The 144,179-nt window shown below is 43.6% G+C and overlaps 1 protein-coding gene and 1 pseudogene across 1 annotated transcript; both read right to left on the reverse strand.

Moving 5' to 3' along the window:
- Positions 1 to 1,837: 1,837 nt before the first annotated feature.
- On the reverse strand, positions 1,838 to 4,260 carry LOC147435334 (uncharacterized; annotated as a pseudogene).
- Positions 4,261 to 15,228: 10,968 nt separating this feature from the next.
- LOC147435335 (DNA (cytosine-5)-methyltransferase DRM2-like) lies at positions 15,229 to 107,451 on the reverse strand. The gene is made up of 7 exons (XM_086488401.1): positions 106,936 to 107,451; positions 58,171 to 58,282; positions 57,948 to 58,084; positions 57,764 to 57,860; positions 56,769 to 56,885; positions 56,556 to 56,662; positions 15,229 to 16,849 (listed from the first exon to the last, which is right to left on the reverse strand). The coding sequence occupies exons 1-7, from the start codon at positions 106,981 to 106,983 to the stop codon at positions 15,629 to 15,631; spliced, it is 1,839 nt and encodes a 612-aa protein (XP_086344527.1). The 5' UTR covers positions 106,984 to 107,451; the 3' UTR covers positions 15,229 to 15,628.
- Between the last annotated feature and the right edge of the window lie 36,728 nt (positions 107,452 to 144,179).

Here is a 144,179-nt window from a genome sequence, read left to right on the forward strand (position 1 = left end):
TATTATATGAGATTTTTAGTGTGATTATCCCTCTCAAATTTAGAGTTAGCCTGTTCATATGCATGTGAAAGGTTTCCAAAGCCAGGTCCAAAAAAAATGTTTCGAGAGCCCTGCCTTGATCCGAGGGCATAACAAAGTAGAAGAGGCTGAGATTATGGAGATGGTGAAGCTTAACTTGAGTAGTCTAATAAAGATATGGTCCAAGCCAGCCAAGTACTTTCCATAAAGTTACAAGTTAGGTTCACTTTGCAGCTTCAGTCTTGAACGTTCAAATTTTGCGAAAAGCCAACAGTTGCATTGCCATCGATATCAACTTTTCTTTCCCTAGGAGCGCCCACGTGCAAAGGGACCGGTGCTGACGTGGAGCACACGCCCGGGCGCACTGTCCTGGACGCGAGGCCCGAGATAGAGAGAGAGAGAGAGAGAGCCTCTCAGCCTAGAGGGGAGAGAACGGGGACAGAGCTGCCAGCAGCTGTGCGTACCAGCGTAACCTTGGCAGCTCACGAAATAAACTAAGGAAAAGACCATCCAAAGTCGTTACTACTTTGAAATGTCCTAACATTTTTTTAAGGCCCTAGGTACAATATCCTATCAGGATTTGCCATGTGTCTGCCTTTCATTCGTTACCAGATCGCCAAAACGAAACTTCCTGTAACCTTTGTACAATAAGGTTAAGAAGTTGTAGAGAGAGAGAGAGAGGGGGAGAGAGAGAGAAAAAAAAAAAACTAACGGAGACTTCAGGGAAATCTGAATAGAGAGGACTGACCTACCTTTAAGGTGCATTGCATATGTATTTTCCATGGAAGGCCAAAGCATTATAAAGATTCAACTCATCACATATATGTGGTAGAGAATAGGTTTGGAAGGAAACGTATAGCCTTGGTCAAAATCTTGAAAAGATATGGAGCAATTCACCAAGGATACTTTTAATTGACTCCCTAGGTAAAATCCCCATTGGTAAAACCATCTCACAAAGGAGGACATCAAGACCCCAACATAAGAGTCGTTATCTCACCAACTCATACATGGTGAAAGTGCTAGGTGAGCCCCCACACTAAACCACATGAGGTTTTAATGACACCCGAGCGGTCGGGTCAACGGGCATGGATTGAGCATAGGAATCTTGAAGCAAGTGAACAGACGGAAAAAAAAACGGAAAAAAAAGCCGCAGTGAATGAATGTCCTCGAGGAGAATCAAACCCACGACCTACTCGATGTGACAGACGGATGCCTTAACCACGTGGGTGCAAAGCTTTTGACGACATGCAAGGTAAAACATACCATTATATCGTAAGCAAAAACAAGGAAAAGTAAACTCGGCCTACATCTGACAGTGCATGCTGATTTTGAATTACATGCCCTACTTGCACGTCGTCAACCCACAGCTCAGGCTTCATTCAAGACCCCGTGGTCTGGCGAAGTGGTCGTCTAGCTCGCGGTGGGCTCTGCACACGATGCCGGTGGGCATTGGTGGAGATTTTTGGCACAACGGCGACGGCCGACTCTGGACGGTGGTCAAGTGACGACTCCACATGGGATGCTATGGCGGGCCCGATTCTGTGCAGGTTCACATGGCCCCATGGGTCCCAAAATTTAATTGAAGGCAAACTGCTTGGCAGCACTAACGCTAGTGTCCCCCCCCCCCCCCCCCCCCCCCCCCCCCCCCCCCCCCCCCCCCCCCCCCCCCCCCCCCCCGGCCCCCCACCCCCCCCCCCACACGAGCTCAAGTGTGATGGTGATGAATGTTAGAGAAAGTGTAAAGCCTCAAGCCTTGTATGAAATACTTAAATTGAAGTCTAAGGGGTCATCGTGAAGGTTCTTCTTCTGCTCTGCTACTACTGGGTGGCAGGGGGTAGCTGCAGAGTTGGCATGCGGGTTGGGGGGACCCATAGATGCGGCTTTTGGAGGCTCCGACGCTAGCAGTGGTGGTGATCTGTGCGATCCGCAGGCGCAGGGGTGCTGTGGTGGGGGTGGTGAGGCCCGGGTGCAAGGGGGTTCCGGGGATGGAGCCCTCAGCTGCCCCGCCCACTTTGGTACCAAGAAGAAGTTCGGGCTTGACAAATTTTTGCCACTCAGGCTTGGCGGCTGCCTGCGCTCGTGTCGAGGCCGAATCGCACGCCAGGTCATTGGTGATGGTTGGGCGGATTTGGCCATTGGCGGACAGGGTTGTGGTTCGCGGACCCCTGCTCCTGGTGGTGATGATGGCTGGCAAGTGGCACTTTGCGTCTTGGCCGGATGGGTGTGGTGGCAGATTCTAGTTGTGGTTGACTTGCTGCTACGGCGGATTGGCATCTGTGATGCTCGTAAGGCGGCTTGGGATGATGCAATCGATCCTTGGACTGTGAGACTGATCAAATATGGTGTTTGGGTTGTGGGTCCTGATTCAGCGGGCTTGGGAGTACTGCATCTTTTTTGGATATGTTGGTCTGGCGATCGGGGTCATGATGTCTTCCGGTGACAGCGGGAGTTTCATGGTGGCAACCCCTACCGACCTTTGGTGATGGAGGCTTGGACTCCGCCCTTCTGCGGCCGTAAGCTCTGTTTTTTCGTCCTTTGGTTGATAGTCAGTCTGTTTGTGGTGTGATGGGGTGGCTCCCCTTGTTAGCTGATGTACATCGGTAGTCGATCCTGGTGTATTGCGATGGGGTGGCTCCCCTTGCTAGCCGATGTACCTGGAGTGTTAGATCTTGCCTCTGTCGGTTGGTGGCCTAGCTCGGGTTGAGCAGGTCTGATGATGTTTTTTTTTTTCCTTTAATCTAATCTTTCCGCCCACCTCTTGTGGGTTTTGCTATTAAAAAAAAAAAAATGAAGTCTAAGGGGTCCAATAGAATCCGAGTTACTAAAAGTGAGTGGAGCCCTCCTATAAAACAAAATTTTTACTCATTTATAAGGGCTTTTTTCCCTTGTTTTTGAACACTGAGGTGCTAAAAGAGCCAAGAGTGATCCCCTGGGTCTGTTTTTTTTAAGCTCGTCGATTGTGGCGTATGGAAGCTTGTGTATGCTCTTGCTAAGCAATTGAAGATTGTTCCACCCATTCTATGGCATCGTTTCCCCCTTCCCCTCTCTTTTCTCTTGCTCTGCATGTGTGTCGGTGCCAGCGAAAGTGTGTGCTCGCGTCCCGTTTTGTAGTGCAAAGGGAGTGAAAATTGAGTTGTGGTGTGTGTCGGGTGTGTTGAAACGAGCATTGACGGTGTGTGTGAGTCGAATGGCGATCTTGCTAGAGTGTGTGAGTTGAGAGGTGTGCAGGTTGTGGCCTGTCAGAGTGTGTTGAGTCTTTTGAAGGTGTTTCCGAGAGGATAGGGTGATGTGAATGCCTTGAGCTATAGAGAAGCATTTGTTTGTGTTTTGGGTGTGTTTCCCATTCCCCTCTCCAACATTGAAGCTTGATTTTTGATGTGTGAGAGTTTGGCTCTGAATAGATTTCTAGGTTCACTCGGGTAATGTCATTCAGCTCTAGAGAGATGGACTATATAGATTCTTTCCTCTGAAATGAATCATCCTTCTTGACCTATCACTAGGCATAATTCTATCAATTGGTACTTTGATTGTTAGTTGTGGTCTTTGATACATAAGATTTGCACATTGACAGATATTAAGTGCATCATTTAAAGCAATATTTGATTGAGGTTCTGCTCTTTGAACAATGTAAAAGATTATTTATTTTCACTGTTTTCATGCTATGCTTGTCTTTGTTAGAGGGCTTGCTAACAAAGATCTCTTTCAATTTTGTAGACACTTTGATATGTGAATTGCACTTACCTTTTTTATTTTCTTTTTTCAGGATATTATGATGAGCATTTGAAGGTTCAATCTGAGTACTTTATTGATTTAACATATATCTTGTGAAGATCTACCTTGTCTTCACACAAGTTTTGAAGATTCGTAGTTTTTCTCTATTTTTCGCATTGTGGGCAATTACTTCCCTATCGGCAAGGACTATTATCAGTCACTATTACTACTTTTCAATATTTTATCAATTTTGCTTTTTTTTTTCCAAAAACTATTTAAAAGACGCGATGTAAACAGAACTTTCCTTTACCTACTATTCTTAGAATTTAAGTGGAAAGCAACCACTTCTATTTTGGGTGCATGCATAAAAGAGAAAGAGAATCTCGAAATTGCATCTTCAAACCGCACTTTTCACCAACAATCATCTTGTTGACTCTTCACAAGGAAGATAAGTGATTTGAAAGCATCCTGAACAGGTGACCTGGTGATTTTTCCCTCTTTTAAAGCCAACGAAACCATCAAAATCTCCATCAACAATTGCAAAAGATACACTCTTGTCCCCTTTTATGCTAATCTCATCTCTTAATCATGGTATACACTCTCTTGATTGCGTAGCTCATGCTCTCATATCTTTCATATATTTATCTTATCGTAATTCATGCTCCATGAGATGAATAAAGAGATAGAAGTCCAATAATCATATTTATTGAGGGGGATGGTTGGTACCCAGTATGGTGTCTTGTGTTTTGATTCTTACGTTGTTCTCTTTGTGTGTTGTGGTTATTCAATCAATTATTTAGTTGAATATATTTTGATTTAATTAATCAAAGTTGTGTTAAAAGTGTTGGAAAAATATTAACAACAGAATTCATGGGATAGACTGGTAACCAGCCGTCATGCACATATTCATCATGCACAAGGAAGCATATCATTGGCATTGACAACCAAGGCCAAGAAGTATCAAGTCAAGGAAAGAACAAGCGCCTAAAGGCTCATTTTGGTCAAATCAAATCATCTTTCGAAAGGCCTTCACAAAGAACAAAAAAAATTTGTAGTCAAACTCCATAAGGTAGAAGAGCAATCTTTTGACCCTAAACCGATGTGGCTACAAGACTATTTTAATGTCTTTCTTGAATAGCTAATTGAACTTCCACCAACTAGAGAAATGGATCCTAAGATCAAAATCATTCTTGGGTGCAAACCAGTATCAAAAAGGCCCTACAAAATGTCACTCCCATAAGCAATAAATCTTAAACAACAATTTCAACGATTTATTGAGAAAGGGTTCATTAGACCAATGACATCTCCTTGGGGTTCACATGTTCTCTTTCAAAATAACGTTCACACATGGATTGTTTCAACTATACATTGATTACCAAAGTCTTAACTAGGTAACAATGAAGAATGAGTATCCTATTCCCCATATATATGAGATGTTTGATTTAGATGGAGTAGAGATGTTCACAATTATTGATATTTTCTTAGGCTATCATCAAATCTGAATTTAGGAAATTGGCATCCTCAAAATTGCCTTTAATACTCGCTCTACGAGCACTTCTATGAATTCACAGTCATGGCTTTTGGTCTTACAAATGGTCTGTAACTTTTATTGGTTGATACAATATATTTTTCAAAAATTATTGGACGACTTTGTCTTGGTATTCTTTGATGATATCTTATTCTACTCCAAATCAGAAGAAGAGCATTGAAAAGTATTGAAGATCCTACATCAGCACAAGCTCTTTGGCAGAAAGAAGTAGATGTACATTTCTCACTCCTAAAGTCACTTATTTAGGCTTTTTTATTTCACTTAAGGGGTATCAGTTGACCCTGATAAAATTTAAGTTATTATGGAATGGCCACAACCTAATTCACAAAGAAAATTTAGAGGATTCTTAGGAATCAAAGGATGGTTTATGACTTTTGTAAAGGACTATGCTCTCAAACGGCACCACTAACTGATCTATAGTGAAGAACAAATCCATTGGCAATGTGAGTATGAACCCTGTTTTAAGCAACTCAAGGAGTATCTGATCTCAAATCTAATTCTCAAAATTCAAGAATTCGCCCAAGAGTATGATGTAGTCATGAGAAATGGCAATAATCTTGCCTTAGGAGGTGTTTTGACGCAAGAGGAAAGACATGTAGCCTATACTGCTTGAAGGAGTAGGATACATGAGGTTAATTATGCCACTCATTAGTTGAAATTAATTGGAGTCATATCTGCTCTCAAGCTTTGGAGACATTACCTCGTTGGTCAATAACCAATTGCGAGAGCTTGAAGCAGATCTTTACCCAGCCTAACTGCAATATGCAACAATGAAGATGGATAGAAATTCTACAATAGTATGACTTTAGCATCGCATTTAGACCAAGTAATAGGATAATGTTGTAGTAGATGCCTTAAATTTCTAGAGGCTATTTTAGTGGCCAACAATCCTATTCTGGACAAGGTCGCGAACACTATTGTTAAGGATGCGAAATATTAAAATTTTATTATAATCATACGCATCGAGAATCTGTCCAAGCCATTACAATATACTTTTGACGGACAACTTTATTATAGCAATCATTTATACATACCTAAGGATGCTATCCTACGTAATGCTATCTTATATGAAACACATGATAACCCAAATTTAGGACACTCGTGCTATCTCAAAACCCTCAACACTCTTCTCAAAATTTATTTTTGACAACAGTAAAAGGATGACATTCCTCGCTATGTCAAGCAATGACTTTCATGTCAAACAGTTAAGATTGAAAGATTAGCCTATTGCAATCGAGAACTTCATAAACAGATTCAATATCTACTCTTTGTAGAATATGCCTACAACTCCTCTATTGACACAAGTATCGGGATGACACCTTTCAACGCTCTCTATGGTTATGGTTAGTAGTGTTTATGACCTTTAAAATTTTCAGACCCTCCTATAAAATTAGAAGCATAAAAAAAATGCTAGAAGAGATGGAGGGTCATACCAAAGCTATTCAAAGAGTTATTCCAGCGGCTCAATTTTGTCAAAAGAAGTATGCAATACTAAACAGATATGACAAAATTTTATTGAGGAAAGAAGCAAAATTTTCTTAAGAGTGAAGCCCAAGAAAAGTAATTTATCCTTGGGGAAATACAAGAAGCTTATCTATGACTAGTGCGGACCTTATGAAATGATAAAGATTATAAGTGATCAAGCCTACAAGCTAAATCTTCCACTTCACCTCAAAATTCATCTCTATTTTCATGTCAGCTTGCTTAAACAATATGAGCCTAACCTAGATCATATCCTTGATGATGAATAATTCATATTACCCACCCAAGATGTACTTTAGATTCAACTTGATTCTATCTTGGAAACTTGAGAAAGGAAGCTCAGGAACATATCTATTCAAGAACATCTTCTTGTACGAAAGGGCTACCTTATTGAAGCTGCTACTTGTGAAGAGAAAGCAACACACTTTAAGGACTATCCCAACCTATTGTTGAGATGAGGACACCTTTATTTCTAAGTTAGGGAGGCTATAAGTTATCTACCTCTTATTCACTAAGAGTTAGAATTCCATTATTACAAATGATACAAGGAAATTTCAAATTAGATAAAGTATGATATTTTATGAATCTTAAGTTAAAGATCACTTCACATATCAATTGTTTGCTCTTAATCAAGCAAATTTAGACCACTGAATCACAAAATTGAAGCATTAACGCTAGATTGGTAACATGATGCTTTTACGTCTCGTTAACTTGCTTACCCTCAATAGAGCACTTTGGGGGGGGGGGGGGCGGGGGGGGGGGGGGGGGGAGAGAGAGAGAGAGAGAGAGAGAGAGAGAGAGAGAGAGAGAATGCTAGACAAAAACCCAACGATTCCTCTCAAAAAAAAAAATCTTAGAAGCTTGTCAAAACTCAAAGAAAAATGCTAACAGGATAGAGAGAGAGAGAGAGAGAGAGAGAGAGAGAGAGAGAGAGAGAGAGAGAGAGAGAGAGAGCAGTGTGTAGCGTGCAAGTCGTCACTATGGAAAGGAAGCACTCCATAGCTCTTAACCGACAGGTTCTCAATGAAGCATCCCCCCAGCATAAATCGAGCGCCCCCTCTTCTGCCCTTGACCTGTAATGCATCTATGAACAAATACATGCAAAAAGGGGAAGATTTTCATGGCTGCCAAAACCTGCATATCGTTGAAAACGCAGCAAAACAGCCCTATAAACACGCATCTGATGCCTTCCAATGCTGAAAATGAGCTCCTTAGACCTAGGTAAATTCACGGGAAGCTCAAAAATGAAGAGAAATGGCTGAAAATCAGAGTTAACAACCTCCAAAAAGTCAGTTACGAGTTCTATTCTCCCAAACTTGGTAAATTGACCAAAAAGTGCCACTTGACACTCATACATGCAATTTCCCCCCATTAGACTTTCTGCTTAAAAATCTCTCAACTAGTGCATCAGTTGACTTTGCAGCAGAGTACTAAAATATTTCCCTGGTCATACCGAAGGTAATGACGCGAACACATTTCACGGCCCAAAATAGCAGATCCCTAAATTTTAGGAGATGCTTCCGTTGGGCTCACATTGGTCTTCTGACCATCTATCCTCATTGGAACCGCATCCAAAAGTGCAATGTGGCCCAATTGTCGGATACTTTCTGTTTGGTGATCCCACCTTGACTTTATGCCTTTATTGATTTCACTTCCAAGTATCCACCAACTTGTTAAGTGCGACGGGGGGACCTACATGATCTTGAACTGAGCCTAGACATCCTTTTACTTTACGAGTTCCAGTGCTGACCAACTTCCCGTCTGCGGGTGAAACTACCGTTCACATTGGCCATACAATGTCCGACCATTTGCAACTTCAAAAAGAGGGTCTCAAATATTAGACAAAAATCATTGGAAAGAAACCAACAACTAAGGTTAGCAGTTGCCACGTCCTCGTGACATACCCCCCTCTTGAAATTGCAAACGTCCTCGATTGCATACCATAAATATATGCTATAGATGATCTTGTGTGGTAAGCACCCTTTTATCATCGCATGTATCCGCAAGAAAGACTATCAAAACATATGTACAAATGACTTAATGAGACCTTCATACTTTTGTCAAACTGTACACTGCTATTGCACTAAATCCATGAGTACATTTGATGTGCTAGCTCTATCATTACCCCTCCTTTGCAGACATTGGGTTGGGACATACGTAGGCTGTAACCCAAAGGCCTCAAGGTAAAGCTGCAATACATTTGGTGACTCTGACAGTTCATGCTCTTCCATCCACTTTGAATCCATAGGTGGATAGTTCTTGAACTTCACCACATAGCATCTTGCAACCTGTCTCTTAACTTTTACGTGTGCAAAAGGCTCTTGCCTCTGCAAACGAACATAATTCCACAACCTGATATACCACCCATGACCAAGTAAGCTCAAATTTCAAGATGATTTACCGATGCGTCAAAGAATCCAACCAATCGTCTTAGAGATTGGCAAGCAGCGTGTCACCTGGCAGACCCACGTCACTCCCTCAAGAGATCTAGTGGCCAATCTACCACCATGAGACCTCTCCCTATCTCATCTTGGTTCATACTTGCAAACCCTAAAAACGCAACAAAAAATCAACCCTAATTTGACCACTTTTTGACGGGGCAAACATGCGGAATTTCCTGTCTGTTCTCTGAAGAGAAACCCTCTTCCATAATGCCTTTCCCTTTGTCGGCCATAGTGTAATCCCGCGTTCCTGTACACTGTGTCTTTACCCAAAACAATCGAGGCTCACTTCTTGAGGAAAAAGTGATTGATATCCCGACAAGGGAACCTTGAAACTGGCCTGTAGGGTGGTGGGCTTTGGCTTTCACCCGAAATTCTTTACTTTAGACACACACACAAAGCACTTCGCAAAGGGAACCTGCGACGGGAATAACACTTCAATACACACACTGCTCGAAAGCTAGAATGCCCCGAGCAAACGCCGACAACCTGTAGGCCCCCAAAAGTGGTGCCCCTTTCGATATTTCTTTATTCTTTAGGAAGGTAAATTTACAAAGTAGAGTCCTAGGAATCCTTTGTCTATATCCAACTAGATACCACTTGATTTGGCCAAATTTCGGCAACATAACAAGCCCCAAAACTTGCGCAAAATCAATTCCCCTGCTGAAACTCACTTCCACTGGCATAAACCCTCTAATTCCTGCCCAAAAACAATAAATTCAGCACGTTGTATTTACTCGTTTTCGCCCCAAACAGTCCCCTAATTGTCCTCTGCCATTGAGACACTATTCCCAATGGTTCTGGCGTCTGTATGGCTGAAAAATAGTTAATTTTCTGCGCATACACAGCGCTGAACTTGCACCTGTACGATGAGGTTATGACCCTCATCGATGCCTGCTTTGGAGTAACAGCTAGCTACCCCTGTTCCTGCTCAAGGAGGCTCTTGCCTCAGCACAAAAGCATGAACCCACACAGCTGTACATCAGTCAAATGAAGAGCCCTCTTGTGGGGCATCACATAACTGCACGTAGGGGAGAGAAAGAACAGTGTAGCGTGCAGGTCACCACTCTTAGCACCACATTGTACATAGAATGGAAAGGAAGCACTCCATTGATTGGTTCTCAATGAAGCATCCCCCCAGCATAAATCGAGCGCCCCCTCTTCTGCCCTTGACCTATAATGCATATGTGAACAAATAGATGCAAAAAGGGAAAGATTTCCATGGCTGCCAAAACCTACATATCGCTGAAAACGCACCAAAACAACCCTGTAAACACGCATCTGGTGCCTTCCAATGCTGAAAATGAGCTTCTTGGACCTAGGTAAATTCATGGGAAGCTCAAAAATGGAGGGAAATGGCTGAAAATCAAAGTTAACAGCCTTTAAAACTGCTCCAAAAAGTCAGTTACGAGTTCTGTTCTCCCAAACTTGGTAAATTGACCAAAAAGTCCACTTGGCACTCATACATGCAATTTCCCCACATTGGGCTTCCTGCTTCAAAATCTCTCAACTAGTGCATCAGTTGACTTTGCAGCAGAGTAATAAAATGTTCCCCTCGTCATACCGAAGGTAATGATGGGAACACATTCCATGGCCCAAAATAGCAATTCCCTAAATTTTAGGACATGCTTCTATTGGGCTCACATTGGTCTTCTGACCATCTATCCTCATTGGAACCGCATCCAAAAGTGCAATGTGGCCCAACTGTCGGATACTTTCTGTTTGGTGATCCCACCTTGACTTAATGCCTTTATTGAGTTCACTTCCTAGTATCCACCAACTTGTTAAGTGCGATGGGGGGACCTACATGATCTTGAATTGAGCCTAGACATCCTTTTACTTTACGAGTTCCAGAGCCGACCAACTTCCCATCTGCGGGTGAAACTACCATTCACATTGGCCATACAATGTCCGACCATTTGCAACTTCAAAAAGAGGGTCTCAAATATTAAACAAAAATCATTGGAAAGAAACCAACAACTAAGGTTAGCAGTTGCCACGTCCTCGTGACACTCTACCTCTTTAGATGAAAGTTTATTTTTACTCTTGTAACCTTTGTCCGTTGCCTTTATTTTATTGTTGTTATTTACCTTAAGAGAATTCTATATCTCATTGTTCTTCCCCTTTGGCTCAACTGGTTCCTTAGCTTCCATAGTTTTTAAGCCCTTCTTACTCCCTTGTCGAAAATGAATCCTCGAGACGGCCATTACGTTTTTGTTCTACAAAGTCTATCTTCTTATAAACAATGGCTTTGAAATATAGCTCCCAAAACTTATCCACGTACTTTTAAATAGAATCATAAGGTGTCATCTTAAAGCTTCGCCATTCCGTGAAGACTTTATCTTGGACATCGCTTGCGAGGAATTGCTTCATAATAGCAACCCTCGAGGCTTTCCAAGTCTTTGGAGCTTCACCTTGGGTACATAAGCTTGCCCACCATTGAAGAGCTAACTTTTAGAAATGCATGGAGACATTTTGGAGCTTTGAAAATTCAAAAAGATCTTTATCTCCAAAAGCCGCGTCAAATTGTTAGATGAAAGCCAAAAATTTATCGATTGCTTCAAAGGATCATACCTCTTCTATCTACTCTCTTGGGTCCCGAGTCACTACTCTTGTAGAAAGATAGTGACAACTATGAGGAAGAGGAAGAAGAAGGCAAGGAAAATGACCGCTTCCTTTGCTTCCTCCTTTTTGGGCTGCTTTTTCCTTTCTTAGGATTTGCATGGGAGCAAGTGTCTGACGACTTTCTCTTCTTCTTGGGAGGGCTAGATAATCGTCGTGCCCACTGCATCTTGGGGCCGCATCACTTTCAGAGGTAACGAGGGTGTCACTTAAATACCTCTCGCTCTTGAAAGTTCTTGACACACTTCTTCTCGAACAGTTTGCCTTGGAGATCCTTCCAACATCTCCTCTTTATTACCCAAAGAGATTCCTCTTTTGGAGATCTCACGAAGAGGCCTCGCAGGAAAACTCTCTTTTTAGATACTTGGGAAAACTTGAAGGGATTGTATTTGACTTTGAACCTCCACTTGCAAAGTAGGATTTCCCATAGCTTCATGTAGCTTGCCAATAAAGGTAGTTGATAACTCTACAACCATCATTAAATACTACACCATGTACTAGAGTTAAGTCCTCAATATTGATTATATTCTCTTGATTATGTTGTGCTGTAATTAGAGTTCTTTGTATGTGTCTGCTAGATCTTTCCTTGGCACCTCTAAAACCTTGGCTACAACTCTTTAACACTAAAAAATAAGCACTCAAGTAACGACAGCCGTGGTTTAGAATATTGTTAATTGCAAAGAGTACTGAAGTGGGCTTACAATAGAACATCAAATCATACATACAACTTGCAAAGAATTACAGAATTAAGATTGACAACTCATTAAAGACCGGATTTGCTTGAAGCCAGTCTCCCCTCCAAAAGGACTTTGTAATATAATTCTTTTAAAGAGAACTTTGATTACAATACAAGATTATGCTCTTGTGGAGGTTTCTTCGAACCGAGAAGAAGATGAGCTTCATGATTCCATGGTGTAACCCTCCTTTCCAAGCCCTAAACACCCTAACGCGGAGAAAGAACTGTGGAATAAGAGATAGATGAGGGTGGAAAAAAGTATTTTCAAACAAAAGTAGTAGTAACTTGTATATGCTTACTCCATGGACAAGTTTTTAACATAGGTTAGTATAATAGAGTAAGAAGATGAGCTCACTTGCTTGGATTTGCATCCATGCCCAAGTGCTCGAGCATAGAAACGACCTCTTAAACTCTCATGGATGGCAAAAAATGAGTACTTGCTTAGCCTCAATGGAGCACTTGAGAGAGAGAGAGAGAGAGAGAGAGAGAGAGAGAGAGTTAGACAAAAATCCCATGAGCTCTCTCATTCTGCTATCTTGCAAACTTGTCAAAACTCAAAAAGAATGCTTACTACTTGCATCGATCAAAAGTAAACGTTTAAAATGCAACAAAGTGCATATTTACCCACTCTCTCCTTGCTATTCTTGCCCAACTCGTCCCCTCTTTATTTTGACTTGTCATTGCCGAGGATGCATACACACACACACACCCCAACTCCCACAAAGCAGTGTGATCTACTTTGGACGTATGGAACTTAGAAGAGAAGTGGTCAACTTTCTAATTACAGTGGGCTTGTCTAATCTTAGATTTTTAATTTCTCTAAGTAATAATTAAAAACTATAAATTTATCTTCAATTTTATCGGCCCAAGTGCAAGCCCTTTACACAATCCTTTGAAGGCTTTATGAAGTTGTCCAGGGTTAGAACCGACCTGCTAACTTAGAATCTACTTCATTAGAAGGGACTATAAACACACCCTTGGGATTTTAAAACTACACCTCTGTGCAAAACCTCAACAAACTGCTTTGGAAGTAGCACAAAGCAGATCCCAATACCTGCTAAACTTAGACTTGCTAAATTTTAACTAGCTCTAGTGAATTTTTTATTTATCCCAAGAATTCTTAAACTTCATACTAAAGTCTTATGAGTAATTTTAATTATTTAAAATTAACACAACTAGTTTCTAAGTTTATACTCATACTATTGCTCTAAGTTATCTCCTTTGATTCATACCTTTGATCAAGGCTTCTCGAGATAGATTCATCCTTCTTTGACTTGTATCTATGATTGAGATAATTAAACAACAATTATCCTTATTCATTTATAGTCTACTCTCCTTTAGTCCAAGCCTTTGACTGAGTTAATCTATAAGCACTTTTATCAACCCTACTGGTCCTCTTTCATTTTCTGTTAATTTTCATGACATTACCATGAAATGGACTTTTTCTAAATAAGAACCAAAGGAATTCTCATTTATCCAAATCTCCTTGCCATAAAAAATAAAGGACTTTTTAATCTAGTTTCAAATAGCCTAGCCAATGTATTTTATGACCATGCCAACACTATGTCAAGCATATCCAACCATACAACCGAAACTCCCTAGAGTTGAACAAGAGTTTTGCTTAGTAGCTCATGTGAAACTTGTCCTAGCTCTTTACAATCCTACCTATTTTTGAATGTTGTTTATGGATTCTTGCATTACTATCATTTCCCCGACCTTTACACGTCAACTAATATCATCTCTCTTCCTACCGCAGAGAGAGAGAGAGAGAGAGAGAGAGAGAGAGAGAGAGAGAGAGAGAGAGAGAGAGATGAGATTTTATGCATTTTAACTGCACAAAAAAACTTCTCATGCATTAAATTATTTTTGAAAAAAAAAAACCATTTTAGCTCCTTAAAGTGAAAACTTTCATGGCAATAGTTGTTTTCACATCAATATTTGCTAGACATACAGGAAATTGCAGTTTACTTGCTTGCAAGTGGCCGGCCCAAAAAGAGACTCCGCCTTTTCTTAAAGCAGCCAAAAAACTTGCATTTTCCCAAATAGTTAGGCAAGACTCCAACACAGCAACTTACTTCTAGATGGGTGTTCAAAAAGCATGGGAAAGCTACCCATTCCTCTGAAAGGGTGTCCATAGCTTCTTCGCCGTACCGAAGCTCGAGAGGAATCTTTTCCACGAAAGAACAAAGCCATGGCACTGCTTTCAGCTTATCAACTTAATGAATCAGATTGCTTAATGACTGAAGTTCAGAGTCCATTAAAGAGGTGCACACAAACAAGTTAACCTTAGTACAACACACGGATGACCTACTATGCAAATTTCCTCAATACAAAAGCCAGCACATTTTGGCCGAAATAAAAGGCACTTTTTCGCCTGAAATAATCAGTATCAAGTGCTTGCATCATGCTAGAGATTACAATGCTTGGTCCCCTTCAAACAATCACCAATATTTCACTCCAACTTGTTGGAAAGCTACCTCCTCTTCCCTCCATGCAAAAGGGCACAACAAGCTCATTGACAAAAACTATGAGCTTGGAAGAGCCTCATCTATCAACTTTCTTGCCAATTCATTAGACGAGTTAAGTGCTCTTGGTTACATTGCCTATAGAGTATGCTCAAACAAACTTAAACCCTCCAATAAATGAAAGGGAATGACAACAATTGACTATTTTAGGCATACCTCTTCAATCTAAAAATTTTGAACTGAACATTATACACTCTCTCTCTCTCTCTCTCTCTCTCTCTCTCTCTCTCTCTCTCTCTGTGCACCTTGAGTTCAAGTCTTGTCAGATGTAGCTTGTGACAGTAAAAATTTCTCTGTTCGTCTTCCCCACTAGCACCTGCACAGGCACGCGCACATGCACACACACACACACACACACACACACACACAAGCCTATAATAAAACACTCTCCCCTCACATTAATGAATGACCACATCTGCACCTGCCTCTAATCAGAACATGGTTACTCCGCATATCTTTAATTTGCTGTTTTGTTAGACAGGTTTGAGCTTCTGGCTATACCAATTCAAAGATTGCACTATGTCATTTAGAAACACCTGTAGTATCATTTAGAAACACCTTCAATATCTCGACCTTGAAATTGTTTCATCAAGTTGTATATGCGGGGAAACTCGAAAAATAATCGTGAATGTTCTCCTTCCAGCCCTACCCTCGTCACTCGATTGCTTCCAGTTAAGTTATTACAAGGGCTGCCTCCTATCACTAGATCGAACCCGCCAAAATCCTTGTAAAATTCATGCAGCACATGATAATCTAGAGCCTGCACATTGTCCCTGTGTATAAGCCTCCCCCTCTGCCCCGTCCTCTGCCACCAGCTCTCAACGACATCTCTTCGTTTTGGGTTACCCTCCACACTCACCACAAGCTTCAAAGGGATTCCGGCTTTATGAAGAGCGACTTCCGCACCACCTATTCCAGAAAACAAAGAGAGGACCTTAATCCCATCATGGTACAGGGTTTTCAGCGCTGACAAGTGGTACGCGACCGTGTCCACTTGAAAAGAATTACCTAGAGCTTTGTATCTCTCAGTCATTGATGAGCTACCCCGGGTATGCTCTTCATCAAAACCCAGAAGGATCTCCATCTCTACGGGCTCTAGAGGCGCTACACGGCCAGGATTGACCCATAGCAAGTTAAATTTCTTCAACTTGGAGAGCAAAATCTTTTGCTCATGCAAGGGGGGGTCATTTTTGTAGTTCAATAATGTTTCTGCAATCCTTCTACAGACTGTATCACTGCTCCTAACAGTGTTTATGCAATTCATCTTCGTACGAGTATCCCACAGAGGTCTAAATTTCATCTTTTCTGGAAAGGCTTCTTCTATGGTCATTGGAGGTACTGGAAGAGCCACTTCTCGGCCTTCAAGGGGAAGATTGTGAACATAGCCCCTCTGTCGATGACAAGCAGAAAAATGGATGGAGTCCACAAACTCGGGCTCAATCCCATTGAAAAACCTTGTTATGGTGTTCCACTCAGATTTCGGCATAAGGGCAACATTCTCGAAATAAAAGAATGGTGGACCTTTCATGATAGTGCTGATAGTTCTAGCTTGGACAATAGAACTTCCTGGCGAGCTGAACCCACACATGCCTCTGTTGCCTCTCATTGGGATTGGACATTGCAGGCTTGTGTAAAAAGCATTATTACACTCATAGTTTTCCTCATCTAGTTCCTGTACCTCCTCAATAGTATGTTTTCTCTTCATGTTCTTTTCATTTACTAAACCTGAGAATGATGCACCATCTGCCCATCGGAAGTCCATTTCCTGACATGCCACAAAAGAAGAATCAGGAAAGTCTTACAATCTCTCTCTCTCTCTCTCTCTCTCTCTCTCTCTCTCTCTCTCTCTCTCTTGGAGAGCTGACCATGGAGGACAGGCCTTACTGCAAAGACCCATGAGAGAGTTCATGGGATGATCACCATTGTCTACATTCCCCACTGTGCACCTCATTAGCCCTCATGTGATTGTACACCTTCCCATATGTTTTAGGCTGATGTATTGTGTGATGAGGATGTTGATGATGATGAGGATGTAGGTTAGGCTAACATACCTACCCACTCTAGGTGCCCTCAGTTATTTTTATTTTTATTTATATCTTTATGTTCCCCCTGACACTGTATTAGAGTCACACATGGATGTAACCTTTTGGCCTTATAAGTCATTTTGACCCTTTGAAGACGTTAATATAACATGTCATTTCATCATCTCTCTCTCTCTCTCTCTCTCTCTCTCTCTCTCTCTCTCTCTCTCTCTCTCTCTCTCTCTCTCTCACACACACACACACACACACACACACAACGAGATCAGTGGCATCCATACACAGCTTACGGGAGCTCCCACGAGATCATTATGCTCGGCTGGCCCTGGAGTCCTCCCGGAACTTAATAGCACAGGGAGATACATCATGTTGGTATGCACAGATGGCAGCATGGTTTGAGCGACACGGTTTCTCTATGGACAGGCTCCCCCCTTTCAGTATAGTCTAGATGCACCCTCTCTCTCTCTCTCTCTCTCTCTCTCTCTCTCTCTCTCAGAGGGAGGCCACTAGACTTATACGACAGGATCTGTTTCAGTTGGATACCCAGAGGACATGGATCCAGCCTATATAGCAGCGGGACACGAAGATGACTACATATAGAGAGCATTTTCTCCAGCTCACAGAGGATGGGTTCTTATCTAGGCCTGCCCACATGGACACTCACTTGTCCCACAGATTATGATGTGCTATTGGACAGATTGGGACATCATCACATCAGTTGGAGATTGATGCGGATATCGAGGCATTTCAGTTGTGGCCAGGTTGTGCCAATTTGTGAGAGTGCCAGAGACAAAGCTTCACTATATATGCCAATGTACAACATACTATGAGATACGTGGCCGCTTTCACTGCCTCTTTAGAGAGGGTTTTGGGCACCTATCTAAAGTTATGAGATACCAGGATCAGAGATGTCTTGGCCTCTTATCTATTGGGGAATCAGCGATATCTTTTGTTTTTTTTTAAGAGTCGGGGATGGGTACCCTTGGTCATCTCCCGAAAACAAAACAGAAAAACATATATACAAATTAAACACGAAAGAAAAAGAGACGACAAAGGCTTCATTGCACCCATACTCCTAGGGCAAATGCTTTTGTCACTAGTTTCCCTTGGACTATGTGAGGACTCGTCTGCCCAAGAGGCCATACTTATCTGCCCTCTTAGAGCAGAGCACTTGAGAAACCCACATCCCTAAAAAGTTATCGGTGTGACAGCGACCAAGTACCTCAGATCAAAGGCCCAAGTACTACTATACTTGCTTCGGCCTTCCCTTTGGAGTTTCCTCTGCCATGTAGCTTATCGCTCACCATGCTAAACTGCCCTTGAAACCCGACGGTTTTCCCAAAGGAAATGCCGTACCCGCTTGGAAGGACGTCGGCTCACAAGTGGCGTCCCTTGGGATTGGTAGTGCCTCCCTTCCACCTCCCCATCCCGTTTTGGCGAAGCTGACCCCCTCTTAGGGGCAAGGTACTTGAATGACTCTATGCGTGCTCATCTGTCGTCGCTTCGGGAGAATAATGTCATTTCTCTCGAGAGGGATCAGAATAAAAGTTTAAGGATAGGAAGGAAGACATTATCCCTCCATCCGCCACCTATGTAGAGTACTCGAATACCAGGGCACAACCTCACCAAGGAAGTTTGTCACAACCTGCTGATGTGGCAAGACCCGAGAAGCGGACCAACCTGTTGATCTCAGCCAAGGGGCCTAAACCCTGGTAGAAGCAAAAGGAGGAGGACTGACCAACTTACATATTCTTGCCAAGTGGTCCAAAGGGGGGGTTAGAATTTAAAAATCCTAACCCAACCCAACTTACACGACTTTGGCAGAGGGGATAAAGCAGACAGACACACACGAGCACACGCTCCGCATTTTGCACTGGCTATGATGACGACGCAGCAACGTACGGACAGCCCTATCGGCGCTTGCTTTTGGACAAGATGCTTTTGGATTAAGTACTTTTCATGTGAGATGATTTTGGTAGGCCACGGGCCTTTAAATATGTGTTGTGGGCTCCTTCTCTGGCATTCTACCCATAGGAGAAGCAGAGAAGAGCCACAGGTTTTGTACCTCGTTGAAGCAATATAGAGCAATACCAAAAGGGGCACCACAATTTGGGGCCAGTGCACTCTAGGGGTGGAACTACGCCGCTCCATGTCTCGTGTGAAGTCATTGTCTCTTTCAGTTCAATTGTTTTGAAGTGCTTAAAGTTTTTGTTCAGTATGTTCTTTTCCGTTGGCACGTAGTGCCGTCCCCATTACAATGGTATCAGAGCTCCAGCCGTGTGCTTTTCTGAAAGCATTCCGGTCCTCCCAAGAACGGACAAAGCAAAATGGCGTTATTAGATTCTACAAAGTACTTGCAGTTTCTCCTCGATGAACTTCACAGTGTACTTTCACGACATCCTCAACAGAATCTCATGGTTTTGCAAAGCTTTCAGCAATTCTTGAATTACATGTTGCCCCCTTTGTTGCCTCAAGCAGTACCACCTTCACCAATGCCAGAAAGCACAAGGGCCTCAAACCGCCAACCTCCTGGATCTTCTATTCCAATTGGGGGCGTTTTTAGGAACATGGTACAACCCTCTGACCTTGATCTGCTGCAACAGCCTCTGCCACCGCCTTTGCGACCACCACCACCTCCTGGGTACAATGGTTGGAGCTGTCCCAAAGTGATGACGTGGCTACGGACAGCAGAAACCCTAAAATTCCTGCAAACCCTAATTTCTGCCAGAAACTCTAATTTCTGGAAGTCGCGGAGGCGGTTTGTTTTTTTTTTTTTGGGGTTTTTTTTTAGCGACGCAAATGCCTGCTTTTTGGCTTTGCAAGGAAATTGGAAGAGAGATAAAGAGAGAATATGCTTTATTTTTACTCTCATTGAGAGAGAGAGAGAGAATCTGCTTTTGCTTTCAAGCTTTTGGGGCTCTGCTTTTGGGCATCCTTTGTAACATTTAAATATGCGGTGAGGGCCTCACTTCTCAAAGCATCTGGACGCAAAGTCTGAGAGTGAAACCCTAACCGCTCTTTGTACTCTGACATTGATTTTAATACATAAAGAAATACAGAAAGGGGCGCCAGTCTTTGGGGCCAATATCTCTAGGCACGGAACTCCGCCGGGCCAATGTAAATCTATTGTGACCTGTGAATTGTTTTGAAGTGGTTATTTGGTGCTGTCGCGATTGATTCTTGACTTGGAGTGTCCAAGTCTGTTACAGTGGTATCAGAGCACGGCCGATTTCTCTTCTACGGGAAATCTGATCTCCAATTTCTTTTTTCCGTGGCACCTATGGCTTCACGCAAGGATTAGTCGACTCCCTCTGCATCTAGAGATGCGGACAGAGATCACAACGAAGATTGACAAAGAGTATGGCCCGCCTCGGCCTACTCAGGCGGAGCAAAGAGAGATAAAGCGTCGTCAATTGATCGGCGATGCAACAAAGATGATGCTCAGTTTTGCGAAGGATCCAAAATTGGCAAAATATATGAGCGAGACTTCTTTTCAGGAAGTGCATGAACAGTGGCAGAAAACCACTACACCACTGAAACCCGCTCTCAAGAAACTTTCTGATCACAAACAGTATTCAGAGAAGGAATTACAAGAGGTGGTTGATGCACGGATTGCTCAGCTTTTTGAAGCGCAAAAGAAAGCCAAAAAGCACGGCAAAAAGCAGAAGAAAAGCACTGACTTCTCGGGATATTTGGGTCGTCAGTCGACTTTTGACAAGGCAAAGAAACGGAAGAAGCATGTTCGATTTGAAGGAGTACCCAGTTCTTCTTCTTCTTCTTCTTCTTCTTCTTCTTCTTCTTCTGACACTTCTTCTAGCTCTTCAGATTCGAGGGAAGAAGAAAGAAAAGGTAAAAAGCGAAGCAAGAAACAAAGCTTCGGAAAGGGCAAGAAAAAGGCAAAGAAGGCTAAATCTCGCCCAGAGACTGACAGTTCTAATGAGGACTCGTCTTTAGACGGCTCAGATTCGGATGACGAAAACTTTTATGCGAACAAGAAGAATTTTTACAAAGCCAACCAATATGACTTTCTCATAGATAAAAGCAAGAAAGTCCAAGAGTTTAAGGAAGGTGGCCACTCGATCAAGTTTGATACTTTTTCAGGATACTCAAATGCTTCGAAGGCTTTGTCTTTTATACAGCAGTTTGACATCGCTTTCGCGGGAGGACGCTATTCAGAGCACTCCAAGATTCGGAGAGCTGCCTCTTACTTTAAGGGGAATGCCCGTACTTGGTGGTCCACGCTTCTTTTAAACAAGACTGCGCCAGTTAAATGGCTGAAATTTAAAAATCTTTTTATTTCTTCTTGGTTGACGCAAGAATATGAACGAGATGTACGACCTGCTTGGAACCATCTTCGGATGACCAAGAAAGATACAATCAATGCTTACTGTGAAAGATTCTGGAGCTCTTTTCTACCCGCCTCTTCATTCAAGAAGATCTCATTCAGAGAACAGATTGAGCGGTTTACCTTGGGTCTACCTACAGAGATCCGAGATCACTGCTTGAAACAGAAGCTAGCTTCTATTCAGGACTTGATGAGTCATGCAAAGCGGGGCTTTGCCATTCACTCTGGCAATCTGACCTACCCCACAAATGAGGCCATGACACAACGAGCCGAACAGACTTCTGGGAATGAAAGTAGAAAGAAAAAGGGCAACCCAGAGAAAAAGGATGCCCGAACTGAGGAGAGAGCTCGCTTCATCAGAGAGGGGAAGTGCTTTGGATGCGGGGAACAAGGACATATCTCCGCGAAATGCCCTAAAAAGGCACAGAAAGAACAGAATGATAAAGACGACGACAGGCCTGAGAGCTCGAGAGCAGCTGAGGAACGTGGCAGAAAAGGCAGATAGAAAGCAGAACTGGTACCACATGGCGTGGGACCTGCACCGAATCTAATGAATGAAAGTACAAACTTCGCCATTCAACAAAATCACCATCAAGAACAGATTTCCGATTCCTAGGATCGATGATATACTTGACAGGTTATAGGGATCCTCGTGCTTTAGTAGGATTGACTTGAAGAGTGGATATCATCAGATCCGAATCGCGCCGGGAGACGTCTACAAGATAGCCTTTCGGACGACTTTTGGGTTATTTGAGTTTTTGGTGATGCCTTTTGGCTTAACCAATGCTCTTGCGACATTTAACCGGATGATAGACAGGATTTTTCAAGAGTACAGGTTATTTGTTGGCACTTTCTTTGATGATATCATTGTTTTTTTCAAGAATGAAGCATAACACAGAGATCATATGCTTCAGAGATACATTTTTTTTGGGACACTTTGTCTCAGCAAACAACAGGAGTGCAAATGGATCCGGCCAAGATAGACACTATCCGTGATTGGCCCGATTTGAAGAATGTCCATGAAGTTGAAAGCTTCTTGGGACTGTGTTCGTACTACAGACGGTTCATTCGAAAGTTTGCAGAGGTTGCTTCCCCTTTGCATATCTTGTGGGGATCCACAAAGGTGACTGCCTTTCAAACATTGAAAGAGAAATTGACTACAGGACCAGATTTGACTTTGTCGGACTTGCAGAAGTCATTTGAAGTATTTTGTGATGCTTATGGTCGTAGTCTGGGTGCGGTCTTGATGCAAGAAGGCCATGTCATTGCTTACGAGAGCCGATTATTCTCTAGGCCGGAGATGACAGTACAGATTTATGAGAAAGAGCTTTTGGTGGTTATCCATGCTCTTACTCAGTGGCGGCATTACCTACTCGAAGCGGATTTTACTGTCTTTACAGACCATCAGAGTTTGCGCTACTTCTTGTCACAGAAGCAGCTTTCGAAAAAGCAGATGCGGTGGGCGAACATCTTGTCACAGTTTCACTTCCAGATTGTCCATGTTCAGGGACAGAAGAATGTGGTGGCAGATGCTTTGTCTCGGAAGCCGTTGGTTCTGCCTATTTCCGCGATACATCATAGGAGCTTTGAGGATATGGTCGATCAGTATGCCACAGATACAGATTTTGCAGATATTTTCACACGGATACGGGATGGGGAGACAGTAGCTGGATACTCCCTTTGGGAAGGCTACTTGATGAGAAAGACTATGTTGTGCGTTACACAGCCGTTGAGGGAAAAGGTTATGACTGAATGCCACTGTCCACCTTTTACGGGTCACCGCGGCATTGCTACCACCATGAAGGGGATAGAGAGATACTTCTTTGGTCAAGACTCAAAAAGAATGTGGAAGAGTTTGTGCGCAGTATGCCAGAAGGTCAAGTTTGACAGGCATAAGGCACAGGGATTGTTACAACCTTTACCCATACCCACCACCCCTGGGAAAGTATTGCAATGGATTTCATATTTATCTCCCCAGAACACAGAATGATCACGATGATTTTCCGATTACATGGCACGTCTAAGGCAATTGTCTCCGACAGAGACCCCAGATTTATGAGTTTGTTTTGGAAGGCAATTTGGAAGAACATTGGCACGCAGTTGCAGTTCTCGTCATCGTTCCACTTGCAGACTGACGAGCAATCTGAGATTGCCAATTCAGTGGTTTTAGGTTTATTGAAGTCTTGTATCTCGAATCAGAAGACTCAATGGGAAAAGAACTTACCCTTGGTGGAATCTACCTACAATAACAAGATACACTCTTCGACGGGGAAGACGCCATTTGAGATTGTTGAAAGTGCTGCGAAGGTTCCATCCTTCCTGAGCACGAAAGATTAGATATTTGAAGCGGATGAATATTCGTGACATTTGGATACGGCTTTTGCCAAGGTTCGCGAGACTTTCCACAAGTCTCAAGAACGACAAAAAAAGGCAGCGGATCGCCATCGTCGCGACTTGAAATTGAAGGAGGATGATTGGGTGCTCTTACGTTTTGAGAAGGAACGCCTAAGAAAGAAAAACGAAAAGGAGAGGCTTTTTCCAAAGCTTAGTATGCGATACTTGTTAGGGAATAAAGGCCTAAGTGCCTTGTACTTATAACTTATAAGTTAAAAGACTTATAAGTGAGGGGGCCCAAGTGTGAATGGCCCCCTAGTCACTTACTCATATACTCAAATATGAAGCCCAAAAGAACAATAGCGTGGTTTTTTCCCAGATTTTGACGAGCGTTCTCTCTCTCTCTCACGTTCTTCTCTGCGTGTGCTTCTTCAGCGCCTCTCTCCTCTTCTCCTTCACTCTCATTGCATAGGACAACAAGTGGGCTCTCTCTCCTGCTCCCCCACACATGGTATCAGAGCTTTAGGGTTTCCAAGAGAGCCATCTTCGCAACACAGATCAGAATTCTGTTTTTTGCTCGCTGCGGGAAGGATATTCAACCGTTTTCGATCAACTCTGTCGCAAAGGGATCCTCTCACCGTGTAGAATCGACCTCCGGTGACAGTTTCCCCAAAATTAGGGTTTCAAAAACTGGCGAACAGCAGCCTATTTCTGCTGAAATTGACCAATTTCGGGGTCAATTTGATGCAATTTCATTAGGGCAAGTCTCACAGGTCAATCTTACAGGTGTTTCCACCAACGAGGTTCTGAAAATTCAGCAAAACAGGTGTTTACAGGTCTGATTTTTTCCCTAAAACAGGGAATTTCAGCAAGCAAATGATGTATACACCTTGTGGAAACCTTTGGTAAGGGTTTGGCAGTGAATGTACGCCGTTTTGGGGTGATTTCGCGTGAAATTTGCTCACTGTTTTTCTGTAACAGCAAGCTGTTTTTTGCCCGATTGCGCACATTTGGGCGTGTTTAGGTCGGCAAAACAGGGTTTCAGTGTTTGCAATCACTCAGAATGGCTTCTAGCAGTGAAAGTGGCAATTTGTTGCACATTCGCAAGCTTGAAGGTGCCCATAACTTTGCTATATGGAAGAAGCAATGTTATAATGTGATGTTGCAGAAGAAACAGGCGAAACCTATTAAGTTACAGGGTGTGAAACCGGTTGATATGGAGGTTGAAGAATGGGAAGAAGTGGACGAGTTGGCTCGCTCCACGATCATGCTTTCGGTGTCTGACAATTTACTCTTCAATGTAGAGAATGAGCAGACAGCATGGGGCATGTGGAAGCGTTTAGACGAGTTGTATGCACAGCAGAGTGCTGCCAGTAAAGTGTATTGGCTTAAGAAGCTTATGGATCTCCGCATGAAGGAGGGCACGCACATGTCAGTGCACCTCAATGAATTCAATTCTATTTTCAGCCAACTGACAGAGCTGAAATTCACGATTGATGAGGAGTTCAAAGCTACTTTTCTGCTATGCACATTGCCTGAGAGTTGGGATGTATTCCGGACAGCTCTTAGTAACTCAAGTGCGTCACTTAAGTATGCAGATGTAGAGAGTTCTCTCTTGATGGAAGAGATGAACAGGAAGAACACCACAAGTGGGTCTTCTAATGCATTGCACTTGAGAGGCAGCTCTCAACAGAGGGAGAAATCTGACAGTAAGGACAGGGCACGCAACAAATCTCGTAGGAAAGATGTGGTGTGTCATCATTGTGGAAAGAAAGGGCATTATAAACAGGAATGCTATGAGTGGAAGAAAGAGAAGAACAAGAGTGTTGAAACTGATGCAAAGGACAAGGGAAATGCCAAGAAGAGCACTGTGTTGATTGAGGAAATCAATGTTGCTAGTAGTTGTGACAGTGACAGCAGCACTGATGTACTCAATGCCTCTTCTGTGGATGCACATACCCTTGCTATGGGTTCTGATGTGGACATGCATACTTGGATTCTTGATTCAGGTGCCTCCTTTCATGTAACACCTCATAGGGATTGGTTTACACAGTACTCAGGTGAGGTGCAGGGCACTGTTTATTTGGGAGACAACTATGCATGTGACATTGCAGGTATTGGCAGTGTCCAGTTTTCCTTTGCTGATGGTATGACTTTTGTTTTGCACAAAGTGCGCCATGTGCCACAACTCAAGAAGAGTTTGATTAGTACAGGGCAGCTAGATGATGCAGGCTATCACACCACTTTTGGTGATAGCAAGTGGAAAATTTGTAAAGGGGCCCGGATTGTAGCCAAGGGTTGTAAATCGGACACTTTGTATCCTTTGCATGTATCTAGTGTGCGTGACCATGTTGTCGCCGTAACCGAGCAGCCAAGTGTTTCTTTGTGGCATGGCCGGTTGGGACACATGAGTAAAAGAGGAATGGAAACTCTGTCTCGTTGTGGTTATTTGCCGTGTTTGAGGTATGCTGATTTTTCTCATTGTGAGCACTGTATTTATGGTAAGCACAATCAAACACCGCACAAAAGGTCACTTTCTTTGAAGTCTGACAGGTTAGACTTAGTGCATTCCGATGTATGTGAAATGCCACAGTTGTCCTTAGGGGGAAAGAAATATTTTGTCTCGTTTATCGATGATGCTACACGTAAGGTGTGGGTGTATCCAATACGTGCTAAAAGCGATGTTTTGGATACTTTCAAGAAGTTTCTTGCGTTTGTTGAGAATCAAACTGACAAGAAGCTTAGGTCTTTGCGCTCAGACAATGGGGGGGAGTATGTATCAAAAGCATTTATTGACTTTTGTGCCACTAAAGGTATTAAAAGAGAGCTCACGGCTCCTTTTAATCCCTCTCAGAATGGAGTTGCAGAGAGGTTGAACCGGACTATCCAAGAGAAAGTTCGGAGTATGCTGTCACATGCTGCATTACCTCATGGTTTTTGGGCAGAAGCTGTGCAAACAGCTATTCACTTGATTAATCGCTCACCTAGCAAGGCTTTGGGTGGAAAGGTGCCTGAGGAGGTGTGGTCTGGCAAGCCACCCTCATATGCACATTTAAGAGTGTTTGGTTGTGAGGCCTATGTTCACATCCGGAGTGAACTGCGCACCAAACTAGAACCAAAGTCTCATAAATGCATTTTCTTAGGATATGGTGAGGATGGTGAAATGGGGTATAGATTATGGGATCCCGCATTACGGAAAATCATACGCAGCAATGATGTCATCTTCAATGAGAATTGCATGCACAAACAGCCCACAAAGGTCGAGGAAGTGCGCCGGGTTGTTTTTCGTGAAGATGTTACATATGGACAGCCAAGAAGGCCCAATGTTCAGCAGCCTTTACATGCTGAAAATGGTGCTGAAAATCAGCCCCAACAAGTTGCCATTGATGCACCACAGGTAGGTGAACAGGTTGATGCTCCTAGACCGCCCGTTGTTGCGATGCAACCGGCTGAACAGCCTGCTGTTTTTTATGGTTTACAGGCTGAAAATCCACCTGTTATGGATCATTGGGTGCGTAGGTCTACTCGGGTGACAAGGCCCCCCGATAGATATGAACCGTCTTTGGACTATGTCATGCTTACTGATTGTGGAGAGCCGTCTTGCTATAAAGAGGCTATGCAACGGGAAGACAGTAAGAAATGGTTCAAAGCAATGGTTTCGAAAATGCAGTCTTTGGAGAAAAACCATACATGGGACTTGGTTGATTTGCCTAAAGGGCATAAGGCTCTGCCATGTAAATGGGTTTACAAGACCAAGGTCACATCTGATGCTTCTTCTAAGTACAAGGCACGTTTGGTTGCTAAAGGGTACAAGCAAAAGCATGGTGTTGATTTTGATGAGATTTTTTCTCCTGTTCATAAGCTTGCCACATTACGTCTTGTTTTAGGCCTGGTTGCTTCTGAAGATATGGAATTAAAGCAAATGGATGTCAAAACAGCGTTTTTGCATGGCGATTTGCTTGAGATAATCTATATGATGCAGCCAGAAGGTTTTGTTTCAAAGGGGCAAGAGAAGAAAGTATGTAGACTCTTGAAGAGCTTGTATGGTTTGAAACAGTCTCCCCGTGCATGGTATCACAAGTTTGATACATTCATGAGGTCTCAAGGGTACAAAAGAAGTAATTCTGATCACTGTTTGTATATCAAAACGGCAAGTGATGGATCTCTTCTATTGCTGATTTTGTATGTTGATGACATGCTTATTGCGGGTAACAATGTCACGGAGTTGGATACATTACAGCAAAGCTTAAAGAATCGCTTTGACATGAAGGATCTTGGTGATGCTAATCATATTTTGGGCATGCGTATCTCTCGAGATAGACCTAACAGGAGTCTGTATCTATCTCAACGAGATTATGTTAATAAGGTGCTACATCGTTTTCATATGGATGGGGGAAAGACACTTGGTACTCCGCTGCCTCCATATGTAAAACTGACTGCACATGGCTGCCCAAACACAGATGATATGCGGGCTGAAATGGCCAAGATTCCTTATGCATCAGCCGTTGGCAGTTTGATGTATGCTATGGTTGCTACACGTCCGGACATTGCATTTGCGGTGGGAGTGGTAAGCAGGTACATGAGCAATCCTGGCAAAAAGCATTGGGAAGCAGTGAAGTGTATCTTGAGATACTTGAAAGGCACTAAAGACTTGTGCATTTGTTTTGGGAAGAGTGAGACATCTGTGCATGGCTTTACAGATGCAGATTTTGCTGGACATCCAGATTGCAGGAAGTCTACCTCTGGATATGTGTTTACATTCACAGGAGGTGCAGTTTCTTGGATTTCTAAACTGCAAAAATGTGTTGCTTTGTCTACCACTGAGGCTGAGTATGTGGCTGCCACTGAGGCATGCAAAGAAGCTTTGTGGCTCATGCGTTTGGTAGAAGAGCTTGGCATTAAGTCACCGGTTCCTGTGCTACACTGTGATAGTCAGAGTGCTATTATGCTTGCAAGGAATCCTGTTTTTCATGCCAAGACAAAGCACATAGAGGTGAAGTATCATTTTATCAGGAGTGTGCTTGATGACAAGAGCATTACACTTGTCAAGGTGCACACAGATGACAATCCTGCAGATCTTTTGACCAAGAGTCTTCCAGCAGAGCGGTTTGCATATTGCCGTCAGATGATGGGTGTTGGAGGAGTAAGTGCATGATCAACTGATGTATTATAGTTAGTTGATTCTTTGATCTCCCAAGGTACATTGCCTTTAGGTGGGAGGTTGTTAGGGAATAAAGGCCTAAGTGCCTTGTACTTATAACTTATAAGTTAAAAGACTTATAAGTGAGGGGACCCAAGTGTGAATGGCCCCCTAGTCACTTACTCATATACTCAAATATGAAGCCCAAAAGAACAATAGCGTGGTTTTTTCCCAGATTTTGACAAGCGTTCTCTCTCTCTCTCACGTTCTTCTCTGCGTGTGCTTCTTCAGCGCCTCTCTCCTCTTCTCCTTCACTCTCATTGCATAGGACAGCAAGTGGGCTCTCTCTCCTGCTCCCCCACAATACTACGGACCTTTCCAGATAACTGAAAAGATAAATGACGTCTCCTTCCGATTGAAAGTGCCAGATACTTGGAGGATTCACAATGCATTCCATGTGAGTCTCTTGAAACCTTTTAAGGGTGATGTGTCTGATGATGGGGAGCCTGATGAGCAACCCGAAGGCGGTTCTTGGTTAAGTTCAAGAACTTTCCTACATTTGATGCGAAGTGGATGGAGGAGGAGGACCTAGCAGATACTCCTCAGATTGTGAAACTTTATCTCGATGCTTTTGGTTTAGCATAGTCTACTCCAAACGGAACCCAGAATTTCAGCTTGGGCGAAGATCTAGTGCAGTGGGATGCACAAGAGGGGAGTTACTCCGCTCCTTTGTCAACAGATGCCTTGATTTTCATACTAAAGTCACTGATGTCTCTTTGAGCTTCAGGGATACTGAGAGCTGACAGTATTCTGCTGGATGACTTTAGGAAATGGAATTCCTGATAATAATACTGATTTGTTCTTGACTTCTTTTGAGTGCAGGAACTGATAGACGAAATGACTGCATCATTTTGGTCTAATTGATCTCGAATAGACATGGTTGCAATAGGGGTTAGTCAATCGGACATCGATGAGGTCCCGATTGGACCTAGATGTGATTGCTAGCTACATTGCCGATAAATCATGGTCTAAGATCCAAATGAATGTTGAATTTCATGTGATGTCCTGTGATGTCTGGTGATGTCCTGTGATGTCGTGTGATGTGACTGTCAATTTTGTACTTGTGCTAGATGTGTGTTCCTAGTACGTAGGTACTAACAATCAGTGTCTGCTAAGACGGTTTATGGCTTTTGTCGGTTTTGCAGGCGTAATCATGGTTGATTACAATGCTTTCAAGAGGGGGGTATGTCACAAAGTGATGACGTGGCTACGGACAGCAAAAACCCTAATTTTTGCCAGAAACTCTAAAATTCTTGCAAACCCTAATTTCTGCCAGAAACCCTAATTTCCGAAAATCGCGGAGACGAAAAAAAAATTATTTATTATTTTTTTTGAGGGGGTTTTTTGAGCGACGCAAATCCTTGCTTTTTGGCTTTGCAAGGAAATTGGAAGAGAGAGAAAGAGAGAATATGCTTTATTTTTACTCTCATTGAGAGAGAGAGAATCTGTTGTTGCTTTCAAGCTTTTGGGGCTCTGCTCTTGGGCATCCCTTGTAACATTTAAATATGTGGTGAGGGCCTCACTTCTCAGAGCATCTGGACGCAGAGTCTGAGAGTGAAACCCTAACCGCTCTTTGTACTCTGACATTGATTTTAATACATAAAGAAATACCGAAAGAGGTGCCAGTCTTTGGGGCCAATATCTCTAGGCACAGAACTCCGCCGGGCCAGTGTAAATCTATTGTGATTTGTGAATTGTTTTGAAGTAATTATTTGGTGCTATCGCGATTGATTCTTGACTTGGAGTGTCCAAGTCTGTTACAGGAGCCCATATGGATATCCCTATCACTATCCACATCCTAGATTTGCACCAAACCAACCAAAGGATTTCAAGGATGGTGGATCTAGAGTAGAAGTTTTGACCTTTTGAGGCGTGAAACATAGGAAGAAAGTTTTAAGATTCTATAATAGTTTGACAACATCTATGCTCTGAGGAGTTAGAAGAATCAAAAATTTCTTGAGCCGTTGGTTTTCTCAAAGATAATGCTATGCAATGGTGGAGTTCTATGGCTACCAAGCCGCATGCTCCAAGGACTTGGCAAGCTTTCAAGAATATTTTTGCTCGGAGCCACATGACATCCCTACTTGAAGTACAGCTTCTGTCATAATCGGATAACTTGAAAATGCTTGCCATGGAAACCATGGAAGATTTCAATCAAAGTTTTCTTTGATGTTTATCTTCCGGTTTCAAAATGACCACCTTGGAGGACCAGCGCAACGTTACACTATTGGACTTCCATCACCTTTACAAGAGTATTGTTTATCCAAACAAGTTGCCACAATGTCACGTGCACATCTAACTCTATGTGTACGTCGACAAGCTACTTCATGACATGGGTTCAGTTCACTTAGCTTAGGAAGCGATATGGCACTTTTGTGAGTCTGTTCGCAGACCGTGCATGTCCAGACACTTAGATTAGATGCATATCCTCTGGTTGCACACAGCATGATCATCAGATTTCCATCAGAACCCATCAGGAGCATTTTTACAGTGTATAGACCTATTTTTGACATTTTTCACTTATTATTTTTAAGTGACTTTTGTTGGAAACTGGGTAGGGCAATTTTCACAAGCAAGTATATCAAGAAACCTAGCACTAGCACTTATGGGTAGAAGAGGCAGCAGGAACTCGGTTCAACAGGCACCTTCTCAGCAAGACCCCCAGCAAGCCTAGTGTTTTCTGCATCAGCAAGAGACGCTAGCGTTTTTGCATCCACAGAGGTTTTTGCAGAGTAGATCAGCCCGGCGACAACAAGACACAGCAGATCAGCCCTAGCATTAGCAGAGTCCACAGCAGACAGCAGATTTTCCTAGCGTTAGCAAATTTCCATCGCAAGATCAGTTTTCAGCCTTAGCGTTTTTGCATCAACCTGGCACCTCAGCATTTTTGCAGATCTTCGCGACAGAACCAACAAGAAGACCAGCGTTTTCAGTTTTCAGCATAGACACTCCGCAGAACAAGTCCCGAACCTCGCATATCTCACCTTCACGCAGCAGATCCTCGCGCCGCACGGTCAGACCCAACGTAGTTTGCAGATTCAGCCCGGAAAACGAAGATTTCAGCATCTGCGTTTTCAGCGCATCGTCGTCGCATCGTCGTCATCGACATCGTTACTGACATAGTCAAAATTCAGCAGATAAAGATTTGAGATTTCAGCCATTAGCGTTTTCAGATTTCAGCCCGTCTCGTCGTCATCCTCATCGTCGTCGATATCGTCGGCAAGTCCAAGCATTGTAGAGATTTGTGCAATCAATAGTAGACCGCTCTCGCCATAGAGAGTGGGGCCTGGAGGAGGGTTTGACAACATTCTGGTGTCATATTCTTCTCTCTCTATCTCTCAGTCTCATCACCTTCATTCACAGTGTTCACCACTTTGTGTCCATTGCACTCTCTCACTAAAGGAACGGAAGGCTCTCCCTTCCGTAAGTAAAAGGAATCCTTGAGCACAATTTGGAGCACTCATCTTAAGCAAAGTTCAACATTCACTTCCGCTACATCTTACATCGGTATCAGAGCTTTGGCAGTGTTCTGTATCACTCGAGGAAAGAACCACAAGAACCACAGCTTTTTTTTACTTGTTGAGGTCACACGTAATCCAAGTCCGCTTGGGCGTGTCGATTCCTAGTCGTGTTTTGAAGAGTGACAGGAAACCCAAGAAAGAAATGCTTGTCCAACCTCCCCTTGTACCTCTTTTCACTCATTGAGAGCGGACCGTGCACTTAGCGGTTGGCCAATCAACGTGAGGTGGGAAAAAGGAACCTTGGTGTGAGCGCAACGCCGCCAAAGGGTGCGCCCGCGGAAAAGAGCAGAACTCGGGTGAAGAGAAGATCCTTCTCTAACACAGATTGCAAGCTAAAGAAGAACCTCAAGAACCTCAAGACCCTCAAGAACCCAGGACCCACAAGAACCCAAGTTTCTCGTGAACTTAAGAACCCACGACTTTAGTGGATGGTCATCACCCGAAGCGGAATGGATACTTCGCATGGAGGTGGTGAGCATGAGGGTGGCGAAGAAGAGTTTTTCCCACCAAGAGGTTTTCCGACCCTCCCCCTTCCCCATCTACGCAAAGGATTGCACTAACTCCTATGGAGGCTTTCGACAAGATGATGATGGACAGGCAGTTAGAATGCGAAGCAAGGAAGTTAGAACGCAAAGAAAGAACAGCAGAAAGAAAGGCAGCAAATGATCGTAAGTACCAAGAAAAAATCGCAGCCATAGCACGTGAACGCGAAGAAAAACTAGCAGCCATAGAGCGTGGGCGCGAGCACGCACGCTTGGAAGCCAAAGTAAGAGAGGCAGAATTTGATCGCGAGAACAAAGCAAGAAAAGCAATGAACGACCGACACATGAAAGAGATGTTGCGACTCTTTTCTCAAGTGCAGGCACAGATGCAAGAGATTCGGGAAAAGGAGACTCTCTCCGTCTCTTTTTCTTCCAAGTATGACACACATGATTTGCATGATTATGATAAGCATGATGATTTGAAAGACAATGATAAGCATGATGATTTGCATGATAATGACAAGCATCATGAATTGAATGATAATGATAAGCATGATGATTTGCATGATCAAGATGTGGTTACTCACAAGCATGATGATTTGCAGCAAAAAGATGTGATTGTTCACAAGGATGATGGTTTAGTTGATACTTTTTCTAGTGAAGCTAACCTCATTGCAGATTCGATCAATCACGAAGACCCGATCTTGGCTCTCGAGTCGAGGTCCAAAGAACCCCCTCATGAAGAACCGATCTTGGCTCTGGAGCCTAGGTCCAGAGAACCCCCACAGGAAGTATTATGTGCACGAGTGATTAGTCAGCACGCATTGTACGAGTGTTTTATTCATGATCGTTTCCTGTATTTTAGTCAGCGTCTTTATGTGATCCGTTTTCTTAGGCATGCCATATTGTACGTTGAGCACAATTCACTCATGAATGAGCACGGATGTATGCGGATGATTCATGAAAAGATGAAATGTTTGCACCCAAGGAATTCACATTCCATGTCTCTTCCTTGGCATGGCACAGTATCGAAAGAGCACAAGGATTGAGCATCAAGCATCGGCATTTCCATTGTGTTTTGCCACAGTTGATAGATTTAGATCAGAAGGACAAGTTTCGAATCCATTGTTTGCGTGCGTTTGATGAATGGTTCGTTCATCTACATTGCATGCACAGTCTTCAAAGAAGACTAGAATTTTTCCAGTCACTTTACATGGAATGGGTATGTTCATATTTTTGTGTTGCAAGTGGTTTTAGGAATTTTCATCCTCGGAGATTCTTGAAGAAGGTAGCTGCATGACTATTGACGAAGTTGAAGCATTAAAGGAGCCACAGATGACTTTGTGTCGCTTTCGGCGTGGCCCAAAGAAGCAAGAGTTGCATACCTTTATGAAGTTCAAGTATCGCACGACCCACGCATTAGAGTGGGACGGCGAAGAGTTCTTTCCAGGATTCCAGACGCTGTTGGCGATCTCCCTCGACGCCATACAGTTCGGTACCAGTACCTCACTTTGAAAAGGAGAGGATGTCACATGCACATCTAACCCTATGTAAGGTGCAGTGGAAGTGAATGTTGAACTTTGCTCAAGATGAGTACTCCGAACTGTGCCCAAGGTTCCTTTTACTTAGGGAAGGGAGAGCCTTCCGTTCTTTGATGAGAGAATGCAAGTGGTCACAAACAAAGTGGTGAACACTGTGAATGAAGGTGCTGAGACTGAGAGATAGAGAGAGAAGAATACGACACCAAAATGTTGTCAAACCCTCCTCCGAAGGCCCCACTCTCTATGGCGAGAGTGGTCTACTATTGATTGCACAAATTTCGACAATGCTTTGGACTTGCCGACGATGAGACACGCTGAAATCTGAAAACGTTAATGGCTGAAATCTGCAAATCTTGTAGCTGCTGAATTCTGACTCTGTCGGTGACGACAACGAAACAACGATGCAACGACGACGCGCTGAAAACGCAGATGCTGAAATTTGCGAATAGCGGGCTGAATCTGCAAACACTTACTGATCTAACCGTGCGGCGAGGATCTGCTGCGGGAAGGTGAGATCTGCAAGGTTCGGGACTTGTTCTGCGGTGTCTATATGCTGAAAACTGAAAACGCTGATGCAGATGGGGGATCTGTCGCACTGAATCTACAAAACACTAGGCTGATCTGCACTTGAGAAAAACACTGGTTCTATTGGGTGAAAACACTAGGTTGACTGCCGAGGGGGGTCTTGCTAAGAAGGTGCATGTTGAACGTCGTGTTCCTGCTGCTTCTTCTGCTGGAAAGTGCTAGCGCTAGGTTTCTTATATAGGTGCTTAGTGAATTTGCCCTACCCGGTTCCCAACAGATGTCACTTAAATATAATAAGTGAAAAATTGTCAAAAATAGGAAAAATAGATCTATGCACTTTAAAAATGCTCCTGATGGTTTCTGATGGAAATCTGATGATTATGTTGTGTGCAACCAGAGGATATGCATCTATTCTAAGTGCCTGGACATGCACAGTCTGCGAACAGACTCACAAAAGTGCCAGAACACTTCCTAATCTAGCTGAACTGAACTGAACTCAACCCATATCATGAAGTAGCTTGTCCACGTACACATAGGGTTAGATGTGCACGTGACACCCTATGTGTACGTGGACAAGCTACTTCATGACATGGGTTCAGTTCACTTAGCTTAGGAAGTGATCTGGCACTTTTGTGAGTCTGTTCGCAGACCGTGCATGTCCAGTCACTTAGATTAGATCATATCCTCTGGTTGCACACAGCATGATCGTCAGATTTCCATCAAAACCCATCAGGAGCATTTTTACAGTGCATAGACCTATTTTTCCTATTTTTGACATTTTTCACTTATTATTTTTAAGTGACTTTTGTTGGAAACTGGGTAGGGCAATTTTCACAAGCAAGTATATCAAGAAACCTAGCGCTAGCACTTATGGGCAGAAGAGGCAGCAAGAACTCGATTCAACAGGCACCTTCTCAGCAAGACCCCCAGCAAGCCTAGCATTTTCTGCATCAACAAGAGACACTAGCGTTTTTGCATCCACAGACCAGCCCGGCGACAACAAGATACAGCAGATCAGCCCTAGCGTTAGTAGACGGCAGATTTCCCTAGCGTTAGCAAATTCCCACCGCAAGATTAGTTTTCAGCCCTAACGTTTTTGCATCAGCCAGGCACCTCAGCGTTTTTGCAAATCTTCGCGACAGAACCAACAAGAAGACCAGTGTTTTCACTTTTCAGCATAGACACTCCGTAGAACAAGTCCCGAACCTTGCAAATCTCACCTTCCCGCAGCAGATCCTCGCCGCATTGTCAGATCCAGCGTAGTTTACAGATTCAGCCCGGAAAACGCAGATTTCAGCATCTGCGTTTTCAGCGCATCGTCGTCGCGTCGTCGTCATCGACATCGTTACCGACATAGAGTCAGAATTCAGCAGAGAAAGCTTTGCAGATTTCAGCCATTAGCGTTTTCAGATTTCAGCCCATCTCGTCGTCGTCCTCATTGTCGTCGACATCGTCGGCAAGTCCAAGCATTGTAGAGATTTGTGCAATCAATAGTAGACCGCTCTCGCCATAGAGAGTGGGGCCTTCAGAGGAGGGTTTGACAACATTCTGGTGTCGTATTCTTCTCTCTCTATCTCTCAGTCTCAGCACGTTCATTCACAGTGTTCACCACTTTGTTTGTGTCCATTGCACTCTCTCACTAAAGGAACGGAAGGCTCTCCCTTCCGTAAGTAAAAGGAATCCTTGAGCACAGTTCGAAGCACTCATCTTGAGCAAAGTTCAACATTCACTTCCGCTGCACCTTACACACAATGCAAGAACTTATGGACCATGTTGCGATCGGCGAGTACAAGCTTATCAAAGGAAAGCTAGAGTTTACTACAGAAGATCAACGGGCAGATAATCAGAATCCTCGACCACAACGAACAACTTCTCAAGATTCTCGTGAAAATCCAATAGAAGGCCTCCTTTGACACTACAACATCGAGAAACTCTACTACAAGAAGGCCGATGTTTTGGATGTTTTCAAATGGGACATAATTTATACATGTCCTCGACGAGGAGATACACCCTCAGAGCAACCTCCTGCTTAGAGAACAGATCGAACCTCAGGACCACCTTCGGCTAAAAGAGCTAGAACTACACTTGGGACTTATTCGCGACATTTACACAATAAATCTCGAAAGTTCCAATGAATTGTGCACAGCCTATGGAAAAATCAACGGCATAAAAGCACTTATCTTCTTCGATCCAAGAGCCACCGAAAATTTTATCCATCCAGACTTCCTCAAGCAGATGGACTTCGAATATGACCAATCTGCTAGAGAGCTTAAAGCCGAGTTAGACATAGGGAAAACTCAAAAGGTTGTACCTCTCATTGATTCTCGTTTGGTCAGTATCCAAAAAGACAGACTTCCACTTATGAAGTTAGGCACTCTTTTGGACATCCTTTGGCATGACAAGAATGATGCGACCATCCAGATTTGGAATCGTACCATCACTTTGATGCAAAAAGACAAACCAAACGTCCTTAAAGTTTGACTGTCAAAGACAAACCCTGAATAATTTTAGAATTGCTTTGTAATTAGATACTTTTGAACTTGTTTTAAGAGTATTGTTTAGAAATATTGTGATTGAAAAGTTGTGTTTTACTCATGGCTCAGGCTTTCCCGGGAGGAGTATTGAAGAGAAGATTGGTACTTGATAATGTCTAAGTATCTTCGGCTTATCTTAGTGGTTGATCCTCTAAACGTTACAAGTTGCGGTATGGGGAATGTTGAGTTCTACTCTTAGAATCTCCAAGCGACGTAGGCTACGGTATGGGAAGTGTTTGGTTGCAAAAGGCCTCTATATCTCATGGCTCATACTTTTTTAAGGTTATTTATGGGAAGAGTGATGAGGGAGTCCTTGAATATCTTATGGCCCGAACCTTTTTAGGAGTAATGAGGGAGTCATTGAATATCTTATGGCCTTAACCTTTTCAGTTATTTACGGGAGAAGTGTTCATTGGTGACTGTATGTTTTTATGTTCTGTAACATGCATCTGTAATCATATGTGCTGCATTGTGATGTGTCAAACATTGAATATACTCCCCCACGGGAGAAGCAGAGTAGAGCCACAAGTGTTGTACCTCGTTGAAGAACTATAAAGAAATACTAAAAGGGGCACCACAGTTTGGGGCCAGTGCACTCTAGGGGTGGAACTACGCCACTCCATGTCTCGTGCAAAGTCTCTCTCTCTTTCAATTCAATTGTTTTGAAGTGCTTAAAGTTTGTTCAATCTGTCTTTTCCGTTGGCACGTGGTGCCGTCCCATTACAGTTTTCGTTATAGGAACATGCCTTGCAGTTCCATTTCTCGAGTACGGATCACGGTATACCCAAGAGGGTATTTATTCCTGCGAACCTCCCCACCAAGGAGGATAACACTAATCCCATTTGGGTCCAACGTCGGGTTGATATCGTTGAAGGTGGAGTTGAATTAATTTAGCCATCTCCCCTTAGGACCATCGAGCGCCGAGCAATTCATCATCAAATGTGAAAGCGATCGACCCTCTAACTAGGAGCACAGTGGACATGGACACTGTGTCCCGGCCTCTCCAACTATCTACCAATTTGAGCCCACCTATCTTTGCGAGGACCAACGCTCTCTCATCACGCCTATCTACGACAGTGCTCCTATTCAGCTGCAGCAAGTATCCATGAGTCTGTTCATAGCTGCCCGTCTTATAGTTTTCCAACGCAAGGCACGAGTGCCTCTCGTCCATGCATGGTAGCGTATTCAGCTAAAGTCAGTCGCAAGGATACATTTATTCATCCACTTCTCGGCTCAGGCCGTCCAAGTCCATTTCTTAAGCGGTTGGTTCTTAGGCTTCTTGTTTACCAAGGAGTCTATCCAAGTGGATAAAGCCCTAGCTCCTTGTCCGCCATAAAATGCAGGTACAGGAGAGCTACTAAATTTGTGATCGAGGGTCGCTATCCCCATGATAGGTTAAGGTGGATAGGTTAGGAGTGTGTCATTCATGGCATAGGCATGATTAGAATAGAGTTAGCTTAGGGCTTGATATTGGGCACACAGTACGAATGAGTATAGTTGCAAAATGATAGAATTGATTTTTATTGAGCATAATGTCACAAAGTGATGACGTGGCTACCGATAGCAGAAACCCTAATTTCTGTCAGAAACCCTAATTCCTGCAAACCCTAATTTCTGCCAGAAACCCTAATCTACAGAGACCCTAATTTTTGGAAACCCGAACCCTAATTTCTGGCTGAAACCCTAAAGTGGCTAAAACCTTAAAATTGGCGGCTGCAAATGCCACGTGGCCAGCGTACGGATTTCCGGAAAACGCGGAGCTGAAAAGCAGCCCTATGGGCTACGCAATGTGGCCAAGAGAGAGAGAGAGAGAAGAATTGATTGCTTTATTTTTACTCTCTTGAGAGAGAGAGAGAGGGAAATTTTGCTTTTATTTTTGAAAGCTTTTGGGGCTCTGCTTTTGGGCATCCCTTGTAAACAAATAAATAAGTGGTTTAGGGCTCACTTTGCAGAGCATCTGGACGCAGAGTCTGAGAGTGAAACCCTAACCGCTCTCTTGTACTTTGATCATTGATTAATACATAAAGAAATACCGAAAGGGGCGCCAGTCTTTGGGGCCAATATCTCTAGGCATGGAACTCCGTCGGGCCAGTGCAAATCTATTGTGATCTGTGAATTGTTTTGAAGTGGTTATTTGGTGCTGTCGTGATTGATTCTTGACTTGGGAGTGTCCAAGTCTACTACAATGGTATCAGAGCACGGCCGATTTCTCTTCTACGGGAAATCCGATCCCCAATTTTTTGTCCACGGCACCTATGGCTTCACGCAAGGATCAGTCGACTCCCTCTGCATCTGGAGATGCGGGCAAGGATCACAACGAAGATTCCGGCAGAGAGTATGGCCCGCCTCGGCCTACTCAGGCGGACCGACGAGAGATGGAGCGTCGATGCAACAAAGATGATGCTCAATTTTGCGAAGGACCCAAAATTTGCAAAATATATGAGCAAGACTTCTTTTCACGAAGTGCACGAGCAGTGGCAGAAAACCACTACACCATCCCCGAAACCCGCTCTCAAGAAACCTTCTGCTCATAAGAAATATTCAGAGAAGGAATTAGAAGAGGCGGTTGATGCACGGATTGCTCAGCTTTTTGATGCGCAAAAGAAAGCCAAAAAGCACAGCAAAAAGCAGAAGAAAGGCACTGACTTCCCAGGTTATTTGGGTCGTCAGTCGACATTTGACAAAGCAAAGAAACAAGTGAAGCGTGTTCACTTTGAAGGAGTACCCAGTTCTTCTTCTTCTGACAGTTCTTCTAGCTCTTCAGATTCGAGCGAAGAAGACAGAAAAGGCAAAAAGCAAAGCAAGAAACAAAGCTTCGGAAAGGGCGAGAAAAAGGCAAGAAGGCTAAATCTCGCCCAGAGATTGACAGTTCTTATAAGGACTCGTCTACAGACAGCTCAGATTCTGATGACGGAAACTTTTATGCGAACAAGAAGAATTTTTATAAAGCCAACCAATATGACTTTCTGGAAGATAAAAGCAAGAAAGTCCCAGAGTTTAAGGAAGGTGGACACTCGATTAAATTTGATACTTTTTCAGGATACTCAGATGCTTCGAAGGCTTTGTCTTTTATACAGCAGTTTGACATCGCTTTCGCGGGAGGACACTACTCAGACCACTCCAAGATTCGGAGAGCTGCCTCTTACTTTAAGGGGAATGCTCGCACTTGGTGGTCCACGCTTCTTTTAAACAAGACTGCGCCAGTTAAATGGCTGAAATTTAAGAATCTTTTTATTTCTTCTTGGTTCATGCAAGAGTATGAACGAGATATACGAGCTGCTTGGAACCATCTTCGGATGACCAAGAAAGATACAATAAATGCTTACTAAGAGAAATTCTGGCGCTCTTTTCTACCCGCCTCTTCATTCAAGAAGATCTCGTTCAGAGAACAAATTGAGCGGTTCACCTTGGGTCTACCTACAAAGATCCGAGATCACTGCTTGGAGCAAAAGTCAACTTCTATTTAGGAGTTGATGAGTCATGCGAAGTGGGGCTTTGCCATTCACTCTGGCAATCTGACCTACCCCACAGATGAGGCCATGACACAACAAACCAAACAGCCTTCTGGGAATGAAAGTAGAAAGAAATAGAGCAACCCAGAGAAAAAGGATGCACGACCCAAGCTTACTCCTCAGGAGCAAGCTTGATTCATCAAGGAGGGGAAGTGCTTTGGATGCGGGAAACATGGACATATCTCCGTGAAGTGCCCTAAAAAGGCATAGAAAGAACAGAATGATAAGGACGACGACAAGCCTGAGAGTTCGAGAGCAGCTGAGGAACGTGGACGAAAAGGCAAGATGAAAACAAGACTGGTTCCAGATTGTGTGGGTACCGATCCCGACACCATGGACGAGAGTACATAACTTTGCCGAGCTTGGGGCAAAGTGAAAGATCAAGATGCCCTGATCTTCTTTGATGGAGGAGCCAAGGCCAACTTCATTTCACCGGAATTGGCGGCGCGGCTCGAGATCGCTCCCGATCGGATAGGACCACTTGTAGAGGCAGTTCTAGCGGCACCCGGTAGGGACGTAGCCATTACACCTATCATTGGCAAAATTCGGTTGCATTGTCAGGGGTATTTGGGGCATGAGGACTTCTTCATAATGTCTTTGGAGGGTTGTGATGTTCTCTTAGGGATTCCCTGGTACCACAAGAACAACGCCGTGGTCAATTATCGGGCGAGGAAAGCGACTATGACTACTAAGAAGGGCAGAACCATTGTACTCGATATTAAACTGAAGGGCGAGTCTGTCCCTATTGTATCGGCTTCAGCCAATTCAAAATTGATGAAATCCAGTCTGTTTGTTTACTCGATCTTTATGAAAGAATTAAGCGATAAGGATAGAACAAATATGTTTAAACTTAATAAAGAACGCCAAGATTTTCTCCACTCTCACGCCGATTGCTTCTCAGAAGGCCTACCAGGCGAGTTACCACCTGCTCGTCCTGAAGATCATACCATTGATCTGATACCTGGAAGCACGCCACCGAACCGGCCACCGAACCGTGTGAGCCGAGCACAAAATGAAGAGATTATGAACCAAGTGAAAGACCTCTTGGAAAAGGGTCTTGTCCAGCCTAGTACTTCACCGTATTGCTCTCCAGTGTTGTTGGTTTTGAAGAAAGACGGATCTTGGAGAATGTGCATCGATTATAGAGCTCTCAACAAAATCACCATCAAGAACAGATTTCCAATTCTTGGGATCGATGATATACTTGACAGGTAACAGGGATCCTCGTGCTTTAGCAGGATTGACCTGAAGAGTGGATATCATCAGATCCGAATCGCGCCGGGAGACGTCTACAAGACAGCCTTTTGGACTACTTTTGGGTTATTTGAGTTTTTGGTGATGCCTTTTGGCTTAATCAATGCTCCTGCGACATTTAACCGGATGATGGACACGATTTTTCGAGAGTACAGGCCATTTGTTGGCACTTTCTTTGACGACATCATTGTTTCAACAAGAATGAGGCAAAACACAGAGATTGTCTGCTTCAGGTCTTTCAGGCATTATGAGATCACAAGTTAGTGATTAATGCAAAGAAAAGTGAATTTTTCCTACCAGAGATACACTTTTTGGGACACATTGTCTCAGCAACAGGAGTGCAAATGGATCCGGCCAAGATAGAGACTATACGTGATTGGCCCGATTTGAAGAATGTCCATGAAGTTAGAAGCTTCTTGGGACTATGTTCGTACTACAGGCAGTTCATACGAAAGTTTGCAGAGGTTGCTTCCCCTTTGCATATCTTGACACAGAAAGGAGTCCCTTTCTTGTGGGGACCCACAGAGGTGACTGCCTTTCAGACATTGAAAGAGAAATTGACTACGGGACCAGTTTTGACTTTGCCGGACTTGCAGAAGTCGTTTGAAGTATATTGTGATGCTTGTGGTCATAGTCTGGGTGCGGTCTTAATGCAAGAAGGCCATGTCATTGCTTACGAGAGCCGATGTTCTCAAGGCCGAAGATGACAGCACAGATTTATGAGAAAGAGCCTTTGGCGGTTATCCATGCTCTTACTCAGTGGCGGCATTACCTACTCGGAGCGGATTTTACTATCTTCACAGACCATCAGAGTTTGCGCTACTTCTTGTCACAGTAGCAGCTTTGGGAAAAGCAGATATGGTGGGCGAACATCTTGTCACAGTTTCACTTCCAGATTGTCCATGTGCAGGGACAGAAGAATGTGGTGGCAAATGCTTTGTCTCGGAAGCCGTTGGTTCTGGCTATTTCCGCGATACATCATAGGAGCTTCGAGGATATGGTCGACCAGTATGCCACAGATATAGACTTTGCAAATATTTTCACACGGATACGGTATGGGGAGAAAGTAGCAAGATACTCCATTCAGGAAGGATACTTGATGAGAAAAACCACGTTGTGTGTTACACAGCCGTTGAGGGAAAAGGTTATGACTGAATGCCACTGTCCACCTTTTATGGGTCATCGCGGCATTGCTACCACCATGAAGGGGGTAGAGAGATACTTCTTTTGGCCGAGACTCAAAAAGGATGTGGAAGAGTTTGTGCGCAGTTGCTTAGTATGCCAGAAGGTCAAATTTGGCAGGCGTAAGGCACAGGGATTGTTACAGCCTTTACCCATACCCACCTACCCTTGGGAAAGTATTGCAATGGATTCCATTCTCGATCTCCCGAGAACACAGAGTGGTCACGATGATATCTGGACTATTATCAAGAGATTTAGCAAACAGGCTCATTTCATTCCACTAAAGAAAACAGTCAAGCCAGATCACTTAGCGAGACTGTTTGTGACCCAGATCTTCAGATTACATGGCATGCCTGAGACGATTGTCTCCGACAGAGACCCCAGATTTACGAGTTTGTTTTGGAAGGCAATTTGGGAGAACATTGGCACGCGGTTGCAGTTCTCGTCACCGTTCCACCCGCAGACTGATGAGCAATCTGAGATTGCAAATTCAATGGTTCTAGATTTATTGAAGTCTTATATCTCTGATCAGAAGACTCAATGGGAAAAGTACCTACCTTTGGTGGAATTTGCCTACAATAGCACGATACACTCTTCGACGGGGAAGGCGCCATTTGAGATTGTTGAAGGTGTTGCGAAGGTTCCACCCTTCCTAAGCACGAAAGATAAGATTTTTGAAGCGGATGAATACACGCGAGATTTGGATACGGCTTTTGCCAAGGTTCACAAGACTTTGCAGAAGTCTCAAGAACAACAGAAGAAGGCAGCGGATCACCATCGTCGCGACTTGAAATTGAAGAAGGATGATTGGGTGCTCTTACGTTTTGAGAAGGCACGCCTAAGAAAGAAAAAGGGAAAGGAGAGGCTTTTTCCAAAGCTTAGTATGCGATACTACGGACCTTTCCGGATCACTGAAAAGCTAAATGATGTCTCCTTCCGATTGAAACTGCTAGATACTTGGTTGATTCACAATGCATTTCATGTGAGTCTCTTGAAACCTTTTAAGGGTGGATGTGCCTGATGATGGGGAGCCTGATGAGAAACCCAAAGTGGAAGAAAACGAGGAGATCCTTGTTCCTGAACAAATTTTGGCACATAAGGATACGAAGAATAAAGGTAAAGTCCGAAGGCGGTTCTTGGTTAAGTTCAAGAACTATCCTGCATTGGATGCAAAGTGGATGGAGGAGGAGGACCTAGCAGATACTCCTCAGATTGTGAAACTTTACCTCGATGCTTTTGGTTTAGCATAGTCTACTCCAAACGGAACCCAGAATTCAGCTTGGCCACAGATCTGGTGCAGTGGGATGCACAAGAGGGGAGTTACTCTGCTCCTTTGTCAACAGATGCCTTGATTTAGATACTAGAGTCACTGATGTCTCTTTGAGCTTCAAGGATACTGAAAGCTGACAGTATTCTGCTGTATGACTTTAATGAAATGGAATTCTTGATTATGATACTGATTTGTCCTTGACTTCTATTAAGTGCAGGAACTGATAGACGAAATGACTGCAGTATTTTGGTTTGATTGATCTCGAACAAACATGGTTGCAATAGGGGTTAGTCAATCGAACATCGATGAGGTCCCGATTGGACCTAGATGCGATTGCTAGCTACATTGCCGATAAATCATGGTCTAAGATCCGAATGAATGTTGAATGTCATGTGATGTCCTGTGATGTCTAGTGATGTCCTGTGATGTGACTGTCGATTTGGTAAATGTGCTAGATGTATGTTCCTAGTACGTAGGTACTAACAGTCAATGTCTGCTAAGACGGTTTATGGCTTCTGTCGGTTTTGCAGGCGTAATCGCGATCGATTACAATGCTTTCAAGAAGGGGGTATGTCACAAAGTGATGACGTGGCTACAGACAGCAAAAACCCTAATTTCTGCCAAAAGCCCTAATCTACAGAAACCCTAATTTCTTGAAACCCTGACCCTAATTTCTGGCTGAAACCCTAAAGTGGCTGAAACCTTAAAATTGGCGGCTGCAAATGCCACGTGGCCAACGTACGGATTTCCGTAAAACGCGGAGCTGAAAAGCAGCCCTATGAGCGACGCAATTTGGCCAAGAGAGAGAGAGAAGAATTGACTGCTTTATTTTTACTCTCTTGAGAGAGAAAGAAAGAAAGAAAGAAAGAAAGATTTTTAACGTCTATGTCAGGCCGAAATCGGCCTATGAGACAAATCAAATGTACATGGTGTGTATGTCATCCGTCTATCGGAAAGACAAATGAAACAAAACTGATACAAAACTGAACTGAATGTAGGTAGTGGAGTATCTGAGGAGGGATGGAGCTCTATCTCTAGGGGTATATGCATGTCTATATGCTCAAGGTAGTACAATCATGAGAATGCATCAAGCTATCTAGCTCCATCCTGTACTAATGGGGGGATGTAAGATGTGGTACATGGGCGGGTCTGGTGCCAAGGCTACCCGGATGAAAGCTGTCGGGTCGGCCCTCATCTGAGCCACTCGCTCCTCAGTGGCACGGCGCTCCCGGGCTCGGATCTCCTCGATCTGTCGGTGGTGGGAGCTCGCGCCCCTGTAGCCTGTGACTCGTGGTCGTCGTCTAGCTCGGCTCACCTCCGCCTGTGGGAGTGTCACTCCCCTCTGAGTGTCTAGTGAGGGAGGGGCGGCAATCCTCTGAAAGAAGTCTGTGAGCTGCGACTGTCTCCCCTCTGTCTGTGTAGCTGTGTGTGGCTGTAGTAGTGTGTCCCGATGGCTCTGTATCTCTAGTAAGAAACGTCCGAGCTGTCTCTGATCTCGAGAGTCCATGATCTCTCGGAGAGTGGGTTGTCCTCTGAATAAGGCCGCATACCTGCCTCTGATCTCAGTGTATGCTCTGCATCTACATACAAAGTGCTCCTCACTCTCCACCTCCTCTGTGCAGGCTATGCAGACTCGCTCCTCCCTGGGAACACCAGTATGTCTCCCGATCTCAATCTCTAACCTGTGTGAAGCCACTCTCAGCTGACCAATCGCCACCCGTGAGCTATGTGGCATATATGTGTCCATGTAGCGTGGTCTCTGTATGAACCCCCCAGGCAATATGGTGAGAAACTGGTCTCTGTAATCTGACATCCTCGTCCCCAAGCCAGGTGACTCCCAGACTCTCCTAGTGTATAGCTGCCACAGATCCTGTCTCAATACCAAGTTCCTCTCACTGCGAGAGAGGTGAACATATGGTGAGTGGGGGTCGTACTGGAATGGTGGTAGGTTCTCCATGTCAAGACCGTGTCCCTCAAACCATGCTCTGACCTGTGAGTACCATGCTCTCTCATGCCCACTCTCTGATAGCTGTATAGCTGCCTCAAATGCTCTAAGAGTAAGTCTGTCAGGAGGTAGCTCTCTCATCCTCTGGATGAAGCAGACTGTCTGGAATAGTGCCTCTACAACCATAGGTGGTGTGGCGAGCTCGGCTCTAATAATGTCATGTGGCACTGTCTTCTTGCTGCGGAGCAAGCGTGAGATCATACATACCTGTGGCCTCTCAAGCTGTGTCCACTGGTCAGCTGTCAATCCTGGTGCCCATACTACCGCCGAGTACATCAAGGCCGGGGTGACTAAGGTGTCGAAAAGCCACCCCTTCGTGCGGGGCTCCTGAAAGTGTGCCTGGAGGCATCTCCGCTCTAGCATGGCCAGAGCTGCATATCCTCAAGTGAGCCTGTCAGCAGCAGCCTGCCTCATAGTGAAGGGTCCTGGAAGGCTGGTGAATGTGATGCCAAGGTAGACATAGGAGGTGACTACATCAACCTGTCCTCCTGCTGCTGTGAAGGTGGCAGCGCTCCTCACTGCACTGGATGTGTGAAAGATCATAACCTTGGTTTTGCCAAGGTTCACAGTCAACCCCCTGTGTGTGCTAAATTCGTCCAAGGCCTCAAGATGGCGTTGCAAGCCCTCGGGTGACTCTGAAATCAACACAATATCATCAGCATATAACATGATGTGGACCGGAGTACCTGCCAAGTCGCTCCCCTCTCCTTCTGCTCGCAGTATGTAGTCGGAGATCTCGTCGATGTAGAGCCCAAAGAGTGTCGGGGAGAGTGGGCATCCTTGCTTAACACCAATGGTGCTAGCAATGGTCTCTGAAAAACCCCCTGGGCAACGAACTCGACCCGTCACCCTCTCGTAGAGAGCATATATGGCCCAAATCATCTCTGTTGGTACCCCAATGCTGTGAAGGCGCTGGAAGAGTCTCTCGCGTGGGACTGTGTCAAAGGCCTTGCGGAAATCCACAAAGCAGCAGTAAAGCCTCTTCTTCCGCGCCTTTGCCCCATCAATGAGGCAGCGCAGAACGAAGATGTGATCAGTGGTGGAGAAAGCTCGTCTGAAACCTGCCTGGCCTGGAGCTCGTAAACCCTCGATCTCTGCGTAGCAGCTGAGCTGTGCCTCAAGTACTGCTCCATATAGCTTGGCCATCGTGTGGCCAATCATGATAGTCCTATAGTTCCCTGGGTCCAGGGTGTCGCCAGATTTGTGGATAGGCACTATGGTGTGCTATGTCCACTCCTCTGGGAAGCCCTCCCCTATAGCCCGGTTGAAGACATGTGCAATCAACGGGGCTATAGTGGAGGCCGCATAAATGATGTGCTCACTCTGTAATCCAGTATGGTCAGCTGATCGTCTGTGCTGCATGCGGCGTATGGCCCTCTCTACCATCTCTGCTGTAAAGAAGGAGGAGCACGTGGGGCGTGGCTCGTGTGGCTGTGGGATAGGAGGCTGCCTTGGCACCTCATAAAGTCGCTCTGCATAATCATGCCATATCTGTGGATCCTCAATAGCTGTAGTCGGACGTGGCTCGCGCAGGGTGCGCCATGCCGTCGCGCTATCCATGCTCATGAATAGGCGGTATAGCTCAAGCTCCTGTGCCTCTTCGAATGCTCGCCGCTTTTGGCGTGTCAGAGTCTTCATATGCCGTCTGGCCTCTCTCTCTGTGATCTCTCCTAAGGCTCGCCCTGCACGGAGGCGTCGGTATAGCTCTCTGCACTCATCATCATACCAGCGGTTCTGAGGCATAGTCCCGGGGGGGGGGGGGGGGGGGGGGGGGGGGGGGGAGTGCGTCCTGTGTGAGTGGTGTGTGCAAAAGAGCTAATAGCTGAAGTGTGGAGAACGGAAGAGATATGTGATGTGAGAACTGAGAGTGGTGTGGATGGGTGGAGGAGGCATAGGCCATGCTCGACCTCGGCCGAGTAAAGAGAGGCTAGCTCATGTGTGAAATGGATGGTGGTGTGTGGAGTGTGTGCTGTGGAGCTGTGTGGGATGGTATCTCCGGTGATGGAGAAACAGAGGTATGTGTGGTCGGCTCCGATGGGTATGGGTGGAATGGTGAAGGATGTGATAAGGTGTGTAGCCTCCCTGGGTCCCAGAATATAGTCGACTGTACTCCCCCCTCCCTCTGCAACTCCATGTGGCATACAAGTCAGGCCCCCTGAGGTGGGCCACTGGACCATCCCGTTATAAATAACGAGACGGTGCTGGGAGCCAAGTCGAAGTAGATGTCGTCCGTAGGCTGTGACTGGAGACTGTCTGCTGTATCTCTCATAGTAGCCTCCTCATCTAGAGTGTGTAGTGCCTCTGGGTCCTCGTGGTCATATGCCTCACACTGCTCACTGCGCGTACGAGCATTGAAGTCTCCCATAAGGAAGACTTCACCCAGTGTGGAGTACTCCATAATCTCCTCCGTGAGGCATGCGTACGGTGACTCCTGCTCAATAGGGGCGAATCTAGAGCCTGTGGGAGCAAAGTAGCAAAGGGCAATGTAGACGATCCTGTCTCGTGAGAGCTCGAGGCGAATCCACATGTAGCGGGCCTGTGGGTCCCGGGCAACAATCTGTAGTCTGCTGTGAAGCCCCTGTCTAAAGAGTATGGCCACTCCTCCTGAGCCGCGAGTGGTGTGCTGGTGCATACATCCCCGATGTAGAGACTCCCACTGGAATCCATGTATCCGTGGTAACCCTCTCTCTGGGCTCTCGTGTGTCTCTGTAAGTAGAATGATGTCTCGACCTCTCATCACCTCCTCAAGTCTCTCTGGGTGTGTCCATAGGTCTCCATTGCAATTCCAAACCGTGACATGAATCTCCTCGTGTGTCCCACAGGCCGCGAGTCCCTATGCGATGGTCTTGCCATCAATGATAACCTACCATCTCGATATACTGCCTTCTTCCCTTCTTTGCGGGCTTGGTGGACTCTAGGCATGCACGCGCGACGGTGATCGTGTTGCATCTTTGTGAGGTCATCATCAAGATAAATCGGGGGGCCTTCTAGCCCTCTCAAGATGACCCTCTTTCGGAGGAAAGAAGTTCGAGACTCCTCGGAGGCGAATTGGAGGATGAGAGCTCTCTTCTTTGGATCTTTGCCGGCTCTCCAAACTTTGGAGAAAGGGATCTCTTCTTCCTTGTATCCCACTTTCTTGCATAAAGCTTTCCCATCGCTCTCGGGTGTAGACCCTTCTTCTTCTTTGATGCCGGTCACTCACACATTGAGACGGCGAGCTTGTCGCATCTTCTCCTCCTCGATGGTTGTGTGTACGATGAGTACCTCATCTTTTTGGGCTTCCTCTCTTGCTACCTTCTTGATGTTCTTTTTGACCACTTCGACCCATCCTTCTTTGGTGGCCTCTAATTTGTACTCAATGCTTGCGGTGAGGGCTTTGGTGATCTCCTCCTTGAGGGCTTCCTTAGCCTCCTCTTTAATCTCTCCTTCCTCGGGGGTGAGGGATGTGATGGAAGCATGAAGGAGATCGATTTGTGCCTTCATCTCTTCTTGCTCTTTCCTCCATCTCTCCCTCTCCTTCTCGTTCTCCCGTTCCTTTCTCTCCTTCTCCTCTTTGAGATTTTGGATTTCCGCTCTCATGTCCTCCTCCTGTTCGTTCCATAGCTTGATGAAGGTGGCTTTCTCCTCCTCCCATATCTCTCTCTCCATCCGCCATTCTTTCATGTCCTTCTCCAATTGTGCAAGCCTCTTGTTCGTGAGCATGAAGGTTGTCTTCATTGTCGATGTCGGTGTCTTGATGATGGGGGAAGACATGGTTGTCTTCGTAACTACCCTCTCTTCATATTGTGAAGAAGAGGGGAGAAGGGGAAGAGAGGGAGTACGTGTGTGTATGCGTGTATGTGTGTAGTGTGTGTGTGGGTATGTATCCGTGTGTGTGTGAGAGAGAGAGTGAGGGAGAGAAAGAGAGAGAGAGAGAGGCTGCGTGAGAGAGAGAGAGAGATGGCTGCGTGAGGGGGAGGGAGGAGGGGCTGCGTGAGGGGGAGAGAGAGAGAGAGAGAGAGAGAGAGAGAGAGAGAGAGAGAGAGACCTGCGCGCTGCTTGGCACCTCTGCTCTGCGCGCCCTCTGTGCCAGTGGACCTTCCCTGCTCAGCAGCCCGCCAGAGAGCCCTTCACCCTCGCGCTCAGCAGTCCCCGCCACAGAGAGAGAGGCTGCGCGCTGCTTGGCACCTCTGCTCTGCGCGCCCTCTGTGCAAGTGGACCTTCCCTGCTCAGCAGCCCGCCAGAGAGCCCTTCACCCTCGCGCTCAGCAATCCCTGCCACAGAGAGAGAGAGAGAGAGAGAGAGAGAGAGAGAGAGAGAGAGAGAGAGAGAGAGAGAGAGAGAGGGAAATTTTGCTTTTATTTTTGAAAGCTTTTGGGGCTCTGCTCTTGGGCATCCCTTGTAAACAAATAAATAAGTGGTTTAGGGCTCACTCTGCAGAGCATCTGGACGCAGAGTCTGAGAGTGAAACCCTAACCGCTCTCTCGTACTTTGATCATTGATTAATACATAAAGAAATACCGAAAGGGGTGCCAATCTTTGGGGCCAATATCTCTAGGCACGGAACTCCGCTGGGCCAGTGCAAATCTATTGTGACCTGTGAATTGTTTTGAAGTGGTTATTTGGTGCTGTCGTGATTGATTCTTGACTTGGAGTATCCAAGTCTGTTACACATAATGTGCCTCTATATAGGCATATACAAAGAAACAGTCTTTTGCCACATGAAGCATATATGTCATTGCTTATGCACAAACACAAGAAGCTATGCTTTACACATGGATTGTAAGAGGTTCTTCACATGGGTTATTGACACATCACTTTTCTAGGTGGAAGAGGTTGTTCACGCAAGAGATGCAACAAAGCCCGCATCCCAACAATCCTCCCCTATGTGGGTTTTGGTTGCATAACACTCACACAAGATTATCCTCCCCTCAAAACACACTAGGGTGAGGCACACAAAACACAAGCCTCCCCTTCAACAAAAGTAGGTGGAGGCACACACAATCCTCCCCTACACACATAGAGGGTAAGGTACACAAGAGAGAGAATGCTCACAGTATATCATCACATACCAAGATAACATTATTGTCGTTCTCGTCATCAGATCTTCAATGGTGGCAAGGTTAATTTTTTATTTTTCTTTATCTTTAAAATTTTCTTTGTGATTGGTAACCTGTGAAGATTTACCTTTGAACCTGCAATACTTTGTAGCATAGTTTTTCTTGCAAATGTGGAAAGGGTTGACTTCATAGCAATCCTTTGAAAGATGATTTGTTCTGCCACAACGTAAGCACTTTAAGTTCTTTTTTGTGGTTTCGGTTGTAGCAGTTAAATGAGACAACAAAACGCAATTTGTTTGCGGTTGATTACCTTTGAGCTTCTTTTCATGCTCTTGAAGAGAGTTTATTACATCTTCAAGTTTAGGGACTGGGTCTTTCTCTTTAAGCACAGTTACGATTTATCCAAAATCTACATCTGCTACACCTTTGAGAAGCACAGCAATTTGGTCTTCATTTTCTATTGGGTATTTTATAAATGTCAACCGTGTGCAGATACTTTTGAGCCTATTGACGAGAGAGACACATCTTCTCCAAGCTCCATAAGTAATCCGTAGAGTTGCATCTTTCATGCAATTTTAGAATGCTTGGCAAAAGCGCCAAAATGTTGCTCTAAGGTATTCCATGCTTCGTGTGCAGTGGTGCAATCATCCAAATAATGCACAAAGTTGTCGTCAAGTAATGTGAGCAGAATGCCGAGAGCTTGCTCGTCTCTAGCTGCAAATTGCGCTAAGCTTTGCCACGTTTCTACTCTGTCACCTTCACCCAGTGGCTTAACGACATACCATAATTGCTTTCGCATTAAGTAGCCCTTGGTTTTTGCCTGTCACATGTGGAAGCCTTGGCCAGTAAATTTGTCAATGTTTTTTTCGCCCATTGTGGTGCACCCCAAGTGATGTAGAGGAAGGTCTTACTTCTTTAATAAGAGCAGTGTCAAGTCCTCGTGTACACTCAACCTCAAAGGTTTTTATAAATTATTTGTGAAGCTACTCTCCAATCTCATAGAGCACCTCGTCACAAAGCTCTCAATATGTTTCAAGATTTAAGAGATGTTGATTTGGGGTTTACAAGATTTTAAGACTTTTCTGTAGAGCGAGCATAAAGGATAATGTGAGACTTAAAGGACAAGGCTCATGGGAATCTCTAGTAAGCTCGGAAAATTTTTAACTTGAAGGGTTGGAGCCATTATGTGGGAACAATCCTTATGATGAAAAGAATTGACCAACTCGGACGTTGAATTCAAACAAGGCTACAGATGTGGGCACGCGCAAAAATTGATGGCGTGGTTGGTGGCTGGGCCAGTGACAAATGGAATGCTGTTGCGAGATGTGGAAGCGAGGTGGCCGATTGAAGGGTCTCACTGAGCATCAGGCCACGAGAATGCTCCGAGATTACAAGGAGATGCTGAAGCAAGCAGGTGGGCCGATCAGCGCGCAGGGGTCTGTGCCTGCTAAGCATGCGGGCGAGAGAAGAGCTATGGCGGGTGTAGAACAACCTATGGGCCGAGTTTTAAAACAGCTCGAAAGCAAGAAACAGTTTGCAAGGATTGGCAGCTATGGCGAGCAGAATTAGCAACGATTGCAGAGTGAATTTTGAGTAGGTGTTGGATTGATGAGGCCTGAACTTGCCGAGGGGATGGCCTTGTGATATAAGCTTCTATTGAAGCCGAGGGCAAAGAGCGAATATATGCCAAGTATAGAGCTCGCAAAAGATAGAAGAAATGGAGGGAATAGAGGAGAAAATTTATCCTGAGTTTTAGCTCCACCAAAATCGACCGAGTAGCCTCAAAATCTTTCCAGTGCATGTGTTTGGCCTTGAACCTTTTGATAATAATAGATGAAAATCAGGCCCACTTCACTTAATCTCCTCCTCCCTAAAAACAAAAGATGTGGATCCCGCCCCTTTTGTTTTCATAGCCACACACACACAAATGGGAGCACAATGAATTACTTAATCTCCGGTAATTTAGAAGCTTGAGGGCTCAAAAAAATTAAGTGTTATGAATACGGACACTTGAAAAATTTCTCAAATTTGCAATAGAGCCAAGCCAAATATGCACACAAAATACGAATATAATGATGCGAATGATACGCCAATCACGATGCAACTATGAACAACCGTTAAATTCTCTTTTTAATAAATTAGCATGGGTAGTGGCATTGATAGTATGTATCCCATTACTAAAGAACTTCAAAAGAAGAAAGTTAGCGATGTAATTGGCACGATGATTAATATGCAATGCAAAAGGGGGTGTTGAATTAGCAATTGCAATGACAAAGGAGAGAGGGCCAATGCAATCTAGCATAGTGAGGATGCTTAGGATCTAAAATAGATTATAATCTAAGCCATGCTATGATACAACTTGATAGGTTAAGGTGGATAGATTAGTGTGTCATTCATGGCATAAGCATGATTAGAATAGAGTTAGCTTAGGGCTTGATATTGGGCACACAGTACGATAGAGTATAGTTGCAAAATGGTAGTTACCTAAAACAAGAATGGGGAACAGCAACGGGCATGGAATGCCATTCCCTATTACAGATACTCGGTCTGAAACGCGGACGGGAGCTTGGAATGGAAACGGTCCTCTCAAAGTGTTACAGATTTGGACACTCCAAGCAAGAAATCAATAGCAACACACGAACAGAAACTTCATAATCACTGAACTTTACTAGAGAGAGAGAGAGAGAGAGAGAGAGAGAGAGAGAGTGTCGACATGGCACGGCGGAGTTCCGTGCCCAAAAGCACTGGCCCCAAAGACTGGCGCCCCTTTCGGTATTTCTTTATTATTACTCACAGCAAAAGTACAACTCCCGAGGATCCTCTGCCAGACTTTGCATCCAGATGCTCTGCAAAGTGAGAGGTCCAAGGGCTCTTTTACACTTACAAGGGATGCCCAGACATAGAGCCCCAAAAGCAATCAGTTCAAAAGCACGTCTTCCCAAATGCATCTGCTCTCAAAAGGTAGTGCTAGAAGCTAGCAAAAAGCAGCCAACGAAAATTGCAGAAATCCGTACAGCCTGCCAAGTGGCACCAACAGCGCAAAACGTGGAAATTTCGTATTGTCATGCCACGTCATCATCCGTACTGACTGCCACGTCAGCATGTCAGTGCATTTTACGGAAATCCTCCTCAGAGTTCAAGCATTTGGCTCATTCAAATGAAAACTGAAACGACAAATGGCCAAAATGGAATTTCACGAATGGCCTGAGGCCAGAACGCATTCCAAGCTCAGGGGCTGGGAATGGGCGTTCTTTGTTTCTATAAGCCAAAGAATATTGAAATCCTCAAATAATGGGACCAAAAAGACCAACTTCTCCGGAATGGAGAGAGGAGAGCATAATTGCGAGGCCAAGGGTATATTCCTCCGAAATCCACAATTAAAATATGTGCCTCATCCCAACAAGATGGTATCCTCTAAAAAACCCATATTGAACAATAAGACAAGCTTGCAGCCAATCCGCTGATAGCTCTTCCCGTTGGTGCATATCTAATCATGCGACGTAGAAGATCTCTCTGCCAAACAGTATTAATAAGGTGCTAAATTTCTTCTCACTTTACCCTGATATCAGATGTTCACTACCTCTTATCACCAATTAGAACATTCAACCTTTGCAAAAACCCTCACTTGCTAGGACCAACAGCACTGAGATTATGGGTAAATATGGTGTAAAATACGCAGCTGACTAACGGGTGCAATGGTAAAGGCTGACTAAGGCACAAATACAAGATAGTAAGGGAAAAGCATCAAATGATGTTACAAAGTGAGCACAATATATGTGAAATCCCTATTAAGTAAATATATATATATAATATAAAACCAACAAATAATGGCTAGGATAACTCTGGCCATATGAATTCTATTCAAGTCTTCAAAGTGCTCTTTTGGTATCAAAGCGATGTGTCATGTAGAGAGCTCATTAGCCCAGCATCTTGCACCACTGCAAACTCAAAGATTCATTATAACCCTGAAACCTGAAACTAGTACGCTTGAAGGAACACGGAAACGTGGTGACTCAGAAGCCAAAATAATCCATCCAGCTGTCCCTTAATATCAAAACAGGATGCTGTTCTCATAGAAGCCCGCAATGAAAAAGGGGAAGTTGGAGTGCAGCCATCAGCCATAAGATGGGAATCTTACCATGTGTTCCCATCACATCACCAAACCGATGTGCAGAATCTGAGGGCATAGCAACCTGCACAAAAAATTTTACATAGTAGATTGGCTACCTCACAGAGCCTCTTCTTTCTTTGGATTAGAAAACGTTAAAGGGATGTTCTCCATACCTAGAATGTAGAAACACTGATGAAGGATACACCAATATTATTGTAGAGGACAGACTGACAAACACCGTCACAGCTAATCTCTCCTCTTGAAAGCAAACTAAGAGAAAGCAAGGACTTAATGTGTGATGAGCACACTGAGAAGCAACAAAAATATTCAAAAGTGGATTGTTTGGCGGCTGAGATGTTTCAAAGAAGTTTTTTGCAAGCTAAAGAAGTTGGCAATTGAGTTGGCGGTGCACATTACACCTGTTATGAGCTGTTTAAAAGACCTAAAGAAAGAGAAATTTTACAAATAGGAAGTTGAATAAAGCAAAGACGTGCAATTGTAGGTGAAAAACTAAAATACTCTCTCCATCAAGTCCGCAGAAATAGGCACAAAGCAAGCACGAAGGTTGAAATCTCACATCATCAGATGACTCTGAACTCATTTCAGTCCAGTTGTGATCAAAAGGCACATTGATGTTCTCATCATTTGTCTTGTAGCCACAGGGATTTATGCTATTGTCCATTCCTAAACCATGAAAGAATGCTAAAAATTAGAGCCTTTTTCATCAGCAAGCATCAAACGGAAACAGAAATCAGGTTATATCATATTTCCCATGGGGCTTCAGATATACCAAAAGAGCTCTGAGGCCTCTTCACATCCACATTCGACTCGAGCACCTTGCTTTCTTTCTTGTAGCCATAAGTTGCATAAATAAAGTCCACCAAAACATCCAATTCACTTTCTTCCCCTGAGAAAAAGAGCATGCCTCAATCATTATTTGATGTGTGTTCAATGTGTTTGTGTGTGTGTGTGTGTGTGTGTGTGTGTGTGTGTGTTAAGCTTCATTTTTTAAGGTTGCAAAGGCCTTCAAGTCCACTCTTGACCTTCAAGAAAAGTGGGAAAATTTTAAGATACTGCCTCGAAAGGGTCATTTCAAAAAATTGCCCTTCTTGTGGAAGTGCGACAAAAAATAGTGTTGCCCTCGATGGGCACTTTTTTTGAAAAGAACATGGATGTATCTATATTATATATGTATGATACTACTGGAGGGATAATTTTTATAGAGGACTTCTTAGAGTTAGAGGCCTGGAGACAAAATTCTCACAATTGGACATTGCAATTTGCACTTAGGTGGTGGAGACAACGGATTGTTTATTTGTTTCATGATACATGGGTATATTTGTGTTAATTTTGGCTTTACAAGTGTGGATTTGACAATTACTTTGAAGTGCACTAAAAAAGTGTAGGTATCATTCGAAGGGGGAGTTTACAAAAGTGCCTTTCATGAAGAAGGGCAGGTTTTAGGCTAGACCTTCCATACCAAGTAGAGGGTGGCCTTGCAAAAATGTGTGTGCGCGCGCACCCCTATATGTCTACACACGCAGATAGTCCGAAGCATCCCCATGTGTCCCTTTAATGAGTCCACTTGATGAGCTTATTTCATTGTGCTTCTCATTCAGAATGAGACAACCCACTCTCTTAGTGCATCCCTTGCCCCTTGGTAAGCATCGTCTGCATGCCTGTGAGTGTGTGTTATATACATAACATTTATGATGTGTAAATACATAAATCTATTTATGCACAAACACACTTTGCGCTTCAAAATAGCACAAAAATCTTACTCACCACACACATCAATCGCATGGCAAACTTCATTCATCTCATAGCCCATGTCACACAACAACTCTTTTCTTGGACCAACCTCCCGGCTCTCAGTAGCAACCTACAGTACAGTAGGCTACTTTACATGGTCAATTAGAAATTCAAAGAGAGATTTTCAAGGAGTACGATCTTGATGTCAAAACATTACTTTGCTACTTTGTGTGCTTGAACCACATGGCCCCCTTCCTTCATTTTCACCGAGATGTGCATTTATGAAGTCCACCAAGTGATAAACAGAATCTTGCAGACAGACACAACTCTCTTGACCTGAACAGCTCTGTAAACCTGAGCACAAAGAAATGTTTGCAGGCAATGTGTCAGCTTGATAATACATACGGATGCAAAAAGATCATATTAATCATTTATAGTACCACAACTCTTGATGGCTAGAGAAATTTGGCTGTCCTTGAACCCCATGTCAAGGATAAACTGTTTCAACTTATCCTTTGCATCACCTGTACACGTGCTGCAGCACTTCTCAACCTATTAGGCAAAGACAAATGTGATGCAAAAGTCAAAACCAATTTAGATTTGCAGCTTTCAAAATATTAACAAAGAATCAAAACATGAATGAAAAATCCAAAAAGAAGACACCAATGGGCACAACCCTAAACCTAGCTACATATAATCACTTGATATCCTCAAATATTGGCAAGAAATGATCAACGTTGTCTTTTGGGCCCCAAGTCTCTACATCCCCTTTCTCTTTTTTCTTCTTGGTACAAAATAAGGCATTACTACTCTGTCAAATTAATATCTAATGAAAATAATAGTGCCCTATCTTGCATTAACATATAACTTTTCCTTGAGCATCAAAATAGGACTTTGATCACACAAGCTTGGAATTTCATTCTCTCCCTTTATGCTATTAAAAAAAAAAAAAAAAACAACTGCAAATAGTGAAGCTAAGCCAAAATAAGAATGCTCAGCTCTAGAAATGCCAAAACCCTTTCAAAACATTGAAAAGCTGCTAAAAGATTTTGTAGGGCTTTTGATATTCCTTTCTAGGATCACAATAACCTCAAAAGAAATGTTTCGTCATTTCCATATTTCAACATGTAACAACACGTTTCATCGGGTTGTGTCACATTTTGTGATGTGGCATTTAGTTCCCAACTTAAAACAATTGGCCGAGTGGACAAGGGGGGGGGGGGGGGTTTAAAAACCTAACCCCACCAACTTGCAAATATTGGGCGAGGGGTCTAAACCCTTTAGAAATGAAGCATGGACCCCAAATTGCGCAATAGCTGATGACGCAGCATCCTGTACGAACAACCCACAAATCGCGGAATTAGTAACGTGGCATGTACAAATCTCCGCGTTTTACAGACGGCCTCTTGGGGTGCTAGCTTTTGAGTTCAGAGCTTTTAGAGGCCATAGCTTTTGGGGGCACCCTACGTTTGTGTCACATGACACATCCCAACCCTATGTGTCCGTGGACAAGCTACAGCATAACAGGGTTCAGTCAGTTCAGTCAAGTCTAGATTAGCAATGATCTGGCACTTTTGTGAGTCTATTCATAGACCGTGCATGCCCAGTCACTTAGCATAGATGCATATCCTCTGGTTGCACACAGCATGATCATCGGGATTCCCATCACAATACATTAGCATCAGTTAGGGGAATTTTCCAGTGCATTTAGCCTATTTTCCTATTTATTGGTATTTTCACTTATTATTTTTAAGTGACTTTCCAACAAAAGTAGGTAGGGCAATTTTGCTAAGTTAATATATAAGCAAACCCAAGTTAGCACTTTCTGGCAGAAGAGGCAGCACGAGCACCTTGCTCAACCGGCAACTTCTCAGCAAGACCGACCCCCGCGACTACTCTGGCGTTTTCTCCACAGAAGACCTAGCGTTTTTGCATCAGATCAGCCTTGGCGATTTGTGCATAGCAGATCAGCCCCGGCGTCATCACGACACAGCAGATCAGCCTAGCGTTTTTGCATTTGCAGAACCCCGGCGACAGAAGGACCAATTTCAGCCCCTGGCGTTTTTGGATTTCAGCAGCAAATTAAGACCAGCAATATTCACCTAAAGTGTAGCAGATTCAGCCCGTAAAGACCATCAGTTTTCAGCCCTAAGAAACCTCATTTTTCAGCCAAGAAAACGCAGCCAAAACAGTCATTTTCAGCCACCGAAACAGTCCCGAAATTCAGCGATTAGAAGATCTCAGATTTCAGCCATCGTCGTCGTCGTCGTCGTCGTCGTCACCGTCGTCGTCATCGGCATAGACCAAGTTGCATAGTCCATTGCATACGCATTGTACACCTTTGTGCAATCAAAGAATAGACCACTCTCGCCGACGAGAGTGGGGCCTTCGGAGGAGGGTTTTACAACCTCTCGGTGTCGTATCTCTTCTCTCTCCTTCTCTCAGTCTCATTCACTTGCACACACAATATCCACTCACTTTGTTCATGACCACAGCACTCTACAAGACGGAAAGCTCTCTCTTTCCCTAAAGAACTAAAAGGAACCTTGAGCAATAAAGATCACTAATCTTGAGAAAATACAACATTCATTCCGCTGCACCTAACATTGGTATCAAAGCTTTGGAAGTGTTCTGCATTACTCAAGGAAAGAACCACAAGAATTTTTTTGCTTGTTGCGATCGCACGAACCCAAGTTTACTTGAGCGTGGCGATTCCTAATCGTGTTTTGTTGAAGAGTGACAGGAATCCCAAGAAAGAAGGGCTTGTCCAGCCTCCCCTTGTGTCTCTTTTCACTCATTGAGAGCGGACCGTGCACTTAGCGGCCGGCCAATCGACGTGAGGTGGGAAAAAGCAACCTTGGTGTGAGCGCAAGGCCGCCAAGGGGTGCGCCCGCAGAAAAGGATAGAACTCGGATGAAGAGAAGATCCTTCTCCAACGCGATTTGCAAGCGAAAGAAAACCTCAAGAACCTCAAGAACCCAAGATTCTCACGAGTCAAGGACCTCAAGAACCTCAAGACCCCCAAGAACCCAAGTTTCTCGTGAACTTAAGAACCCAAGACCCGCAAGAACCCAAGTCCCTCGTGGACTTAAGAACACAAGAACCCACAAGAACCCACGATTGCAGAATGATCATCACTCAAAGCGGATTGGATACTTCGCTTAGAAGTGATGAGCATGAGAGAGCCGAAGAAGAATTTTCCCCACAAGGAGGTTTTTCCGACCCTTCCCCATCTACGACAAAGATTGCACTAACTCCTATGGAGGAGTTGGACCAAGAAAGAGAAGCAGAAAGAAAAGCCTACGAAGAAGATATGGCAGCCATCGAGCGTAAGTACCAAGAAAGAAGGGCAGCCATAGAAGCAGAATTTTATCGCGAGAACAAAGCACAAATGCAAGAGTTATTGCGACTCTTTTCTCAAGCTCAGGCACGTATGCAACAGAATCGTAAAAAGGAGACTCTCTCAGTCTCTTCTTGTCCACAGCATGACACACAGGAATTGCATGATGAGAAGCATGATGAATTGAATGATAATGATTTGCATGATGATTTGAAGCACAATGATAAGCATGATGATTTGGATGCCAATGATTTGCATAATGATTTGGATGACAATGACAAGCATGATGATTTGCATGATCAAGATGTGATTTCTCACAAGCATGATGATTTGCATGATCAAGATGTGATTTCTCACAAGCATGATGAGTTGCATGAAGATGATGTGATTAACAAGGATGATGTGTTAGTGGATGCTTTTTCTAGCGAAGCTAACCTCATTGTAGATTCGATCAATCACCAAGAATCGATCTTGGCTTTCGAGTCAAGGTCCACAGATCCCCCACAAGAAGATTCGATCGACCCCGAAGAAGCGATCTTGGCTCTCGAGCCTTGGTCAAAAGCACCCTCACAGGAAGTATTATGTGTTCGCATGATTGATACGCACGCATTGTTCGAGTGTTTCATTCGTGATGGTTTCCTGTATTTGTCAGCATCGTTATGTAATCCCTTTTCCTAGGCATGACATATTGTATGTTGAGCACGTTTCTATCATGGATGCGCACGAATGTATGTGGATTGTGCATGAAAAGTTGAAAAGTTTGTATGTCAGGAAGTCACATTCCATGTCTCTTCCTTGGCATGACACAGTTTCTGAACAAGCACATGATTGTATGAGTACCAAGCATGGGCATTTCCATTGTGATTTGCCACAGTTGATTGATTTCGATCAAACAGAAAAGATTCGATCGCATTGTTTGCATGTGTTTGATGAACCGGTTGTCACTCCGTCTCTATGTTCATCTACATTGCATACACAGTCTTTAGAGAAGACAATATTTTTTTCCTTCACTATACATGGAATGGGTATGTTCATGGTTTTGCGTTGGAGTTGGTTTCAGGAATTTTCAGCCATGGAGATTCTTGAAGACGAAAGAAGCAGGACTCTAGACGAAGTTGAAGCAACAAAGGAGATTCAGAAGATTTTGTGTCGCTTTCGGCACGGCCCAAAGAAGCAAACGTTACAGACCTTTATGAAGTTCAAGTACCGCTTGACTCACACAGCAGAGTGGGCCGGCGAAGAGTCCCTTCCAGGATTCCGGATGCTGTTGGCGATCTCCCTCGACGCCATACAGTTCGGTACCAGTACCTCACTTTGAAAAGGAGGGGATGTCACGTGACACATCCCAACCCTATGTGTCCGTGGACAAGCTACAGCATAACAGGGTTCAGTCAGTTCAGTCAAGTCTAGATTAGCAGTGATCTGACACTATTGTGAGTCTATTCGTAGACCGTGCATGCCCAGTCACTTAGCATAGATGCATATCCTCTGGTTGCACACAGCATGATCATCGAAATTTCCATCAAAATCCATTAGCATAAATTAGGGAAATTTTTGTAACAGACTTGGACACTCCAAGTCAAGAATCAACCACGACAGCACCAAATAACCACTTCAAAACAATTCACAGATCACAATAGATTTGCACTGGCCGGCGGAGTTCCGTGCCTAGAGATATTGGCCCCAAAAACTGGCGCCCCTTTCGGTATTTCTTTTTGTATTAATCAGTCATCAAAGTACAAGAGAGCGGTAGGGTTTCACTCTCAGACTCTGCGTCCAGATGCTCTGAGAAGTGAGGCCCTCACCACTAATTTAAAGGTTACAAGGGATGCCCAAAAGCAAAGCCCCAAAAGCTTTCAAAATCAAAAGCATCAGTTCTCTCTCTTAGAGAGTCTCTTTTTTTTTTTAATTTAAAAAAAAGCAAGTTCTCTCTCTTTCATGCAAAAAGCAACGCCCAAAAGCTGCCAGCACAAATTGCGGCGCAATTTCCGGAAAATCCGTACAACCCTGCCACGTGGCACTGGCGCCAGAAATTAGGGTTTCAGCCAACAGTTAGGGTTTGCTGCGAATTAGGGTTTCTGGCAGTTTTTAGGGTTTGCAGGAATTTTAGGGTTTCTGGCAGAAATTAGGGTTTCTGTTGTCTGCCACATCATCACTTTGTGACATACCCCCCTCTTGAAAACATTGTAATCGACCGCGATTACGCCTGCAAAACCGACAAAAGCCATAAACCGTCTTAGCAGACACTGATTGTTAGTACCTACGTACTAGGAACACACATCTAGCACATGTACAAAATCCACAGTCACATCACACGACATCACAGGACACCGCTAGACATCACATGACATTCAACATTCATTCGGATCTTAGACCATGATTTATCGGCAATGTAGCTAGCAATCACATCTAGGTCCAATCGGGACCTCAACGATGTCCGATTGACTAACCCCTATTGCAACCATGTCTATTCGAGATCAATCAGACCAAAATGCTGCAATCATTTCGGCTATCAGTTCCTGCACTCACAAGAAGTCGAGAACAAATCAGTATCATAATCAGGAATTCCATTTCATAAAGTCATCCAGCAGAATACTGTCAGCTCTCACTATCCCTGAAGCTCAAAGAGACATCAGTGACTTTAGTATCAAAATCGAGCCATCTGTTGACAAAGGAGTGGAGTAACTCCCCTCTTGTGCATCCCACTGCACCAGATCTTCGGCCAACCTGAATTCTGGGTTCCATTTGGAGTAGACTATGCTAAACCAAAAGCATCGAGGTAAAGTTTCACAATCTGGTCCCCAAAGAGTTGGTCTAACGGTAAGGCTTTGGCCTCTCAACCTATGGGTTGTGGGTTCAAATCCCGCGTTGGGTCACACTCTAGAGGGACACCTTGTGCTCACCTGGTGTTCACGTTGCTAGGGCTCTTGCCCTTGGACACTCGAGTGCATCCTCCTCCTGGGGTGGGTCACCCGAGGAGGAGGTTCCTAGCTGGTTGCTACGAGTTCTCTCCGTCGTTCCCAGCATGTGGTGCATCAATTAGGTGGCCAAGGTGATGCCTACGCGTGGCTCTTGCCCGATGGTACGCGGCCCTTGCCCGACCATGTAACATGGCTAATATTTGGAAGGGATAAGCACCTCCCCTTGTGGGCCCTATGGTGTGTCGAAAAAAAAAGTTTCATAATCTGAGCAGTATATGCTAGGTCCTCCTCCTCCATCCACTTCGCATCAAGTGCAGGATAATTCTTGAACTTAACCAAGAACCCCCTTCGCACTTTACCCTTATTCTTCGTATCCTTATGTGCCAAAATCTGTTCAGGAACAAGGATCTCCTCGTTTTCTTCCACTTCGGGTTGCTCATCAAGCTCCCCATCATCAGGCACATCACCTTTAAAAGGTTTCAAGAGATTCACATGAAATGCATTGTGAATCCTCCAAGTATCTGGCAGTTTCAGTCGGAAGGAGACTTCATTTACCTTTTCAGTAATCTGGAAAGGGCCGTAGTATCGCATACTAAGCTTTGAAAAAAGCCTCTCCTTTCCCTTGTTCTTTCGTAGGCGTGCCTTCTCAAAACGTAAGAGCACCCAATCATCCTCCTTCAATTTCATGTCGCGACGATGGCGATCCGCTGCCTTTTTCTGTCGTTCTTGAGACTTCTGCAAAGTCTCACGAACCTTGCCAAAAGCCGTATCCAAGTCTCGCGTATATTCATCCGCTTCAAAGATCTTATCTTTCGTGCTCAGGAAGGGTAGAACCTTTGCAGCACCTTCAACAATCTCAAATGGCGCCTTCCCCGTCGACGAGTGTATCGTGTTATTGTAGACAAATTCCACCAAAGGTAAATATCTTTCCCATTGAGTCTTCTGCTCTGAGATATAAGACATCAATAAATCTACAACCACTGAATTGGCAATCTCGGATTGCCCATCAGTCTGCGGGTGGAACGATGACGAGAACTGCAACCGCGTGTCAATGTTCTCCCAAATTGCCTTCCAAAACAAACTCGTAAATCTCGGGTCTCTGTCAGGGACAATTGTCTCAGGCATGCCATGTAATCTGAAAATCTGGGCCACAAACAGTCTCGCTAAGTGATCCGGCTTGACTGTTTTCTTCACTGGAATGAAATGAGCCTGTTTGCTAAATCTGTCAATAACAGTCCAGATACCATCGTGACCACTCCGTGTTCTCGGGAGATCAAAAATGAAATCCATCGCTATACTTTCCCAAGGGCGGGTGGGTATGGGTAAAGGCTGTAACAATCCCTGTGCTTTATGCCTGTTAAACTTGACCTTCTGGCATACCAAGCAACTGCGCACAAACTCTTCCACATCTTTCTTGAGTCTCGGCCAAAAGAAATATCTCTCTACCCTTTTCATGGTGGTAGCAATGCCGCGGTGACCCGTAAAAGGTGGACAATGGCATTCAGTCATAACCTTTTCCCTCAACGGCTGTGTAACGCACAACATAGTCTTTTTCATCAAGTAGCCTTCCCGAAGGGAGTATCCAGCTACTATCTCCCCATCCCGTATCCGTGTGAAAATATCTGCAAAATCTGTATCTGTGGCATACTGATCGACCATATCCTCGAAGCTCCTATGATGTATCGCGGAAATAGCCAGAACCAACGGTTTCCGAGACAAAGCATCTGCCACCACATTCTTCTGTCCCTGCACATGGACAATCTGGAAGTGGAACTGTGACAAGATGTTCGCCCACCGCATCTGTTTTTCCGAAAGCTGCTTCTGTGACAACAAGTAGCGCAAACTCTGATGGTCTGTAAAGACAGTAAAATCCGCTCCGAGTAGGTAATGCCGCCACTGAGTAAGAGCATGGATAACCGCCAAAAGCTCTTTCTCATAGATCTGTGTTGTCATCTCCGGCCTAGAGAACAAACGGCTCTCGTAAGCTATGACATGGCCTTCTTGCATCAAGACCGCACCCAGACTACGACCACAAGCATCACAAAATACTTCAAATGACTTCTGCAAGTCCGGCAAAGTCAAAATAGGTCCCGTAGTCAATTTCTCTTTCAACGTCTGAAAGGCAGTCACCTCTGGGGGTCTTCACGAAAAAGGTACTCCTTTCTGTGCCAAGATATGCAAAGAGGAAGCAGCCTCTGCAAACTTTCGTATGAACCGCCTGTAGTACAAACACAGTCCCAAGAAGCTTTTAACTTCATGGACATTCTTCAAGTCGGGCCAATTACGGATAGTCTCTATCTTGGCCGGATCCATTTGCACTCCTGCGGCTGACACAATGTTTCCCAAAAAGTGTATCTCTGGTAGGAAAAATTCACTTTTCTTTGCATTAATCACTAACTTGTGATCTCGTAATGCTTGAAAGACCTGAAGCAGACGATCTCTGTGTTCTGCCTCATTCTTGGAGAAAACAATGATGTCGTCAAAGAAAGTGCCAACAAATAGCCTGTACTCTCGAAAAATCCTATCCATCATCCGGTTAAATGTCGTAGGAGCATTGGTTAAGCCGAAAGGCATCACCAAAAACTCAAATAACCCAAAAGTCGTCCGAAAAGCTTTCTAGTAGACGTCTCTCGGTGCTATTCTGATATGATGATATCCACTCTTCAAGTCAATCCTGCTAAAACATGAGGATCCCTGTAATCTGTCGAGTATATCATCGATCCTAGGAATCGGAAATCTGTTCTTGATGGTGATTTTGTTGAGAGCTCTATAATCGATGCACATTCTCCAAGATCCGTCTTTCTTCAAAACCAACAATACTGGAGAGCAATACGGTGAAGTACTAGGCTGGACAAGACCCTTTTCCAAGAGGTCTTTCACTTGGTTCATAATCTCTTCATTCTGTGCTCGGCTCACACGGTAGGGTGACCGATTCGGTGGTGTACTACCAGGTATCAGATCAATGGTATGATCTTCAGGACGAGTAGGTGGTAACTCTCCTGGCAGGCCTTCTGAGAAGCAATCGGCGTGAGAGTGTAGAAAATCTTGGCGTTCTTTATCAAGTTTAGACATATGTGTCCTATCATCATCACTCAACTCTTTCATAAAGATCGAGTAAACAAACAGACTGGATTTCATTAATTTTGAAATGGCCGAAGCCGATATAATAGGGACAGACTCGCCCTTCAGTTTAATATCAAGTACAATTGTTCTGCCCTTTTCTGTAGTCAAAGTCGCTTTTCTCGCCCGATAATCGACCACGGCGTTGTTCTTCTGGTACCAGGGAATCCCTAAGAGAACATCACAACCCTCCAAAGGCATTATGAAGAAGTCCTCATGCCCCAAATACCCCTGACAATGCAACCGAAGTTTGCCAATGACTGGTGTAATGGCTACGTCCCTACCGGGTGCCGCTAGAACTGCCTCTGCAAGTGGTCCCATCCGATCGGGAGTAATCTCGAGCCGCGCCGCGAATTCCGGTGAAATGAAGTTGGCCTTGGCTCCTCCATCAAAGAAAATCAGGGCCTCTTGATCTTTCACTTTGCCCCAAGCTCGGCAAAGTTCTGTACTCTCATCCATGGTGTCGGGATCAGTACCCACACAATCTGGAACCAGTCCTGTTTTCATCTTGCCTTTTCGTACACGGTCCTCAGCTGCTCTCGAACTCTCAGGCCTTTCGTCGTCCTTGTCGTTCTGTTCTTTCTGTGCCTTTTTAGGGCACTTCGCAGAGATATGTCCAGTTTCCCCGCATCCGAAGCACTTCCCCTCCCTGATGTAGCGAGTCCGCTCCTGAGGAGTAAGTCTGGGTCGTGCATCCTTTTTCTCTGGGTTGCTCTTTCTTTTTCTACTTTCATTCCCAGAAGTCTGTCCGGTTCGGTTTGTCGTGACCTCATCTGTGGGGTAGGTCAGACTGCCAGAGTGAATTGCAAAGCCCCGCTTCGCATGACTCATCAACTCCTGAATAGAAGCTGACTTCTGTTCCAAGCAGTGGTCTCGGATCTCTGTAGGTAGACCCAATGTAAACCGCTCAATCTGTTCTCTGAACGAGATCTTCTTGAATGAAGAGGCAGGTAGAAAAGAGTTCCAAAATCTTTCACAGTAAGAATTCACTGTATCGCTCTTGGTCATCCGGAGATGGTTCCAAGCAGCTCGTATATCACGCTCAAACTCTTGAGTCAACCAAGAAGAAATAAAAAGCCTCTTGAATTTCAGCCATGTAATTGGAACAGTCTTGCTTAATAGAAGCGTGGACCACCAAGTGCGAGCATTCCCCTTAAAATAAGAGGCAGCTCTCCGAATCTTGGAGTGCTCTGAATAGCGTCCTCCCGCGAAAGCGATGTCAAACTGCTGTATACAAGACAAAGCCTTTGAAGCATCGGAGTATCCCGAAAAAGTATCAAACTTAAGTGCTCGGCCACCTTCCTTAAACTCTCGGACTTTCTTGCTTTTATCTTCGAGAAAGTCATACTGGTTGGCTTTGTAAAAATTCCTCTTGTTTGCATAAAAGTTTCCGTTGTCAGAGTCTGAACTGTCCGTAGACGAGTCCTCTGTAGAAGTGTCACTCACTGGGCGAGACCTAGAGTTCCTTGCCTTTTTCTTGCCCTTTCCGAAGCGTTGTTTCTTGCTTCGCTTTTTGCTTTTCCTGTCTTCTTCGCTCGAGTCTGAAGAGCTAGAAGAACTGTCAGAAGAAGAAGAAGAATTGGGTAGGCCTTCAAACTTGACGCGCTTCTTCAGTTTCTTTGCTTTGTCGAATGTCGACTGACGACCCAAATATCCCGGGAAGTTAGTACCTTTGTTCTGCTTTTTGCCGTGCTTTTTGCCTTTCTTTTGCACATCGAAAAGCTGAGCAATCCGTGCATGAACCACGTTCTCCAGTTCCTTCTCCGTATATTTCTTGGAGGCAGAAGGTTTCTTGAGAGCGGGTTTCGAGAGTGGTGTTGTGGTTCTCTGTCACTCCCTCTGTACCTCTTCCAAAGAGGTCTGGTTCATATATTTTGCCATCTTCGGGTCCTTGGCAAAATTGAGCATCATCTTTGTTGCATCGCCAATCAATTGACGACGCTCCATCTCTCTTTGCTCCGTCTGAGTAGGCCGAGGCGGGCCATACTCTCTGTCTGAATCTTCGTTGTGATCCCAGCCCGCATCTCCAGATGCAGAGGGAGTCGACTGATCATTGCCTGAAGCCATAGGTGCCGCAGAAAAAAATTCGGGGATCGGATTTCCCGTAGAAGAGAAATCGGCCGTGCTCTGATACCACTGTGACAGACTTGGACACTCCAAGTCAAGAATCAACCGCGACAGCACCAAATAACCACTTCAAAACAATTCACAGATCACAATAGATTTGCACTGGCCCGGCGGAGTTCCGTGCCTAGAGATATTGGCCCCAAAGACTGGCGCCCCTTTCGGTATTTCTTTTTGTATTAATCAATCATCAAAGTACAAGAGAGCGGTAGGGTTTCGCTCTCTCTCTTTCATGCAAAAAGCAACGCCCAAAAGCTGCCAGAGCAAATTGCGGCGCAATTTTCGGAAAATCTGTACAACCCTGCCACATGGCACTGGCGCCAGAAATTAGGGTTTCAGCCAGCAGTTAGGGTTTCCAGAAATTAGGGTTTGCTGCGAATTAGGGTTTCTTGCAGTTTTTAGGGTTTGCAGGAATTTTAGGGTTTTTGGCAGAAATTAGGGTTTCTGTTGTCCGCCACATCATCACTTTGTGACAATTTTCCAGTGCATTTAGCCTATTTTCCTATTTATTGGTATTTTCACTTATTATTTTTAAGTGACTTTCCAACAAAAGTAGGTAGGGCAATTTTGCTAAGTTAATATATAAGCAAACCCAAGTTAGCACTGTCTGGCAGAAGAGGCAGGCGCACCTTGCTCAACAGGCAACTTCTCAGCAAGACCAACCCCCGCGACTACTCTAGCGTTTTCTCCACAGAAGACCTAGCATTTTTGCATCAGATCAACCTTGGTGATTTGTGCACAGCAGATCAGCCCTGGCGTCATCACGACACAGCAGATCAGCCTAGCGTTTTTGCATTTGCAAAAGCCCGGCGATAGAAGGACCAATTTCAGCCCCTGGCGTTTTTGGATTTCAGCAGCAAATTAAGACCGGCAATATTCACCTAAAGTGTAGCAGATTCAGCCCGTAAAGACCATCAATTTTCAGCCCTAAGAAACCTCATTTTTCAGCCAAGAAAACGCAGCCAAAACAGTCATTTTCAGCCACCGAAACAGTCCCGAAATTCAGCGATTAGAAGATCTCAGATTTCAGCCATCGTCGTCGTCGTCACCGTCGTCGTCATCGGCATAGACCAAGTTGCATAGTCCATTGCATACGCATTGTACACCTTTGTGCAATCAAAGAATAGACCACTCTCGCTGACGAGAGTGGGGCCTTCGGAGGAGGGTTTTACAACCTCTCGGTGTCGTATCTCTTCTCTCTCCTTCTCTCAGTCTCATTCACTTGCACGCACAATATCCACTCACTTTGTTCGTGACCACAGCACTCTACAAGACGGAAAGCTCTCTCTTTCCCTAAAGAACTAAAAGGAACCTTGAGCAATAAAGATCACTAATCTTGAGAAAATACAACATTCATTCCGCTGCACCTTCTTGCAATCTTTCACTCCGGAAAAAGTGAAAAATTTGATTGTTGTGCAGCCATCTTTGAAATCTTTAGGTTGGTTAGTCGCATATCCCGGGTATGGATAATAAGGGTATACATATGGGCTCCAACCATTGTAGCTTGGTGGCGGTGGAGGTGGTGGAGGTGGGGGCAATGGCGGTGGCAAAGGCGGTTGCACTGGATCAGGGTCAGATAGATGCACCATATTCCTGAAGACTCCCCCGATTGGAAAGGTTGCCGGTTGGAAGCTCTCGTACTTTCTGATGCCGGAGGAGGAGGTACCACTTGGGGCATCAGAGGGGGTAACATATATGTAAGGTGCAGCGGAATGAATGTTGTATTTTCTCAAGATTAGTGATCTATATTGCTCAAGGTTCCTTTTAGTTCTTAGGGAAGGAGAGAGCCTTCCGTCTTTATGCAGAGTGCTATGATCACGAACAAAGTGAGTGGATATTGTGCGTGCAAGTGTATGACACTGAGAGAAAGAGAGAGAAGAGATACGACACCCGAGAGGTTGTAAAACCCTCCTCCGAAGGCCCCACTCCCGTCGACGAGAGTGGTCTACTTTTTTATTGCACAAAGTGGTACAATGCGTATGCAATGGACTGATGCAATTGGACTATGCCGATGATGACGACGACGACTTGGTGGCTGAAATCTATGGTCTTCTATCTGCTGAATTTCGGGGTTGTCTTGGTGGCTGAAAATGACTGTTTTACTGCTGTCTTAAGGGCTGAAAATGGTGGATTTGTCAGGGGTCATGCTGATGGCAAAGCGCTGAGGATCTGTATTTGTCAGGCTGCGTTTTTAGGGCTGTTTGCACTTGCTGAAAATGCTGCCATAGCTGTGGGTTCCATGCTGAAAAACGCTGCAGTTTGCAGGTTTATCTCAATGCTAAAAACGCTGAATATGGCTGATGGTGCTAGCATTAGTAAATCCTTGAAAACGCTGCCTTTGGCTGGGATTGCTGAGTCAAAACGCTGATATGGCAGCCTGTGGTAGAGGGGAAAAACGCCAGGCAAGAAGGCTTGATGGCGATGTTGTGGGAGATGGAAACGCCAGGCAAGAAGGAAGCTAGGCGATGCTAACTGCTGGGGATGGCTCACCAAGGGGATGACTTGGGGAGGTCTTGTTGAGAGAGGGAGGGAGCACCTGCTGCTTGGGGAAGCCTGTTGTGTCCTTGCTCATCTGCCCTATTGTGCTAACTTGGCTTTGCTTATATATTAACTTACCCAATTTGCCCTACTGAGTACCCAACAAAAGTCACTTAATAAATAAGTGAAAAATGTCAAAAATAGGGAAAATGGGATAAAGTCACTTGAAAAATCCCCAAACTGACTCTGATGGAATCTGATGGAAATGCTTATGCTTATGCGGTGTGCAACCAGAGGATATGCATCTACACTCAGTGACTGGGCATACACGGTCTACGAGTAGACTCACAAAAGTGCCAGATCACTTCTAATCTAGACTGATTGGACTGACTGAACCTTGATCATGTTGTAGCTTGTCCACGGACACATAGGGTTGGATGTGTCACGTGATATCCCCTCCTTTTCAAAGTGAGGTACTGGTACCGAACTGTATGGCGTCGAGGGAGATCGCCAACAGCATCCGGAATCCTGGAAGAGACTCTTCGCCGGCCCACTCTGATGTGTGGGTCATGCGGTACTTGAACTTTATAAAGGTCTGCAACGCTTGCTTCTTTGGGCCGCGCCGAAAGCGACACAAAGTCTTCTGTGGCTCCTTCGATGCTTCAACTTCGTCTAGAGACCTGCTTCTTTCGTCTTCAAGAATCTCCATGGCTGAAAATTCCTGAAACCATCTCCAACACCAAACCATGAACATACCCATTCCATGTAAAGTGAAGGAAAAAAATCTTGTCTTCTCTAAAGACTGTGTATGCAATGTAGATGAACATAGAGACGGAGTGACAACCCGTTCATCAAACACATGCAAACAATGAGATCGAATCTTTTCTGTTTGATCGAAAGCAATCAACTGTGGCAAATCCCAATGGAAATGCCCATGCTTGGTGCTCATACTATCATGTGCTCGTTCGGAAACTGTGTCATGCCAAGGAAGAGACAGGGAATGTGACTTCCTTGAATGCATACTTTTCAGCTTTTCGTGAAAAATCCGCATACATTCGTGCTCATCCATGAGAGAAACGTGCTCAACATACAATATGTCATGCCTAGGAAAAGGGATAACATAACGATGCTGACTAAAATACAGGAAACCATCACGAATGAAACATTCGAACAATGCGTGCGTATCGATCATGCAAACACATAATACTTCCTGTGAGGGTTCTTTGGACCAAGGCTCGAGAGCCAAGATCGCTTCTTCGGGATCTATCGAATCTTCTTGTGGGGATCTATAAACCTCGACTCGAAAGCCAAGATAAATTCTTGGTGATTGATCGAATCTACAACGAGGTTAGCTTCGCTAGAAAAAGCATCAACTAACACATCATCCTTGTGAACAATCACATCTTCTTCATGCAACTCATCATGCTTGTGAGAAATCACATCTTGATCATACAAATCATCACGCTTGTCATTGTCATTCAAATCATCATGCAAATCATTATCCTTCAAATCATCATGCTTCTCATAATCATGCAAATCCCGTGTGTCATGCTATGGAGAAAAAGAGACTGAGAGAGTCTCCTCCTCCTGAATCCTTTCAATCTTGTCCTGCAGATTAGCAATGAGAGATGGAGAATGAGCAATGTCCTCTCCATGAAAAACAATAGGAGAATCACTTTCGGCATTGAGAGTTATAGTGTTAGTCGCAAATTTCATGAGAGCGTCATTATCACGAAACCATCGAATGCCCAAAATCATATCACATCCTGAGAGAGGAGAAACAACAAATCTTCTAGTGAAGGCAGTCTGTTGAATTGCGAACAACACATCAAGGCACTCCTCTGTGATGAGAGCGTCCATACCGGGACGAAAGCCAGAGACCTCGATAGGACATCTTGAACTAACTTCGAGGCGGGCTCTCTCAACAAGAGAGGAACTGATCACATCATGCATACTACCTGGTCAAACAATATGACAAAACGGTGCCCGACGTACGACCATAACATTTAATGAGAGAATCATCAATGGAAGGGTCCTGAGAAACTGTGGGCACAATCGTGTTATCATTCATTGCATTGACAAATGTAGTGGGTGCTGTGGGTTCTTTAGATTCATTCGATTCAAGCTTAGGACATGTTCTTTTTATGTGACCCTTAATGTGACAATGAAAACAACGACCTTCCTTAGAATAAGTACTTTGTTCTTCCGACGTGATGTATCCTCCTACAATTCCTTGTGCTACCTTTTCATCTGAAGTAAGCTTAGGTTTAGCAATTGTGTTAGCCTTACCCTTAGATTCATTGGAAGAATTCTTTGATGAGAGACTGTTCGAAGATTGGTTAGAAGAGTTATCATTCTTACCATTCTTACCGTTCTGAGAAGTCTGCGAGGTACTTGTGGAAGTCTTGTTCTCCTTAGGCTTTTCCTTGTTGTGCTTCATCTCTTGTGCGAGAGCAATCGCTACCGCTTTGTTGAGATCGATTGGATCGAGTACCTCGACATCGTACTTGATATACTCGTCCAATCCAAAGAGAAAAGCCTCTTTGCGCTCATCATCCAATTTCCGTAATTGAGTGCCTAGCTGCAAAACATGATTAGAAAAAGACATGACTGACATACTATTTTGCTTGAGAGCGCACCAATCGTCCTTCAATCGTGCAAGGTACTGAGGTTGCATAAACCATGCCTTGAGCTTGTCTTGGAAATCAGCCCAACTAAATGAGAGGCGTGAAATCGTCGGCTGTCTCTAGGTGCGCGGCTAGCTATGCCTCTTGCCATACGTGGTACCAATTAATGGCATCACTGGCAAGGTACATAGCTGCCGTCAAAACTTTGCTATTTCCTGTCTTCTTAGTTGTCGCAAAATAAGCATTAAATTGATGCAACCAAGAATGAATAACCGTAGCATCCATCTTACAATCATACTTACTGAAAGTCAACTTCTCTGTGACTGGATGGTTGGATTCCGCGTCGTAGCTTGCACCACTTGAGGAATCTTTGGGTGGTTCGGTCTTCGAGGCTAGGACTTGGGCAAGCAATTCTTGAGTGCATAGCTCCCTTCGAGCTTCACGCTCGGCCTCCAAGGCCGCGGCTCGTGCTGCCGCTTCCTCCTTTCTTAGTTCTTTTCTTTCTTTTCTTGCATCGCACTCGCGTTCGAAAGCAAGGTACTTGTCTTCTTGTTGTTCGGCAAGTCTAGCGTTTTCTTTCGTCGCGCTCGCGGTCCTTGGCTGCTTGCTCACGAGCCTTAGCTTCTTGTTCACGGTCCTTAGCTGCTTGTTCTTCGGCAAGTCTTGCAATTCTTTCATCGCGTTCACGGTCCCTAGTTTCTTGTTGTTCTGCTTTGCTTGCGAGTTGTGCCAATGCAACTCAATTCGTTTCTTGTTGTTGTGCCATCATGTCCAACATCGACTTGACCATCATCTCCATAGGAGTGAGTGCAACTCGTGGCGTAGATGGTGAAGGGGGAGGGTCGAAAAAGTCTCCTGGTGGGGAAAAATCTTCGCCGCCTCTCTCATGCTCATCACCTGTATGCAAAGTATCCATTCCGCTTCGGGTGACGACCATGCACTAGGATCTTTGGTTCTTAAGTTCACGAGGAACTTGGATTCTTGAGGGTCTTGGTGCTTGGGTTCTTGGGTTCTTGAGGGTCTTGAGGTTCTTGAGGTTCTTGAGGTTTTCTTTCGCTTGCAAATCGCGTTGGAGAAGGATCTTCTCTACACCCGAGTTCTACTCTTTTCTGTGGGTGCACACCTTGGCGGCCTTGCGCTCACACAAGGTTGCTTTTTCCCACCTCACGTCGATTGGCCGGCCGCTAAGTGCACGGTCCACTCTCAATGAGTGAAAAGAGACACAAGGGGATGCTGGACAAGCCCTTCTTTCTTGGGATTCCTGTCACTCTTCAACAAAACACGATTAGGAATCGACACGCCCAAGTAAACTTCGGTTTGTGCGACCGCAACAAGCAAAAAAAATTATTGTGCTTCTTGTGGTTCTTTCCTTGAGTAATGCAGAACACTTCCAAAGCTTTGATACCAATGTAAGGTGCAGCGGAATGAATGTTGTATTTTCTCAAGATTAGTGATCTATATTGCTCAAGGTTCCTTTTAGTCCTTAGCGAAGGAGAGAGCCTTCCCTCTTTATGGAGAGTGCTATGATCACGAACATAGTGAGTGGATATTGTGCATGCAAGTGTATGAGACTGAGAGAAAGAGAGAGAAGAGATACGACACCCGAGAGGTTGTAAAACCCTCCTCCGAAGGCCCCTCTCTCGTCGGCGAGAGTAGTCTACTTTTTTATTGCACAAAGTGGTACAATGCGTATGCAATGGACTGATGCAATTGGACTATGCCGATGACGCCGACGGTGATGACGACGACGACTTGGTGGCTGAAATCTGTGGTCTTCTATGTCTTGGTGGCTGAAAAAGACTGTTTTACCGCTGTCTTAAGGGCTGAAAATGGTGGATTTGTCGGGGGTCATACTGATGGCAAAAACACTGAGGATCTGTATCTGTCAGGCTGCGTTTTTAGGGCTGTTTGCATGTCACAAAGTGATGACGTGGCGGACAGCAAAAACCCTAAAATTCCTGCAAACCCTAATTTTTGCCAAAAACCCTAATTTCCGGAAATCGCGGAGACGGATTTTTTTTTTCTTTTTTATTTTTTTTTAAAATGGAAAATGATGAGCGACGCAAATTTCGCTTTTTCTATACTTAAATGAGAAACAGAGAGAGAATGCTTTTGCTTTCATGTTTTGACTCTCTGTGAGAGAGAGAGAGCAATTGCTTTTGATTTGAAGCTTTTGGGGCTCTGCTTTTGGGCATCCCTTGTAACCTTTAAATTAGTGGTGAGGGCCTCACTTCTCAGAGCATCTGGACGCAGAGTCTGAGAGTGAAACCCTAACCGCTCTCTTGTACTTTGATGATTCATTAATACAAAAAGAAATACCGAAAGGGGCGCCAGTCTTTGGGGCCAATATCTCTAGGCACGGAACTCCGCCAGGCCAGTGCAAATCTATTGTGATCTGTAAATTGTTTTGAAGTGGTTATTTGGTGTTGTCGCGGTTGATTCTTGACTTGGAGAGTCCAAGTTTGTTACAGTGGTATCAGAGCACGGCCGATTTCTCTTCTACGGGAAATCCCATCCCCGAATTTTTTTTTCCGCGGCACCTGTGGCTTCAGGCAATGATCAGTCGACTCCCTCTGCATCTGGAGATGCAGGCTGGGATCACAACGAAGATTCAGACAGACAGTATGGCCCGCCTCGGCCTACTCAGGCGGAGCAAAGAGAGATGGAGCGTCGTCAATTGATTGGCGATGCAACAAAGATGATGCTCAATTTTGCCAAGGACCCGAAGATGGCAAAATATATGAACCAGACCTCTTTGGAAGAGGTACAGAGGGAGCGGCAAAGAACCACAACACCACTCCCGAAACCCGCTCTCAAGAAAACTTCTGCCTCCAAGAAATATACGGAGAAGGAACTGGAGAACGTGGTTGATGCACGGATTGCTCAGCTTTTCGACGTGCAAAAGAAAGGCAAAAAGCACGGCAAAAAGCAGAACAAAGGTACTAACTTCCCGGGATATTTGGGTCGTCAATCGACATTCGACAAAGCAACGAAACTGAAGAAGCGCGTCAAGTTTGAAGGCCTACCCAGTTCTTCTTCTTCTTCTGACAGTTCTTCTAGCTCTTCAGACTCGAGCGAAGAAGACAGGAAAAGCAAAAAGCGAAGCAAGAAACAACGCTTCGGAAAGGGCAAGAAAAAGGCAAGGAAATCTAGGTCTCGCCCAATGAGTGACACTTCTACAGAGGACTCGTCTACGGACAGTTCAGACTCTGACAACGGAAACTTTTATGCAAACAAGAGGAATTTTTACAAAGCCAACCAGTATGACTTTCTCGAAGATAAAAGCAAGAAAGTCCGAGAGTTTAAGGAAGGTGGCCGAGCACTTAAGTTTGATACTTTTTCGGGATACTCCGATGCTTCAAAGGCTTTGTCTTGTATACAGCAGTTTGACATCGCTTTCGCGGGAGGACGCTATTCAGAGCACTCCAAGATTCGGAGAGCTGCCTCTTATTTTAAGGGGAATGCTCGCACTTGGTGGTCCACGCTTCTATTAAGCAAGACTGTTCCAATTACATGGCTGAAATTCAAGAGGCTTTTTATTTCTTCTTGGTTGACTCAAGAGTTTGAGCGTGATATACGAGCTGCTTGGAACCATCTCCGGATGACCAAGAGCGATACAGTGAATTCTTACTGTGAAAGATTTTGGAACTCTTTTCTACCTATCTCTTCATTCAAGAAGATCTCGTTCAGAGAACAGATTGAGCGGTTTACATTGGGTCTACCTACAGAGATCCGAGACCACTGCTTGGAACAGAAGTCAGCTTCTATTCAGGAGTTGATGAGTCATGCGAAGCGGGGCTTTGCAATTCACTCTGGCAGTCTGACCTACCCCACAGATGAGGTCACGACAAACCGAACCGGACAGACTTCTGGGAATGAAAGTAGAAAAAGAAAGAGCAACCCAGAGAAAAAGGATGCACTACCCAGACTTACTCCTCAGGAGCGGACTTGCTACATCAGGGAGGGGAAGTGCTTTGGATGTGGGGAAACTAGACATATCTCCGCGAAGTGCCCTAAAAAGGCACAGAAAGAACAAAACGACAAGGACGACGAAAGGCCTGAGAGTTCGAGAGCAGCTGAGGACCGTGTACGAAAAGGTAAGATGAAAACAGGACTGGTTCCAGATTGTGTGGGTACTGATCCCGACACCATGGATGAGAGTACAGAACTTTGCCGAGCTTGGGGCAAAGTGAAAGATCAAGAGGCCCTGATTTTCTTTGATGGAGGAGCCAAGGCCAACTTCATTTCACCGGAATTCGCGGCGCGGCTCGAGATTACTCCCGATCGGATGGGACCACTTGCAGAGGCAGTTCTAGCGGCACCCGGTAGGGACGTAGCCATTACACCAGTCATTGGCAAACTTCGGTTGCATTGTCAGGGGTATTTGGGGCATGAGGACTTCTTCATAATGCCTTTGGAGGGTTGTGATGTTCTCTTAGGGATTCCCTGGTACCAGAAGAACAACGCCGTGGTCGATTATCGGGCGAGAAAAGCGACTTTGACTACAGAAAAGGGCAGAACAATTGTACTTGATATTAAACTGAAGGGCGAGTCTGTCCCTATTATATCGGCTTCGGCCATTTCAAAATTAATGAAATCCAGTCTGTTTGTTTACTCGATCTTTATGAAAGAGTTGAGTGATGATGATAGGACACATATGTCTAAACTTGATAAAGAACGCCAAGATTTTCTACACTCTCACGCCGATTGCTTCTCAGAAGGCCTGCCAGGAGAGTTACCACCTACTCGTCCTGAAGATCATACCATTGATCTGATACCTGGTAGTACACCACCGAATCGGCCACCCTACCGTGTGAGCCGAGCACAGAATGAAGAGATTATGAACCAAGTGAAAGACCTCTTGGAAAAGGGTCTTGTCCAGCCTAGTACTTCACCGTATTGCTCTCCAGTATTGTTGGTTTTGAAGAAAGACGGATCTTGGAGAATGTGCATCGATTATAGAGCTCTCAACAAAATCACCATCAAGAACAGATTTCCGATTCCTAGGATCGATGATATACTCGACAGATTACAGGGATCCTCATGTTTTAGCAGGATTGACTTGAAGAGTGGATATCATCATATCAGAATAGCACCGAGAGACGTCTACTAGAAAGCTTTTCGGACGACTTTTGGGTTATTTGAGTTTTTGGTGATGCCTTTCGGCTTAACCAATGCTCCTACGACATTTAACCGGATGATGGATAGGATTTTTTGAGAGTACAGGCTATTTGTTGGCACTTTCTTTGACGACATCATTGTTTTCTCCAAGAATGAGGCAGAACACAGAGATCGTCTGCTTCAGGTCTTTCAAGCATTACGAGATCACAAGTTAGTGATTAATGCAAAGAAAAGTGAATTTTTCCTACCAGAGATACACTTTTTGGGAAACATTGTGTCAGCCGCAGGAGTGCAAATGGATCCGGCCAAGATAGAGACTATCCGTAATTGGCCCGACTTGAAGAATGTCCATGAAGTTAAAAGCTTCTTGGGACTGTGTTTGTACTACAGGCGGTTCATACGAAAGTTTGCAGAGGTTGCTTCCTCTTTGCATATCTTGGCACAGAAAGGAGTACCTTTTTCGTGAAGACCCCCAGAGGTGACTGCCTTTCAGACGTTGAAAGAGAAATTGACTACGGGACCTATTTTGACTTTGCCGGACTTGCAGAAGTCATTTGAAGTATTTTGTGATGCTTGTGGTCGTAGTCTGGGTGCGGTCTTGATGCAAGAAGGCCATGTCATAGCTTACGAGAGCCGTTTGTTCTCTAGGCCGGAGATGACAACACAGATCTATGAGAAAGAGCTTTTGGCGGTTATCCATGCTCTTACTCAGTGGCGGCATTACCTACTCGGAGCGGATTTTACTGTCTTTACAGACCATCAGAGTTTGCGCTACTTCTTGTCACAGAAGCAGCTTTCGGAAAAACAGATGCGGTGGGCGAACATCTTGTCACAGTTCCACTTCCAGATTGTCCATGTGCAGGGAAAGAAGAATGTAGTGGCACATGCTTTGTCTCGGAAACCGTTGGTTCTGGCTATTTCTGCGATACATCATAGAAGCTTCGAGGATATGGTCGATCAGTATGCCACAGATACAGATTTTGCAGATATTTTCACACGGATACGGGATGGGGAGATAGTAGCTAGATACTCCCTTCGGGAAGGCTACTTGATGAAAAAGACTATGTTGTGCGTTACACAGCCGTTGAGGGAAAAGGTTATGACTGAATGCCATTGTCCACCTTTTACAGGTCACCGCGGCATTGCTACCACCATGAAAAGGGTAGAGAGATATTTCTTTTGGCCGAGACTCAAGAAAGATGTGGAAGAGTTTGTGCGCAGTTGCTTGGTATGCCAGAAGGTCAAGTTTAACAGGCATAAAGCACAAGGATTGTTACAGCCTTTACCCATACCCACCCGCCCCTGGGAAAGTATAGCGATGGATTTCATTTTTGATCTCCCGAGAACACAAAGTGGTCACGATGGTATCTGGACTGTTATTGACAGATTTAGCAAACAGGCTCATTTCATTCCAGTGAAGAAAACAGTCAAGCTGGATCACTTAGCGAGACTATTTGTGGCCCAGATTTTCAGATTACATGGCATGCCTGAGACAATTGTCTCCAACAGAGACCACAGATTTACGAGTTTGTTTTGGAAGGCAATTTGGGAGAACATTGGCACGCGGTTGCAGTTCTCGTCATCGTTCCACCCGCAGACTGATGGGCAATCCGAGATTGCCAATTCAGTGGTTCTAGATTTATTGAAGTCTTATATCTCAGATCAGAAGACTCAATGGGAAAGATATTTACCTTTGGTGGAATTTGCCTACAATAACACGATACACTCGTCGACGGGGAAGGCGCCATTTGAGATTGTTGAAGGTGCTGCAAAGGTTCCACCCTTCCTGAGCACGAAAGATAAGATCTTTGAAGCAGATGAATATACGCGAGATCTGGATACGGCTTTTGCCAAGGTTCGCGAGACTTTGCAGAAGTCTCAAGAACGACAGAAAAAGGCAACGGATCGCCATCGTTGCGACATGAAATTGAAGGAGGATGATTGGGTGCTCTTACGTTTTGAGAAGGCACGCCTACGAAAGAACAAGGGAAAGGAGAGGCTTTTTCCAAAGCTTAGTATGCGATACTACGGCCCTTTCCAGATTACTGAAAAGATAAATAAAGTCTCCTTCCGACTGAAACTGCCAGATACTTGGAGGATTCACAATGCATTTCATGTGAATCTCTTGAAACCTTTTAAAGGTGATGTGTCTGATGATGGGGAGCCTGATGAGCAACCCGAAGTGGAAGAAAACGAGGAGATCCTTGTTCCTGAACAGATTTTGGCACATAAGGATACGAAGAATAAGGGTAAAGTCCGAAGGCGGTTCTTGGTTAAGTTCAAGAATTATCCTGCACTTGATGCGAAGTGGATGGAGGAGGAGGACCTAGCAGGTACTCCTCAGATTGTGAAACTTTACCTCGATGCTTTTGGTTTAGCATAGTCTACTCCAAATGGAACCCAGAATTCAGCTTGGCCGAAGATCTGGTGCAGTGGGATGCACAAGAGGGGAGTTACTCCACTCCTTTGTCAACAGATGCCTCGATTTTGATACTAAAGTCACTGATGTCTCTTTGAGCTTCAGGGATACTGAGAGCTGACAGTATTCTGCTGGATGACTTTATGAAATGGAATTCCTGATTATGATACTGATTTGTTCTTGACTTCTAGTGAGTGCAGGAACTGATAGCCGAAATGACTGCAGCATTTTGATCTACTTGATCTCGAATGGACATGGTTGCAATAGGGGTTAGTCAATCGGACATCGATGAGGTCCCGATTGGACCTAGATGTGATTGCTAGCTACATTGCCGATAAATCATGGTCTAAGATCCGAATGAATGTTGAATGTCATGTGATGTCCTGTGATGTCTGGTGATGTCGTGTGATGTGACTGTCGATTTTGTACATGTGCTAGATGTGCGTTCCTAGTACGTAGGTACTAGCAGTCAGTGTCTGCTAAGACGGTTTATGGCTTTTGTCGGTTTTGCAGGCGTAATCGCGGTCGATTACAATGCTTTCAAGAGGGGGGTATGTCACAAAGTGATGACGTGGCGGACAGCAGAAACCCTAAAATTCCAGCAAACCCTAATTTTTGCCAGAAACCCTAATTTCCGGAAATCGCGGAGGCGGATTATTAAATTTTTTTTTAAAAAAATTTTGAAAAATGATGAGCGACGCAAATTTCGCTTTTTCTCTACTTAAATGAGAAAGAGAGAGAGAATGCTTTTGCTTTCATGTTTTGACTCTCTGTGAGAGAGAGAGAGCAATTGCTTTTGATTTGAAGCTTTTGGGGCTCTGCTTTTGGGCATCCCTTGTAACCTTTAAATTAGTGGTGAGGGCCTCACTTCTCAGAGCATCTGGACGCAGAGTCTGAGAGTGAAACCCTAACCGCTCTCTTGTACTTTGATGATTGATTAATACAAAAAGAAATACCGAAAGGGGCGCCAGTCTTTGGGGCCAATATCTCTAGGCACGGAACTCCGCCGGGCCAGTGCAAATCTATTGTGATCTGTAAATTGTTTTGAAGTGGTTATTTGGTGTTGTCGCGGTTGATTCTTGACTTGGAGTGTCCAAGTTTGTTACATTGCACCTGCTGAAAACGCTGCCATAGCTGTGGGTTCCATGCTGAAAAACGTTGCAGTTTGCAGGTTTATCTCAATGCTAAAAACGTTGAATATGGCTGATGGTGCTAGCGTTAGTAAATCCTTGAAAACGCTGCCTTTGGCTGGGATTGCTGAGTCAAAACGCTGATATGGCAGCCTGTGGTAGAGGGGGAAAACGCCAGGCAAGAAGGCTTGATGGCGATGCTGTGGGAGATGGAAACACTAGGCAAGAAGGAAGCTAGGCGATGCTAACTGCTGGGGATGGCTCACCAAGGGGATGACTTGGGAAGGGGATGACTTGGGGAGGTCTTGTTGAGAGAGGGAGGGAGCACCTACTGCTTGGGGAAGCCTGCTGTGTCCTTGCTCATATGCCCTATTGTGCTAACTTGGCTTTGCTTATATATTAACTTACCCAATTTGCCCTATCGAGTACCCAACAAAAGTTACTTAATAAATAAGTGAAAAATGTCAAAAATAGGGAAAATGGGATAGTCACTTGAAAAATCCCCAAACTGACTCTGATAAAATCTGATGGAAATGCTTATGCTTATGCGGTGTGCAACCAGAGGATATGCATCTACACTCAGTGACTAGGCATGCACGGTCTACGAGTAGACTCACAAAAGTGCCAGATCACTGCTAATCTACTATTGACTGGACTGACTGAACCCTGCTGTGGTGTAGCTTGTCCACGGACACATAGGGTTGGGATGTGTCACGTGACAATGTAATTCAAAGATTGTTGAAAACTTTGCAACATCGAAAGATTCTACTGAGGATGCCACGAAAGAACGTCGGCAGAAACTGCAAATATTCTGTTGAATCCATGAATTCCATGTCTTGGATTTTTTATGGCTTATGCCCTGTAAGACAGAGCCCGAAGATACTTCAAGTGAAATTAAGTAAAATTCCATTAGCTTTGTCTCCTCTTTTGTAGAACCGGTATGCTTTCAAAAAAGCACACGTCTGATGCTCTGATACCAGTGTCACAAGACGGGCACCACGCACCAATAGAAAAGAACAGACTGAACAGATTTTTAGCACTTCAATAACAACCGATCTAAGAGAGAGAGGGAGAGATGACACGCGACACGGAGTGGCGGAATTCCACCCCAGAGAGTATTGGCCCCAAACCTTGGCGCCCCTTTCGGTATTTCTTTATATTGCATCAACACAGTACAAGCCGGTACTCCAAACTCTTCACCTTCTCCAGGAAGCATGCCAGAGAATGAGCCCTAACCTCATATTTAAAGGCTCTTGGCCTAAAAAGCAATTACAATGAATAACTTCAAAGTCAAAAGCAAGTGGTCCAAAAAGCGCCAACGCTATTTGCGAAAATTCGTACAACTGCCACGTCAACACTGTTAGCACGTTTTGCGGAAATCTGCCACGTCAGCACTGTCAGCGTGAAACGCGAAAATCCGTACAGTTCTGCCACGTCGGCAATCAGCAGAAAATCCGGGCTGTGTGTTGGTGGATCCTGCTTTATTTTAATCCTTTATGTCTCTTGGGCCCCATCGGACGGGGTCCCATAAGTTGGTAGGACTTCTTCTTCTCTTGTTGCTTGTTCTTCTTAGGGTTTAGGCCCCTCGGCCGTGATCTAAAGGTTGGCTCTGCTCTTCATTGACTTGACACGTTAGCAGTTTGTGACAACAATCACATCGCTATCATGCAAAAAATGTGTGTCGTGCTTCGGAGAAGAAAGGACTGAGAGAGTCTCCTTCTCATGTTTCTTTTCAAGTTTTTCTAGACTGTGGGACTATGTATTGAGAGAAACAATCATACTACGTGTCTTAACCTCTTTCAAATCATGAGAGTGAGATATTAATGACCTAGATTGAATATTCGTGTTGCAGCAAAGAATCACGGGAGTGATACCATCAACTGCGAGAGAGAGTGTATTTTCTTTCCAATCAATCCGTGGATTATAATGCATGAACCATTGGATGCCAAAAATCATGTCACTTCAGAGAGAGGAGAAACTACAAACTTACGCCAAAACCCAACGTTTTGAACTGAGACTGTCACATTCAGACATTCATGTGTAAAGAGAGCATGCCAGAAGCAAATCTATAGATCCCTATCCGATCTATTGGAAGAGCTTCTAAGCGTGCACTCTTCACGAGAGAGTCACTAATCACGTCATGCATACTAACAGAATCAAACAAGATCACAATGGGTTGACCATTCACATGACCATAACACGTCATGAGAGACTCATCAACTAGATGGTCATTAGAAACTTGAGACACTAGTGTTCTCATTTATGGCATTAACAGAGGATGTGGGTTCTTTAGGTTCGTTGGATGCTTTCTTAGGACAATCTCTTTTCATATGACTTTTAATGTGACATTCAAGACATCATTTGTCTCGTGCATATTCGGCTCGTTTTCAAGACTTAACCAACCTCCTAAAATTCCTTGAGCAAATTTTTCATCAGGCGTCAACTTAGGGTTTTCTAAGCTTTTCTTGACTTATAGCTTTTCCTTTTCCCTTGGTTCATTGTGAGAGTTCTAAGCTTTAGAAGTAGAGGAAGATTGATTAGGAGAATTTCCGTTGTTCTTACCGTTCTTACCATGCTGCGGGTTCTAAGATTTCTAAGTGGTCATGTGAGAAGACTTGTTCTCCTTAGGCTTACCTTTATTGTGCTTCATCTCCTATGCGAGAGCAATCGCTACCGCCTTGTTGAGATCTATTGGGTCGAGGATTTCGACATCGAACTTGATATACTCGTCCAAACCGAAAAGGAATGCCTCTTTTCTCTCCGCATCCGATTTGCGTAATTGGGTGCCGAGCTGCAAAACATGGTTAGAAAAAGACATAGCTGGTGTACCATTTTGCTTAAAGTTACGCCAATCTTCTTTTAACCGAGCTATGTACTGTGGCGGTATGAAACGCGCCTTGAGCTTGCCTTGGAAGTCGGCCCAATTGAAAGAAAGGGGCACGCCTTCCTCGGCTTCCTCTAGGTGCGCGGCCAATTGTGCCTCTTGCCACGCTTGATACTAACTAATGGCATCACCGGTAAGATACATGGCTGTCGTCAAAACTTTGCTATTGCCTGTTTTCTTAGTTGTCGCAAAGTAAGCAATAAATTGATGTAACCAAGAATGAATAACATTAGAATCCATCTTACCGTCATACTTACTGAACGTCAACTTCTCAATGACTGGTGTTGGTGAAATCTGCATCTCTACCTATGCTACCTGTTGAATCGCCAACGTCCTTGAGTGGCTCGGACTTCGTGTTGAGTACCTGTAGGACCAACTCTAACTCCATAGCCGCTCGCTTTTCTTCGGCTACTATTCGTTGAGCTTCGAGCGCTTACTCACGCTCAAGCTCCATAGTCGCCTTTCTTTCTCCGACAGCTATGCGTTGAGCTTCACGGTCACGATCCATGGCAATGCGTAGCACCTCTTGTTGTAGCATCATATCCATCATCGACTTGACCAAAGCCTCTAGAGGATTTGGTGCAACCTGTGGCGTAGATGGGGATGGGGGAGGATCGGGGAACAATCCTCCTGGTGTAGAAACTTCTTCTTCTCCAACTCCACTCTCGTCACCTTCATGCAGAGTATCCATTCCGCTTCGAGTGACGACCGTACACTGAGATCTTCGGTACTTGGGTTCTTGAGGTACTTGGGTTCTTAGCTTGCAATCGGTGTTTGAGAAGGCTTTTCTCTTACCCAAGCTCGACTCTTCCCTGCAGGCGCACCCCTTGGCGGCCTTGCGCTCACACCAAAGTTGCTTTTTCCCACCTCACGTCGATTGGCCGGCCGGTAAGTGCACGGTCCGCTCTCAATGAGTGAAAAGAGGAGGTTGGACAAGCCCTTCTTTCTTGGGTTACCTGCCACTCTTCAAAAACACGATTAGGAATCGACGCGCCCAAGTGGACTTGGGTTACGTGCGATCAAAACAAGCAAAAAAAATTCTTGCGGTTCTTTCCTTGAGTGATAATACCGAACACTGCCAAAGAGCTGAGCTCTAATACCCAATGTAATGTGCAGCGGAAGTAAATGCCCATTTTATCCCTGTCAGGAAGAAGATAAAATCTGATCAGATGGCACGGTTATTCATGTACGATGTGTTCAAGTACCATGGTATGCCACAATCAATTGTCAGTGATCGTGATCCTCGCATGACAAGTTTGTTTTGGAGAGGATTGTTTGAGAACACGGGCACTACGCTCAAGTTCTCGTCTTCATTTAATCCACAAACTGATGGACAATTAGAAAAGGCTAATTCTATTGTCTTGGATCTGCTGAAATGTTATGTGTCAGATAACAAAGGCAAGTGGGAACAATATTTGCCTATGCTTGAGTATGCGTACAACAATATGGTGCATTCGTCAACTGGCAAGGCACCTTTTGAGATTGTTGAAGGCGGTAAAAAGGTTCCTACCATTTTGCATACAAAGGACAAGATCTTTGAGACACATCGGTATGTCGAGAATGTTGGGATCGGAGAGCACACACACAGAGAGCCAACACGAAGAAGGAGATAGACACAGTGTATGGCGGGGCGGTACTCACACTACAATGTGTAGTTATGAGTATAGTTATTATGAATGAGTAAATGAATGGCTGTACATGGGCGGCTGAACAACGGGCAGCCGGGCACACGGGCCTTTAACCCAACAATCTCCCACTTAAAGGCAGTGTGCATTTAAAGTGGCCAAAGTACAGCAAAAGAAGTCAAGCCATACCCATCAGCGATCTACAGTGTGCAAACCGCTGTGAGGGTAACGACTTCGTGAGTAGATCAGCAGGGTTATCGTCAGTGTGTACCTTGACAAGCTCTATGCGCTTGTCCTCTAGCACCTCTCGTATGAAGTGATACCTCACCTCAATGTGCTTTGTCTTCGCATGGAAGACAGGATTCCGTGCCAATGCTATGGCACTCTGGCTATCACAATGTAGAATCGGAGCATCACCAGCCATACCAAGATCTCCCACTAGTCGTGAGAGCCATACGGCCTCCTTGGCAGCCTCAGTGACAGCCATATATTCAGCCTTTGTAGTGCTCAAAGCAACGCATGGCTGTAAACGTGATGCCCACGAAACCGGTCCACCTGCAACTGTGAACACATAGCCGCTAGTAGACTTCCTCGAGTCCACTGACCCTGCATAGTCTGAATCTGTATATCCGCAAACATACATATCCTTCTCACCATAACATAGGGACAACTCTGAAGTCCCTCTCAAGTATCTGAGAATACCTCTCACTGCATCCCAATGACGCTTGCCCGGGTTAAACATGTACCTGCTAACCACACCAACTGCATGAGCAAGATCTGGACGCGTAGCCACCATGGCATACATCAAGGAACCAACAGCTGACGCATAGGGAATCTGAGACATCTCTGTAGTCTCCAAATCTGTCTGAGGGCAGTCATCATGGCTGAGTTTTACATATGGAGGCAACGGGGTACTAATGGCCTTCCCCCCTTCCATATGAAAACGCTCAAGCACCTTGTCAATGTACTCTTTCTGACTAAGAAAGAGCATCTTGCGAGAACGATCACGAGTGATCCTCATACCCAAAATATGACTGGCATCCCCAAGATCCTTCATGGCAAAGGTCTCATGTAGCCTATGTTTCAAGGCATCCACATCAGAAATACACTTCCCTGCGATCAGCATGTCATCCACATACAAAACCAAAACAATAAGACTACCATCTGCAGCCTTGCGAGTATAGAGGCATGGGTCCTCATAACTGCGTACATAACCCAATGAACTCATGAATGCATCAAACTTACGATACCATTCACGAGATGATTGCTTCAGCCCATACAAGGTCTTAAGAAGCCGGGATACCATCTTCTTTGAACCATGAATAACAAACCCACTTGGTTGCTCCATGTACAAATCCTCGTGCAAGTCCGGATGTAAGAAAGCTGTCTTTACATCCATTTGCTTCAACTCCATGTCTTCTGTAGCTACCAAGGCAAACAACATACGCAAAGTAGACATCTTCACCACTGGGGAGAAGATCTCGTCAAAATCAATGCCCTTCTGTTGCTTGAATCCTTTAGCCACAAGCCTTGCTTTGTACCTAGGCTTTGCATCCATTGAACACAATTTTATCTTGTAAACCCACTTGCATGGTAGTGCCTTCTTACCCTTTGGCAAAGGAGTAAGCTCCCACGTTTCATTTTGGATCAACGAATCCATCTCTGACTGCATAGCCTGCTCCCACTTGAGCTTGTCAACACTAGACATGGCCTCATCATAACATGATGGCTCCCCGCAATCAGTCAACAATACATAATCCATAGAAGGCACAAAACGCTGAGGCTGTCTTGCACGCCGCTCTGAACGCCTCAAAGACTGTGCAGGAGGTGCATCTGGCTGTCCCACATCTACATGATCTCCCAACAAGGGCTGATCTCCCACTTGAGGGTCAATGTGCTGCCCACGAGCAGCCATGGGACCATCATACCGATGACCATCCTCCTCAAATATCACACGCCGAACCTCAACCGTTCGCGGTGATGCTCTATACATAGAGTCCTCATGAAAAACAACATCATGACTGCGCACAATCTTCCTGTCAATAGGATCCCACAATCGATAACCCATCTCACCAGAGCTACCATAACCCAAGAAGATACATCTCTTGCTCTTTGGATCCAATTTGCTGTGTTTTGCCTTAGGTACATGTACATAAGCTTCACAGCCAAAAACACGAAGGTGACCATACGAAGGTGGCAAACCTGTCCATACCTCTTCAGGCACTCTGAAGCCCAAAGGTACACTAGGTGAACGATTTATCAAATGCACAGAAGTGGCAACAGCTTCAGCCCAAAATCCATTTGACAAACCAGCCATAGAAAGCATACTACGGACTTTTTCCTGTATAGTCCTGTTCATGCGCTCTGCCACACCATTTTGAGGAGGTGTATAGAGAGCACTAAGCTCGCGCCGTATACCCTTCTCAACACATAATGTTGTGAAAGCATGAGACATAAATTCACCCCCATTGTCCGTACGTAAGCACTTCAACTTACAACCTGATTGGTTCTCGACAAGAGCCAACCATTGCTTAAATATATCAAAAACCATATCCTTCTTACGAATGGGGTATGCCCATACCTTCCTGCTAACATCATCAATGAACGTAACAAAGTACATAGCACCTCCAAGAGAAGCATTGGGCATCGGCCCACATACATCACTATGCACCAAAGCTAGCTTTTCCAAATATCCGTGTGGAACACTTTTCTTATGAGAAGACCGAGCATGTCGACCATAAAGGCAGTGCTCACAAAACTCAAAACCACCAAAATCTGAAACGGGAATGTAATCCGCACGTGCCAACAACTTCAAACCTTTCAGTGACATATGCCCCAAACGCTGATGCCATAAAGAAGCAGGAGGTTGCTCAGTGATCCCCACAATGTGATCAGCCACACTAGCTACACAAAGGGAATACAACGTATTCCTCTTAGCACCTTTAACCAAAACAAGGCTGCCCTTAGTGAGCTTCCAACCTCCATCACCAAAAGATACATTGAAACCAAGTGAATCCAACTGACCCACGCTAATCAAGCTTTTTGCAAGAGCCGGCACATGACGCACACGCTGCAAGACAAACGTAGTAGAGTTTGGCATAGCCAAATGAATATCCCCAATGCCATGAATCTGCATAGAACGCCCATCAGCAATCCTGACAGTACCTGTGCTCGAAGCATCATAGTCATGAAACCACGACCTATGAGGTGTAACGTGAAAAGAAGCACCACTGTCAATGACCCAATCCATAGGCATACTACTCTCATGAGTGAGAAGAAAAGCGTCATCAAAATAGGATGCAAGCAACACATCACCAAGCTCTTCACTAGTAGCACTAGTCGGAGCACATACATGGTCATCTTGAGAGCTACACTCTCCCTGTGTTGCATTTAACTCCTCAATCTTGACATTGGACTTAGGCTTGTCCTTAGTATCATGGTCTTTCTTCTTACCATCTCCATTTTCCCTTTTCCACTTGTAGCAATCCTTTTTGAAATGGCCTTTTCTACCACAATGAAAACATTCCACATCCTTTTTACTTGTGCCTGCACGGGACTTGCTTCTAGATTTACCCCTGTTGGACTTATACTTGTCCATAGTCCTGCCTCTGACAACCATTGCACTAGAAGACTTACTACCTGCATTATTCTTTCGATTAATCTCTTCCGTGAGAAGACTAGACTCCACATTAGTACTTGTCAACTCATCCGCAGGAACCGAGTTACTTATGGCTGTCCTAAATGTGTCCCATGACTCAGGCAACGTGACAAGTAAAAACATAGCTTTTACATTGTCCTCAAACGTAATTTTCTGCGTAGCAAGTTGGCTGAAAATTGTATTGAACTCATTCAAATGCGCATTCATGGAAGCACCTTCCTCCATTCGCAAATCAATAAGCTTTTTAATCCAATACACCATAGAAGCAGCCGAATGCTTATCATACATATCGCAAATCCGCTGCCATAGCTCATAAGCTCCACCCTGTGCATCTTTCACATTGTAATAAACAGACTTTGAAAGGGAAAGCCTAATGGTAGACCTGCACATCTCATCCAACTCCTCCCAATCATCCCTCTCCATGTTCTCTGGCTTAACTCCCTGCAGCTTTAGAGGTCGAATCTGTTTCTTCTGCACCAAGACATCCCAAATCTGATCTTTCCAATATGAGAAGTTAGCACCATCCAACTTCTCAATATTGAAAACTGGGTCCTCTTTAGTGCCCATTACAACAAGAATGCAACAATGAGAAACCTGTAACCAACCAACAAACTGCCACAACAAAGTAGTGTTGCAAATCTGACAACACCTGCTGCTCAATCAAAGAGCAAACGCATAGAGTATAAATCAGCTCATAATATGGTCAAAAAACGTACGTAGAAATCCACAAACAAATGCATAAACCTGTGACACCTGTAACTCAACCGGCCTAGGCAAACCGTGCCACAAAATGCATCAACAATGAGCTGTCATAGAGGCATAAACATACTCCATGTCTGAATAACCACAATAGAGACATAAGCTGACCAAGCTTACACAAATCCGTGAGCATAAATGGATCCAAGTGAGCATATAACCAATGCACAAGCTCCACGAAGTCCAATCTCTACTGTCAACCAAGTACCTGTCCGTACTCAAACCGCAACACTGCAAGCAAGAGCAAACCCGCTCTATGTATAAGTGAACCAAATCTCCACAATATCATGCATAAAGAGTGTCTGTCAAACTGCCATATCCACATCCATCAACATACATAGATGATGTAAACCTGTAGCTCAAGAACACGCATAAACAGACTGCCCAGAAGAGTAGAAGCTCCCACTCAAACCACAACCATATACATGGCTCTCCCACAGTCAAAATACATGTTTTGTAACCACAGAAGAAACCTGTATCCAAAGCTCCCTGTAACCTGTAACCTGTAACCTGTACCCGTACCTGTACACTTGCACCTGTACCTGTAGTCGAAGAAGACAATGTCGCCAAACTCCCACTCTATCTGTGTGTATGAGGCCACTCCAAGAAGAGGCTACACACTCTCAAATGAGCTGTGGGCTCACGTAAGTGGAAGACACTACAACAATGGCACCTGTAATGGCTATGGAAGCTCTGGCAGCAAAAAACTACCAAAGAGAGCTGAAAAACGCAGCTCCTAGTCTATAGCTCGGATGGGATTTCTAATGGCACGAATGGCTCCGAAAGGGGGGTTAAACACCAGGCCACCTGATGAAAATACTCGCGGAGTGCTGAACCTTCCAATGCCAAGCTCATAAAAACCTTCTGCTCTTTAGAAATGCGCGCGTGCGCAAAACCGAAAAACGGCAATGAAACAACAGCAAGTTTCAGCACACTCAACAATGATGATGAAGCTCTCAATGCTCTCACTACCAAGCTCTGATACCACTTGTTGGGATCGGAGAGCACACACACAGAGAGCCAACACGAAGAAGGAGATAGACACAATGTATGGCGGGGCGGTACTCACACTACAATGTGTAGTTATGAGTATAGTTATTATGAATGAGTAAATGAATGGCTGTACATGGGCGGCTGAACAACGGGCAGCCGGGCACACGGGCCTTTAACCCAACAGAGAACATGGATGAAATGTATAAGAAAATTAAAGTTTCCCTGGAGAAGACTCAAGCAAAACAAAAAAGGGTTGTTGATCGTCACAGTCATGAACTGTTATTTTCACATGGTGATTGGGTACTTTTGCGATTTGAAAAGGCAAGGTTGAAAAAAATGAAGGGCAAGGAACGGTTGTTTCCGAAGCTCGACATGCGTTACTATGGACTTTTCAAGTGCTTCATAAGATCAACGATGTTGTTTCCAGGCTAAAATTGCCTGACGCTTGGAAGATTCATAATGCGTTTCGTGTGAGTCTTCTAAGACCCTTCGTGGGTGATGTGCCAAAAGATATGCCAGATAAGGATCAGCCAGAAGTTGAGGAACTTGATGAAATTTTGCTTCCTGAGCACATTTTGGCGCATAAGGAAAGAAAAGTCAAGGGACAGGTTGCAAGACGCTACTTGGTGAAGTTCAAAATTATCCACCTATGGATGCAAAGTGTCACGTGACACATCCAACCCTATGTGTCCGTGGACAAGCTACAACGTGATCAAGGTTCAGTCAGTCCAATCAGTCTAGATTAGAAGTGATCTGGCACTTTTGTGAGTCTATTCGTAGACCCTGTATGCCCAGTCACTTAGTGTAGATACATATCCTCTGGTTGTACACAGCATGATCATCAGTATTACCATCAAAATCCATCAAATTCCATCAAAGGAGTTTTCCAGTGCATTTAGCCTATTTTACCTATTTTTGGCATTTTTCACTTATTAATTCAAGTGACTTTCCAACAAAAGTAGGTAGGGCAATTTGGGTATAAGCAAACCAAAGCTAGCACTATTTGGCAGAAGAGGCAGCAGGAGCTCCACTGCTCAACAGGCAACTTCTCAAGCAAGAACCCCTTCGGGGCGATTCCCTCAAGCAAGATCCCCCATTGTCCTAGCGTTTTTCATCAACATCAGCTTGGCGTTTTCCTTAGTAGTCCATCGCCAAGAAGACCTCAGCACTAGCGTTTTGCATCTGCAACCACCGCGGCAGAACCTTCTACAGCTAGCGTTTTTGAAGAAGCTGCGAACCTAGCGTTTTTGGGAATCATCAGCCTTTGCAGATCTCAGCCCCTTGATGATCCCAGCCTTGGCAATTCTAAGCAAAGAAGGATCAACAAGAACCAGCCCTAAAAAGGTAGCAGATTCAGCCCCAGAAAGACCTCAGTTTTCAGCCTTGAAGATCATCAATTTCAGCCCTAAACCTGCAGATTGTCAGCGTCAAAGACCCACAGAAATCAGCCCCAAAATCAGCATTTTCGGCTCAGTCGCAAATTTCATCCCATAGCGTTTTTGGACAGCAGTAGGAAGATTGCAGATTTCAGCCCTTAGGTCGACTTCGTCATCACCGTCATCATCGTCGACATAGCCTAGAGTTGCATCAGTCTCATGCATACCATTTGTACCAGATTGTGCAATCATAAGTAGACCACTCTCGCCGACGAGAGTGGGGCCTTCGGAGGAGGGTTTTACGTCTCTGGTGTCGTATTTCTCTTCTCTCTCAATCTCTCAATCTCATACACTTGCACGCACAGTGTCCATCCACTTTGTTGTGATCATTGCACTCTCTCATTAAGAACGGAAGGCTTTACCTTCCATAAGAACAAAAAGGAACCTTGAGCACAGTTCGGAGCACTCATCTTGAGCAAAGCGCAAACATTCATTTCGTTGCACCTAACATTGGTATCAGAGCTTTGGCAGTGTTATGTATCACTCAAGGAAAGAATCACAAGAATTTTTTTTGCTTGTTAAGGTCGCACGAACCCAAGTTCGCTTGGGCGTGTCGATTCCTAATCGTGTTTTTGAAGAGTGACAAGAATCCCAAGAAAGAAGGGCTTGTCCAGCCTCCCCTTGTGCCTCTTTTCACTCATTGAGAGCGGACCATGCACTTAGCCAATCAACGTGAGGTGGGAAAAAGCAACCTTGGTGTGAGCGCAAGGCCGCCAAGGGGTGCGCCCGCGAAAAGGAGCAGAACTCGGGTGAAGAGAAGATCCTTCTCAAACACGGTTTGCAAGCGAAAGAAAACCCTCAAGAACCGCAAGAACCAAGACCACAAGAACCCAAGTTCCTCGTGAACTTAAGAACTCAAGACCCGCAAGAACCCAAGTTCCTCGTGAACTTAAGAACCCAAGACCACAAGAACCCACGACTTCAGAATGGTCATCACTCGAAGCGGAATGGATACTTCGCTTGGAGGTGATGAGCATGAGAGAGGCGAAGAAGAATTTTTCCCACCAGGAGGTTTTTCGGACCCTTCCCCATCTACGTCAAGGATTGCGCTAACTCCTATGGAGAAGTTGAACCAGATGTTTATGGAAAGGAAGTTAGAACGCGAAGCAAGAAATGTAGAAAGAAAAGCAAAAATAGATTGCATAAATGCAGAAAGAATGGCAAAAATGGAACAAAGAAGAGCAGAAAGAGAAGCAGAACGAGAAGCAACAAGGAAGGAAGCCAAAGCAATACAAGAACAGAGCGACCGACAAAACAAAGAGTTTTGGCGACTCTATTCTCAAGTTCAGGCACAGATGCAAGAGATTTTGGGAAAGGAGACTCTCTCAGTCTCTTCTTCTCCAAAGCATGACACACAGGATTTGCATGATTGTGAGAAGCATGATGATTTGAATGACAATGATAAGCATGATCATTTGAATGATAATAATGAGCATGATGATTTGCATGACCAAGATGTGATTTCTCACAAGCATGATGATTTGCATGATCAAGATGTGATTTCTCACAAGCATGATGAGTTGCATGAAGATGATGTGATTGTTCACAAGGATGATGTGTTATGTCACGTGACACATCCCAACCCTATGTGTCCGTGGACAAGCTACACCATAGCAGGGTTCCCGTCAGTCAAGTCAAGTTTAGATTAACAGTGATCTGGCACTTTTGTGAGTCTATTTGTAGACCGTGCATGCCCAATCACTTAGCATAGATGCATATCCTCCGGTTGCACATAGCATGATCATCGGAATTCCCATCAGAATCCATTAGCATCAGTTAGGGGAATTTTCCAGTGCATTTAGCCTATTTTACTATTTATTGGGATTTTCACTTATTATTTTTAAGTGACTTTCCAACAAAAGTAGGTAGGGCAATTTTGCTAAGTTAATATATAAGAAAACCCAAGTTAGCACTAAATGGCAGAAGAGGCAGCAAGAGCTTCCCGATCAACAGGCAACTTCTCAGCAATACCCCCCCTCAGCACCCCCAGCGTTTTTGGACCTCCATCATCGCGAGCAAGTTCCCATCCCTGGCGTTTTCCACAGCAGGCCATCGCCATCACCCTCAGCATCATAGCGACAGCAGATGCTCATGATCGCCATCAGAATTCCCAGATTTGCTGGCGTTTTTTCCCAGATCAGCATGGGCGTTTTTGCAAGCAACATAGCGTTTTTTAATTTGCAATTCCAGATCAGCACCAGCGTTTGCTAAGCAGCAAGAAGCCTCAGCGTTTTTGATTCTCAGCCATACCGCAGCAGAAAACGCAGAATTCAGCCATGACTCAGTAGCAGATCAGCCCCAACCAGGTTGCAGATTGTTCCCCCATTTTCAGCCATAAAAACGCAGCCAAAACAGTCATTTTCAGCCACGGAAACAGTCCCAGAATTCAGCGATTAGAAGATCTCAGATTTCAGCCATCAAGTCTCCGTCGTCAACACCGTCGTCGTCATCGGCATAGTCCCATTGCATCAGTCCATTGCATTCGCATTGTACACCTTTGTGCAATCACAGTAGACCACTCTCGCCAACGAGAGTGGGGCCTTCGGAGGAGGGTTTTACAACCTCTCGGGTGTCGTATCTCTTCTCTCTCCTTCTCTCAGTCTCATTCACTTGCACGCACAATCCACTCACTTTGTTCGTGACCACAGCACTCTACAAGACGGAAAGCTCTCTCTTTCCCTAAAGAACTGAAAGGAACCTTGAGCAATAAAGATCACTAATCTTGAGAAAATACAACATTCATTCCGCTGCACCTAACATTGGTATCAAAGCTTTGGAAGTGTTCTGCATTACTCAAAGAAAGAACCACAAGAATTTTTTTGCTTGTTGCTATCGCACGAACCCAAGTTTACTTGAGCGTGGCAATTCCTAATCGTGTTTTGTTGAAGAGTGACGGGAATCCCAAGAAAGAAGGGCTTGTCCAGCCCCCCTTTGTGTCTCTTTTCACTCATTGAGAGCGGACCGTGCACTTAGCGGCCGGCCAATCGACGTGAGGTGGGAAATAGCAACCTTGGTGTGAGCGCAAGGCCGCCAAGGGGTGCGCCCGCAGAAAAAGGTAGAACTCAAGTGAAGAGAAGATCCTTCTCCAACACGATTTGCAAGCGAAAGAAAACCCCAAGAACCCAAGATCCCCAAGAACTCAAGAACCCTAGATTCTCACGAATCAAGGACCCCAAGAACTCAAGAACCTCAAGAACCCTAGATTCTCACGAATCAAGGACCTCAAGAACCTCAAGAACCCAAGTTCCTCGTGAACTTAAGAACCAAAGACCACAAGAACCCACGACTTCAGAATGATCATCACTCGAAGCGGAATGGATACTTCGCTTGGAGGTGATGAGCATGAGAGAGGCGAAGAAGAATTTTCCCCATCATAAGGTTTTTCCGACCCTTCCCCATCTACGACAAAGATTGCACTAACTCCTATGGAGGAGTTGGACCAAGAAAGAGAAGCAGAAAGAAAAGCCTACGAAGAAGACATGGCAACCTATCGAGCGTAAGTACCAAGAAAGAATGGCAGCCATAGCGCGAGAGAGCAAAGCAAGACCAGCAGAATTTGATCGCCAGAACAAAGCCCTCAAAGAAAAGAGCGACCACCACAACAAAGTTTTGGCGACTCTATTCTCAAGTTCAGGCACAGATGCAAGAGATTTGGGGAAAGGAGACTCTATCAGTCTCTTCTTCTCCAAAGCATGACACACAGGATTTGCATGATTGTGTGAAGCATGATGATGATTTGATTGACAATGACTTGCATGATGTTTTGATTGACAATGATAAGCACAATGATTTGATTGACAAAGATAAGCATGATGATTTGAATGATATTGCTAAGCATAATCATTTGGATGACAATGACAAGCATGATGATTTGCCTGATCAAGATGTGATTTCTCACAAGCATGATGAGTTGCATGAAGATGATGTGATTGTTCACAAGGATGATGTGTTAGTGGATACTTTTTCTAGCGAAGCTAACCTCGTTGTAGATTCGATCAATCACCAAGAATCGATCTTGGCTTTCGAGTCAAGGTCCACAGATCCCCCACAAGAAGATTCGATAGATCCCGAAGAAGCGATCTTGGCTCTCGAGCCTTGGTCAAAAGCATCCTCACAAGAAGTATTATGTGTTCGCATGATTGATACGCACGCATTGTTCGAGTGTTTCATTCGTGACGGTTTCCTGTATTTGTCAGCATCGTTATGTGATCCCTTTTCCTAGGCATGACATATTGTATGTTGAGCACATTTCTCTCATGGATGAGCACGAATGTATGCGGATTTCTCATGAAAAGCTGAAAAGTATGTATGTACGGAAGTCACATTCCATGTCTCTTCCTTGGCATGACACAGTTTCCGAAAGAGCACATGATAGTATGAGCACCAAGCATGGGCATTTCCATTGTGATTTGCCACAGTTGATTGATTTCGATCAAACAGAAAAGATTCGATCGCATTGTTTGCATGTGTTTGATGAACAGGTTGTAACTCTGTTTCTATGTTCATCTACATTGCATACACAATCTTTAGAGAAGACTATATTTTTTTCCTTCACTATACATGGGATGGGTATGTTCATGGTTTTGTGTTGGAGATTGTTTCAAGAATTTTCAGCCATGGAGGTTCTTGAAGACGAAAGAAGCAGGACTCTAGACGAAGTTGAAGCAAGAAAGAAGATTCAGAAGACTTTGTATCGCTTTCGGCGCGGCCCAAAGAAGCAAGCGTTGCAGACCTTTATGAAGTTCAAGTACCGCACGACCCACACATCAGAGTGGGCCGGCGAAGAGTCCCTTCCAGGATTCCGGATGCTGTTGGCGATCTCCCTCGATGCCATACAGTTCGGTACCACTACCTCACTTTGAAAAGGAGGGGATGTCACGTGACACATCCCAACCCTATGTGTCCGTGGACAAGCTACACCATAGCAGGGTTCCCGTCAGTCAAGTCAAGTTTACATTAGCAGTGATCTGGCACTTTTGTGAGTCTATTTGTAGACCGTGCATGCCCAGTCACTTAGCATAGATGCATATCCTCCGGTTGCACACAGCATGATCATCGGAATTCCCATCAGAATCCATTAGCATCAATTAGGGGAATTTTCCAGTGCATTTAGCCTATTTTACTATTTATTGGGATTTTCACTTATTATTTTTAAGTGACTTTCCAACAAAAGTAGGTAGGGCAATTTTGCTAAGTTAATATATAAGCAAACCCAAGTTAGTACTAAATGGCAGAAGAGGCAGCAAGAGCTTCCCGCTCAACAAGCAACTTCTCAACAGTACCCCCCCTCAACACCCCCAGCGTTTTTGGACCTCCATCATCGCGGGCAAGTTCCCATCCCTAGCGTTTTCCACAGCAGGCCATCGCCATCACCCTCAGCATCATAGCGACAGCAGATGCTCATGATCGCCATCAGAATTCCCAGATTTGCTGGAGTTTTTCCCCAGATCAGCATGGGCGTTTTTGCAAGCATCATAGCGTTTTGATTTGCAATTCCAGATCAGCACCAGCGTTTTGCTAAGCAGCAAGAAGCCTCAGCGTTTTTGATTCTCAGCCATACCGCAGCAGAAAACGCAGAATTCAGCCATGACTCAATAGCAGATCAGCCCCAACCAGGTTGCAGATTGTTCCCCCATTTTCAGCCATAAAAACGCAGCCAAAACAGCCATTTTCAGCCACCGAAACAGTCCCAGAATTCAGCGATTAGAAAATCTCAGATTTCAGCCATCAAGTCTCCGTTGTCAACACCGTCGTCGTCATCGGCATAGTCCCATTGCATCAGTCCATTGCATTCGCATTGTACACCTTTGTGCAATCAAAGTAGACCACTCTCGCCGACGAGAGTGGGGCCTTCGGAGGAGGGTTTTACAACCTCTCGGGTGTCGTATCTCTTCTCTCTCCTTCTCTCAGTCTCATTCACTTGCATGCACAATCCACTCACTTTGTTCGTGACCACAGCACTCTACAAGACGGAAAGCTCTATCTTTCCCTAAAGAACTAAAAGGAACCTTGAGCAAAAAAGATCACTAATCTTGAGAAAATACAACATTCATTCCGCTGCACCTAACATGTTAGTTGATGCTTTTTCTCGCGAAGCTAACCTCGTTGTAGATTCGATCAATCACGAAGAACCGATCTGTCTTTCGAGTCGAGGTCCAAAGAACCCCTACAGGACAATTCGATCATTTAGGAAGAACCGATCTTGGCTCTCACGCCTAGGTCCAAAGAACCCTCACAGGAAGTATTATGTGTTCGCATGATTGATACGCACGCATTGTTCGAGTGTTTCATTCGTGATCATTTCTTGTATTTCAGTCAGCATCCTTATGTGATCCCTTTTCCTAGGCATGACATATTGTACGTTGAGCACGTTTCTCTCATGGATGAGCAAATGTATGCGGATTTCTCGTGAAAAGCTGAAAAGTATGCATTCAAGGAAGTCACATTCCCTGTCTCTTCCTTGGCATGACACATTCGTAGAACGAGCACATGGAAGTATGAGCACCACGCATGGGCATTTCCGTTTTGAATTGCCACAGTTGATTGCTCTAGAACATAAGAGAAAGATTCGATCTCATTGTTTGCGTGTGTGTGGTGAACAGTTTGGCACTCCGTCTCTTTGGTCATCTACATTGCATGCACAGTCTTTGAGGAAGAGAATATTTTTTCCACTCACTTTACATGGAATGGGTATGTTCATGTTTTTGTGTTGGAAGTGGTTTTAGGAATTTTCAGCCGTGGAGATTCTTGAAGAAGAAAGAAGCATGATACTCGATGAAGTTGAAGCATCGAAGGAGCCACAAAAGACTTTGTCGCTTTCGGCGCGACCCAAAGAAGCAAGCGTTGCAGACCTTTATGAAGTTCAAGTACCGCATGACCCACACATCAGAGTGGGTCGGCGAAGAGTCCCTTCTAGGATTCCAGATGCTATTGGCGATCTCCCTCGACGCCATACAGTTCGGTACCAGTACCTCACTTTGAAAAGGAGGGGATATCACGTGACACATCCAACCCTATGTGTCCGTGGACAAGCTACAACATGATCAAGGTTCAGTCAGTCCAATCAGTCTAGATTAGAAGTGATCTGGCACTTTTGTGAGTCTATTCGTAGACCGTGCATGCCCAGTCACTTAGTGTAGATGCATATCCTCTGGTTGCACACAGCATGATCATCAATATTCCCATCAGAATCCATCAGATTCCATCAGGGGAATTTTCCAGTGCATTTAGCCTATTTTACCTATTTTTGGCATTTTTCACTTATTAATTTGAGTGACTTTCCAACAAAAGTAGGTAGGGCAATTTGGGTAAGAAAATATATAAGCAAACCAAAGCTAGCACTATTTGGCAGAAGAGGCAGCAGGAGCTCCACTGCTCAACAGGCAACTTCTCAAGCAAGATCCCCCATTGTCCTAGCAAGATCCCCCAAGCAAGATCCCCCATTGTCCTAGCGTTTTTCATCAACATCAGCTTGGCGTTTTCCTCAGTAGTCCCATCGCCAAGAAGACCTCAGCACTAGCGTTTTGCATCAGCAACCACCGCGGCAGAAGCTTCTACAACTAGCGTTTTTGAAGAAGCTGCACACCTAGCGTTTTTGGGAATCATCAGCGTTTGCAGATCTCAGCCCCTTGCAGATCCCAGCCCTGGTGATTCTAAGCAAAGAAGGATCAACAAGAACCAGCCCTAAAAAGGTAGCAGATTCAGCCCCAGAAAGACCTCAGTTTTCAGCCTTGAAGATCATCAGTTTTCAGCCCTAAACCTGCAGATTTTCAGCGTCAAAGACCCATAGAAATCAGCCTCAAAATCAGCGTTTTTGGCTCAGTCGCAAATTTCAGCCCATAGCGTTTTTGGACAGCAGTAGGAAGATTGCAAATTTCAGCCCTTAGGTCGACTTCGTCATCACCATCGTCATCGTCGACATAGCCTAGAGTTGCATCAGTCTCATGCATACCATTTGTACCAGATTGTGCAATCATAAGTAGACCACTCTCGCCGACGAGAGTGGGGCCTTCGGAGGAGGGTTTTACAACGTCTCTGGTGTTGTATTTCTCTTCTCTCTCTATCTCTCATTCTCATACACTTGCACGCACAGTGTCCATCCACTTTGTTGTGATCATTGCACTCTCTCATTAAGAACGGAAGGCTCTACCTTCCATAAGAACAAAAAGGAACCTTGAGCACAGTTCGGAGCACTCATCTTGAGCAAAGCGCAAACATTCATTCCGCTGCACCTAACACAAAGTGGATGGAAGAGCATGAACTGTCAAAGTCACCAAATATATTGCACCTTTACCTTGAGACCTTTGGGTTACAGTCTATGTATGCCCCAACCCAACGTGTGCAAAGGAGGGGTAATGACAGAGCTAGTACATCAAATATACATATGGATTCAGTATAATAGAAGTGTGCATCGCTCTTTAAGTGTTTTAAAGTATAATGTTCACTTCTATCATAGATGGAAATGACAAAAGTATAAAGGTCTCATTAAGTCATTTGTATCTATGTCCTATGATCTTTCTTGCGGATGCATGCCATAATAAAAGAGTGCTAACAACACAAGATCATCAATGGCATGTATATAGGGCATGCAATCAAGGATGTTAGCAATTTTAAGAGGGACGTATGTCACGAGGACGTGGCAACTGCTAACCTTAGTTGTTGGTTTCTTTCCAATGATGTTTGTTTAATTTTTGAGACCCTCTCTTTGAAGTTGCAAATGGTCGGACATTATATGGCAGTGAAATAGTAGTTTCACCCGCAGACGGGAAGTTGGTCGACACTAGAACTCCAGTAGTAAAAGGGTGTCTAGGCTGTTCAAATTCATCTAGGTCCCCTCGCTGCACTTAATAAGTTGGTGGATACTAGGAAGTTAACTCAAGAAGGCACAAAGACAAGGTGGGTCACCCAGAGAAAATCACACGAGAACTGGGCTACATTGCATTTTTGGACGTGGTCCCAGTGGTGAAAGATGGTCAGATACCAATGAGAGTCCAATGGAAGCATCTCCTAAAATTTAGGGAACTGCTATTTTGGGCCACGAAATCTATTCGCGTCATTAGCTTCAGAATGACAAGGGGAACATTTTATTACTCTACTGCAAGGTCAACTGAGCAAGCGGTTTAGACCGGAAGGTACAAAACAGAAAAACCATGCATGAGTGCCACTTGGCACATTTTTGGGCATTTTCCACTTTGAGGGAGAGAAGCATTGAAATAAACATGGGGGCTGCATTTTTTAGCCGTATGGTGGATTGTTGCAGGTACCAAAGCTACTGTGTGCTTGCTGTATGGTGCAGTGGAAGTGAATGTTGATTTTGCTCAAGATGAGTGCTCCGAACTGTGCTCAAAGAGTTCCTTTTACTTACGGAAGGGAGAGCCTTCTGTTACTTTAGTGAGAGAGTGCAATGATCACAAACAAAGTGAATGCTATTGTGAATGAAGGTGTTGAGACTGAGAGAAAGAGAGAGAGAGAGAGAGAGAGAAAAAGAATACGACACCAGACGGTTCTCAAACCCTCCTCCAAGGACCCCCCTCTCTATGGCGAGAGAGGTCTATGCTATTGATTGCACAAATCTCGTACAATGGTCTAGATGCAATGAACTTGCCGACGATGTCGACGACAATGATGACAACGACGAAGACGGGCTGAAATCTGAAAACGCTAGGACTGCACTGCTGAAATCTGCAAAACGATGATTTTCTGTTGATCTCTGACACTGTGTCGACGAGGACTGCAATGGCGACAATGCGATGACGATGCGCTGAAAATGCAGATGCTGAAATCTGCAGACAGCGGGCTGAATCTGAAAACAATGGCTGACTCGACGATACGGCGAGGATCTGCTGCGGGTAGGTGAGATCTGCGAGGCTAGGGGCTAAATCTGCAATGGTTGAATGCTGAAAACTGAAAACGTTGATGCACTTGGCTGATTTGGCGATACGGAATTGCAAACGCTAGGCCTGATCTGCTGCAGGGAAAAACGCCAGAAAACGTTGGAGTAGATCTGCTACAAAAAACGCCAGAGAATCTTGTTTGGTTGAAAACGCTAGGCTCTCTGTCGGTCTTGCTGAGAAGGAGCATTGCAAGTTGCTAGAACTTATCCTGCTTCTTCTGCCAAAAAGTGCAAGCGCTAGGTTTCTTTTATAGAGCCTTAGCAAATTTGCCCTACTCACTTTTCCAACAAAAGTCACTTATTAAATAATAAGTGAAAAATGAGTAAATTGCACTGTAAAATGCTCATATGGGTATTGAATGTCATGCTGATGATCATGATGTGTGCAACCAGAGGATGTGCAACTACTCTAAGTGTCTGGACATGCACGGCCTGCGCACTCACAAAGGTGCCAGAACACTTCCTAAGCTGACCTGAACCTTAGACCTGAGATAGCTTGTCCACATGTACATAGGGTTAAATGTGCACGTGACACTTGTACCCTCTATGTACAGTGAAGTGCAAGAACTGAAGCCTTACACAACATTCACTGCTCTCTCTCTCTCCCCTCCGTGCAGTTATGTGATGCCCCACAAGAGGGCTTTTCATTTGACCTATGTACAGTTGTGTAGGTTCATGCGCGATTGCCAAGGCAAGAGCCTCTTGCACAGGTATTGGATTAGCTAGTTGTTAATCCCCCGCAAGTACAGGTGAGTTCGGAGAATTTCACACTAGAAATCTCATCTAATTCAAAGGGCAAGTAGCCCTACAGGTGCGGGAGCTCCAGGACTTGCTACGGATGTGACTGGCTCGCGAAACGGAGCCCAAAACAGGGAAATACAGCCTGATGTGTATTTTTGCAGATTTAGCGTTTCAGCCCTAAACGGTCTCTAATACCCCCAAGAGGTCCGGGGACACGAGGGGACCGCTATGCGAGTGAATTTGGTGCAATTAGAGAGTGTGACTCCCTGTTTTGAGCACATTCATGCATCAATCACACATTACACACATCCATTCACAATCACGCTCAATTAAGCATGCACATTGGTTAATTTTTATGCATGTGTGCGTGCACACACACACTCTAATGTCTTTAACCAATTTTTAGGTGCGCACATACGAACGTTTAACTAATCAACCATGCACATTGAGTGCAAATTGGTCAATTAGCCAAGCCCATACCAAAAATCATTGATCACATTCGCCAAATCCACCATTACACATTAATTAATTGCAACACACACAAAGTGCAATTTTGTGCACACTTTTAAAATTAAGCATATACACCCAATCAATTAGAGTGCACACACACTTATCTTAATGTACACAATTGCAATTGAAGCAATCAAGAACACAATTAACACATAAAAATACAAATTACCATCATTTTCATGGACGTATAGTCTAAGAAAATTTCGGCATTATGGCAACATGAAAACACACAATTTGTAAAAAAATTGGCATGACGATGGGATGAAAATGGACAAATAAGAAATTTCTGGCGCATTTTTAGGACAGAAAAGAAATTTCTGCCCTACCTACTTTTTACAAATGTCATGTCAAAGTCACTTATTAATAAATGACTTGAGTGATTGTTCATATGCCTATATGCTTAAGTGACTATGTTGTGCAAGTGAGAGTATGCAACTATGACCTGCCTGATCATGCACGTCCTTCTAGAGGATCACAAAGTGCCACGCTAGATCCAAAGCTAGCTAAGACTGACGCTAAACTGTAGCAATAGCTTGTAATGCACACGTAACAGTTTCTATTCCTATTCTACATTTCATGTTTCAATATACTACCTAAACAACACAAAATTATATGACAACATGACTATTCACAAGTAATCGCAGTAAATGATTTGATTGTATATTATATATGTTACCTTCTTTTCTTAATTTCCTTGATTTTCTCTTTTGCCTTGTACCCACAATTGAGGACGATTGCTCTAATTGAGAGGGTGATATGTGACAAGTCTCACGGTTAGTGTTTCGACATCTAGGCCACAGATGAATTCATCATTGTAGCACTAGTCTACGGATAGTCCCTTTTAAAAGGTGGTCCATGCCAAACTCTATGAGAACCAGTTATCCTCCCGTGCCAGACAATGATTTTCTCTCTCTAGAAATTCTGAATTTTGACTCTAAATCAGATTTTTTCTCTCTAAAAATTCTAAAATCCTCTCTAAATTCTGCCAATTTTTTTCTCTACGAAATCAAGAGCTAATTCTCCTCTAAAATTTGATTTCTCTCATTATCTAAACATAATTTGTAAAACAGCCAACACTTGCTCTTTAAGCAATCACAAATTGGTGGAGGGAGAGAACTCTTTTTGCACTCTCCCTCTCTATGCTTTTACATGGCAGGGCTGATTTTTTTAAATCAAACCCCTCTAAATGTACAAACGCAAAATACTCTGCGACACTAATGCAAACTGAAAAGCTGCCTATGAAAAAAAAAAAGGAGAACTACAAAAGCTGTCTTTGACGCAGCATTTGGTCCATTGTAGAGGCCAGCCAAAGACAATGCATGTGTGCATGTTTCAATTATCAAAAGATGCAATGCGCGCAAATACACACACACACACACACACAGAGGGAGGGAGGGAGGTACTTAACAATTTATGAGAGAAAAACACACCTCAATTGGCATGTTGCAGCAGGTGATAGAGTCAGTAAGACCCTTCATGCTCCATCTCCATCTACAATTGTTTTCTTTAGTAATTTCTGTAATATCGATTCTCCACAATGACTTAGGGCTAGGTCATGTAGCCCTGCTTTACTGCTATCCAGCTCGAGGAGCCAGTTATCTAATGGTGGGTAGCGTGTAACCTTTGCTGCTGCTGCTGAAGTGTGCTTCTTTCATGGCATTTGGGTTAATGTCGGACCCATGTCACCCAAAATTGTGGCGCCACGTCAACAAGTGGCGATTGGGTGCTTGGAGGCCTTCTGTGCTCAACGCATAAGACCAAAGAAGAGCACTCCACAAACACAAAATGATGGTCTTATGTCCTCAGCGCAGACAGACAGAGAGAGAGTGAGAGAGACACAGAGAGAGAGAGAGATAGAGAGAGAGAGAGAGAGAGAGAGCGCTTGCGAGTGGCAAGCTCAACTACCAAGAAAAGTTAACTTTACCACTCTCGGCTCTCATACCCTTGCATGAAGGTGTAAAGCCCCCAAGTTAAGGAGAGGGAGAGGGAAAGTGTTGAATCCATAACTGCAGTATACTTCACACAAGTACTGCCGGCCACCTTCGGTTGCCTCTCTCTCTCTCTCTCTCTCTCTCTCTCTCTCTCTCTCTCTACCACTCCCTTTCATCTCACTTGGCGTCTGGCCTTCATTTTGCAGAGAGAGACAAGTGTAAAGGGTTATGTACTCCGCCATATTATGTTAGTAGATTTTTGGATGCAAGTGGTTTACTTGTAAAAGAAGAATTAATGGACCGGAATGAACTTTCAAGCATCGAAAGGGATATTTTCAAATCGTACAACCAATGAAATGTTTCCTTGTTGCAAGAAGCATCCTAGGTGAAAAAGGGAATGAAAAAGCCGCGCTCATATATCCGTTGCTCGGTGTCTTATTAAGGCTAGGTTGGGCTTTGTTTTGGGGCTCGTCTCAAACTTGGGCTATTACTCTTGGTAAACTTTGCATATTAGAGCCACAATGTTCTAACCTCAAAAGTAGGCTTGACATGTAGTTGGCCTCTACCATCCTATATAAGTCCTAAAAGTATCACAAAACTAATATAGATTTCAATGTTTTCTCTATCTAACGTGTACAAGAGAGGCCGGTGACTTCATGCCCTCAATTCTTGAAAAGTGAATTAGCTCAAAAACTCTTGAACCTATGTGAGCCCTTTAAATGCTAAGTGAGGCCTCTTAGTTGGATGCCACTTAGCAAGAGCATAAAGGAGTATGCTTGTTGTGTGGTAAGAGCTCATTAGTTGGGAACAAAAAGAGACACTTCTTGACCCATATAGAGGTGGGTGACAACAAACTATCGCGACTTCACCACTCTCTATAAATTCAGGGGTTGTCAAGCTTCACTCTATCTTATTACAGAGATAGCGAGAACCACGTACATAAATGTCATATTGTGGAACGAAGTCTACACGACTAGTACATGGAAGCTGCAAGAGGTTGTCAATCTTTTGGAAAGAACACTTAATCCCTATCCACTCAATGCAACACCCAATTGTATGCCAGACAACAAAAGTCAATCGTCATATCGGCCAACAAATCTTGACAATTCACCACGTTACCGAGCTCTAAACATCACCAAACTTATAGGTCGTGTAAACACAGGTTTAAGCACATATGCCTAGGATCTCAAATCCACATTTTGGTCACTTGCAAAAGAACGATTATTATCTATAGGGCAGATTTGACCTGACCCGTTTCAGGTCTCAAAATGCACTCAATAGCTTAACAATGTTGATGTATAACCTCTACTATACTTAAAATACAATTTGGATGCTAAAATTTTGAGTTATGAACCGATTAAGAAGAGGGTTAGCAACAACAAACTCATGGAATCATTGCAAGAATCTTACAATATCGCATAGAGCTTTCACATGTGAACATGGTGAAGCAGACGGCACTTCAAACGAACAATCCACGAGGGAGATATAAGCACAAGAAGGAAGAAGGAAAGTACACAGTGCTTAGAGACAGAATGTACGATTCATTATCCAAAAACTTGTCAAGTTCCTTACAAAAGTCGGCTTTTATACCTTAGTCAAGGCTTTAAAATGTCAAATTGACTCATATATGGAATAGAAAGGTACTCGAGGTCACATATGGGTAATGTTTGATTACAAGCTAAAAGCTTACAGCCTCGACTACTGACTTTAGAATTTTGTAAAAGTAAAAAATTTGGACATGACAGGTTTTACATTAAAAAATGAGATGAATTTACAACTTGTAAGCTCGAAGGAAAGCCACGTTGTTAAGTTGTTGCTAACATTTTCTCCTCCTAAATTGGATTGTCCGTGGCACAACTATCGTATAATGAGGTAATGTTTGGGCTTTCGTGCTTTATGCTACTTTTGGAGTGCTTTGGGAGATTCATAATATTTGATCCGCAGCTTCTTGTCGCCTTCAATGACGAACAAGAGGTCGATTGGGCTTTTGAGTTCTATGGAAGAGTAGCCAACAAATCTAGCATGGAAGTTTTCTATTACAGGACAGAAGATTTTGGTTCTGAAAGTGCGGGACTCTGTATAGATTGCTTCTTTAAAAGTCTACATATAATAGGGAGGCAAGAACATGACTCATGCATAGATTCCATAGGAACTTCATTTCTTTCTTTTCCATAGAGAAATTCTAGATCGCGAGGGGATTCTCGCCTTGGCAGTACAAGGGGTTTTCGGGTGCAGAGCTTACATGGGTTCAGTTTGCCAATACTCCTCAAAGTCTCATTGTAAGGCCCTTTCTCTCTCAAAAGTTTCCTTCTCTCGTTCTAATGTTGTGGCTCTTTAGGCAAGCTCTTTTATAATGACTGGTGGTGGCACCTTGATGCTCTTGGAGCTTTGCTCACCCACTTTCTGCTTGCCCTTGGTAGCTCTCTTTCTTCATATCGGAGGGTTCTTGAGCACTTTCTACAGATGGTTGATTTTCAAAATCTGGTTCCTCCATTAGACCTTCATCACTTTCTTCATCTTCATTGTCGGAGGGTCACATCAGCTTTGTTTTTTATATGGTTGTAGGATATGTAGTATTTTCCAATTACAATATATGTACTAGATTCCAGTTCTTATTCTTTCTCCTCCTCCTCATTTTTCACCGCGGTTATTGGCCATGCATTTTGATCAAGGGCAGGTGGTAGGTTATCAGCTATATCTACAACATGGAGGCTATTTGTGTGAGGATCTCAGGAGTCCCCCAAGTATGAAATACCATTGCATTTCTTAGTGCTCTTCAATAAGTTGAGCACGTACAAAGCGTAATCAATATCCATGGGTAGCCTCGTCTTCAGAGCTATAGTAAATGTTGAAGCAACAACGTGATTAGGACTGGTGTATCTAGGTGACCTTTTAGGGGGATTTCTTTTTTGTGAGCACTTCACGGGAGTGAGCGCTTTTTTGGAATACGACGAACAAATCCTTAATAGATTCTAGAGAGAGAGAGAGAGAGAGAGAGAGAGACAGAGAGAGAGAGAGAGAGAGGATCTGTGACAAGGGAGGATAGGAGGAGAGGGAATGCATTCCACAAAGGTCGTTCTAATATGTGGACAAAGAGGTATGTGGAGTCGACAAATCCTGGATAAAAGAAAACTAGATCCTATGAGACATACGCATTCTTTTCAAACGAACTCATAATGCTCCATTCCGTACCCATTGTACAATTAGATCAAAATATCAAAAATGTGAACATTCATAATTCATAGAAACCTTTACATTTTATAATGATTGTAGTACATATAGCATGTAGACAGATCTTGGATAAAAGAAAAAGAGATCTTATAAGACACAGATTCTTTTCAAATTTTGTATCCATTGTACAATTAAATCAAAACATCAAAAAGATGAACATTCATTAACCATAGAATAGTATTACATTTCATAGCATTTGTAGAACATACGACTCACTTTATAAGTTACACCCATAATCAATGTACATTCTAGATGAGCACATGAATGAGGACCTAGTACTAAGAGTTCCATGGATGAGAACATACAAAGCGGTTCAAGATTGGAACACCAAGGTCTTGGAACTTACACGTAAATGTGAACAACTAAAAGTACCATTTGCCTACAACAAAGAAGAATGGAAGGCTAACCTACAAGCTTCAACGTCGGAAAAACCATATCACAATACCACTTTATCTCAACTACTCGACACAAGATCTATCCTCATCAAATAGGCATGCAAGAAACCAAGCAATATTGGGTGCCAAAAGGTTGACTTTAGTCAAATCCTAACCAAATTTGGGTGCTCAAGAACCAATCAAAAAACAAACAGAGTATTAGCAAATCTCAGGAACCAACCACAAAATCTGAACAAGAAGAAGGTGCAACCACCTAATACCAGATGGGTCTGAAAGCCAAAGAATCGGGCTAAAGCAAAGACAACAATCAAGACAACTTATAAGTAGGTGCGAAAGCTTTGCCAGTTTCCAATTCTGTCGTCAAACCAACAATAACTCTCGCAAAATCTTGGCCAACCAGACAAAGAGGGTTGTTCGCGAAGGACTATCAAAGAGCAAACTCAATTGCTTCAAGATCTTCTATTTAACAGAAGAACACAACAAGCCTCAACATTAAACACCCTTGAGCAATCCACTCAAGACCCTCCTCTTGCACCGCATATATGTTTTGCAATGCATTGACATCACTAGGATGGTAGAGTTTCAACCCATACATAGCACTACTCGGGCTACACAATGTCGTCCCAGAGAACTCCAATTAGGACGGGGGGAGGCATTCTGAACGAGGACTCAGCTACATGAAAACTGTTATAAAAAGGGCAATTTTTGAAGTGTTTATATGTTAATGTGTGATTTTCTTTTGCAAAACCCTAGGAAAATGCCCTTTTAAGTACCCTTAGATATGTATACATAGTGTTTATATCATCAAAACAATCAAAAATTATGTAATTTTCACTAATTTTTGGCCAAAAAATTGATCAAACTAGAGCAATCCACAAAAATATGGCCAAGTAGAATGTTTATGTGTGTTTTTTATAAATGTGTGTGCAAAAATGTTAAGGCTGATCATTCCCAAAGTTGGAGTAAATTCCTTATGACATGCCTTCACTTTAGTTCAGCAATACTCAAAGGGTTGGGTAGTGGCCTTCTTGTAAGTGGAATAGCTTACAATGTTGATTCTGGCACATGTATCTGTTAAAGCTTGAAATGGAGGACTTAAACTTGTGGCATGTTCACTATCATCAGTTCTTGAGCTGTTTGTATTGCTGTATTTCTCTTCAATACTCAATTGCGGTCCTTTGTTAGTGGTAAATTATATATGCGCAAACGACATCCACTTATCCAATTTTTCATAATTTATTTGTCTAAGGTCGCTAATTCAACACCCCACTTGGTGAGACACTCTCAATCACAAATGGACCGTGTCCTTTTTTCTTGAATTTCAAGACGTGTCATTTCAAGGAATAGACCAATACGAGATCTCCTTGTTTTGAAATTTTAGTTAACAAGTAAGAGTCAAAGAAATGTTTTTGTTTTATCTTTTGCATGTAGATATATGCAATGGCTTCCATCCTTCGCTCTTCTAATTGTTCAAGTTTCTCTAATTGTTAAGAGACTTCATGACTTGTCCATTCTAGGTCATGTGCAGCTCAAAGTATTGGAAATAAAAACTCCATAAATATTACCGCATCAAGTCCATAGACCATATTGAATGGAGTAGCATTCAAAGCTCTTTTGTAGGAAATATTATAAGCCTAAAGAGCTGAATATAGATTCATCTCTCAGTCAGTTCGTCTGGAGCTCACAATTTTTATAAGCACAGATCTAAGGATTTAGTTCATGTGCTCTGCTTGGCCATGTTTGAGGATGATATGGTGTGATTACGTTATGGATAACTATAAGCTTGTTTAGCAAACTTTTGCATTCCTTGACCATTCACAAGCTTAGTAAGAAGTTTGTATTTCATGAAAATATATTGATACAAGAATGCAACCGTAGTTTGTGCATCATTCTTCCTACTGGTTCTTGCTTCAACCCACTTGGTCAAACAATCTTTAGCTACAATAATATATTGTGCCTAAATGTTATAAGCAAGTGGCTGTGTAGGACCAACAAAGTCAATACCCCACTTAACAAATTCTCTTGCTCCATCATTGGTTGCAATGGCATGCAATCCATTCTGGCTAGTATTTTAGCCCTTTGGCAAGAATCACAACTTTTGACAAATTCTTTAGCATTGGAAAATAGAGTTGGCCACCATATGCTAGCCATCAAGATTGATCTAGCCATGCTTTCATGAGATAAATGATCCCCTACTACACCTATGTGTACCTACATTAAGATAGGAATATATTTGTCTTCATTGGCACATACATTCAATTGTTGGTCCTTTCCTTGCTGATAAAGTTCTTGTCCAATCATGGTGTAATTCATAGCTTCTATTTTGATTTCTCTTTAATGACATTTACTCACATCTTCACGGAATTTTAGATTTGTCAAGTACTCAACCAAATAATTGTTCTACATAAATGTAATATATATTTGGAATGAGGTAGCATGTGGTATAGCTGCTCTCTTTTCAACCATCATAAAAAACTATGCCTTTTTTGTAACTTTAGGCACAGACTTGTTTTCCTGAGTTTACTCTCTCATTTTTGTTTTAACCTCTCTTGTTGTCTACTACGTTAATTGAAAATTTCAAAGAATGTTTCCTCTCTTTTTCACAGCAATAGTTTTGCTCTTATGTGTTCTGTTTCTGAATCGAATTCTCTATGTAAGTGTTTCCTCCTCCTATTCATTGAAAGCATCATAAAAATTATCTAGAAACTTGTTGATCGGTCAATGGCACAATAGTTACCATTTGGACAATGTTGCAGCCTTCTTCATCACAAAAGAAAGTGGACATCCATGGTAGCTTGGGCCATTTGAGTCCACTCAAATGGCTCGAACAAGTGTTCAAGAAAAGGTTCAGGTATATTATTAGCATCGTTCATTTCGCAATCCAAATTATAATACTCTCAATAAAAACTACCATTCATACATCCAAATAGGAGTGTCTTTGTTCAACCATGATGGTAATTTAGTTTTGATTGATCTCTTCAAATCAAATTCTTGAATAGGTGTTTTCAGAATATCCTTGCAAGAATGATGTTTTTGGTTTACTCTTGTAATTGATCCTACTTGTTTTAGATCTAGGTAATTGTTTCCCAGTTTTGGACAAATCTTATTTGTCTCATGAAAGGTCATCCCAAAATTATCTCATACTTTAGTTTCTTCCAAAATCTACAATGGACAACATATGTTGGTAATTAATTCCACAAGAACTAACTCTCACGTTTTCTAATAAATCCATTGGTTGTTCAATGTGACCATCTGTCAATTGCATTTCATTCTTGTTTGTCTTATTACTAGTCCTCCCTATGATTCCCATACTACTTTGGTGGCTATGAGAATGCTATCTCCAGTGCTCCATAGAGTCATGGGTTTACATCATTATATTCCATAGAAAAAGTTATATTTCCTTTGTTTCCCTCGTAATAATCTCTTACTTTGTTCATCAGAATAGATTTGACAAGTTTGCTTTGAGATTCTTCTAGTTGCACCTCTTCGCTTTTTCCTTCATTAATCTCGTGATTTTCACTCTTTTTAAAGTGTTCCGCAAGTCTTTCCATAGATGTGGTCTGATCTCCAACAATTCTCCCAATGTTATGGTACATTGAATGGGTGTTGACATAATCGTCTGAAGGTTCCCCACACCTAATTTTTTTGGCCTGCCCCAAAGGGGGGAGGCCTTAGTGATGGTTTCCCTTTTTGCTAATGAAAAAGCATAGGTTATTTTAAAAAATGATTTTTTCTTTGAAAATTGTTTAATTTTCATTGGTGCATGGTGATAGTGGTCATTTAGTGTGGAGGTAGTGGTCAATTATTTCATTCTTTGGATGGGATAGGAATCTTGGTTTAGATGAAGGCGGGGGGAACTGCACCTTTCTCTTTTGCCTCCATCTCCCCAATTCACAAGAGCCAGTGGTAACACTCACTAAAGATGAAGCACAGGGAGTCCAGCCAATGAACAGTTGTTGCATCCTCTCTTCCTATGCAACCCATGAATCATGCTAAAAAGGAGCTGGCGGAAGCAAGCCATTTTCGAGGGGGGGTTTGGTCGTTCAATATATGGTGGGTCCGACAAAAAATTTCGCCCAATGTCTGATGTCCACAGAGGATCCACATCCCTGTGCCTTCCCCAGCCTCGCTTCGTCTGCATTGCTCGGTCAGTTGAGCTCGGGTTAGGTTGGAGCTGAAATGTATGGGGCTAACATGGAAAGCACGGGCGTGATCAAGCATGATTAGAGCCAACCCACGATGAGGGACATTAGCTGATGGGGGTGTCGTATGGGAGGGAACGGAGAAGGGGTGAGTTGTATCCCTGATGTAGGTTCAATGGGCCGGGCAAGAACGCCTAAGGGGCCAGACTCATAGACCGTAATATTCTAGGGGCGATTATGGTGTGAAGGAATATGGGCGTTGTGGCTTGGGGCTATGATGGAGACGACGGTCATCCACGAGGTGCAGGTGACTCGTGAGGCTGCCTTCTGCAGGTTTCCACTGAGGTGTAGTGGACTAGGGTAGCTAAGGCCGGCGTGAATATGTTGGCCTAGTCCATAGTAGGGCTCGTAAGTACCTCGAACCTGTTGCAAACTTTCAAGTGCTTCCCAGTCCTGAGGTGAACCTACAAGTAGAGTCTCTCTCTCTAGGATTAAGACACACTGTACACACTCTTTACTCTGGGGCCATGATGTTGTAGCATATTTGGTGCAGTGGACGCCCGTATCTAAACCAGCAATGCATAGCCATAGGTGGGGGAGGAGCGGCTCTCCAAGCATGGTAGAATGCAAAAGCTGAGAAGTTGCTAGCCATGATACTCACAATTGCATCAAAAAGCAAAGCAAAAGGCAAAGGGCAACAACAAGACAGGTTCAAACTTCAACGTCACACTGAGTGAGTACTTGGAAGCTCTGTGCACTTGTTGATACCATTGAAATAGGTATTGTCAAGGTACACTTTCAGTGTAGGGACAGTGCAGGGACAATAGCGTGTACTGACTGGCAGTATGAAAAAGGCATGGAGGGCGATAAGAGCCCATCTGGAGGAAAATATGGGTGCAACTGGAGCGCATCTGCAGGGTTGATGGCTATAATTGACTGCAAGGCAAGGGCCGAGGCTGTGACTGATGGCTGGGTGGCGACGGCCTGCTGCTGTACAACCACGAGGCAAGGTAGAGGGGTCGATGGACGGCTGAAAGGCTAGGTGACCTCTCTCTCTCTCTCGTTAGTACCTTGACCATGCCACCTAGGCTACGCCTCTTCAACATTCATTATCGTCTCCTCTTCTGTAGCACATTACAGATGTCAAGGGTGGGCTATAATTAGTTGTGTCACTTCACTCAAGAAAGTTTTCAACAGTTTGAAGGAGGTGGTTTTGCAGAAAGACGAGCTTGTAGTTAATGTTTGCCAATTTTCTAGGAGAGCTCGCTCTTGTGCCACTAGTGCTCCTTGTAAATCCAGAACCATCCATGGACCTGTGTTTATGTTTCCTACATAATGACTGATAAGTGCTTCTAAGTGAGTGAATGTTTGTGAATTTAAGTTTGGTTTTCTTTGGTGTTGTTTTGCAGTTGCCTCTTGATGCCAGCTATTTTGTGAGGAAAAGTCTTGTAGGGATTTCGGGGAAGAGGAGTTAATTTCTTCTAGTTATTCAATTGCAAGCCTTGAAAGGCTTTCAAAGTCATGCGATTCCCTTCTCTCTGGTATTTCAAAACCAGCCATGGCCTCATCTACAAGGCGATAATGAGTTGCAAAAAAAAACCTCATACTTTGCTAAAATGTAGACAAAAAAGAAAAAGGCATCAAGTTTTTGAGAACCAAGAGGAAAGACCATGCGTTCCACCTTCAGAAAGAGTCAATGCCAATACAGGAGGTTGTGTCAATGAACTACTGGGTAACCAACTTAATGACGGCCGGAAGGGAAACTCAGTGCTGTGAGTAAGCTTTTCTGCCAACAACTTGGACCGAAGAGTAGGGACATTGCCAAGGATCCTTGCCATGAGTAAGTTTGGAACTATCCAACCTTTCAGTTAATAAGTATGAGCTCTATGGTCAGGCTTTTGATAAAAACTAAAAGCTATTAACATACTTGTAGATGCCCTTTTCAACATGGAGAATTGCTGCTGAACTTGCCATTGCCTTGCAGTCCCCAATCGATACGATGACTGCCTGTACCTCCCCTTTGTAACCTGCACTATTATAGTTGCTTCCTCAAAGCCTTGTCAGTGGTTGCAGAGGGCACCCCTTGCTACCCAACATGCAATTGACGCCCCCTCTTGTCAAATCACCATGGCCTTGCTCCTTCCTTCCTCATTGCTTGTGGTAATCATGCACACCAATTCTATCCACTTGGTGGCTACTTTGCCAACGGAGCAGCTCTTTTCAAGGTGATAGAAGAGAGAGGATCCACATCACCTACTTGCTCAACATCACCCCAGACCTTTGTGCACACATACCATAGCTGCCTATTCATAGTGCCAAACCGTCGACTTTGTCTGATCCATCAAGTGGAAGACCCATTGAATCTATTGCCCATGTTCCTCTTTTCGCCGTCCACCTTCTTTATGTCCCCCCCTCCCCGGGTGTGTCTCACCTTCTTCCAAGCATTATTACATAGCCTCACACTTGCAAATTACATAGGACTCATCTGGAACATGAAAGCAAATTAATTGCTAAGAGTTCCAATCTTCAACATGGATATAGAGTTGTGAAGAAGAGCACCTAAAATCAAATCAGGCCTTAATGCTGTTGTGAAGAGATAGATGCAATTCGTCCATGAGAACTGGCAAGCATATGAAGACTTGCATACTACTACATTGTTTGAGAAGCTTGTTGTGCCAAATTTGTAGTCTCCTTGGCTAAACAAGACCAGGCTTGGGCTATCATGATCAAAGATATGCTAGAAGCAGCTAAACTTGGTTTGAAAGGAGGAAAGTGGAGAGGGGTAGAGTTTCATGACAAACTTTTAGCCCCGACGTGGGCTACCCTAAGTCTGGGGGGCGGCTCAGGGGAATTGGTAAGGAAATGCAACAGAGCAACGGGAGTCCTAAAGTGGGGGGAAGAAACCAGATACTTCAAGAACTCCATTATCCATTGGTCTCCCTAGCTTTCCAAAGTTGTAGATCTGCCGCAAAATCCCTATTGGATAGAAGCAGCCAGGAAACTGAATAATAAGGGTCTGAACCAACTGGGGCACTTCTGGGACAGTAACAACAAGAGCTGGAAAACCACTGAACTTCTGGTAACCCAATTCTAGCTTAATAGCTTGGAGGTTTTTAGTCAACAAAGCAATGGAAGAACTTGATAGTGCAGTGATGCCAATCTGTGACTCGGAGTTTGACTGGAATGCCTGGAAATGGCCCGAAAGTAGCCTCTTATGGAAACCCTATTCTAAAGGCATTTACCATACAATGATGCTAAAGAAGAATTGGTCTAGCCCCCTTAACAAGACTTGGAAAAAACAATGGTCGGAGGAAAGGTGGGAGCAAGTAATTGAGAACATCTGGGCGCCAAAGGTTCCGCAGTACATGAAGGTATTTCTATGGAAAGTAATTAGGGGTGCTCTTTCGACGGGGGTGAAGATTCAGGATAGAGGGATAGGATAGATCAATGCCTGGAGTGTAGGATGGCTAGCGAAGATCTGACCCACCTTTTTATGGAATGTCCAGCCATCAGAGGGCTTATAGGAAAAATTTGCAAGTGGGTCCAAAGAACATGGAAAATTGGTTTTTTCAAGACTGATTTACTCCTTGGAGGTAAGAACTTGGGTAGCCTTGCCATTTTCATCTACACTCAAATTATCAGGTTTTGCTTTTCACATAATGTATGGCAAACAGGGAACCGCCGTGTGTTCGAAGGAGTTCCTGAGGTGGCAAGCTTTGCAGAAATTATACAAGAAAGCAGAGTGCTAATATGGACGCTCGGGTACAAGCGAAACTCGGATGATTGGTCTAGGGTTACTTGTGCCTTATTGTCAGCGGAATGCTTAGACAAGGGGAAAATCATGAAAGCAGAAGATTAGTGAAGAACATGATAATGAACCTTGTGTATAAAGGGCATGGGGACAGGTCGTTAGGGGTGGCTCCACAGATAGCTGATGTAAGTTTGGTCTCTGGATGGTGTCATGGTTCGGCACGAGCATGGCAAGTTCTTGTAATTTTTTTGAAATGATCAATATAATTCACCCACAATTGTGAGGTTTGCTTTTTAAAAAAAAGATTCTTGCATACTACTACATTGTTTGAGAATGTTTCCCTTAAGATTCTTGCATAAAATGTTGGTTTAGCACTTTCAGCCTATTTTATTCAGCTCGGCCTAATTTTTCACTAACGAAGTTAAGGGGAAAAGATGAGTGAAATTTGATTTGTTGAATGTAGTAAAAACACTAGAAAAAGAATTGTGTAAAGCATCGATGGAATTGTTATCATGACTAAATCAAGAGAAAATCTATAAATAAAACATATAATTTATTTTGTCACCATCTTCATCTCTACAGTCGGGCTTGCTATGCTCAAGGATAATAGTAATATATTTGCAACATAAAAAACATGCAAAAGTTATGATATGTATAATAGTAGTTTTGGTGCTGGTGATAGAAAGAAACCAGTTTGACTAGTATTTAGGAAGTGAGCTTGACCACAAGGTAGCACCCTAATGGATGGGATTTGTGCAAAAAATTGTTGAAATAGAGGGGGGAATGGAATGCCCCAAATCCTTCTCGAAGAAATATGAATCTTAATTATTTATAGGCAGGCCTCGTGATTTTGTCACTTGTTTTCGGTTGAATCGATTTTGTGGTCTTACATACCAAATAATTTTCTTTGTTATCTTCCAAGTATGGGGGTAGGATTTTGAGTGTTTGGGCTTTTCTCATCCCCAATCTCCATATAGAAATGGTATGTCCAATTCCATGGGTGGATGGTCTAACCATACTTTCTCAATTGGAGTTGATTTCAAAGTGAGGCTTCCATTGTTCACCTCTCTTACCTTTTCCCACAGGTGATTAGCCCAATCTTCCTCCACCAAGCGGATTCTCTCTAGCCCATTTGGTACTATGATTTCAGCTTCAACTTAAGAATCCCTCATTTTTTTAGTGCCCTTTTCACCATTGGTTCTAGTTTGCCTCTTTTGTTATCTGTAGTTTTGGTTCATGACAGTGTATTTTTTTTTGGCTAAATATCGCTATTTTGGCTAAAAGCACAATTTAATTTGTAATGTTTTACCTAGAGAACATATTGTAATTTAGAAAAATATGCTAAGATTTAGAAAATTACCTCTTATAAATGAAAATCATACCACAACGTATTAATCGTTTTGACTTAAATAGTGTTTGAGAAGCTAATTTTGTTTCTAATGCTATTATAAGCCTTGAAAAAAAATTAACAAAATTTCTCCAAAGCTTATAGTTTATCACCAAACAGTTGAGCAAAAATCTTAGGGTCTGGCCCAAAAGAAATGCATTGTTCATGAGCTAGAAGCATTGTTTGCATGATTCTCACTAAGTTGTCATAAAATCTAATAGCTAACCAACCCAAATAATTTTCTCATATTAAACTGATCATTTAATGTGGGAGAATAAACGGGAACAAGGGTTAGGATATAGACATGTGCTTATAGATCTATGTGCTTGACATTCTTGAGGTGCTTGATGATTGAGATGCTTGAGGTGCTTGTCATGCTTGAGATGTTAGGGTTGTGCTTGAGTTGAGAACCCAAGCCAAGCTTGAGGGCTTAAGGGCCAAGCTTGTGGTGAGAACTAGGCCCAAGGTTGAGGGGCTTGAGGTGGCACAAAATTCAAAGTGAATCCCTACAAGGAGGGGGCGAGCCATGCAAGAAGGGGGGGTGGTTGCTTGACCACTCTCTTTCCCAAAGGGCACCCCTTGCCCAAGAGGCAAGTAGGACACATGTCAAGCCCCTAGCTAGGTTACCCTCATGGTGTGCCTAAAGCCTATTGGTTGGCCTTTTAAAGGGGTCCAATGATAATTTAGCACACTTAATTAATTGTTTTAGCTTTTATCAAGCCCTCTCTCTCAAAGGGGGAAGAGGGACACTTGTTCCAAGGCTACCCTTGTTGCTTGGTAATATGACTCTTGCTCGTGATTGGCTAGGCTTGGAGGGATCCAATGAGCTTCAAGCATGAGCTGCAAGGGGTGTCTACCAAAGCAAGTAGGGGGCCTGCTTAGGGGGTATACTCTCCCAAACACACTCACACACACTCTTATTGTGTGAAGTGCAAAGTGCAAGAGCTCCCTCTCCTTCTCCAAGGAAGTAGAGAGGTTGAGAGCCTACACCAACACTCTTGGCTATTGAATGCAAATCCAACCAAGAGCCATGCTTCAATGCTTAAGCTTACCATCTTCTCCATCTTCATTACTATGCTACTATGTATGCTAGCAAGAAGAGTGATGATAAGTGATGAACTAGTTCTTTAACCTATGAAATGTTTCTTCTTCCTCTCCCCTATCCTCATTCCCTGCTATCTCTCTCCACCTTTGAAGGTGTTTGAGGTCATGGGACTGAGGCTTGGGATAGTTAATGATTTCCACAAAGTTTATGTTATGCTCATGATGCATGAAGCTTTCCATCTTCATTGCATCACCTATGTTACAAGGAACACAACAATTGTATTGTAACAAGTCTCTCTTGATGGGAGAAATCATAATACAAATGCCTATTGGAGGGGGACCGGCTCTACATAAATCCGGTCCTCAACTGTTGTCATGTTCTCTAAATTCTCTCTCTTGCAAAAGTATTGTTCATGCCAAGTTAACTAAATGCTATGTCTATGTTGCTACCATCAATTATGTTCACCCGCTATGCTCACAAAGTAATTTCACAAAAGTATTCGCTCTAATTTCTGCTACTCTCAAGTTAATAGGCCAATTCCATTACATTGGTATCACAACATTTGGTTTCTCTTTTCTTGCTTAAGAAGAGAGGTCCTTCAGTAGCCTATAGATGGTTGATTTTGTTAATTATATTAGGGTAAGTGAAGCTAGGATCTATTATCGGTTTTGTTGAGCCCACTATGTGAGATATGGTGTACACCTCGGGAGCTTTGGACTTTATAATGGAGTCTTTTTAGTCTTGCCTACGGCTTTACCATTATTGAGCCATAAGAATTCCAAAAGGAGCTAGCCCTCTGCAACTCTGCTATGTTAGACTTACTCCACTACTCTCTATAATTAACCACTTTGAGCCGTGGGTGTAGATACTTAAGAGCCGATTTTCAAAGGCAGAGGAGTGGCAACTAAGGTTTTGAATTGCCAAAGCATACACTAAGTACGTAGACAAATTTTGTTAACATAGCTGACAATAACGAAGAGAGTAGAATGAACATTGATAGGTTTGATTTTACACATGAAGGCTCTAATGATGATGCCCCCATGTTTGTCAATTTTCTTGTTACTAGGTTGCAGCAAGCTATGGGCAACCCTACTTTGCAAGCCAAAGTTACTCAACAACTTCGCGCTTATAGGATTTCCCTTCCTCTCCAAGAGAAGAGAGAGCTTAGGAGGAATCCAAAGAGCAAGAAAGCAATGAAATTTTAAGTTCCTCTGAAGATGTGGCTCCACGAAGACGGTGGTCTAGACGATCGCCAACTCCTCCCAAGAGGAAAAGATCAACACATAGACCTTCTCCTTGTCACTCCGAAAGGGGAAAGAGGAAACAAAGGAAGAAAAGGGCAAGAAAGAGGCCACCCTCTTCTCCTTATTCTTCACCTTCATCCTCTTCCGATGAAATCTATGGCTATTCTCCTAGAGAATACAGGAGGGGAGGACATCACAAATCATACCCTGCATGCCGAAGGTCACAAAAGCTAAAGAAGTTCAAAGAGGGAGGAAAGAGTATCTCTTTTCTCACCTATGATGGCACCTTTGGTGCTACCGTCAAAGTGTTGACCTTCATGCAGCAATTCGATGCGGCCTTTGGAGACGAGGGCTTTCCGGAGTCCTCCAAGCTATGCCATGTAGCTATGCACTTCCAAAAAATCAGCCCGTCAGTGGTGGGCTAGACTTCGTGGCAATGGTGAAGCCCCAAAGACTTGGAAAACTCTATGAGTTTCCATCATGAAGCAATTCCTTGCAAGCGATGCAAAGGACAAAGTGCTTACCGAATGGCGTAGCTTGAAGCTTCTTTCTCATGAGTCTATCCACAAGTATGTAGACAAGTTTTGGGATTTACATCTCAAGGCTACTGTCTTTCAAAAGATAGACTTTGCCAAGAAAAAGCAACAGTTTTTGTGTGGGATTACCTGAAGAGATGGTCGAGTATGTCAACTCTCAACGGCCTGGTTCTGTCACCGAAGTAATCCATCACACCATGGTTGCTTCATGCATCAATGTCCAACAAGGGGCTAGACGGAATGTCAAGCCCATGGAAAACAAAGATAAAAATGATGCAAAGGGGAAAACCAATGCTCAAAATTCTTCCCAAGGCACTTCCAACAACAACAACAACAATCGGTCGAAGGAGAAGGGAGTTTACAAAGGCAAAAACAAACTCTCTCCTCAAGAGCTTGAAGCTTTTCGCAAGGACCATAAGTGTCTCAAGTGTGGGGAGCAAGGACATGGTTTTTATTCTTGCCCCAAGAAGAATGCTCGCAATGAGACTCCTAGGGCTTCCACCATCGAAGCTCCAAAAGAGGATGCTCATTGCAAAGGATCATCACTTTCCTATGCTTGGGGAAAGGTAAGAGAGCATGATGCCTTCATCTTGTTTGACCCTAGCTCTACTTACAACTTCATATCAACGGAGTTGGCCACCAAGTTGGACATTCAAGCTTTTGAGATGGGAGATATTGTAACGGCTAACACAGCTTTCAGGGGACAGCAAGCCTCCGTTACTTCCTTGATTGGGAAGTTGAGGCTTCATGTCTAAAGCTATGTCGACAAAGAAGACTTTTTCATCTCTCCTCTCCAACATGAGGATGCTATCCTAGGGGCGCCATGGTTTGATCGCATGGCTGCCAATATGAAGTTCCCTAAAAGGAGAATCTACTTCACCTACAAGGGAAAGAACATGTATATAGATGCTAGTGAGCGTGGTCGCACTTTCCACTTGTAAATCCTCCTGCTTTTGATAAATCAATGAAGAGCTCAATTTTTGTGTACATGATTTTTGTCAGATAGTCTCTACAAGATCCTAATGTTTCATCAAATGTAGATGGTAGGAATCAAGAAGAGTTAGACTTGTTTAATTTTCTAGTAGGATTCCAAGATGTGTTCATCGATGATATCCCTATGGTCTTACCTCCAAAACGAGGGGATGATGACCATCGAATTGAGCTCCTTCCTGGAAGCTCACCGCCTAACAAGCCTCCTTATCGAATCTCTCAAGCTTAACAAGAGGAGATCATGAGGCAAGTACATAAATTGGTAGACAAAGGGATGGTGAGGCCTAGCCCCTCTCCCTTTTTTTCTCCAGTCCTTTTAGTGCAAAAGAAAGATGGTACATACCGTATGTGTGTGGACTATCGAGCACTAAACCATATCACTATTAAAAACAGATTTCCCGTACCTCGGACAGAAGATATGTTTGATAAGCTACAAGGATCTACTGTTAAGGCGGTTACGCCGCTAGCGGAAGCTAAATAGCGAGAACTCAACCAACAACAGAATTTGTCAGACGAGGACGGAGCTTGACCCGCAGGCGCATGGAAACAACTAGGTGGGTGTCAAATCACCTACTCGACCTTCTAATGACAATCACTACTAAGGAAATCAAATCTAAGTTCTAAAATACGCAAGTGACTGAAATCCGTACTACGAACGAATGCTATACGAAACAGGATCTAGAATCATTGAATCGATCTCAAACTCAAGGGGAAGTCTATACACGAGGTAAGAACAACACCCTAAAGACTTGAATTGCAAAATCAACCTATAATCACTCCGTGCGATAAACGCGTATGAAGACAGGCCGAAAAATACAGGTGAACGAAACTTGACCCCGATGGTACTAATGCGTAGCTCTACTCGTTGTGGTTCTATAGATATGCTGCACGCTCCATTCCAACACACGAGTTGGAAGAAAACTCACACCGAAGCTCGTAGGAACTTACCACACATAGAAGCCGATAGCGCGCACTCTTGGTATCTGTGCGTAGCTCTCGCCGTTGCTAACACAATGGCGGTGTCGCTTCTCCAATGGCGGCTCCGTAGCTCGCGTAGCAAGTAGATAAGACTCTCTCTCTCTCTCAGACACAGTCACGGCACTCCAAAAACTCTCCTTGATTAAATAAAAACTCTCCCTTTAGGTTACAAAACTTTGGCTTATATACCTCAGCCTTGGAGGTGAGAACATCTCTAACTAATTACATTAGCAAGTGAAATTACTTCGGAATTATAAGCTGGAAACTCAATTGAGTCCCGTTACTTAATGAATGGCTCCCATCAAAATCAATGTCGGAAAGACATTTATTACAATCAATGGTTACAAAAATCATGAGTGTGAGCAAAAATGTGGGTGTGATCCTCTGCTGGCTCAACACTCCCCCCCTCCGCGTTCATGTCGTCCCTGACATGACTTTTATGCTTGGTCAATAAAGTCCTGTCGTCTTGAGCATCTGCAAATGTGATTCGTATTGTAGGTTGCCGATGGTCAAGGTTGGGCCGAATATTTTGCTTTCGTGGGTGGAAAAGCCGGTGTAGAAAGCTTCTTCGAATGTTTGCATGTGGAAGCTAGGCAAAAACATAATCCTTTGGTATAGGAGGTGTAACACTTTTGGAGAAGGCTGTAATGAAAGATCATATATCATATCAGTCACTGTGTCGGCCGTCAATAGTAGACTCGAGGTCGTGGCTTTATCTGGCGCGAACACTTCAATGCAAGCTAAGAGAGTCCTGCAAATTTTCTTGAGCATCTGACACTAAAGGTTAGGAGAGCCAGTAAAGAGCTTGATGGTGCCCGTTAGGGTTTTCACCATGTAGGCTTTACCTATTCTCTCTCCTGCCTTTGGTCCTGGCATCCTGGGATAATTAAGCCAATTTGGCTTCTTTTCTGCAATCTTGCCATGCTCTTTCCAGTTTTTGACTCTTGGCACCGGGCAGAAGGTTGCATTCTCCCGAATCTCCTTTGGTGCCTCCACCAAGTAGATTAGGTAGGCTGGGTATTTGTTCAGCCAACCTTTCCTCCATCTAGGTTGTGAATCTACTATCTTCTTTGACTGTTCCTCCTTTGTGAAGTCGCCTTCGTAAAGAGCGACATACTGCTCCTCCTCTATTCTCTTTTTCGTCTTTAGCACTTCAAATTTCATCAAAGGGAAAGGCAGGCTGGGTTGCATCCACTCTTCATGGAGCACTTTTGTGTCTAATCCCTGAAGTCTAATGGAGATGAGGAGTCTCCTCTCCCATTCCATTTCCGCCTTGGCACTCTCCTCTGCTGACTTTTCTATTTGGTCATGGAGCCTTTGTTCTTCTTCTTCAGAGATTCCTGAAGTCGAGGCCACCTCGTGAGCTGGGGCTGGATCTTCAATTGTGGTTGCCTCTCCAGTTTCTGGTAGCTCTATGGCTGCTCCACCTGATTCTTCGTGTGGTGTCTCTGTCTCTCTTCTTTGTTGCTCTTGTAGATCTTGGAGCTGTTTGCGGAGGGCCTCATTCTCTGTCCGTAGTGTTTGATTTTCTAATGTGAGCCTCTCCTCTGAGGCCAATGATCCCTCCGCAATGTGCAACCTTTGCACTTGCTCTAATCTCAGCTCTCTTTGTAAGCTTCGGACCTGGTCTTCCAAAGCTAGTATGATAACTCCTTCTTGTTCGGTTCCTGCTCTGCTAGTTCTAGGGGTAGTCCTAAGTCTAGTGATTGTTCTTTCTTGGAGCTCGACTCTTTCCCTTAGCTCAATGAGCTCATCCTTGGCTGCCTCCAACTCATCTTCTATCCGCTCCTTTGCTTCCTGTGCACTTGTTACCTCTCTTGAAGCCTCGGCTAGCTGGAGTATCAAGCCGTCTCTCTCGTTTTCCGCATCATAGAGTGATGCTTTATGACTTTCAGATTCAGTCATAGCATTCTCTAATTTCCTCTGCAACTCTGCTTCCCTTTGTTTGGTTGTCTCAATCTCTACTTCCTTTGCCCTGGATCTTTCTTTGATCTTGCCTAGCAGTTCATGCACCATGTGCATGTCTTTTTCCTCTTCATCTGTCAACTCTAAAGCTCTTTCTGCCACCACCTCCATTGGCTTCGGCTCTTCTAGTACGTTCTGTTCGTCCAGTTTCTCTTCACTTTCTTTTGTACTCTTTGTTTTTTCCTCCGTCCCTCTCCGATCATCTTGTTTTTGTAGGGTGATCCCATAAACTGCCTCAAGGGCCTAGCTTCAGTGTATCCTATCGCTACCAGATCCTCATAATCATTTCTCTTTTGATGAACTGGATCTATCTCCTTTTCTTTGGTCTCGGCCTTCGGCTTTTCCAAATCATCTGTGTCCATCTCTATTGTGGTCTCTTCCACGATATTTTTTGTCTTCTTCGGGCTTGGTACATCAGTCATAGAGGGGTATCTGTCCTCAGCTTCCTTGGCTTTCCCCTTGTCGGCTTGCCCGTCTTTCTCTTGAGATTTAGTAGACTCATCCACTTTCCCTTTCCTGTTGTCATCCTTTTTCAGCTCAGCTTTTAAAAGTTGTACCTCCTCTTCAGTGTATGGCTCGACAGGTTGCTGCTCCAGTATAGCCTCTGACTCCTCATAAGCTTTAATATATTGATCGTATTGATCAACATGTGGCCTGGCTGAGCTAGTTCCGACTTTGGTGGGGTCTGGCACCCACTTTTCTTCAAAGTCACCCTTTAGAGCTCTTTCTGCTCTAAACTGCTCCACTAGTCTTTCCATTCTTGCCACTTTCTGACTTTTGGTTTGCTTGGGAGCCACCTTCTTCTTTAATTTCTTCATAAGCGGCTCGTCCACCTCCTCTTCAGGTTCTAAAACTATTTCTAGTTTCCGGCGTGCTCTTGTGGACGCCCTCTTGGACACTTCGGGCTGTTCTTCCTCCTCGTCGGCTTCTCTAAGCCACTCATTCTGGGAGGGAACCTTTGGCCACTGATCTCTAGCTCCAATAGCTTCATAAGCTATTCTTGTCAGAATTTCCGCTCCTCCTATGTACTTTGGCTTCTCGTTGTGCATGGCAATTACTTGCTCGTGGATGTGTTGAGCGTAATTCACCTCTTTTGGCATATTGCTCTTTAATGCCCATGTGATGGTGGTCGCAATGGCATGGGGCGGTGTCATATACTTTTGCGGTCTTTTACTGCAAACATGGAGAAACTGGTTGTACAGTCGGCAAAGGGTTGCCGCTCTTTGGTCCGCCATATCTCCATAGGTTGCATTCTGTTTCTTGGATCCATAGACCTCTATGGCCTCTCTTCTTTCCTTGACAGAGCTCCCTTTGTTGTGCAACTTCAATGCGTCTGCAATGAGCTGTGGAGTGATCTGTACTTCTACTTTCTCTCCATCCATGGCTGTCAATGTGGCTTTCCCATGCTTCTGAATGGATGTTGCCAACTCGTACACTCTTCTTGTATCCACACCTGATGGTCTCGAGGTGAAGAAACTGTGCAAGTCCGCCCTTTCCAGGTACCTGCTGATGTCTTCTAACCTGCTATAATCTACCAATTCCTGTGGGATCATCGGTACATCCACCGCTTTCCCTTGAGGGTCTCTGAAAGTCCCCTGGTAGATCTTTATTCCCTCTTTCTCCAATACTGCTTCCTCCACCCAAGTTTTGGTTGGCTTGAGGGTTTCTGCTGGAATGTCAAAGGGTTCCGCTTCTGCAAGAGCATCTTTGATTGTTGGTCTTTTTCTCTTCGTTGCCGATAACTTGGCGGAATCCATGGATCCTGTAACTCTAATTTCAGAAGTTAGCGTCTTTTTAGTACTGAAAGCCGAAATGAAGCTTTTAACTATCCAAATGACTCGAAAATTGAAACATGAGCTATTCAGAGCCTAAGGATGCAAGGTAGGTGAAAAAATATGCAAAATGGGCTCAAAATCATGCTGGAGACATCATACGCGTATGATGTCTTTTGTGTCAAAATGACTTCATATTGGTTGTGCTTGTAGCTGATAGTGTATACATGAGTATCATATGCTTGGATTTGAGTTTGGATCCCATTTGGTCAAGTTTTGGCCAGTTTAGTCCAGTTCCGGCTCTTGGCAAAATTTTGAAAGGGATTTGGATTTTATGATCCAAATTGGATAAAACTTGGTGGTTCACTTTCAAATGGCATGTAGATCACTTCTGTTTGGTGGTTGAAGCCCTGAGGTGGCAAAATCACATAGTGAGACATTATACGCGTATGATGTCTTTAGTGTATTTTTGGACCAAATTTCTCTATAAGCTTGGATTTGGCTTTAGATAGGCTTATTCAGTGTATTTATGAAGTTTGGATAGATTTTGGGCTAAAAATGGCTCTGGAGACATCATACGCGTATGATGTCTTTTTCATCAATTTTGCATGGGATTGGTTCTGTGGACTCCCCATGTACTAGTGAAGGACTATACCTATTCAAATCTTGGTTTGGACTTGAGTATGCTGGCTTTGGGCCAAAAATAGGCTTTAGGTGAAGGATTTTCCTTCAATTGGGCTAATGGGATGATCCTCTTGACCAAATGGTTCCAAATTTCATATGTAGCATGTATTAGGTATATATAATGGATGTATGATGACAAATGAGCAGTTTTGGCTATGTAAGTGCAAATAGACATCATACGCGTATGATGTCTTTTGTGTCAAAATGGTGCTTTTTGGTTCCAGATAGCTTGTAGATGTGTTAATCAACAATCCTACAAAGTTTCAATGAATTTGGAGTTACTTTGACAAAATTAGGACCAAAAATCAATTTTATGGCCTACTTTGCGTCTTTTTGGTTTTCCTTTGTTTTTCTAACTCCAATTCTCATGATACTTGGTTCATAGGATGTGATTAACATGTGGAATGAGGCTATGCACTCAAATGTTGAAATGGATGTGAAATTCATGCTGTGAGACATCATACGCGTATGATGTCTTTTCTTGAAATGTTTGTCTTTTTGTGCAAAGAATGCTTTGTGCTAGTGCCCTAAGCCCTGCTAACTAGTTTTCAACTTAATAAGTCATTAGTTTAGCTAAAAAGCCCCCTTATAGGCATTTCAGTCTCCGAAGTCGTCTTTTTGCCTTGGAGTTGAATTTCTTCAACTTTTCTTCTCGAGAGTTGCATTTCCAGCTCATTGGATATGTTGTGAAGCCATCTATTTGGTTGAACTTGACTTTGGCTTCCCGTTCTCCATCTTTCTCCTTTTGGTTGCCCGAAAGCGTCTTTTTCACCATCGGTAAGTGAATCAGCTTTCTTTTGGGTTTTGCTTGCAAACATAAGTCATCCATGTATATTTGAAGCTGCTTGTGAAGTTTCATTTCATTCGGTCGTCAATTTTAGCCGTTATGCCAAAATGACGCTTTGTGTGTCCGCAGTCGAATCGGTTGTTCCGACCTACTTTTGGTGGTCCAAACCTGGAGATACTCCATGGTTGCATTGCCCTCAATGTTGTTAAGCTTCCTGAGAAGTTTTGTGTCGTTTCGACAACTTTTTCCTGTTTGCCTCTTGCAGGCTCTGTTGACCTAGGGTTTTTCCAGTCGTTCTTTCTCGAGCTTTGAGTGTTAGAAACCCATCTTCTATACTAGGGTAACCCACCTATAAGTTCTTGCAAGGTTTGATTAGGCGGTTGTGCCACTACCTAGCATTCTACCGCATTCCCCGTCTGCTCTGGTTTCTTGGTTTTGGTCAGTTTTCGCGACAAAAGTTAATGATAAGCATCAAAAGCTTATGGCAACGAGTCTACCTCTCATGTCTGGTGTCCTCTGAGCTCTCGTAGCAGTCGTAGAAGGCTGTAGAAGGTTGGATGCTCCTGTGTGCTCTTTGCTCTCTCCAAGAAGGTAATAGTGGAAATGAGCTTGAAAGTGAAGTGAAAAATACTTAACTTCGGACTTCCCGGATCACTTGTTACCAAATTTGACATGTGCTCCTATCTCGTCGTGAAATGCACTTTAGGATTTGAAATTTCTCAATTTGGACTCCGTTTGACCTGTTTCTGAGAAATCTGTCCACTTTGCCAAAATTCTGTCATTTCGGGCGTTCCGCAACTTTTCCCGAATTGTACTCAATTTTTACCATGGGTTGCCCTTGTCATTAGGATCATCACCATCTATTCTTTTCTTTTTTCTGATCTCGTTTCACCTGCTTTTTTTATTTTTCTTTTACTTTTATCAAGAAAATCATAAAAAATAAAGAAAAATAGCAAATTGAAGCCAAAAAATTCCAAACATACACAATAAATAGCTGGTAACTCTGTGTATATGAATATACAGTTATTTGTGATTTCTGGACTTGGATTACCACTTTTTTCCACTTTTTAGCTCCAAAAACACTCTTATTTAGTGATATTTACACGTCTAGAGACCCAAATTCATCATTTGATCTTTTCTTGTTGCAAAACAAGGTATATAAGGGCATAAATATTATCAATATCCGCAATCAAACATAAAAATTTCAAAATCATGTAAGACACTGCCCTTGTAATATAATTTTTGTTTTTCTTTGTTTTTGGCGCTTGTAGCTGCTTTGTAACTCCTGTATACCTGTATACCTCCCCCCCTCCTAGTCTGAGTCCTCCCGGACGACTATGAAGTGTCTGTGGGCGAAGCATTGTAGTTGTTTTGGTCATAAGTTCCCAATGCAATTGTAGAGCGATGATACAACAGTCTTTCCAATAAAGCTGCTCTTTGTTTGATTGAAGGATTGGTGGTCGGGTTTTGGGTTGGTTTTGGCACTTCGGTAGTAGAATCAGTAGATGGATTCTTCTTTACTTTGTTGTTCTTTTTTACAATCCAAATCTGCTTCCGCTTCACTTGTGCTTGCCACAAACTCTTTGCGACCCAAACCTGCTTTGTTCTTTGTGTTGATTTCCTCGACTTGAAATACCTAGGAGTTTTCGTTGATTGTACTGAAGGAGTTCCTGTTTACAAATCTTTGGGATCCAAATTTGTTTGCTATAGCTTTGTGCCGTCATGAACTTCTTTGGAATCCAGTCTGTTTCACTGTCCTTGATTGTCTGGAATCACTCTGTTGTCTGGTATTGAAGACTCTGTTTTCCACCTTTGTGTTCTCTGGCACAACCTTTTTTGGTCTCCATACCAACTTTGACTCCATTTTTTCCCAAGGTTGAGCTGTTATACTATTGCTTGTCTTCCTTATCCACTGTTGAGAATTCCTCGTCGAAGAGTAATCCGGTTGTATAGAAACTTTTGGTTGCCATTGCTTCTTCTTTTTCTCTGGTTGTTGTTTACCTTTGTCTTTGGATTCGTCCTTTGGAGTTGGCTCTTCTCCTTTGGTGAACTTAACTGATTGACTTTCACCTTCGTATTTGATAAGCACTGATTTAGAACTCCAGTCAATCATTGCATTGTATTGCTTCTGCCATGGTTGTCCTAGCAATAATGGATGTTGTGTAGCTTGGTCTTCAACCACGTAAAACATATGAGGATACACATACTGGTTAATCTGTATATGTAAAACTGTGCATCCGACAGTTTTGATTGAATTCTCAGAGTAACTCTTTAACTCTTGCTTGGCAGTTTGTAGTTTAGTGTCATTTGTCAATTGTCTATACAAACTGAGTGAAAGTAGGTTAGTTTGAGCTCCTGAATCCAATAGTGCTCTGGCTTTGATTTGGTTGGTTCCTACTTTGCATTCAATGATGGGTTCTTCTTTGTCATTATCCATTTCTGTTATACTGACTGCGTTTATTCGTATTGCTCCTTCATTGTGCTGTTCTGACGTAGTAGTCTTCTTTTCTCCATTCTTTCCTTCGCCTCGGCTTGCGCTTCCTCCAAAATCATTTTCTTTTTCTGGACACGCAGCTTTTCTTGATGTATTTTGAGAAGCATGTCTTGGGTTAGCGGCAAAAGATACTTTTTCACTCTGCATCCACTAATCCAATTGGGCATTTCTTCTCCGTCTAATGTAGCAAGCTTGACGGCTCCACTTGGTGATAGATCTTTAATCACCAGAGGTTCCATCCCTCGCTTTTTAAGCTTCTTAGCATGCTGTTTCAGAGTGTAAACTAGGACATAGTCCCCAACCTTAAACTCTTTAGTCCGCACATGCTTATCAAAAAATTCTTTTTGTCGCCTTTTTTGAGCGTAGATAGAAGCTACTGCTTTTAGGCGAAGCTCGTCTAGCTTTTCCAGGTCATCTATTCTATCAGAAAGCTAGTGCCCTGTCCACTCTAGATCCTTAGCCACCCTTAAGGTTGAAATCAAGAATTCTATTGGTAAGATAGCATTTAGCCCAAAAACCATGTTATATGGGGTCGTTCCTATTGATGTTTTATATGCTACCCTATATGCCCATAATGTTGAATACAACTTCTGGTCCCAGTCAGTTCTCGACTCAGATACAATCTTCGTGAGGACCGTGCATATGGTTTTGTTTGTTGCTTCAGCTTGTCCGTTTGCTTGTGGATGATACGGGGCCGATTTCCTATGGATTACCATGAATTCATCTAGAAGGATCTCTATCACTTCATTTATAAAATGTGTGCCTCGGTCACTCACAATTTCTATTGGCAATCCATATCGTACAAAGACGTATTCATATAGAAATTGTGCCGTGGTCCTGGCATCCGCTTTTTGAGTTGCCTTTGCTTCGACCCACTTTGTTAGATAGTCTGTAGCCACAACGATGTATTGTGCATGAGTCTTATATGCAGGAGGTGAAATGGGTCCGACATAATCAATCCCCCATTTTGCAAAAGCTCTTGCCCCCATCATTGGTCTAAGCGGCATATCATCTCTTTTAAGTGGTACTTTGGTCTGCTGACAGTCATCGCACCGTTTAACGTATTCCTCAGCGTCCATATGTAATGTTGGCCACCATATTCCTACGGCTAAGACAAGTTTTGTTGTCTTATCACCTGAGAAATGGCCTCCACCTACTCCTCCATGAGCTTGCTCTAGTATTATCACATACTTCTGATGCGCAAATCCTAAGCTGGTTTTCTTTACCTCTCTTATAGAGTTGATCTCCTATTAAAGCGTAATCTCTAGCTTCTGTCTCTATAGATTTCTGACGAGCTTTTGACGTTCCTTCTGGGAAAGTTCTATTTGTGAGATATTCAACAATATACTGACTCCATTCTGGAGCGATCATTATCTGATATAATGTCGAATACTCTGCTGGCGGTTTTGATGAACATACAATACATACAGTGACATATTCATGTACACTTTCTTTCATTCCTGGCCAATAGACTCCCAATTGTAACAAATTCCTATATGTGTTCCTTCTTGAACAATGAAATGCACATTCCTGAACATGTGCTTCGCGCAGATATATATTATATTCCTCAGGATTGATGCATAGTCGTAAAACATGATTATTTCCCAATTGATACAACCTTCCTGCAACCAATTGAAGATTCTTGGATTGCTGAATAGCAATATGTTTCTGGTTGTATTCTCTTTTATCAAACTCTCCTCCATAGGTTAATAGGCTAACGACATTTTGAGACCACTTCGGTATCATTTCTATGTTGAACAAGTACGCGTCTGGCATGTCGTCATCTACTCCTATAGGGTCTTCTCCATTCGTCAATCGCGAAAGATGATCAGCTCTAAGATGTGTTTTTCCTTTCTTTACTACTACCGTGAAGTCGAATTCCAGTAAGATAATGAACCATCTCACTATTCTCCCGGTATTGCATGGTTTATTCACTAGGTAGAGCAAGGCTTGGTGATCCGTAAAAAACACAAACTTGTTGGCTAGAAGATAATGCCGAAATTTCTTCACAGCATATATCATTCCTAATCCTTCTCGCTCTGTTGTGGTGTAATTCTTCTCTGCATTGTTGAGCTGTCGACTGGCGTAACAGATAGGAAAATCCATGTTTCCTTCTTCTGGCTGAGCCAGAATGCATCCTATTGCATATGCCGAAGCATCTATATGCACATGGAATATCTTCTCCCAATCTGGTGATTTCAAGACTGGAGCAGTAATGAGTGCCTCTTTCAATTTCTTGAACGATTCCTCACACTCCTCTGTCCATTCAAAGTTCACTATTAGCCTGTAAAGTGGTTGGCCTATTATAGCGTACATGTAAATGAATCGTCTATAATATCCGCAATGTCCCATAAAGCTCTGTACTTGTTTCGCATTGGTTGGTCTCGGCATATCCACTATAACTTTTATCTTCTCTAAATCCGTGGATATTCCGTTTTGTGAGACAATATGTCCCAGAATTCTGCCCTGTCGGACCATAAACACACATTTCTCAGGATTGAGACAAATGCGATATGTCCTACATTTCTCAAATACTTTTCTTAGGTGTTCTAGATGCTCATCTCTCAGAAGAGAATGTACACATAAGTCATCCATGTATATTTCTAGAAACAACCTTAAGTATTCTTTGAAAGCATGCGTCATTAGCCTCTGGAAGGTTGCGGGAGCATTGGTTAGACCAAAAGGCATAACCCGATAAGCATAAATTCCCCATTCCGTTGCAAAAGCTGTTTTATGTTGATCTTGCAGTGCTATGGCTAGCTGGTTATATCCTAAAAAACCATCAAGAAAGGAGTATGCTGTTTTCCCTGATACACGCTCTAGAACATGATCAGTTATCGGCAAGGGATAATTGTCCCTGATTGTTGCAGCATTCACTTTCTTTAAGTTGACACACACTCGGAGTTTTCCGTTCTTCTTGGGTACTACCACAATCGGAGATACCCAATCGGTGTGTTCAATCTCGTATATGAATTCAGCTTCCATTAGCTTATCTATCTCTTCTTTGATTCACTTAGCAAATGTATCATTATATGTGTATGGTCTCTGTTTGCTAGGCTTTGCGTCTTGTTTCAGTGGGATTGTGTGTTGGCATATCGATGGGTCAACTCCCTTTAAGTCCTTATAAGACCATGCAAACACATCCCTATACTCTCTAAGAAGACTCAAAAGTCTCTCTTCCTCGCCTGGAGACAAATCTGTGGCTATGTACACCGGTCTAGGTGTCTCACCTGGAGCTACTAAATCAACTTTTTTTGCATCCTCCGGTCCGTCATAAGATTCGTTCTCTCTTCTCTCTCGAATAGGTTGGGTTAATACCACCTTCCTATCCTTTATTGTGAATTTCCTATAGTGAGAGGGAACATCCATGTTTTCCTTGATTTTGGCGTTTTTGTCCTCTCCACTCTCAAATTCTGTCGTCCAAACTTCTTTCAGAGTTTTCTTGAGCTCTCTGTACTTGTTTCTACGTTCTAACTTGGACTCCGTGTGTTCTCTGTTGGGCTTGTTCTTTTCTGATTTTCCTGTTTCTGTTTTCATTCCATTCTTTTGAACTTGATTTCTTGAGCCTCTTTTGTCTTTTCGTAAGCTCTTTTGATCATTGCCTCTCATTCTTCCAGAAATCTTGTCCTTAACATAATCTTCCGCCTTTACTAGCATTAGGAATTGATTTTTTCCTCTTATTCTAGGCATCGGATTGGTTCTAACCCCCTTTGTTTTTCTCTTTGCTCTATAGCGTTTCTGGCGTTGTTTAGTTTGGTTCGGAAAATCATAAAATCGGACATCCGTTATAGTTTCTTCGTTTCCGCTTGAATTGTCCGTTGACTCGTTGTCTGCTTCATTTTCCCACTCAGGATGATCGGGAATGTCGTGAAACACCTCCTCTTCATCTTCCTTTTCCAGTGTATCGTTCTTTTCAGTTTCTTTTTCGAGTACAGTTCTCAACATGAAGTACGGAACCACGTCGTACCCGTCCTTGTCGCAAAATTTCGTTGTGGGACCATCCGGAATTGCACAAACATCTAGGGTTGCTAGAATGTGTGTCCATTCTAATGGTTCAAGTGTGTCCTCTGGAAAGGGTTCTCCTATATAAGTTTCGTCTTCGATAGCCCTTTCTAAAACATATTCTTCTCGCCTCAGACTTCCACATTTCGAGGCTCCACACATCCATAACTCCTTGGGCTTACCTAACCAAGCTGGAAATTCGGATCCCACCAAAGTAGCTGAATCAAACTCCTCTACCGGTGTTCGGTTCACATCTTTGTAGCTATGGTCTCTCAGGTTCACAGGTGTAGTGGTTTCCATATTTCTCAGGTATATGTGATCGTAGCCCCAATCTTGGACCATTTTCAACTCTCTCATGAATGGTCTTCCCAATATGATATCATAGTTATTCTCCTTGCCAAAATCGACAATAGCAAAAGTATGTTCGTATTCAATGCCGCAAGAAGTCACTACGACTTTCTCTAATAACCCCATAGGTTTCTCCATGTGTCCATCTGCTAATTGGAGTTTCAACCTAGTCTTCCTTATTGCTGGTTTCCCCCATTTTTTCCAGATTTCTTTTGTAGCAATGGCTACCCCAGCTCCGCTGTCTAGTATTGCCATCGTGTTCACTCCTTGGAATTCAACTGGTAAGGTTGTATTCCCCTCTTCACCTTCGCAATACTCTCCGACCTTGTTTAAGGGTACAGGCTTAGCGTTCTTTTGTGGTTTACTCAGCTCTTGTATACCCTCTTGCAGTCTCGATGTTGGGTCTTTTATCCCAAATTTCTCCAAGCATTTTCCTAAAGTGGTCCACATATGTGGTCTTAGCCTCAAAAGCTCAGCTAGAGTGATAGTGCATGTCACTGGTGTTGACAAGATCTCTATCAATCCTTGCGAGTCTATGACTTTTTCTGATGAGATTCTTCGTGAGGGAAGTGCTCTAGTCTCGGATTTTGCTTCATACTCTCCTAAGTATGAAGGTAAGGTATTCAGTGAGTGAGGTTTGCTCTCCATTGTTCTAACAGAGCCTCCATCTTCCCAGTAAGATTGCAGATCCAAGTCCACTTGAGATCCTGCCTCAAATTCCACTACGGGAGGATTCCTGATGTCCTTTTCCCAATTTGTCTGATTAGCTTGGCAACTTAGCTCGTTTGCAAAGTTTGCCTCTCTCACTTGTTTCTAAAATTCATTGTAATCATCATCTCTTCCGTAAGACCTCTGTATGACTGGATGAAAACTCTCTATCTCCTGATCGGTTGTGTTCAATACTATGCGGTCATCCTTGTGTGTATTTTCAGGCTTTTGTGCACTGGGAGTCTTTTCAGCTACCCGTGAAACGATAGTCTCTTGCTGAATTGGGTTTTCCGTTCCACAATTCATTGTTTCTTTTGGTGGTTCTAATAAGGCTTGTGCAGTCTCGATCATTCTCTCGCAGATTTCAAGTCTCTGCTTTTCCAATTCCACGTTTGGGTATGTCATCCACCTCTGTTCTTGTGTTTGGTTGTTCTTTAACCTAGCTTCGTAAGCTCTCATCAGTGCGTCCAATGGTTCGTGTACTTTGTCGACTAGCACTGATCCCCCTGAGCTTAAGCTCGTTGTTTCTTTGATACTCTTTTGTTTCGTTCTTTCCGGGCTCATCTCTCGTTTCCCTTTTTGACTCTCAAGTTTTTCTAATCTATCTTTAGTTCGCTTTAGTTCCTTAGCTAGAATAGCGTCTTCACGTTCTTTTCTCAACTTCATGCGTGCTTTTCTAGCTTTCCATGTGTTTCTCTGACTCCGCGGTCCTTGACTAACCACTTCAGTCACTAACTTTCCATTCTCAGGTTCTCTAGTGGTTTTCTTAGCTTGAGCTCTAGTAACAACTTGCGTTGGTATCAGAGTTTCATTTTCAGACCCACTGTTGGTAGGAATAGTTTCTAGCATATTCAATGTCATCTTTTGCACTTTGTTTGGATTCTTTGAACAATCCTCAATGAAGTGAGTAACCCCACACTCAGTGCAATAAGCGTTAATTCTAATGATTTCCGTATGTGGACAAACATTCATCAGATGGTCACCTCCACACTTGTAACAGGGTCCTAGTGCTGGTCTTGGTCCCATTTGATTCGTCCTTTGTGGATAGGATGGTCTTTGTCCTGTTAACCCTCCATGAGCTATGAACATCAATGTTCTTGCGTCCAAATTGTATCTCTCTTCATCAGAAGCACTTATAACTGTTGGTATTCCAACATTCCCAATCATGCCCCATGGTTCTGGTTGTTTGGGTTCTTTTGGTGGGTAATACACAGTTGGAGACATGTGTGCACCAGATTCTTCATAATAGGCTTGAACAGGCACTAAGGCTTGTTCTTCCTGATTCTCTAAGGTTGGTGCATATCTAATGCCTACTGGTCTTGCTCCTGGTAAAGGTGGTTGTTGTCCCAATACCGGTTGCGGTCTTTCTATCCCCATAGGTCCTGGTACATTTCCCGTTGGGTATCGAGGTACTGGATGTACTTGAGGTGGTGCTAATTGAGCAGGAGGTGCATACTGACGCTCCCTTACATACCCTTTGTTGTAATAGCACTCCTCTGTTGGATGGTTTGTCCATTTTTGTTCAATAGCACACCATTTCAGTGTTTTTGGCAATGGTTTTTGGTATGGTGCCATCCTTTTTAGAGCATCTTCTATCATTTGCTCTACATTTGGCATGGTTGTTGTTTGAACATTCTTTTTAGTGGTAGTCTCGCTCGCTACGGAGGAGGAGCTACAGGATGCAAAATCTGTATCCGCTGACACCTCTCCATAAACCGTACAGTTATCCACTAAGTACAATGCCTCTCTCGTTACTTGCTCGAAACTTGTACAAGCTTTCAAGTGCAAGTCCTTCTTGAGAGTGTCGTTTCTCAGTCCCTCAATAAAGAGAACAGATAGTCTGTCATCTTGTGGTCGTTCACGTACTGGACATCTCTCAATGTATTGTTTGAAGCGAAGTGAAGCTTCCTTCACTTTTTCGTGTTCTCTCTGTTTAAAAGCATATATTTGTGAGACCGTATTGTGCTTAATCCCTCGTTTTGAAAATTCCTCAGCAAACTCTCTTAGCAAATGGTCAATGTCATGGAATCCCCCTATGTTCAGTGGTTGAAACCATGTCAATGCCGTACCTTCTAGAGTAAGACCAAATCCCTCGTATTGTGTATGGAAATCTGTTATCTGCTCAGCTCTTAATACTTGCTTAAAGAGTGACACATGTGCATACGGATCTCCTGAACCACCATACTTCTTTGGCATACACTTCGCTACTTGAGATGGTCTCATACGTCTATGGTCTGCTACCAATCTCATTGCTCCTGTGTCCCGGCTAAAGCTTTTTCTAGCATCATGGACTTCATGGGTTATCCTTGTCGGTTCCCCTGCCCTGAATCTACTACTAGGAGGTAATTGTGATGGTTCCGCTTCGAACCTTGGACCTGGAGTGGTATATGTGGGGATTGGAACTGCACTACCTCGATTCGTATCCATTGACTCTCTGGAATGTAATGATCCCATTGGTCCGGGCTTCGAGTACTGAGGTTGACTGAAAGAGTCAGCAGCCTGAGTTCTTTGTCCTCCTGTCGTCATTGGGTTTTGCCCTCCATTTGTTGGTGCTGGTCTTTGTGAGCTAGAAGTAACATAATACTAATGTAGTGGTCCCCCAAAGTATGTATATCCTTCTAATTCTTTCTTGCCCATTGTTGAGTATTGCCTCCCATACTTGTCGTAAGCAGCAATTTTCACTTCCGATCCCTCTGTGTAGGTAAAGACATAAAGTCTTTTTTGGTCTGTGAACTCTCCGGTGTAGGGTTCTTCACATCTATAATAGAGATCTTGTTCCCCATTATTATATTTGTATAGCCCCACATAGATGTTATCAGTGTTGATCCTTGTAGTTTCATTCTCTCTTCTTAACCTCACATCAGGGAAGTTCATTATTGGTGCTTTCTCCTCAAGTTCTTCATCTACTTTGGCTTTGGTGCCCATCAATCCCCACTTGTCCACAATGTTAGGGTTTAGGACTACCAAGTACATGGTACCCTCGTCATCTAGATATCTATCTCCGCTATAGCTCATAGGCACTAAGTCCTTGAACTCACTAGGTCTCTCCTCTATCTTTACACAATAGCGGTCCATTCCATCTTTGTAGATCTTGGCACCTTGCTCATTGTCGTACTGGTATTTTATGAACAATAGCTTCATTGTGGCGGAAGGGTTTGATGATCCTGCTGCCATATTTTCTCTGTTGTTCAGGTTCAAGTGTTCCAAGTGTTCGATGAAAATCTCGTAAGATCTCTCTGAAGAAGTATCAGAAACACTTCCTTCAAAGATCGGCCCTAATGGTTGCACCCAACTTTGGTTTACACTTCCCTCGGTTGATATGACACTTGCTTGTTCCCCTTGTTTTGGTTGGTTATTCTGGAGATTCCTGCCCGATCTCAAATTCATCAATTCCCCTAAAGGACTTTAACTTCTCGTCTCGGCAATTTGTGTTCCCAAGTTTTTGTGGTCAGAATTGATCCAAACTGATTGATAATTGGTCAATTGTTTAATCTTGTCAGTTGGACAACTTCTGTTTCATCAAGTGAGAATTTTGTTGCAGTTATGCTGAAAAAGACATTATACGCGTATGATGTCTTTTTTCACAGATTTGGACTATTTTGGTTATGCTCACTCTCAGTAGCCCCCTTATGCTCTGTCCACTCACAAAATTGAGTTTGAACTCTGTTTGAGCAAGTTATGGCTAATTTAGGCTTTTCTTGACAATTTTCCGCTTTTGACTTGTTTTGGGTCAATTGTGATCCAAATGGGATGAAACTTGAAATATAACCTCTAGACAGCTATTACAATGGATCTGTGTTGGCAAAGTATCAAAATATGTCCAAAATTAGGTCAAAAACATCATACGCGTATGATGTCTTTTTCATCAATTTGGGTCAAGACTTGATATTTTTGCTTTCTACAGTGTTTGTAACAATCTTGTCAGGTCAGATATCAAAAATAAGTAGTGGATGTGCTAAAAGACATTATACGCGTATGATGTCTTTTTTCCCAGATTTTGACTATTTTTGGTTTTAAGCCTTCTCCAATGTTTATAATTGAGTTTCAAGTGTTTTTGTCAGGTTTGAATGTAAAAACAAGATCTGAATCCAAAATTTCCTATTCTTTGCGTTTCTTGGACTCCGACTTGTCTTTTTGGGTTTCTTTGAGTGTTAATGCTCTTATTTTAAGTTGAAATTAGGGTATAACTCCCCTTTTGAACACTCTGGTACAGTCAAAATTTCTGTTTTGGTCTCTGTTTGGTCATTTAGACATCATACGCGTATGATGTCTAAAGTTGCAGATTTCCAGTTTTTTGGCACAGAATCCTTCCTAACGCTTTCTCTAGTGCTCAGCAACTCCCAGATATACAGAAAATTTCTCTGGCTTTTGTTTATTGCAAGTTTCACTACTAACTCGACGGTTTAGTGATCTAACATGCAATCAACCATATCAAGCAAATATTCCAATGATTACTAGCTCCAGATCAGGATCAAATGAAGTCCTACCTAAGCTATTCCTAATCATAAAATGGGTTTGGTAATTGTGATTTTAAAGAGATCCACTGCCACTCACGGACTAGCAAATTCTTCTTCTATCAACAACTACTCAACACCAACAATACAACAAACAAATCTAAGCTAATCTAAAAATACTGTCACCACGGAAGACCCAGGAATACCCCACTTCCTAGTATCTCTCGAGATCTTCGGAGTCCACCACTCCTAGATCTTTTCTAACTAAAGTATACAAAGTAGTTTATACGTCTCACTTCGTAGGATTAATCTAAGGTCACCTACTTAGGGCTCTCGTCCCCGGCAGCGGCGCCAAATGTTGAGGCGGTTACGCCGCTAGCGGAAGCTAAATAGCGAGAAGTCAACCAACAACAGAATTTGTCAGACGAGGACGGAGCTTGACCTGCAGGCGCATGGAAACAACTAGGTGGGTGTCAAATCACCTACTCGACCTTCTAATGACAATCACTACTAAGGAAATCAAATCTAAGTTCTAAAATACGCAAGTGACTGAAATCCGTACTAGGAACGAATGCTATACGAAACAGGATCTAGAATCATTGAATCGATCTCAAACTCAAGGGGAAGTCTATACACTAGGTAAGAACAACACCCTAAAGACTTGAACTGCAAAATCAACCTATAATCACTCCGTGCGATAAACGCGTATGAAGACAGGCCGAAAAATACAGGTGAACGAAACTTGACCCCGATGGTACTAATGCGTAGCTCTACTCGTTGTGGTTCTATAGATATGCTGCACGCTCCATTCCGACACACGAGTTGGAAGAAAACTCACACCGAAGCTCGTAGGAACTTACCACACATAGAAGCCGATAGCGCGCACTCTTGGTATCTGTGCGTAGCTCTCGCCGTTGCTAACACAATGGCGGTGTCGCTTCTCCAATGGCGGCTCCGTAGCTCGCGTAGCAAGTAGATAAGACTCTCTCTCTCTCTCTCTCTCTCTCTCTCAGACACAGTCACGGCGCTCCAAAAACTCTCCTTGATTAAATAAAAACTCTCCCTTTAGGTTACAAAACTTTGGCTTATATACCTCAGCCTTGGAGGTGAGAACATCTCTAACTAATTACATCAGCAAGTGAAATTACTTCGGAATTACAAGCTGGAAACTCAATTGAGTCCCGTTACTTAATGAATGGCTCCCATCAAAATCAATGTTGGAAAGACATTTATTACAATCAATGGTTACAAAAATGATGAGTGTGAGCAAAAATGTGGGTGTGATCCTCTGCTAGCTCAACATCTACCTACTTTAGTAGGATTGACCTTCAAAGTGGCTATCATCAAATAAGGATAGTGGATGAAGATATCCTAAAGACCACGTTTTCGCACAACGTTTGGCCTTTATGAATATTTAGTTATGCCTTTTGGCTTGATTAATGCACCAGCTACGTTCAATCGTTTAATGGAGAATTTTTTTAGACCTTACCGCAAATTCACTGGAGTGTTCTTTGATGATATCATGATCTAGGAGGAACATAAGCAACATCTCCAAGTGATTTTTCAAGCATTGAGGGAGAACAAGCTTTTTCTCAACCTAAAGAAAAGCTAATTTTTCCTCCAAGAGAATCAATACCTAGGTCATATTATCTCTCAAGATGGTATCCGTATGGATCCATCAAAGTTAGAGGTAATAAAGGCATGGCCTAATCCAAGGAGTCTACATGAGCTAAGAAGATTTATTGGTATGTGCGCATACTATAGACGCTTTCATAGCAAAATTCTCTCAAATAGCAGGACCACTACATGACTTAACTAACAAGAACGTTA

This window comes from Adiantum capillus-veneris, chromosome 18 (assembly GCF_014529385.1).
Source record: "Adiantum capillus-veneris isolate H3 chromosome 18, ASM1452938v2, whole genome shotgun sequence".
Taxonomy (NCBI): domain Eukaryota; kingdom Viridiplantae; phylum Streptophyta; class Polypodiopsida; order Polypodiales; family Pteridaceae; genus Adiantum; species Adiantum capillus-veneris.

Excerpts from the sequence above, each read along its gene's own strand:
- LOC147435335 (XM_086488401.1), bottom strand. The coding sequence starts at position 106,983 with ATGAAGGGTCTTACTGACTCTATCACCTGCTGCAACATGCCAATTGAG. Across the intron at positions 58,085-58,170 it reads TCTAGCCATCAAGAGTTGTG|GTTTACAGAGCTGTTCAGGT; the intron begins GTACTATAAATG and ends CTTTGTGCTCAG. Across the intron at positions 57,861-57,947 it reads CAAGCACACAAAGTAGCAAA|GTTGCTACTGAGAGCCGGGA; the intron begins GTAATGTTTTGA and ends ACTGTACTGTAG.